Raw genomic sequence first — 144,179 nt, forward strand, 5'->3', positions numbered from 1 at the left:
TTTATATGTGAATATTTTTTTAGGTACCTTCTTTTCGTTTGGCGCCCCTTGGATATCTGCCGCCTGGGACAAACTGTCCCTTTGCTCATTCCCCTCTCGGCGGCCCTTTCTGCATATTATAATATTATACACAACCTTGTCGATCTACCTTTTTCTGAGTTTGTTACATTTGCTCCTTCTTACTATCTACAAAATGTCATGCAAAAAAACTTTATTCATGTATTAAATGTAAAAATAATTCACAAAGATTTTTCTACTGGGAAGGAATTATCAAGTTATGGAATTCTCTACCTGATTATATTGTTTACTCGTCCACTTTTTTTTTGTTCAAATCAAACTTAAAAAAATACAATGTTCACCACCATTGCACACTTTTTTAATTAGTTATTATTTGTTGTTTTTTTTGTTACATAAAAATAATTTTGATACTAACTGTATCACATTTTTCTTATTTTTGAATGCAAATAAATCAGAAAAAAAAAAAATAATAAATAGGTCAACCGCTGTCGATTGTTAATAATAGGTATTTTATCAAAATGCTATATTAGTCTAGTAAATAGAGGATCGAAGTAAAAACTAGTTAGTGCAGAAGCAATTTTTAGCCTAAAAGTCTATACTGCCCTTCAATTGTTAAAATCCAAAACCCTACCTGCGTAACCCTTGAGCGTTTTTAACAATCTGATGTCAAAGTGAGATAAGGGTGACTGGGGCTAGTTAAACCAGGGCCGCAGGAGTAAGTTGACGAACTGCGTTTATCTTCAAAGCCCTATAAAACCTTCCTAATTGATCATTTTATCATTTACTAAAGTATTGTCAGGATTCGCGCATGCGCATGGGAGATATTAAAATTTATGTGTTTTTTGGACAAAAATGTAACTTTTGGAACATCGCTTCTTTTTTACTTTACAAAGAAAAAAATTATTGTAAAAGGTTCAGTCACAGTTGGTTTACTATATCTAGTCAGACTTTTTTTCAAAGTTGCCGTTTTTCAGGATCTATAGACTGTTTATTGAAAAAAAGGCTTCCGGGGTAAGTTGACAAAATTTTCACGGGGTAAGTTGCCCATACCATTTACTATAGAAAAAAAATATATATATTTCTATACATTTAATTTTTATTTTTTCTATTTTTAACAATATTGAAAAAACTTACTTTTTACCATTTTAAAAAATATTTTTAGGTTTTTTTTCACAGATAAAAAGTGAGATACTGTTTTGGCTGTTAAACGTACTAATATTTGGTACCATCTAAAAGTAATATTAAATTTTTGGCTTAAATTTGTTGCCAAAATTCATAGTAAAAAAATTTATATTAATTTTGCACTTAATAGTACATTATTATTTATTTTTATAGTTTGCACCAACTTACCCCTTGGTGGGGTAAGTTAGCGCAATTTTTTTGTTAATGTTGAGGGTTTTCAGCCATTATTGCATAAATTAGACCTTTTATAAGCTGTAAAATGTTATTAATGACTATTATTGTCTAATTTATTTTGATTTGTCATTACTAAAAGAAAAGTAAATCTAAACGATTAAATTTATAACTGTTATGTATTTTCAGTATTTTTTTATATCAATATAAAAAAATCAATATTATATCAATATGAGTGAAACTTTATAGACTTGAAACTATATCGAATATATTTCCGTCATCGAGTAAGTCGTCATCAGAAATATCATTGGATTCATTTTGAGTTGTGTTTTCACAATTAACACCTTTGCAACCATCACATGCCGAAACAAAAGAAAAGCCATTTCTTCAATACGAACACAGCTTAGATCGACATGGCCTCTTTGACGATAATTTGCAGTGACATCTGATAACGCGAAGAATTTCCTCCTGTACAACTTTAAAAAATTTTTTCTTTGTATATTTGCTTTAAGTATAGAATAATAGTACTATATAAAAAAAAAAGATACCTGGTCAGTCATGATGGGTACCAATTTTCCACTTATGATCTTCCAACCCCATTCCCACGGATTCAAGCTACACTTCATCAACGTTTTCCAATGACAAACTTGAAGGTATACTCTTAGTTATACCATACTGCCCTTTTTGTAGGTGGTAGCTTTGATGGTACGATTCTTGAGGCAGATGCAGCCGTTTGCATATATGTGTTGTTTCTCATCTCTAAAAATGTATCATCAGCTTTTGCCGTTGTACAGTATGATAAAAAACTTGATACCTGCATTCCCAACTTCCTCTTGCACACTAGAAAAGTTCATGAAGTAGTCGAACAATTTTTGTGTCTTTTTTGATTTCTGTAGAAGGCGTAATTCAAAGCTTTACCTTTTTCATGTATAGCTGATGTTTTATCACATCTACCAAACGCATGAATGAAAAGCAAGTATGATTTAACTGAACGTTCCAAGCCGGTAACTGCAGTTTCTATATCCAACTGCTTATGTTGACTTCTGACAATTTTACTATAGTTTGAACTTATAATAACCTGACCCATCCCCTTCTTCCAAAAATACATCAAAATAATGATTACATCATATATTGAAGCCGTAACTTAGCCTTTTGTGAATTGGAAGCTGATACAGTTTTCAAAAGTCAGTAGTCGAATCAAGCTTTTCAAAAGCCGCACAAGGAACATCGAGGTAGTTAATTTTTTTTTTCCTGAGATTTGCTTGCAGAAACTTTTAATCTCTATCAATTCTTCAGGTGTTAATTTGCTATTCACCAAATCCGAAATTGCATATTGTTGGAGCTTTAGAGTAAGAGCAGCATCAATAAGATTGTGCCCTCGTGTTAATGACAGCAAATTGTTTTGCCGTTGAGCATACTGTTCTCTCCTTAAACGGTTTGAAGAGCGCACTCTAAGCGCACTTCAAACCGTTTGAAAGCTGAAAGCTGTTTGAAAGCTGAAAAAAGTTTGAAAGTTGAAAGCTGCAAGATTATTTTTAAAATAATCTTGCAGCTTTCAAGATGCTATCCCTGACAGATTTGAAGGTAAGACGTATGGAAACAATAGCTCAACCCTTGGTTTAAAGATAATTTTTTTATTCAACCTAAGTTTTGAATGTGTGTAATCGGAGATCGGTTCTTTACTTACTTTTCTCGTCACTTCTTTTATTTTTTATTTAATTGGGTGATCTCTCCTAAATATGGTAGACGCAATTATACACATCCCATGGAATGTCCCAAGCCGTGTAATGTGCAAATATTACGTTCATTATTGTCCGCCATAAAATGGGTAAACGCATCCTCACAGTTAAATTTTTGTAACTGTTGATCTACTGATTGTAACAGTGATGCCTGTTTAAATCTTATAACCTCGCTGTACGACATTCCAAACCCTAATTTAAACTACTCTTTAACTGCAAGTGCAAACAATATTGGCGGTAATTTCATAACAACAAAAGCTTTAACAATATATTGCTCAACACTTTCTTTTTGAAGTTAGTAAACTCTCCTAAGTAACAATCTTAAACTTTCTGGAATCCCATCAGCTTTTATTGCATCACTTGTTGGGTAGTAGTCAGTGCTGTATACCTTTTCTCGTATACCGACTTTTATTAAATTAGCTGCCGCCTTTACTATTTGGGTTTTTTTTTATTCGATATTTTTTAATATTTCTTTGAATTTTTTGTTTATAATAAAATTTGGCATATCTTTAAAACATATTATGTTGTCAACACCTTTTGCATTGTCCACAAATAATATATAAAATCCAAATTTATCTTTTAACAAATCTTTAAGTAACGTTTATCTTACACTTCTTTATCCTCAGTCATAAGTTTTTTTAATTTATTACGAAACTGGCTGAGTGTTATAATTTGTGCAGTTGCTTCTAGCCATTTACATGCTCGATTAAATGCGTCCATTATTTTCTCATTTTGCGGCCTTCCTATTTTAGTGGATTTTGCTGATTCTTTTTTTGTTTGGAAATTTAAACTACTGCTCTAATGATATCTAGCTTCCGCAGCAACAAGATCAATGCAACTTAGTAATCGAGCTTGAATCTGAAGAGCCGATGAGTCATTTAGATTTTCCTCCAGTTTTAACGGGCAAATGCAAAGTAGTCTTTGTCTAATATCTAATGTTGATACCATATGCTAATTTTTTCAATTTAGGTTTTTTAAATGCTGGATACATTGTTTAGCGCAATAAAAACAGTTTATCTTCCAAGCAAAGGTGTCAATATATTTTTGAGTTTTTTCTTGAAGGTTTTTAAACAGCGCAACGATGTTTGTGGTCAAAAAATTTTCTACTGCTTTCGTGTACAAAAACTATAGTTTTACTCAATTTCGCCAAACGTAACTCTCTGTGTAACAAATTTTCATTTCGAACTTTTCTGGATTGTAACAATCCACAAGGTCCTCTTTCTATCACTTGAATCACATTCACTTTTTTATGGAGTGTGTTCTTTACAAAGAACACACTCCATAATTTGTTGCAAAAATAAAAATGAAAGAATGTAGTAAATTGTGATTATATAAATCACAGTTTATTTTAAATTCTGATACAAAAGCAAATAAATTCAGCACTAAAGTGCCACAACATCAACAAATACAATGCATTGACTTCTTAAGCGAAAAAGAAAGCCATAAAATTGCATACTTTATTAAGAGAAAATAAATGCCAAAAAACTGCATTATTTGGACAATATTGGCCAAAAATCCACTATTTTTAAATGCTTTTACCCCCTGGAAATACATGACAGTTCTAAATTTGATTGTTTAGGTTCACTTTTCTTTTACTCATCAAAAATCAGAATAAGGTAGACTAATAACAGCCATTAATAACATTTTACAGTATGTAAAAAAGCCTAATTTGTGCAAAATTGGCTAAAAATAAACTATTTTTAATTATTTTTCCCCCTAAAAATAAATAACAGTATTAAATTTTATCCTTGAGGTTCAATTTTCTTTAAAATTATGACAAATCAGAAAAAGATAGACAGATAATAGTCGTTAATGACATTTTATAACCTATAAAAGGCTTAATTTTGGCAAAATTGGTTAAAAATCCGCCATTTTGACCCCCTTGATATTATTTTTTCTAAAAAAGTTACATTTTTGTTAACTTACATTTATATTTGATAAATATAAACTTATATGAGATCAAATTAGTAACTGAAAAGTTCATATTTTTAATTTGAATAGAGGTGCTTTTTTAGGATTTCCTGAGAAAACCATATGTTTTTGAAATTTATCATGTTAGGTACCTCATATTGACACCAGATTGTAAAAAAAGGCTATAAGAGTATGCAGGTGGAGTTATGGAGTTCAACAATTAAAGGGTAATAGAGAGTTTTAGGCTATAAACTTCTTTTGCACTACTTAGTTTCCACTTGACCAGTTTTAAGGTCTATTTACTACACTATATGTGTTTGATAACAAGTACAAATTGCCAACTAGACAAAGGTTTTCAAATGAAATAGTTAAATTTGAATAATTTAAAGTAAAGATAATGGATCTTTTAAACAAAGCTGAATTTTTCTGTCTAACAACTGGTGGATGGTCATCACAAGCCTTGTATTCATACACCGGAGCCACGATACATTTTGTTGATCCAAATTTTTTTTGAAATCAATTTGCATTGCATTAAAGCATAGCCCAAAAGCTCATAATAGTCTATATTTAATGGAGCAAATTAAGTAAATTCTGAATGAATGGAAAATAAATGATATAACACTTTTAAAAAGTAGTGATACGAATATCAAACATTGTCTAGAAGACCTAATTAATAAGTTTTGCATACCTTGTTTTTTTTTTTTTTAATTTAATTGTTAAAGATGTTTTTATAAAAGAGAATGTGTATAGTGCCTTCATAATTTTAAAGAATGTGGAAAATTATATGGCTTGTTTAAACACATTAATAAGTTTTCTGCTCAGCTAGTTAGTTGTGTTGAGTTGAATAATATGAAAATTGACAATCTAGAAGTTAAATAAAAAATCTGGAAGTTAAATTAAAAATTAAAACATGACGTGCCTACTCGGTGGAATCCTACCTTCGTAATTCTGCAGCCAGTTTTTAAACTTAGTGAATTAATCAAAGACGTTATAATTAATGCAGAAAACAAGGATAATAAAGATTGTTGTTAAAACGCTGAATACTAAAAATCAATTGCGAGCTAATTGATTTATTAGAACCAATACATAGTTTTACAAAAATTTTTGGTGGATCTCAATGTAGGGTAAAGGAAGGTATGTTCGTGATATATGTAATTTCGTGATATTTCGCTCGGCATTTGTAGCGAACATACCTATTAGTCAAAAACATCGAAATTGCGTCAAATGGTACCCCGGGGTACTACTGTCGATTCACAAATAGTCGTTGGGTGCGTGTGATACGTCAATTGTTTACTATCAGTTTGTACATTCTTTAGCATTATTTAACGTGCGTTCAGCACATTTGTTTGGAGTACTTGTCCAACATTTTTATTTCCAGACTTGTGTTTTAAGGTAAGTAAATTATTTTTATTAAATATTAAACTAGAAAAGATGCTTGATTTAATGGTAAAACTTTTGTTTTTTTATTAACTTCCTATAACTTATGATTCCTTATCGCAGTTACACATTTTCTTAACGTTTTCACCTCAAATGAATTTACATTTTTAATCATGTTTCTTTTATTAAATATAATGACATTAAAAATTGTTTTAAGCACGATATAACTATATAGTTAAATGATAATAATATCTTTCTCTATACGAATCTGCAAATATTTTTGCAACCACTAGATGTAGGAATATACAAGCCACTTAAGTCAAACTGGGCCACTAGCTTAAATGACTTTATGAGGGAAAATCCTGGAGAAAAACCAAATCGGACAACTTTTCATACAATATTGAATCCAGCATTTATTAAAAGCTTTTCTAAAAAAAATATAGAAAATGCATTTAAAAAAAGTGGCATTTGCCCTTTAAATAAAAATGCCATTCCTCCAGAAGCAATAGCTCCATCTCAATTGACAAACAGAGAGATTCAAAGTACAGAAATTCAACCACACAGTAATACTGCTATACAAACATTGTTAACTATTCCATCTGTAGAGCCAACCACACCTAACCCTAATAGGCCAAAAAGGGATTCAAGTGCAAATTGTCTGACTCCTCCTGATCAACCTATTCCATTAACTTCAAAGGATTCTATTCCTGTATGTTCTAAAAAAAGTAAAAAAAATAAAAATGCTTCAAAAGATGATGATTGGGAGTGCGGTGTTTGTAAAAAAAGTTACAACAGTGATGTAAAAAAAAAAAAAGGAAAAAAATGGGTGCAGTGTTCCTATTGTTTAGTACCTTATCATGAGAGTTGTCAAACATATGAGGACATTGGTGAAGTATTTATGTGTGATACATGTTGTCAACAAGAATGTGATTTAGAAAAATAAGTTAATCAGATATAAGTATGGTTAATATTATAGTTATTATATTAAGAGTTTTTTGTAGGTCTGTTATTTTATTTTCTAAGCTACCTATGTTAAAAGTATATTTTTTTTATATATAAATATAAAATAATGAAAGTATTATTATAATTTTGTTAACTTATAAGCCTGACTATATTTATATTTTATGAACTTAAAGTCTGATTGAATAGTTATGAATTCAAAACAAGTGTTGATATTTTTTGTTATATTATACCAGATGTTATACTTAATTAATAAAGAAAAATTTATATATTATTGTGTATTCACGAAATTACCTAACCACTATCACGAAATTAAATATCATATCACAAAATTACCTAACTTTTCTCAATGACTTTTGAGCTTTTATAAAAACTTATCAAAGGACTTAAAATCCCAAAACTGCATAGATTCTAGTAACTTTACTCTATGTACATCAAACAATTAAAGTAATAAAGTAAAATTACTGAAATTGACTTTGTAATTACACATCTAGTTAATTTATCACGAACATACCTTCCTTTACCCTACCACTTGTTCAAATATTTTACAGTCCGTTTATAAATTTACTGATTATTTTGCTAACTTTAAAAGTGAATCAAATAATCGAACAACTATGAATCTTGCAATCAAATTCACAGACAATTTTAATTGGAGATGTAAAGATTTTCTCAAAATTGAAAAGTTGTACACAGCTGCATATTTAGATCTTCAATTATGTACTTTAAAATTGTATCAAACAAAACAGAGAAAATTGCTTCCATCAAAAAACCTCATTTTTTATTTGTTCAATTGAACTATTAATTGCAGCTCACATCAAGTCTTGAGTTGTTTAACCAAGAGTTGTCACCTAATCAAAGATCTCTATCAAAAAAAAGAATAATGTTGTTATGCGATGAAACAGTGTCATCAAAAGATTCGTTTTCAATATCAATTTCAAACTCGTTGCGGCGACTGAATTTTCGATTTCTACTAGAGGGCCAAAATTATGGAATAAAATATTAATTAATGAACATAAAGCAATTGATACGCTTAATGAGTTTAAAAACAAATTGAAGCAAAAACTATCGATTTGCTTGCATGCTTTTTAGTAATATAGTTTCTTGGTACTAACTTTTTTTCTTTTTTTTTTAATCTTAAACAAAATCAGTTTAAGAAAATTCTGAGAGCAACTTTATTTTAACTTATTGACAAGATTTTCAATGAATATTTAAAATATACTCTTATTTTTTTAATTATGATTACTACAACTATTATCATTAACTTCTTATTTGTTTACTTTTTTTTATTATCATCAAAGTATAATTATTAAATGTTTACTTAGTTTATTTTTTTTTCTAAAAACTGATGTCACTCCTTTGATCAGAATTCTGTATGAGTGACACCAACCATTATTATTAAATACTTATAATTAATTTACTTATTATTATATTATTTTATATTATTATTATTATTATTATTATTATATATATATAATATATATATATATATATATATATATATATATATATATATATATATATATATATATATTATTTTTACTTACTACAATCAATAGAGTTATGACTTTTTTAATTTTTATTATAATTATTATATTTATTATTATTATAATATTATTGTATGATTTAAAAAGGAGAGCAAATATCTTCTTATTAATGTTGTTGTTGATGTTAAATTTTTCTTAACCATTACAAAAACAAAAAGTTAAAATAGGACTTTAGAATTTTTCTTAACCAATACAAAAACAAAAAGTTAAAATAGGACTTTAGGGCCGATGATTTTTATTTTATAAAGTCTTTATAAAAACGATTTATATTATATAGTGTTACGTTTTTTAATTTTTGTTGTTTTATACAGTATAGACTAAGGGGCTTGGTGATAAAACCAATTATGTCTTTTTCTTGCCCCTGCTATTTGCATTTATATTATGGTTACTAAATTTGTATGGTAAAAAAAAAAAAAAATGGCAACGAAATTATCAATTATTTAAATATGAATATAAAAGTATTGGAAAATTTATGTCCCTCTTGATTTTTATAAAAATAATTTATGCTAATTTGAGGTTTGTCAAAGATTAGCGAAGATGCTCTTTTGAATTACTCCTTCAATTTCAACTGCTGCAGAAATCATTACAGAACGGCAAAATAGAATTAATCCAGATTTAGCTAACCAATGTGTTTTGTTAAACCAAGACATATAATATGCTTATCTTGTTGTTGTATTTTTCTTTACTTTACTATTGTAGTTTCTTTTTTGTTTTGTTTGTTTATTTGATTTAAGATAACCTAAATACACACTCTTTTTATAACACCACTATATGTTATATAACAGTATTACATACCATCTCGGTACCATCTCGGTACTATCTCGTTTGTTTTTTTTACTCTCTTAAAGTTCTATTTAATTCATAGCGTCAAAAAAAAAATTGTCAGGCATTATTAAATGACTATGATTTAAAAAAATTATTTAAAAAATCGACTAAATTGACTTTTAGTCGACATAGTCGATTTCAAAAATATATTATTCATTTTTGTTCGATTTTGAAAAATACATTAATCGATTTAGTCAACAGCCGAAATATTTTAAAGCCTTAACAACTCTTCAATTACTAAAAAAAAAATTTTGTAAGTTGAATTAATCGATTTTGCTTCATAATAATATTATAAAACAACATTAGAAAACTAGTTTTCATGATTTTTGATGTTAAATTTGTGATATTACGATTTGTTATTGTGATGTGTTATTTGCATGTTTTGTGATATTCTGATGTGTTAATGGGATGTTAAATTTGTAATATTGTGATGTTTTGATTGGAATGTATATAGTGATCGAATTTATTTATTTAATTTTTTCAGCGGTTCTATATAGGTATTTTTTTTCTTATGTTTAAATATGTTTGTCTTTATACAATTTTAAATAACCAATATAAATAAAAAATAGATTTTCATAAATTTACAATGACAAGTAATATAACAAAAATAAATATTTTATATTTTTTATATTACTAAAAGAAGATGGTAAAAAAGAAGATGGTAAAAGATCTTGTGGTCAGAACCTCTTGAACAAGCTTAAATAAATTTATTAAGTAATAATGTAAACGTAATGTAAACGTAATTTTATAATGTAAACGTAAATAAGTATATAAAAAGTTGAAATAAACAAAGATATATTTTTTAAATTGTATTATTATTAATATAAATCTATAAAGCATTAATATAATAGCTCAATATATTATCTAATGAAAGAATGTTTTGAGTTTTTTTTAAAAAAAAGGTGAAATGACATGAGTGGAGTAAAACCAAAATTCGGCAAGATAATTTATTCCGAAGGTGAGGAGCCCGAAAGACAATACAAAATATATCAAATTAAGGTTTATTTAAATAATTAATATTTCTTAAAATGTATTTATTAAAAAAGTTTCATAGTAAAAAGATCTTTAAAGGCCGATAAGGATAAATTATTTTTACACATACAAAACTTAAAACATTAAATAAATTTAGCGTAGGGGAAAGGCGCCTATGATGGCATACTTAACTTTGAAGCTTCATTATTCAGTATCCTGAAGACCAATAATAAAAGTTTTGATATGGATACATTCCTTGTTACATCTAGAACAATAATTACCTTGGGAGTTTTTATCAGTTTTATTTTTTTTATAAGTTATTCTCATTGTAAAAAAAGCACAAGTATGCCATCATAGGCAACCACTGCTCCTATGATGGCATAGGGGAGGATCGGGCTAGTTAGGATCGAGGGTAACTTAATGATTTCATTTAACCTTAGAGTCTTCCCTCAGAAAAGTCAGAAATTACTAGAAACCATCCTAATTTACCATTTCATGCTACACACCAGCATTGTAAAATTTTGCGCATGCGCATAGGATATATTGCGTTTTACGTATTTTTTTGACCAAAAAAAAATGTTGGAGCATCGCTTTCTTTTAACTTTACTTAAAAATAAGTTTTTCTTATAAAAAAAAAAGGTTTTCCCAACTCGTCAATATTTCAACACCCCTAACTCGTCAGTATGCCATCATGGGTAAAAGTCATCATTTTCATTAAAAAAAGCTGTGTCTGCTTTGTTCAAAAGATAAAATTAAAGCAACTATTCCACTAAATGCACAAAACTTGAATATAAAATGCATGAAAATTTCATTTCTGCACAGTTAATAGTAAAATCATAATCTTAAATATATGAAGGAAATAAAACTAGAACAGCACATCCCAAAATCGATTTTTGTTGATTATAAAAACAATATTTGTGCACAAGGGACGTTTTTTCACTAAAACTAATGTAAAGTCAGTATAGTCATGTAGGTCTAATCATTTTTTTACCAAAACCAATTTTAATGGAAATATGACTGGTATGCCATCATAGGCGCTATGCCATCATAGGCGCCTTTCCCCTATATATTTAGAATTCTCATTTCAATTAAATAATGTTACGAGTGAGAGAAATGATCCGCAAAATTTATTGTACGGATGGCACATTTCTGATGGCGATAGAGCTATAACAACTTTTTTCTGTACTTCTACAGAAAATATTAGTGTAAATATATTATAGTATAATATAAATTATATTGTACTATAATACACAAAACATAATATACACGATGTACATCGTGTATACTACATAGTATAATATGACAATAATATTACAATAAGAATAATGTTAATATTACAATAAGAAAATTATAAACTTATGAATCAACTTTTCACAAAATTTAAGATTTTTTCTTAATGATTTAGGGATCGTCCATAAATTACGCAACGCTAAATTTATTTAAAAAACAGAAGTAGATCGAAGGCTCTTTTACGCGTCGAATTTCATTGAACTTAAGGTTAAGACTGTTTTGAATTTTTATTTAACTTAAGGCTCTGCGAGGATTGACCTTGTTTTTGTTTTGTTTATTAGTGCTATTTAGCGTAGCGTAATTTATGGACGATCCTTTATGTGAAATAATGTCATTTAAACTACATTCCTTGAATATTCTAATACTGTTCTTTTCGGAGTTTCAAGCAATTTGTGATAAACAGATTAGGATCATTGACCAGCAAACACTGCTGGTAGCATCATAATTTTGTTTATGAAAACAACAAGGTGGTATTCAGACCTTTCCATCCTATTAAAAGATTGTGGTTGAATTTAATCTTTAAATAAATTTCAGTTTCCTGAATCAAAGTAAAAACTAAAAACTAAATAAATATATAATACATAAATATGCCTAATACATAAAATGTAATGTAAAAAAGAAATTTTTTCATGTTTAATTCAACTTCATTATCAATAATTCTTTTCCTGAAAGTTTTTTAAATTTAATTTATCTTCAAATTCTTAACATACTTTACAATGGTATCTTTATAACCTTCATGAAGATTTATCCCAAAACACTTATTTACTAATAAAGATTTATATTAAAGTGTATTATTGAACGGGGTGAGATGGGACAAAAAAATTTGCTTGCGTGCTGCGCTTTAAATTTTCCACAAAAACCATACAAATCGGTTTAAAACTATAGTCTAATGAATTGTCATGTTAAATTATTGCAAAACCCATTATTTAACCATCAAATTAAGTTCAAGGGCTTGGTTTTTTAAAGTGACAATATTTGTCCCATTTCACCATGTTGGGGTGAAATGGGACAATGGTTGGGGTGAAATGGGACAATGGTTGGGGTGAAATGGGACAATGGTTGGGGTGAAATGGGACAAAAATAGAAACAAATAATTTTAAGCATTATTTTATTGTTTATTCTACTCCTTATAAAACATAACAATACACAAAATTTATTTATGTTTGAAAAAATAAAATACCATTCTAAATGCATTTGTAACTTTGTTTAACAGCTTGCTTGATGTTTAAATTGAGTCAAAATTACGTTGATGTCTGAAGGGGTAACTTTTTTCTTTTTCTTATCTTTATCTTCTTTTTTTATTTTACATTCTGATAAACTTTCAACTAGTTCATTTCTTGTTGGTGTGTCAGTCAATACCAGAGACTTAGAAAATTTTCTTTTTGCACTTTTTCTCTTTGCCACCTTTTCACCCGCTTTTGGAAATGGCCGTATATCTTCTGCTGTCCAATGGTAGGCAGAAGTGCTGGTTTGCTGTTTCTTTTAATTAATAACTTCAAATACAATACACAGTGATGTGGGGATTGTTTGTTTGTCGGAAATGTCATTTGCTGGAATTGGTCAATCAGATACATAAGAACATAAAAAGTTGACATCACTGAAAACATATGGATTGTACTGGAAAATGCCAGCTGCTTTAAAACCATTTTAAATGTTTTGGGAAGTAAAGGCTCTCGTATAAGCTATTCCTAAATTTTCAGAAATGTCATATATCGTCATAGGAGTATTTGGGTGTGCCTTTAAACATAAACTACATGCTGAATTGTAAAATTTCTTTAATGACCCAAATACTGATCTGTCAAGTGGTTGGAGTTTGTGGCTGCAATGGGGTGGCAATATCAAGAGCACAACATTGCTTTCCTTTGCTTTATCCATCAGTTCAATCAATATATGAGTTTTGTGGTTGTCCATTATTAAAAGTAATGGATGATCCTTGCTAGGATGTCCATACTCCACAAAATGATCAAACCATTTCAAAAAAATTTCTGTATTTATCCATCCACTAGGATTAGCATCACCTTTTGTACCTGTTGGTGCACCTCTAAGCATATGACTACGAAAGTAAACACGAGGAAATATCAAAAACGGTGGAATAAAATTTCCAACGGCATTAATGCAACCCACCATTGTAACTAGGGTTCCCCTTTCAGCAGAAGTTACCTGTCCTACTTGCTTTACTCCTTTACCAGCAATCATTTTCACTGACTTATGAACAGTTGTCAGACCTGTTCCATCAATATTGTAAATGCAATCAGCAGAAAAGTTATAGCGCTTCTGCACAATGTCAAGGTTTTTGAAGAAAGTATCTACATTTGTGCGATTGAAACTAGTTGTTCAACTGAGGCTGGTGTACGAATAGATAATTTTGTACGATTTAAGAATAAATAAAACCATTCAGTTCCAGCTGTTTCACTCTTTTTCCAGTTTTCTGGTATTTTAATGTCATTTTTAATTGCATATTGATATGCAAGTTGCTTTGTTTCTCTAACATCAAGCCCATAATGCATATTAGATGCTTGACGAAGATATATTAAAAGTTTATCTTCTTGTGTCTTATTAAAAATATATTTATGTTGTTCATCAAAGTATAAGTTACTGTAAGAATTTTCTTTATTAACCTTTATTTTCCGCTGTAAACTTGATTTTGAAATTGTATACTCTTGTGCAGCTGCTCGTAGTGATAAACTGCCAGATTCGACAGCCATCACAGCAGCTTTTATTGTATGAGCATCAGGCTTTAACCGACTTGTCACTTGTTTATACTTTCTTGGCATCTGAAAAATTATTACTCATATTACTCACTCCATTATTAACAAAAATTATGCTCTTTTTAATTGCATTAACCAAAATCCAGATTAGGCCATAAATTTTAAATTTATTTTAATGAAAATAAAATAGTATCACAACCCTATAAAACTTATAATGTGAACAAATTGAATAAGGCTAGTAGTGAAGAACTTTATTTAAACTGAAATTAAAATACGAAAATGATTGGCATTAAAACAAGACTTACTGTGAAAGATATCTTCAGGACAAAGTAACAAAGAAATCCAATATAATTATTATTATTTTCTATGATAAAAAACATTTTACTATAAAGTAAACATTGAAATCTTATCATAAACATAAACATAATTTTCTGTTCATTTGCTTTTTTACAAAAATATTGATTATAAAAGTTAAAGTACAGTAAATTAAAAAAATGATAAAATTGAACAGTGTCCCATTTCACCCCAATTCTCCTGTCCCAAGTCCCCCCATCACTAGTAGGTGTGAGAAAACTTTTATTTTATATAGTTCTCGTAGCCATATGCTAATCATATTTCTTCAGTAGTTAAATAAAACAATAGTGAATAATTAAAAACCATAAACATAAAAATATATGCAAACAACACATAAATATTTAATAATAATGATGTCTTCAAAATCCAGGAAAATTGTTAGATTTTTACATATTCGCAAATAATCCGAAAAAAAAATACTTCTGAAACTTAAAAAACACAATAATATGAAGAAGCTTTTGCAAACTTATAACATATATAAAAAACTTTTGCTTTATTAAATTTTTCACTGAGATATTGCCAAGTGCCATCTCACCCCATGTCCCATCTCACTCCGTTCTCCACTATTTTGGAACATCGCTACCTTTTTACTTTACAAAGAAAACTGTTGTATAAAAAAAAATATTGTAAAAATTTCAGTCATAATTGGTTTACTAGTTCGAGTCAAAAAATTTTAAATAGTTGCCGTTTTTCAGGATTTATAGATCCATAAATCCTCTAAATCCTTTTTATTAAAAAAAAAAGGCTTTTGGGTTAAGTTAACAAAATTTTCACAGGGTTAGTTGGCTCATAGCATTTACTATTGAAAAAAATATATATATTTTATAAAGTTAATTTTTTTTTCCAATTTTTAACAATTTTAATAAAGAATACAAGTAAAAAAAAAATATTATTTATGTATTTTTTTTAAAAGATAAAAAGTGGACTACTGTTTTGGCTGTTATACGAACTAATATTAGGTACCAGCTAAATGTAATACTAAATTTTTTGCTTAAAACTGTTGCCATGATAGATAGTAAGAAAATTTCAATAAATTTTTAACTTTATAATACATTAATAATCATTTCTATAGTTTGCGCTAACTTACCCCGGGGCGTGGAAAAAAAAAACAACCAAAATTCTCCCCACTTCCTCCCCTGAACCAAATGTGAAAGCAACAAATTAATAACAAGATCGCGAACGGTTTTAGGACTTTAAGGATTTGGTATCCGTGGGCACGAAATGCTGATCGCAAAGTTTCACTTTTAGCAACGGCGTGAAAGCTGATTCCATCTATAGCTAAAAATGGAATAGTAATCTAATTAAAATTTGATTAAAAATTTTTCTACTATTCTCAACTAAACTTATATTCATCAATAAATTTTAAGTTTTATAGTATAATCTCCTAACATTCAAAAATTACGGCTATATAAAGATTTGTGACCCTTCAAGTTGAGAAGAATCAAACTTTGTAAGGACATAATTTTTAAACATTGAGTGATTATTTTATGAAACCTAAAATTTATCGATGAATATAGGTCTAGTTAAGAATAGTAAATAAAATATTTTATCAACTCGTTGCTCTCACGTTTGGAGCGGAAGGGGGGCAAAAGTTTTCAAGTTTTTGTTCTCAGGCTTTGATCATTGCATTTTTTTGTAAATGTTTGGAGTTTGCTCCGTGTCTAGTTATCTCAACCAACAAAAAATCCTTTCTACGCCACTGTATATGTATATGTATATGTATATATATATATATATATATATATATATATATATATATATATATATATATATATATATATATATATTTAAATTAAAATGATAAATTTTGCGGTGTCTTCAAATATAAATGTTTTAGAGAAAAAACTCAGATCAAAGATTCTTTTTTTTTTTTTTAAATCTTCTCAAAACTTATTATTTTTTATTTTGTTATTTATTTATTTTGTCATTAAAAAAAGAATACAATGCCATTTTATATAAATAAAATTTACATGACCGGGGCTAAAAGAAGACAATATTTGCCTTATCACTACGCCCCGACGTACTTTCATCAGCAAGCGTGTACAACCATTAAAATGTAATTATAAAATTACTTTGTAACATATAAAAAATAATTACAAATTTTACAAGTATGTTAAGATCAGTAACTAATCTATAATCAAAAGAGAATCGTAAAAAAAGGATTAAAATAATAATAATAATAATTACACCTAAAAATTAAAAATAAGTTATTAGGAGAATTTAAGGAAAGTTTAAATTAAAGACCAGTTAATAAGATAGTTGTTAAAAAAGAAAAAAAAAAAAAAAAAAAAAAAAAAATTAAAAAGAATTTAATTCATTAACATCGTTAAGAAGTTTTTGTTTTAGTTTTTGTTTGAATAGAGAAAGTGAAGAACAATTTTTCAGCTGGTTATTTAATAAAGTGTTCCATAAGTTAGGACCTCAGATGGCAATAGAAAATTTAGTAACCAAATAGTGCATTTTAGGTTGCTCATAATTGTAATTTGAAAATCTTATAGGGTACTTGTGGTTAATTTTATTGAAATGTGTATTGAATATTAGTTATTTTATTATGAAATAGACTTAAAAATTCCTTGTTTACAATTTTAGATAAAAGGTTGACATCTCCATTAGAATAAAATAATATCATGTCATCTGCAAATAAAACTGGACTTGAAATATTTGAAAACTTATGGAAGTTGTTTACATATATAAGGAATAACAGTGAACCCAGAATTGAGCCTTGGGGAACACCGCAAGTTATAGTCAAGTAATCATTTTTTCCTTTGATGTATTTTCGTGTGCAATGTATTGTTTTCTATTGCTTAGATAACTTTTGAGCCATTCTAAATATGTGCTTTTAATTCCATAACTTTCAAGTTTTTTTATAAGAATGCTATGGTCTACTGTATCAAAGGCTTTGCTAAGATCTATAAAAACGTCGAGGGTAAACTTAGTTTCGTCAAATGCTTTAAATATATCGTGAACAATATAAATAATGGCATTGTCATTTGAATACCCTGGCTGAAATCCAAACTGTTTATTAGATAGAATATTATTTATATTTAGAAAATTTAAAAGTGGTTATACATAATTGGCTCTAAGATTTTCGAAAAGCAAGGAAGAATTAAAATTGGTCTGTAATTTTCAGGATAAGAAAAGTCTCCTGAAAATGTCTCATGAAAATAGGTATGACCCTCGCAATTTTTAGTTTCTCCGGATAAATACCTAGTTTTAAAGATAGATTAAAAATATGTAAAAGAGGGATTGTTAAGCATTGTATCTATTTTTTAATTACGCTACTACTAATATCATACCCCACACTTTTGTTTAGTTTTAAAAGATATACTGCATCTAAGAGTTCCTTTTCAGTAAATTCATAATCATCCATCTTAGAGGTCCTATTAGGAGTAAAATATGACTCAAAGTTTACTTCATTAGTTTCTATTTTCGGCGCTAAAGTGGAACCGATACTGACAAAATATTGATTAAGTGTTTCAGCAATTAAAGATTTATTTGCAATGTTATTAAAGTTTTATTTTTAATGTTTAGATTTATAGGAAGACTATTTCCGTCAATTTGTTTTGTGCCAATTACTTCCTTAATTATGTTCCAATTATTTTATGGATCATTTTTTTGTTTTATGAAATGCTTGGTATAGTAATATTTCTTTGACTTTTTAATAACTATCTCAAAAATACGTTCATAATTTTTGTAATAAGTTTCATGCTTTAAAGTTTTTTTTTTTTGAGAAACTTATTATATAATCGTCGCTTTTTTTTGACGACTTTATAATTTTAGGCTTTATTCATGGATTTAATAATGGTTTTTTTTCACACATTTTGTAACTACAGGAAAAGCCGTATTGTAAAGTTGTTGTAATTTATCAATAAACTTATCGTATGCCTTATTTGTGTGTTTAATATTAAGGAGGTCATTCCAATTTAAATCTGATAAAAGAGTATTAAAATATTTAATGGATTTTTCATTTACAGTTCGCGTATTTTTTTTAACTTTTTGTGCATAGATGTTATCACATTTTTGTGAGATAAGAAATACAGGGAAGTGATTTGAAATGTTGCATTTAAATATTCCTGTTTTGATTTCCGATTTGAATTCATTGGTGATTATTAATTGTTACGCTTTCTCTAGTTATTCTTGTGGGTTTATTAATTAGTGGAATATAGCCTTTCTGATATATGACGTTAAAGAACTTATTTATATTTGAATTTAAATGACTCATGCTCATGTTCAGGTTAAGATTAAAATCACCTACAAAATAAATGCTTTGATTTTTGCTTAATTTATTTTTAATTATGTTTTTAATATAATTTTCGAATTGCTTTGATGAGCATGAAGGTGGTCTGTATAAAACGTGGATGGTAATGTTTTTTGTGATTTTATTTATTATTTCCACTCATAGTAATTTACAATAATTAGTGGTTGAGTACAAATCTTTTTTTAACTTGTATCGTAAGAATTACTTATAAATACACACAAACTCCCTCCTTTCTTCCCAGATCCTCTTAATTGATGAATCACTTTAAAAATCACAATCGCTTGTCTAAATAATAAGATTTTAATTAATACGTTTTTTAGGTAAAATGACCATTATGGTTTAACAATATGATTTGTTCTGATCGTTTATTGGCAATTTTTCTTAATTTTAAACTCATTCTTGGTTGGAATTCTAGTATTTTTTGTGAAAGTTGATAGAAATATTGTGTTTTTACAACTATATATAGTTAATATACGTCAGAACCGATTAGAAGTAGGATTAATAGTAAAATAAGGAACTTTTTCAAAAGATTTTAACTAAACTCATGTTAACGCCTATGAGCAGAATTGATCTAAAGACTCCAAAATAGTTTTCTTTAGATTTACTATTACGGGTAGCAAAAAGGTTTTGAAAATTTTATAAAAAAAAAAAGTTTCTTTAAATATTAAAAAAACCTGAAGCAAAAAAATTATACCATTTAAAGCTATTGTTTGGGCATAATACGCTGATAAAACCAAGCTAATTCCAAATAAAAGAATTCGAATAATTTGTAAATCGCCTTAACTACACCGAGTACGCAGCTATTGTATTATATTTCATAATATTATATATTTTTATATCAATTTTTAATTATATACTTATTTAATATATAAACAATGCACATTATCACACAAACGAATCTTTTAAACAACATTAAACATATAACTATTTCACTGCTGTTAACTAAAAACGAATTAGTAATATTATTAATCTAACTACTAATCAATTTCCGTCCTGTTGCAATCCAAATATAAATAATAATAGTACAATGTAAACCCTAATACAAATATAAATATAACATACAAATATAAACCGTAACGTCCACTAAACAAATTGTAGCAAAATTAAACTTTTACGACTTGCCTGATGATTGTGGTAGCATATGAAACTCAGAGCTGCAATAGTAATTATATAATGAACATTAGCATTTAGCTACATCCTGGTACTGCGGGTTACAGTAACATATATACTATATAGCTCTAGTTTATCTATTGAGCACTTAAGTATACAATATTATAGATGATAATATAAAGATATTTTCTTTATTCATATGTATACACTAATGTATAAGGTAGATTAGGATAATATGAGCACCTTAAGCGCAAATTGGAATATTTGCAAAAATAGTTATGCTGAATCCAAAATTTTTGCAAATAAACAATTTTCAGGGATCCCTACTCATAATCCACTTGAATATTTGGGTACCCGAATTTCTTTCTTAAAAACACAGAGGTTTTAAAAAAGTAGCAAAAGTGCTCGTATTACTCAGACCACTAGGTAGTATAAGCACTTTAAGCTAGCTCAAAAAAAAAACATTATTTAAGTTAAAAATTATCAACATGAAAATTAGAACTAATTTTTGGAATATCACGATTCATTATTAACAAAACTCATTATTAAAAGATTAAATTTTAAGCCACTTTTTGTTGAAAAACATTGTTTTGTTGAAAACATTGCCACTATGTTTTGAGCAAAAAAAAAAAAAAAAGCGTGTTCATTATTTTTTTCAATTTTATTAACTTTTATTAAATGTTTTGAATTTAAATTACGGAAAAATATTTAGTATTGGTAAAATATGATAATTTTTTACTATGTTTTGTTTTTATTCAAAAAGCAATTAAAACCACTGTTATTTTAGGACTTTAAACTTGGTATTTTCAATGAAAAAAACGCTGGGTAATTTAAGCATGCTCATATTACACAAAAATAGCATCTTTAAATAAAGTCAAAACGAAATGTATCCATGCATTGTTTTTTAAACAAAAAGGGATTGGATTTTTAGCCAACATATTTTTCTTAATGAAAAAATTAATTTTATTATTTTAGTACCAAAATTTCGCGCCACAGATTTATTCATGCATGATGATATTATTTTAGCAACGCAAAAATTTTAACAGTGTCTTAATTAGATGATAGCCGCCAATTACTGCATATAACTTTATGCTATTGTACTTATTCCTGTTATCACCACATAAAGTTGATTCCAAAAATACAAAGCGACTTTAACTTCATGGCCTCCATCTAAGATATCTTTAAGTACGCTCATAATACCAAGGTGCTTATGTTATTCTAATCTACCCTATATATATAAGTATATATATATATATATATATATATATATATATATATATATATATATATATATATATATATATATATATATATATATATATATATATATATATATATATATATATATATATATATATATATATATACTACTGTGATCAAAAAGTAAGGTGAATTTTTAATTTAAACTTCCCGCCTTATTCGAATCGTCCAATATTTTTTATTTTTAAGTTGGTAGGAATGTCATTAACATTTGCGCCAAATTACATGTCAAACTCATAATTATTTTTTTTTGTTTACGCTTGTTTCTGAAGTACCAAAAGTGCATTCGGCGATTTTCACGATGTCTAATTTTGTTGAGCAAAGAAGTGCTATTAAATTTTGTTTGCGGAATGATATTTCTGCTGCTGAAACGTATCGAATGTTGCAAAAGGCCTTCGGTGAAGAGACTATGTCTCAAAAAAATGTTTACAATTGTTACAAAGACTTCAAAGAAGGCCGAGAACGTGTTGATGACTTGGAACGCTCCGGACGACCATCGACTTCGATTGATGATCGCCACATCAACAAAATCAAAGAATTGGTGCTTGCAAATCGTCGGTTAACCATTCGAGACCTTGTTGACATGGTTGGAATATCATTTGGGTCGGTGCAAGCAATTTTGAAGGATCATTTGAGCCTCAGAAGACTCAAATCACGTTTGGTGCCGAAATTTCTCAAAATCTTTGAAAAAGAGCGTCGCGTTAAAACGTGTGAAGCAATGCTTTCTGACTATCAAGACGTCTACAAACAAATTATTACTGGCGATGAGACTTGGGTCTACGCATACGACCCTGAAACAACCGACCAATCGAGTGAATACCGTGAAAAAGGCGAGCCGAGACCGAAGCAACCACGTCAAAGTCGCTCAAAAATCAAGGTCATGTTGACTGTTTTCTTTGATTATTGTGGTGTCGTGCACTACGAATTCCTTCCAACTGGCCAAACTGTCAACAAGGAATATTATTTAAGCGTTATGCAACGTTTGCGTGAAGCTATTCGCAAAAAGAGACCGGAATTATGGGCCAATAACTCTTGGATTTTGCACCACGATAATGCGCCTTTGCACACAGCACTGGTTCTTCGTGAGTTTTTCGCCAAAAACTCTACCCATGTTGCTCCACAACCACCGTATTCGCCCGACTTAGCACAGTGTGACTTCTGGCTGTTCCCAAAGCTCAAGAGACCACTCCGGGGAAATCGTTTTGAGTCCATTGAAGAGATCCAACGTGAATCGGCACGCGCATTGAAGGCTATCCCTACCGAGGACTTTTCGGTATGCTTCGAAGACTGGAAAAAACGTTGGCAAAAGTGCATTGGGGCCGGGGGGGGGGATTATTTTGAGGGGGACGATACAGATTTGGAAGAATAAATAAAGATTTTTCATTTTATAAAAAAATTCACCTTACTTTTTGATCACAGTAGTATATATATAAGTATATATATAAGTATATATATATATATATATATATATATATATATATATATATATATATATATATATATATATATATATATATATATATATATATATATATATATATATATATATATATATATATATATATATATTAATATATACAGTATTGGCCATTAATAACAATTCACCATGATTTTTTTGATATTATTCGACTTTGATTGATAATAAATCAATGATTGTTTGACTCATTTCAAATATAAAAAGTGTAAATTGATGAGTATCATATTTTCTTTTAAATAAATATAGATATTTATAAAAGTATTAATCGATGCGCTAATCATCTGAGTTTTTTTTAACACTTACCTCATAATCTAAAATAACTATAATGGCCAAAATTAACTATCCACTCTATTATTTCAAAATTCCTTCAAAATTGCGTTTGTCTTTGAGTAAAACTTTCAAGTTATTTGCAAATTAATAATTATTGTTAGAGAGTTTTTTTAAAATTGTTATAAATATTTAAAAAGTTTGTGTAAATGAAATATAAAATTTAGCATCTAATTAGCAACTACAAAATTTCAGCAATAAAAAAATCAAAATGACTGGAAAAACTATTGATAATATGACAAAATGTAAAATCATAGCTATGAATGAAGAAAACATCTCAATGAGAAAAATTGCGAAACATTTAAACACAACACATCCAACTGTTAGCAGAATAATCAACCGATATCATGAATCCAATACAATTGAAAATATTCCGCGTCCTGGAAGACCCAGCATTTCAAATGAAAGAAATGAACGTTCAGATATTCGCATAGTGAAGAAAAAAAAAGAAAGTTATCATCAACTGATCTCAGTCGAAAATGGCAGGAAGCTTCTGATGTTGTTGCTAGTGCTCGAACAATTAGAAGAGTACTACAAAAACATAATTACATGTGGCGAGCTGCTTGCAAAAAACCCCGTCTATCAAAAAAACATCAGAAAGAAAGGAAAAACTGGTGCTTAGCTCATAAAATTTGGTCTAAGAGCATGTGACACAACGTTCTTTTCAGCGATGAAATGAACATTGAGGTTGATTCAAGAAAAAACCGAGTAATGCTGAGAAGAATGCCACATGAAAGAATGCGCCCAGATTGTTCTATGTATAAAAAAAAAACAAGGTAGTGGCAGTATATGCATCTGGGCCTGCATGAACTATGAAGGTGTCGGTTGCTTCAAACTATTTGATGGCAGGCTTGATTCTTAAAGGAATTTAGACATATTGGATAATTACTTGATGCCTTCTATTGACATTTTCTGATAAGACACGGGAATTATCTTCCAACAAGATAACGCTCCATGTCATACTGCTAAGATTTGCAAGCAATGGTTTGAAGAAAACAACATTAAAGTCATCTCTTGGCCTGCCAATAGTCGAGATCTCAATTGCATAGATAATTTGTGGTTTTGTGAAGAAATTGTGAGAATTCTTGGTTAGACCACAATCTTGGTAAAATAGAAATAAAAGATCTGGACCAGGTGGAAGAAGAAGTAACAAAATTACTAAATAATGTTCCAAAAGATATTACTAAGAATTCAGTGAATTCCATGCCAAAACGGATCAATGAATGTTTAAAAGCTAAAGGATTGTCAACAATATATTAATTTTGTTTTTTTTTCATTTTTTGTGTATTATAATTTTTTTATGTTCTTATAGTTAGTTAATTTTGTTGATGTGGTTTGTTTATTATGGCCACATTTTTTTTTTTGATACATATGAACACTTGTTTTCATTTCAATATTTCAGTTTTTATTTTTTTTAATTTATTATTACTTTATAATAAATTTATATAGTAATTATTTGATTTATTTGAATTAAAAAAACTTGAAGAAAAAACCTCTTTTAATTTTTAAAAAATGTAATTTCAAACTTATATCCATACTACAATAACATGATGGAATGTTATTAATGGCCAATACTGTGTATAGGTATATATTGATATCTTAGATGCTCCTGCCGCCCCCCTCCCCGTTTTTACGGGCCTGATATATTTATTAAGGTGTGTCAATTTTTATGGTAAAATGCACTTTTTTAAATTTAGAAAAAATGTAGTGAAAAAATATAATTTTATAATTTTTTAATAGGAGTGATATTTTTAAAAATGAAATTATTTCAGTCTAACTTGGTAGTTTTCAGTGCAAGTGCTAGCTTGGTAATTTTTCATTTTATTGTTACTTATTTTGGTTATTACCAAAATAAATACTAAAAATGCGTAACTATTTCTTTCTTCCTATTTATACTTTATATTTGGACCAAAAGGAAAGCTCCGGTAAACTTATTTAGATTATTAAATATGTCAAATAGTACAAGGAATGCACTATTTATTAAAATGAGCAAATTTGTAGACAAAGGAAAGGAACTGTATGTATCTGAGCATCCAACAGCCAGAGATATTTTACGATATGATATACTGCTAGAAGAAATTAGTTAAAAAAAAAACGAGGAGCTATACTGTAGATCAGCTGGTAGCTGATATGATACCAGCTGTACTTGGTTAATGGTTAAAGGCAAATGCACTTTTTGTATATCCAGTTGTAATCCATAAAAAATACTTTTTTAAAAACTTAAATATTTAAAGAAATTGACTGTTGATTTTAGTAATGGACGTGGGAAAAAAGCTTTTTCCTACGTCCATTACTAAAATCAACGAAATTTTTTTAAAGTTAGACAAACTTGTGGAAATTTTATTATGTAAACGTAATATAATTGTTTGTTCAGAATACAAATGTGCTTCAGAATGTATGGAAAAAATTCATACAAAATGCAAATGTAAAAGAGAAGAGAAAATACAAATTGTAGAGCTTCATATATATATATATATATATATATATATATATATATATATATATATATATATATATATATATATATATATATATATATATATATATATATATATATATATATATATAAATATATATATATATATATATATATATATATATATATATATATATATATATATATATACATATATATATATATATATATATATATATATATAAATATATATATATATATAACTTTTATTTTTAGCCAATAAATTCAAAATATCTATTTCATTGTAAAAGTTTTGTTTATTTATATTTTATATTTAAATGGGGTACAATTATTAGGTCGAGTTAAAATTTATATAGCATTTTTGCAGAAAAATATGAAATTGAGTAGGTGGGGTGTTAAATAAGTTGTTGAATAATGTTTAAAGACACAATAAAAGTTGCATATATTTTTGTTTAGACACTGATTAAAAATAAAAAGAACTTGTTTGTTTTTTTAGAAATATGTACGTCACGAAGCTGTTGAAACAGTTTACGCAAATAGCTCCTCTATAGCATTTCAAGATGATAGTGAGCATAATATAACCCAAGTAGATAGTCCAATTAACTGTAAATCTTCCCTGAATCAAACATATTCAATGTATAATACAATGAAAATCAAAAATATTGCTTTGGCTACGATGAGACATCAAACAAGTTTAAGAGAAGCAGCTGAAATAGCCACAGCTACTTTTATAGATGCAAAACTTATAAGCGAGAGTGATTTCCATCTTATTATAGATCATAACAAAATCAACAGGGCTCAAGAAAAATTAGCAAAAGAAATCAGACAATCAATTTGAGGTAGACATAGAAAAAAACCCAGATACATGTCTTTTTTTTTGAAGGGAGAGTTGATGCTACAAAAATGTTTATAGAGGTAAATGAAAAAAATTTCCTAGCCTTATTAAAGAAGAACATTACTCTATTGTAAAAGACCCTGGCGGTGACTATCTTTTTCATTTCATTCCAGGTGTAACAGCTGGTAAAAAAAAGCAGAAGTTATTGCAGGTCATTTGTTTGACTAGTTAAAAAGTAAGAATCAAATTCAAAATCTTATGGCTATTGGAGGAGATGGCACAAATGTAAATACAGGTTGGGCAGGTGGTGTCATGCAATGCGTAGAAAAAAGTTAGTTAAAAGATTAGTTTGGATTGTTTGTGATCTACACACTTGTGAGTTAAGGTTAAGACGTTTAATTGAAAATTTAGATGGCGCAACACTTTCTTATAATAAATGGTCTGGTCCACTTGGTAAAATGCTTGACACAGCAACTAAAATTGAAATCTATTCAAACTTCACTATAATAAATTTAGGTCCTCCTTTAATATATCTCAGTCAGGAGATTATTAAGGGTTTAAGCACTGATCAAAGTTATGCCTATCAAATTTGCCAAGCAATAAAAACTAGAATTCTGCCTAGCAGGTTAGCAATGCTAGAAATTGGACCAGTCTGTCACAGTAGATGGCTAACAACAGCACTTGGATTTTGCAAAATTTAGGTGCCTAATCATGGGCTTACTGGTGAAAATCTAGAAAATTTACAAATGATTGTAAATTTTATTGTTAGTGTTTACATACCTAACTGGTTTTACATTAAAGTGAAATCAAATTGGATAGAGGGACCTAGACATGTTTTGTATCAACTAGAGCTACTTAGAACACAGAACAAAAATGTTTTCAGTATTTTATTCTAACAACTAGGTGATCAGCGTGGTATGCACATTCGGAAGCCATTTTACAAGCTATGCTTTGCAGCAAAAATAGAGAAGAAAGAAAAGAAACTATAACTAAGATTCTTAAGATTCGAGGAGAAGGAGATAATGTAACTCAAGTTGGAGATAGTAGTACAGAGTAAGAAAAGCACCAGAAATAAATCCTAATGCTGATTAGCTCGGAGACCTTATAACATGGGACTTAAATGTAACTGAGCCACCACTTACCTGCACTCTGAGCCACCATCAAAGAGTTTGTAAATTATCCTATCGAAGTTCCTTCTTAGACTTCTCACACACAGTCAGTTGAAAGATGCGTAAAAATGGTAACTGAAGTTGCAAGCCATGTTTACACACACGAGAGAAGAGAATCTTATATATGTGCTCAGCTTGCAAGTAGACATTTAATGTCAAGAAGTAGAAGCAAAAAAGATATGGCAACCCTTGTTAAAATGCAGGTGGAGTAGCTAAAGACTAAAAAGCGGTGTCTTAATTAAAAACGTGTGTCTTTAATACTTTTAATAGTTAAAATTGTTGACAGGGTTAGTTTTTATATTCTATTCGCGGGCAAGAATTACATGAACTATGGAAAATGCTTATTTTGTAAAGAAAAATACTTACTTTGTAACAGTCTAGCCCAAAACCCCTAATGGGGGAGGGGGGAGGCCCTACGATATTTGGGAAAAGATATTATTTTAGGGCCTCTTTTTCAAATTAATGAAATAATTTAGTAATACTTAATTGTAGAAAGTTTTTTAGAATTTTATGCCCTTACGCCTAGTTTTTTTTTGGGAGGGAGGGGGGGGGGGCTCTAGCCATTGCATTGCCTTGTAAAAATGACTATTAGGTAACACCAGCGCTTATTAATATGAATGCATTTTTAAATTTCAGTATTATTAAGAATGTTTTGCATCATGACAATAGATATAAAAACAATTATCAGTGCAATTTCATTAAAAAAATAAACGTTAAAATGACCAAAAGTGTAAAAATTCATATCAAAATTTACCGAGCTAGCGCTTAATGAAATTTAATTTTTTAATTTTCTCTGTTCCTAACTAATCATAAAAATACCCTTTTTCACTATTTTTTTTTGTATATATATGTGTACATTTATATACATATGTAAATACTTATACATATGTATACATATAAAGGTGTGTCGATTTTTTTTTTCTTCAAATATCAAAAATATTTAAAGAAAAAAAAAATCGACACACCCTAATATGTATACATATGTATAAGTATTTACATATGTATATATATATATGTACACATATATGCTTATATATATGTATATATATATATATATATATATATATCTCTATATATATATATACATATATATATATACATATATATATATATATATATATATATATATATATATATATATATATATACATATATATATATATATATATATATATATATATATATATATATATATACATATATATATATATATATATATATATATACATGTATACATATATATACATATATATATATATATATATACGTATATATATATATATATATATATATATATATATATATATATATATATATATATATATAGAGAGAGAGAGAGAGAGAGAGAGAGAGAGAGAGAGAGAGAGAGAGATACAGAACAAAACTACTAAAATACTATTTTTATATGCTTAGTAAGTTGCGTTACTTTATTGTTGTCTTTTTTGCTTTTTTGTTTGCTATAACTATTTCCAAAATAAGTGAATAATAAAGGCTTTACAGAAGTTAAAGGCTTTACAGAAGTTGTTTGCTTTTAAAATTAAAATAAATGGTTTCCGAGTTATGAAATTTTATGTTTAAGCCTAACAATGCTTATATTTCAGCAAGAGTTTTATTTAAGTATTTATGGCAACAAACTTTGATATTTATGTGAGCCATTTAAGTCGACAATTTAAGTATTAAAAAGCTGATTAAGTCAACGAATAATTAAAGGCGTAACATATTTTCATTTGTTTAGAAATTGCATGGTGACTCCCATAAAATTGATCCTTTAAAATTTCTGAATTTAAAAAAAAAAAGACGAGTTAATATAGCTTTGATGAGCTAATAAAAGTTTTAGTTGTACGAAATAAAAAGTATCTTAGGCATGGACCTATTTTGAACTTTCCAAATAGTTACAGAGTTTATAGTGTATACTCTGTAAAATTATTCTCAAAACACCTAACTTTACAACAACAGCTATTACAAAGCATTCAAAAAAAAGATAAAATTGAAATTCTAAAACTTAAAAATCTTATAACTCTGCGGCCGAGGCCGCAGCAAACATTCCTTCTGTCAAAATATCGCAAATTAAAAGTTTTTTCAAGGATGACTATAAAACTCTTAAAATTTTGAGTCGACTATTAGCTATTGATGGAATCAGCTTTCACACCATTGCTAAAACTGAAATTTTGCGATCAGCATTTCCTGCCCACGGATAATAAATCCCTCAAAGTCCTCAAACCGTTTGCGATCTTGTCATTAAATACTTCAGGTAAGTTAAGAAAGAAGTTATAAGATCTTTGAAAATGAAACTTGAAGATAATTTTAAATTTAGTTTTACATTTGATGAAGATATATGAACTAAAATCCACATCATAATGAACGATTTCAATTGCTTGGAATGTTAATAATCCAAGGTACAATGTCAGCAACAAAAGCCATTAAATTGATTAGTGATAAGCTTAATACATTTAATTTAAATTTGGACAAAGACACTGTAGTTTCTACTACTGATCGAGTTAGCTTAATAAAAAATTAATCACGACACTAAACCTGATCATCAAATGTGTTACAACCACGCTATTCGCCCATGTTTGATTGATGCGCTCTATACAAAAAACAAGTTAATGCACTTGGTTTTGATAATGGTATGGAAGCTGTAGATTATGATCAAGATTACAGTGATAATGATAATGGGACTGAAATTAATGATGCTACTCAAACTGTTCACACAGTTAGTGAAAATTCTATTCCATCATTGAAACTTTAATATCAAGAAACTGAGGCAAAAATAAGAAAATTGGTTAAAAAATTTCGTGGATCACCAGTGAGCAATGATGATGAGCTTCAACCAAATATAATTGAAAAGTTCGGAAAAGAAAAAGCTTTGATCTGTGATTCAAGGACAAGATGAAGCAGAATTATTGATATGCTTGAGCGTTTTTTGGAGGTGCAAACAGATGTAAAAATAGCTCTGATTGGTATGAGTATTAATTTTTCTCTAACTAAAAATGAGCTTAATGTCATAAATGAACTTTGTTTTGCTTTAAAACCAGTAAAATTGGCCATTAATACTCTTTCAAAAGGAGATGTTGATCTTTTGTACTATGCAATTGTGATTGAATTGACAAGAAAAAAACTTCATGAAGCTAATACACCTGTAAGTCAACTTGTTAAAAAGATATTTGAATATAGAATAATTGAAAGAAGAAACATTTGCTTGATTCATCTCATGAAGTACTTGTCCAACCCGAATATCTTAAATAAAATTGACCAATTTGGCAACAAGATTAAAAAATGACGATTAGTAAGTTTTTTAGTTAGGAAAAAGGCGTGAACTTCCAATTAAATGCTCATCCGCGGAGCTCTGTGGTAATACCGTAAGGACTTCTTGGGGCACCTAAAAAAACAAAAAACAAATAATCTTGCTAATAATCTCATTCAGCGTTTATTTCAGCCATCTGACAATAACTCTGATGATGACAAAGAAGAAAATACTGATTGTCCAACTATAACGTGTAAAGTATCAAATATGAACTGAATTTAGCTTAACAAATCAAACCTTTTATTGAGCAATCAGCACGACCGACCCGACGAGATTTTAAAAGAAGGAAGAGGGGGTGACGTTTTTTGCCGAAAAAAAACTTTTTTGTCGACTAAAATCTTGAAAAAAATAACTATAGATCCAGTTTTGCCAACTCCGGTGTCCAAAATGCCGACTAAAAAATTTAGTAAGGGGGCAAGATATCCCCTACGCCCCCCCCTCCTCCTCCTCCTTAGGACGCCTCGGACAATCAGACACTGAAATGAAACTCGATTAACATCGCCGAATTGAAATAAACCTTGTTCAAAAGAAAATGGCTGTTTTTGAAGCTGGCAAATCTAGACCCAAACATTTAGATTTACTTTTCAAAGTTTTTTAAACAATTCCTTCTACATCCGTAGAAACTGAGAGAGCTTTTTCCAGTTTTAGACTTTTTGCAACAAAATATACTTTGTTTTACATTTTGGTGTTTTAACATAAAAAAAAGATCGAACTTTTTTCTGTAATAGTTCAAACAAATAGTTTAAAGCTCAGGTTGTAACTTTAAAAAAAGTTCTTACTGAAAGCCCTAAATGGTTCAAAAGCAACAAAGCTAAATAACAATTTCTTTTATGGCAAAAACACAATTAATACAAAAATAAAATCTTTAAACAGAAAATTCATAAAAACAAAGTTAATACAATTTCAAATCAACATCTACCATTGTTCAGACGCAAGAATGTATTTCAAATCAATATTTATTGTCATACTACTTTTGCACTTACAACCACTGTTGACCATCTTCATAATGATCCTGGAGGTAAAATTTTAATAAAGAATTTAGTAACCATAAATAAAAAAATATCACTGAATTATTTATGTTTATTCTAAGTATTAATGTGGGTTTTATATCAAAACTTTTCCTAACAATACAGATTAACAAAGAGATACCAAAACATACACAAGAAAAAAATAGAAAACCATTAATTTGCTATTGCTATTAAAGCAGCCGTGGCGTAGTATTTTAGAAGCAAGGGATTCAAGAGTTAATGAGTTGTTTATGTATTTTGGGTGAAAAACTTATGGAAATTTGTTTACCTTTTTTTTTTAAATTAGTTTTAAGCCAAATAAATTTAAAATTACTTTAGACTCCAAATTACGCAATTTGGTTTATAGCGACCTTCGTTTTATGAAAGAAAGTGAGCAAAATTACAAATATAGAAAAACTGTACTTAAGCGGTCCGGGCGGTATTAAAACTTATATTAGGTTAAAAAACAAAGGATTCGAAGGATTAGCCCTACGTATTCAGATTCTTACAGAAGCAAGCAGAAACTAACAAAAGTTATATAAAGTGATCTACAATTTCTTAGTCTAAAAAGTTAATTTTTTCTGCATTTTCACGGTTAGTAACGTAATTTTATAAAATATTTTTAAAATACTTTGAAAGCCTGATTGATATTCTCATGATTGAGATATGATAGCTGAAGGTTTACAACTATGGTTTGGGAAATAGGCTAAAAGTTATTGATTTTTGTTAAAAACTTTTTCTTTTAAAAAGAATGACTTTGAAAAGCTGTTGGAAAGCCAGGTAGTCTAAAGAATTCTTTAAGAATATAAAAAATTTGGAAAGTCAAGTAGTATATAAAATTCTTTAAGAAAATGAAAATATGCTCCATCCAACAGTCAAGAATATAAAAATATCCAACAGTTTTTATAACCATATTTTTTTGTTTAAGATTTTTGCAAATTTGAAGTTATAGCAACATTTTTTTTTTTTTTTCAACCACTGTGAGCTGGTAGCAAATAATAGTTCGTTTAATAACAGTAGCCAACTTTTTATATTGGTAAAAAAGTTCACTAAAAATTATTTTTCCTTTTTTTTGTGAAAGATAAAAATTCAAAACAGCGGGTTAGAAAGCGGCAAGACCTAATATATGTTTAAGAAATCTAATTTTTTTTTTAAATATTAGTTAAATAGACGAAAGTAATATTATTTAAGATAAGACAATAATTATTACTATTTAATAATAAATTAGTAATAACTGACCGTAAAATATAAGTGTTCCGTTAGCAAGGTGATGTTAAAAATCATTGTTAGTTTTTTTTAATATTGCGGTGATATTTTTACATTCATTTTATTTTAAAAGTTGAGAAAAGCTTATGACATATTTTGTATATATATATATAGATGTATAATTGATCATCGAAATGTCCTTACAAAAAATTTAGCTGTTTTTTTTTTACGCTAAACTGTACGGACTATTTCTTAAATTGTATACACTCTCTATTTCGTTGTTTGTGCATAAAAAGTGGTATATAAAGCAATATAAAAGATATGTAACCGATTTTTTTACAAGTATTTGATGAATTCTATCAAGGAGGTATATTAGATTGCAGGGCCGCCGATAGCCTTCAAGCCGCCCGGGACAAAACCTTTTTTGGCGCCCTTATAGATTTTGCTTCATATATACTTAGCATAGAAGCAAAAAAATACATTATGCCTTTATAGCTACTTTAACTTTATTTCATTTCTTGAAGTGGTTTTTTATAATCTTAAGTTTACTAAAAGATCTTTCACCCTCTGCAACGGATATTGGCATTGTGTGAAAGATGCGCAAAAGTGTGCATATCGACGGAAAATTGGTTGTAAGCCTTTGGAATATATTTGATCTAAAAGATTGAGAGAGTTGCCTCTATTGAACAAGGAAGATGCTTTCAACTGGTCAAAGTGACAAATTTCCTCAACAAGATCATCTTTTTTAACGTCATTTGAATAGAATTTCGCAAGTTGACGAGCTTTGTCATCTTTTGAAGAAGGGTCTTCAGACTGAAGCCAGATAAAAAAAAACTGAGAAGAAACCTTTTTCACCACATTAAACCTTGATTGAATTTGTAGAATTATGTGGTCCAATGCCACGTTGAAAATATTTACTTCAAAATTATTTTCTGTATTGTCGAGGTTGTGGGCTGTATTTGATGGTTCCTCGTGGAATTTTTTCACTCTTCTTGCGCGTTTCACTTTAAATTCTGTATCAAAGCCTAGGTTTACTTGTTATTTCTAAATTGTATTCACAGTTTGTTATTGCTAATTATCAACGTTTACGTTTTTTTACTTTAGTCTGATGAATGCGAAATATTTTTAACTTTTTTTTAGATTTTAACATTGGACATGTTGAGAAAGTTGCAAACTAACGTGATAATAAGTAAAAACAAAAAATAAAGGTTTTTTTGATAGCCAATTTTTGAGGAAATTAAATTTAGTTTTACTATAAAAGCCGATATGGGGGGGGTTAATAAAAAAATATTTAAAAACAGCAGATAATTATAGAAGCTAATGCAACAAAAACAAGTTTCAATTTTAACTTTGTTGTTTTGCTTTTTTAAATATTTCTTATTAAAAAAACAACAACAAAAAAAACAAGCCTCAAGAAAAAAGTTTAATTTGTTGTTAAAATACAGTTTATTTAGATCACAACGTCATCATACTTTCGACAATATGAACCCTTTGAAGAAAAATTAGGTCTCTTTTGACGACTTAATTTTTTTGCAATGATATGTTTATGCCTTGCTTCTATTCCATACACTGTATGGCAAGCTTCAGATGTTATTTTCACAGCTCTCTCAACACTCTGAGTATGAGAAGGCAATACCGGTAACTCAAACTTCGTTCCATTAAGCAATGATTCTTGTAAATGCTGAGATAAAATGTGTTCAGTGAGAGCTGGTTCACAAATACCTGTTTGAGAAAGGTCTACTAAATCCGACCAATGATATGCATCAGTATTTATTGCAGTGATTTTGTTTAATCTTGTTGTATGCACCGTCATATTTCTAAATGAATTAAATTTAAATTCTAAAAATAAAAATCTTTTTTTGATCTTGTTTAAGTTTTTTTTAAAAACAAAATTTAATAAATTAATTTTTTGTTATATTTTTAGACCAAGGTGTCAAATTAAAGTTCCGGCGCATTATCAGTTTTGAAATTTTACCCATCCGAAATTGCGCATTTAGTAATTTAGAACTTGTTTTTTCTGCTTGCTGATAAAAATTTTCAAGGGTTTACAATTTAATTTTTCCAAAAATGCTCAACCGGTTATTAAGACTCTTTCCATTTGTCACCTTAGAGTAAAACATTAAATTCCTAATGAACTACTTTATTTTAATAATATTATGTTTACCTGATACTTAAAATTTTTCTGGTCGCAGCTTCTCTGACTTTATATTCATCTGATTTCATCATGGAGTACAATAGATTTTCAGGCAGCAAAGCAAAAGCATTGTGTTGCAAGTTTTTTAATGCGATAGTTTTGATTTCCTCAGACTGTTCTTTGATTCTTTTAATCATATTGAAAATGTATAACTGCTGATTGTGAAACTTATTATCCAATTTTATTTCAAACCAGCTAACTGCATACACTTGCACAATAAATTTTATAATTTGTTGAAGCTTATCTTGCATTTCTGGTAGATATGTGCCTCTTGTCCAAATACACAATAATCGAATTGCCAAAGTTAACCATCTTGAATGATTTAATGGTCCAATTTTCCACTTTGCATATTTATGATCAACATTTCCCTTTGAAACTCCAAGAACATATTCTAGAAGAAGTCTTTGATCACAACTCGAATCTTTTAATGTCTTTTCATGAAAATGTATGTTATCTAGATGGCCACTAATTTTTATGAAGTCAACTTGAGGGAGATCTTGATAGTTATTTTCACAAAGTTTTCCAATTGGATCACTAAAAAGATTAGGGCTTTTGGTGCCTCCATCAAGATGCTTAAAAATAGCTCGAAAGGGAAGTTCATTTTGGTGAAGTGAACAGCCAATAATGTGCAATTTGCTATTAATTTTTTTTTCTACAGCTGTTACAAGCCCACTTTTCCAACCAGTGTTAGTAGCAGTATTATCAAGGAGGATAGCTTTTAGAGAATGAGCAATCTTAAATTCATTTAAGACACTAGCAACTTCATCTCCTAACGAAAGTCCTGTAGCACCTTTAATTGGAATGACTCTGTGAGTAAGATATGATCCAATTTCAGACCCAGACTCTACTGTAAAAGTTAAATGGTGCTCTGACTGTTTATCTTTTCTTAAATTAATTTTTCCGTTTGGATACTTAACTTCTCTGTAAAATAAAGTGTCTTTGTCAACTTTTCCATCAACTCCAATACATATTATGCTATTAATATCTTCCATATGCTTATCTTGACTTATACTTTTCACTCTAGTTTTCTCTCTATCAATTTTTGATTTATCAATAAATACTGTATCTAAATTAAGATTTGGCCAAAGTAGACCCACAGCCTGCAAATCTAAGAGGAAAGCATTAGCAAGGCTAGCCCCAATACTTGATGAAACATCAGCCCTAATTAATTCCAAAGCATATCTTGATGGTTTAAACAAATTGTAAGCCCCAGATATATTTCTAATTGGTTTGTAACAACGTTCATTGTCAAAGTTAACAGGAGTCTATAAAAAACATTCAAGCAAAAAAAGATGAAAATATTAAAGGTACATAACAATAAAAAAAGTACATTATATGACAACATATACCTTTAATACTTCACTTATTTCATTACTGTAACTTTTCAAGTGTTCATCATCATTCATTACTGCTGCATCCAACCTTTCCATGTTGTTATCAAATGATGTATACGTATTGCTTTTTTGTTGAGAAACTTCATTTAAAACCTGCTTCTTACATTTCTTATTTCTAGCGGAAACTTTGTTTGTCTTATTAACACTTTTACGATCAATGGATCCAAGTTTAAACAACCTCTTAGGACCTATTTTTGCTCTCTGATCTTTCAAATACATTCTATCTTCTAATGGAACCTAGAAAAACAACAATGAATCTTTTAAAATAAAAACACAATTTATATCATATATATATATATATATATATATGACTTTAATATTAAAATGATCTCAACCTTTCTGTCATGAGGACATGTGCAAACTATATGTTGTGTTCGACAATTGTCTTCCAAGCACTTTACAAATTTATCATTACAAGAACGAACAGGTAGATTACATTTGCAAGCTGAAATATCAAAAAGAGTGTCTAAACTCTTCTCAAGGTTATTACACTTCACTTTAGAAAGAGATTTTCGGTTAATTTGTTTTGCTTTCATGAAGCATAGTTTATTTATTAACTTTACCACATAATAAATATCATATAGTGGTAACTTTGGATTCACAGTGTGCCATATTTTTATCACATTAATTGCTATAATTTTTGCAATGTCATAATCTTTTAAGTCTTGGTTGATGTCTTTAAGGAAATAGCTGTATTGAATAATCTGGCGAATGGTTAGCCGCTCTGCTTTATTTAAAGGTGAAGGCTGACCACCAAATTTTTTAGCAAAACTGCCACGTGTTAAAACAACTTTATGGTTTTTAGGCATTTCATTAAAACATATTATTGTAAATAACATATGTTAAAGCGTTATATAACGATATATAAGTTATATTATACGTTATATAAGTTATATAACGACATTAAAAACAATTATCTATCTAAAAGTTTGTTTATTTATTTTTGAACGAGCGCAAAAATTTCCGCTAATTTTTAAAAGTAACTTTAGGAGAAAGTTTCATAGAAATATATTAAAATTATAAAATTTTTTTATTAAATCATTATTTCCTATATTAATTATAAAAAAAATTAGTTATTTTTATAAAAAAATGTTTTATTTTTAAAACATTATAACTATTTCATTATTAATCTCAAGCATTTGTATTTTGAAATGATTAAAGATATTTTCTCTCAACACTTATAAAAATTTACATTTAAACTTGAATCATATCAATAATATTCACCAAAAATATTCAAATGCTCCAAAAACTATTAAAATTTTTTGAAAAAGCTTTTATAAATGATAATAATATCTTACTAGGCATCTTTCTCAACTAGTCCAAAACTTCAGTTCCAAAATCGACCTGCCCTAATGCGAAAATCTCAAGGGACATTTTTAATTTGATAGCGTATAGAGTACGAAAACAATGATGAGTTCGTATTTTAAAATTTTTTCGAGGAACTAAAAATAATGACATGGGGTCAAGCATAAATGATGTTAGTGTTTTTCTCAATTTTTCGACTCTTCCTCCCCCCTTTGTCAAATTGTCAATTTTTGGCTAACCCCTCGTTATATATGATGCCAGTTTTTGTGTACTCTCCCCTTAAAAAACAATAAAAGTGCTTCAAAATCATTGATTTTTTTTCTGACTAAATTATACATTTATATAATAGTAGATCTCATCTAATTATATTATATAATTGTCAATACCTCATTAAATAATCAACTAAGAAAATAGTATTATATATCTTTAATATAATCTTCCCATGGGTTGTTTAAGTGATCATCGATTGAAACAATAGGTAGTTAATGCTCTCCGCGCTCTAAAAGGATCTCGTATTCTTGAGGTACAATCAAATTTGTTGCGTCAACTTCATTTTCATCTAACCATTCAGCAGTTTCCGAACTCATCTGCAAGGCGATAAATGCCAAAAATTCTGTCTGACGCTTGGCTGCGATACGAACAGGTTGGACCCTTTTGATTAGAGGGAGTGTTATAGCCGAAGAATGGATAGAAGCTTGCTTTTTCAACATAGCTTGAGAGGCAAAGTAGATATTGCACCTTTTACAGATTCTATCAGCTAGGCTAGACTGAATTGATGGACAAAAACGCATCATACGGCAAAATTGGAAATCCTTTGACAGTACGAGGAAGAATACTTTCAATGTTTGATGCGATGAGCATAAAGACAGATGATGGAAACAATTCTTTTGCTCATTCTGAGACATTCACTGCTTTGAGCCCGTCTCTCGTTTGGTTGACAGGGACAGGTGGCGGAAGAAATTTTGCTCTAATTAGAGTAAAGTAAGAGCTTCTAATAGTCCGAAAGCAAGAACGATTTTCACATTTCACAATTTGAGTTAAATATTGACTTGTACGAAGATGATCGTTGTAATAAAAGGCTCCTTGACTCTTGCTCTGATCTGTCTGGATCAATATACTCTGCAATGGTTGGATAACCGTCAATTTTTAGATCAGACCAAATATCAGCCAAAGCCTGTCCAGCAAAACCCAAGTTCTGTTTTCCTAAATTTTCATCTATTGTCCTGCCTAATTTAAAAAGATATGTTGGTTATTATAGGTTGAAAATTATATTAATATTTTTACAAATTAACTTTTGTCAATCTAATTACCTTGAGAATCAAGATGAGTTCCGTAATGTTCGTGCGGTGGAATTGCCCCAGATAATTCTTTACTTAAAGGTGCCATTCGTCGCTCAGCTCAGTTGAATGCACTGCGGCCTGGAGCGTTCGTCATGATAAAAAGAGCGTCAAGGTTATTTTTCAAGAAATGGTGAATCCCGATTTCAATTACTTTCTGGTATCTGAGATTTTCGTCGGGTCCTCCATCGACGCTAAACACAACGATAGGCCTAACCATATTAGTTTGAGGATCTCTGGTAATAGAGTCGAATTCTTTGATATCCAGGAGCCGCTGAAAGTCTAATCCATGTGCAAAGGCAGTCGAGGATGCGTGTTTTCCTGATTGAACAGCAATGTAGGTTGGTCCAGAAAAAGTAACAGCATCTGTTTTTCTGAGACCATCTTTTTTGATCATAATTCCAGCGTATACAGATGGTATAAGCTTGTGTTTAGCAGCCACGACCCAGTCGTGGTCCGGGAGAGTTACCCGGTGCTCCAAACGCATCAACAACGGCGCTTGTTTTTTGACTACTGTGATTCCAATTGGTACTCTAGCCTTGTTGTCTTGGCTAATGAAACACACTTCATCTGGCCCTAAAATAAAACAAACTTCTTCCACAAATTTTATAGTTGAACTGCAAAAGAGTCCGTCAACATGTTTTGAATGAGATTCATTCTGAGGACTGATCAATCTAACAGGGACTGTTTTGACGTGCCTTTTGCCTTCTAATGTTCAGTAACTTCTCGGAAGTAGACGAGTATAGAGGGCGCTCTTGCTGATTGCAAATCCAATTTTGTTCATCTTAGATGCAAATTCGGCGAGAATTTTAATGCTCTAAATAATAAAGAAATATATTTGGATATAACGAACTTTTTTACAGAAAACAGGATTTATTTCGTAAATCATATTTAAATCAAATCTTGAAATTAGTTGTTAACATTTCAAGGATATTTACAATAGTGCAAGTACTAATTAAGAGTAAAATTCTAACAAATACAATATTAACAAACATAGCTAAGCTATCACTACCCGAAAAACCTCTGACATACGTCTTTCATCAGTGGACGAACCATGGAGAGCAATATCCATAATCGCCTTCAAAAGAAGAGGTTGATCTATTTCTAATGACGGTCGACCAGGTTTCTTTCTGATTTTTGGTTTTTCTTAGACTTCTGGATGCTCCAAGGAGATTTCCTCCATTTTAGATTTTTTCAGTTCTTTAGTTTTCTTTTGTTGAGCTTGATCATACTTTTTTTTGGCCAGTTCTTTACATAGATGAGCTAGTATCTTCTTTTTCTTATTCAAATCATTCTCTTCAGCTTCAGCAATGAATCCACTTCTCTTTCTAGTCTTCAGTCCAGCAACTTTACAATTTAAAGCTGCAATCTTAGAATTTAGTCAATCTCGAGCCACTGTTCTTGCATTTTTTTGATTTTTTGTGGTCAACAAACTCAAAGTTAATGCACTTTGTTGATCATCAATAACAGATCGCTCATTGGTGGGCTCTACAAACTGTGAGGAATTCTTGTCAAATTCAAGTAGAGAATACGTAGGGGCAGACTGTTTTGGAGTATTGGCTCAAAATGATAATTGCTTGCTCTTGAACTTCATTGCCTTTTCATTAAATAAATCGATTAAATACATTACTCTTGATTCAAGATCCTTATGCAACAGTTTCTCTTCTTTTAATGAATTCCATATACTATGGACTTCTTTCTGGATATTAGCCTTTTTTTTATCGGGATGAGCATTTCCATACGAGACCATCAATAAGTTAAGTAATGCGATTTATCCATATTTTAATATTGATTTATTAATATTGTTTACATCACAATCAGAATAATAATTTTGCTCATCGTTAGCACAAGCTTTATAAAAGAGTTTCTTCAAGAAATTAGCGTTTCGAATTTTCAATAGACTTTATGTGTTTGCAATGCATCACGCTTTACAATCAACTAGAGAGCAATTGCTCTCTAGTTGATTGTAAATAGTTTCGTATTTGAAATAGCGACAATTTAATTTCAAAAAATGACAAATTTATGAGTTTACTTTTATGAGTTTACTTTGAACCACATTTTATAATCCGCTAGGGAGCGAATAACGATTGTGAATTTTATATACAAAGAGTTAATATTTCTAACATAATTTGATTCGCAGTCAAATGGTAATATATTAATAAAACAGTTGTAATTTTTATTTTACGTTAGTAGTTGCTATTTATTTAATGTCTCTAGGAAACTTATTATACTAATTTATAATATTATAAATAATTTAATAAAATATAACATCAAATTCCCCGCATTTAATATAAATTTCCCCACAAACAAAACATCATTTCTATACCATATAGTAGATGTAAATACCCTTAAAATTTCATTAAAACTAAAAAAATAATCTAAATTGACATCATTTTGGCCTCAACACCCCCTCCCCATTGTCAATATTTACTGACATCATTTATGGATGACCCTTATAACGCGAGTAATATATACGTTTCAATTATGGCATTTTAAGATTAAAAAAACTATTTTTATTTTACTTCGGCATCTAGCGCCCCATCGACATCTGCCGCCCGGGACAAACTGTTCCTTTGGCCCCCCTCCCTCGTCGGCCCTGTTAGACTGGAGGCAGAACAAAGTTAAAATACGTCATTTCTCAAGCAACAGTCTTTGTAGTCACAATTTTTTATTAAACACCGTGTAGTTTTTATAATTAAAAGTTAACCAATCACATTCCACTTTTAACAAAAATTATTTTGATATTATTTCAAAACGTCAAAACCAATTGAAGTATTGCAAATAAAAGATAAAACTTTAAAAAATTTGTAAACAATATTTAGATTTACTTTATTGTTATTTTTTTATAATGTGCTTTTTGAACGACTAATACAAAATTTCTAGATTAGAATTGAATTAATAAATGTCTTGATAAGAATTGGTAGTATTTTTGCCGGATTTACAAAAAAGTATTTTATATCTTTATATTTAGAATAAAGCAATTTGTTTTTAAATCCAGCAAAATTACTTTAACACAAAATAAAATCATAAACAGATATAATAAGTTCCTTGCAGAAAAAACTTTCTTGAAGAACATAACAAATTTATAGCTAAACGGGGAAGCAAAAGATAAGGTTAAACCAAGTAGTAGAGATTGTCTTAAAGTTAATAAAGTTATTCCTCGATATATCGAGGTATTCAAAAAGCGATTACTTTACGTAGATCATGACTTTTATTGTGATTACTACTTGACAGTTGGAACAGTTATTAAAAACTTATCTAGTCAACTTTTAAGGAAGTAATCCATTTTAATTACAGCTTACAAAGGTTACAAATTGCATCTAAATTTTCCTTTTTCAACGCTAAGACGCCATTTTGACTTGCCGCTTGAATAATTAAACAACTAAGACTACTACGATTTTAAACAACTTTCGACTTCGATCTCCCTTTATTCGATTAGACCTCCTTGATACTACTAACATCAAGGAAAATAATTTTCCAGTTTTTACCAGTCTGGACTAAACAAAGATTTTATTATGTCGAAATGTCCTTTAATGAATCTTCGACACTAGAGTATCCAATACCGGTTCAAAAATCAATACCGGTATTCTGGTATTATAAAAATATAATACGGGAATAACGGTAATAAACCCGGTATTAAATATTTAAAATTTTTAAAGCAAAGTAAATAAATTTAAGAATCTCGAAAACTTGGTAGAACCTTAATCTTTTATTCCATGAAATTAACCTCTTAAAAAACAAAGAGTATCCAGAGTTTTGTCGTCCATTCTGCACCTCAACTTGTTTTAAATAATACCGGCAGCAGAAAATGCTTTTTCGGATTTAACGCTAGTTGGCCGAATCGTTAAAAGAAGACCTGTTGGAGATATTTTTCCTTGCACACCTTCATCTTCGAAGAGACTCATTTCAGAGTTTATTTGTTTACAAATACCCTTGAACATGTCTTTTTTCATTGATTGCTCAGAATTTTTTCCTTCGTCAATCTCAACTTTGCTAGGCTCAAAGTGAAGAGTTTTCCGGGTTCGTTCTTCAACAGCAGTGCTTTGATTCCAAAGTCCCTTCTGATTTACAATGCCCAAAAGTGAATTGAGATTACTCGCTTTTGATGCACGTGGAAAGTTAAAACTTAATAAGTTTGAGTTTCTAATACCATCTTCTAGACCTTTATGCAGATAAGAAATTAAATCGGACAACTGCATTCTTCTTGCAATAATACCTTGTTTTAAAACACTCATAAATTCTAGGCTCAATGATGACTTAATTTCACATAGCCTGTCAAACATAAATGTCAATTCTGCATCCGCGGAAATTAAGTTAGCATCTTAGCAACAAAGTGAATCAACGGCTAATTTTACCGGCAAAAGTGCTAAGATAGTAGCTGAAAATGTTTCAAAATCAGTTTCTGTAAAGTTTATATTGAGTTTTAAATCTATATCTGATTTTTGAATGCATGACTTTAATTTGTAAAAACGTTCGAGCTTTGCTGATAGGCTATTCCGTCTAGTTTTGGAATCTGCAATTAAGAAGTATTCTTTACGAAATTTACATAATACTGTAGTACCTAATTTTTTAATGGTGATTTTTTAAGGGAAACAATTTGACAATGTGTTATTTCTGTATCTTGTTCTTGTATATCATAATCCATCAGTAGTCCTTCCTCGTATGTATTTGAAATATTTTCAGAGGCATCATGGTTTTTGTGCTCTTTGGCATCTTAATATGAGTCAAAGTCTATTGATTCATTCGAGCAAAGGTTCTTTCTTCGGTTGTTTCTTTTTTATGCAGAACATCTACAACTGCAAGTTGAATTGCATGGGCCAAACACAACTGCTGAGCAACCGGTAGTTTTACCTACTACCGGTTTAGTTTTACATAGTTTTACCTTTAGTTTTACATAGTTTAGTTTTACATAGTTTTACCTTTACCGGTAGATTTACCTACTTTTTGCATAACTGCTATTCTATCCTAATGACAATCCATACTGATTCAATTTTTCACTTAAGACACATTTTTCTGCAGGTAAACCTCCATTGATTCAGAGAAGTCCTAAATTCCAATACTTTGACTCCGAGTGAAGATTCACGTTTTTGTATTGCCGGTTCCTTAAGGAAGTCCACTCATCAAAAGTAATACTAAAATCTTTTCCATTTAAAAGTAATACTAAAATCTTTTCCATTTAATTTATATATATATATATATTTTTTATTCTTTTTATTTTTATTTTAGATGCCCCAAGAAGTCCTAACGGTCTTGTCACAGAGCACCGCGGAAGTGCATTTAACCAGGAAGTTCACGCCTCCTTCCTTACCGTGACACGAAAATATGTCCAGAGCTCGTTTCGAACCTGGATCTCCCGCTTATAAAGCAAGCGTTCTAACCACTGCGCCACGGCCGCACAATTCTGATATTTCTTTAATTACTAACTGTCGAATAGTTTCGCTATAACTAGTGACCATTTTTTGTATAGTCGGATTTTTTGTATATGGCGGATTTTGGAAGTTTATCACTTAAATTAAATGCTTTTAATGATTTTCGAAGATTATTGGATGTTATGAAAATTCTGAATGGAAGACCATCAAGTGCTGTAATTCTAGATAAGATTGCTGCCAGCGGGTCTTCTGTAGTTTTTTAAAATATTTAGTAGTTTTTGGAGGAGGCGTATCAGATATTGAACTAGATTCACCGAGAGGTTCAATAGCATCTCGATTTCGTAATATTACACCATACTTTGTTTTTAAATGTGTATGAGGGCCGCTTGATGAGCCACCTGCTGTTTTTATAATTTTTTCGTCTTTGAGAAAAAAAAACCAAACAAAACATTTATCTCCGCCTTTTGAATGTTCAATAAACTTTTTAATTTCATTCTCCATCGGCTAATTTAGAATATTATCTTAATTTGTAAATATGTGTCACATGTTTATATCAGTCTCATAATGTTTATATCAGTCACATAATGTGACTGATATAAATATTTAATATTTAAATACAATGAATTTAAATAAGTTTAAACTTAAAAATGTTACTTTTTTAAACTTACCAAAGTTGTTCTTGGTAATTATTTTAAGAAAACTATCAAAGAAATAGGTATGTAAAGATTTTGTAATTTGTAAAAATATGAACTCGTTTTTTACTTTTAGATCCTCGCCGTATAATTAAAAATGTAAAATCAAAAACTCAAGAACTAAAGAATGTTTAACGCGTTGCAGTTAAAGAATGTTTAACGCGTTGCAACGTTCTTGAGTTCTTGATTTTACATTTTTAGTTATACGGCGAGGATCTAAAAGTAAAAAACGAGTTCATATTTTTAAAAGTTACAAAATCTTTATATACCTATTTCTTTGATAGTTTTTTTAAAATAATTACCAAGAACAACTTTGGTAAGTTTAAAAAATTACCATTTTTAAGTTTAAACTTATTTAAATTCATTTCTAAGCAACGCGTTGCTTCAAAGTATACGCACTTACGATTGTTTCAAAAAAAGAATAAAAACAACAACCCGTAATTATAAACCTCCTGGGAATTTAAATGATTTTAAAAATATGACAAATGATAATATGAAGAGTTTTATCAAAGAATTGTTAATGAGTCAGAGTTTGACAATTTTACTTTTATATATTAAGTTTTTACTCTAGCAAAGAGTTTAAACACATGATAGAACATAAAATATTTTTAAAATAAACAACAAATGTTTACAAATTTTCGTATATTTAAAATCTGAAATACTACAATGCGATACGTCTCAAAAATAGTTGCATTTTAATATCTACTTAAGGGGTCGTCCATAAAGTACGTACGCTCGGAGGGGAAGAGGAGGTCTGCAGATGGCGTATATGAGATGGGAGAGCAGTGGGTTGATTATATATGAAAGGAGACTCCAAATTAAAAAAAATCTCATAAAATGTTAGATAAATAGGTTAACAGCGTAGGTACTATTAGGTAGGTGAAGAGTACTCAAAAAACGTATTGCAAAATGCGGGAGGGGGGGGGGGGGATCGACGAAAAAAAAGCGTACGTACTTATGGACAACCCCTAAATGTTGTAATACTTTAATTAAAACTTTCGTTATAAATCAATTTAAAAAAGTACATGAAGTATACAAATATTGCTAAAAATAATAAAAAACCAGCCTTTTAATACCGGTATTCAAAACAAGACAAAATCAACCGAAATCCCGGTTTTCGGTATCCCGGTATACCGGTATTGGATTCCCTATTCGACACAATCACAGAACAGGAAAGTTTCTAACATTATATATATGTACTCTACTAAAAAAATATTATATGCAGCTTCAAAGCATAAGAATTCTTTTTAAAAACTGCTTGCAATATTGTCAGTGATGTCATCTGGATTTGATATTGAATACGAAAAATTTTTTAAATATTCTTTTGAGACTGCAGAGGTGTATACACAGTTTTATTTATAGTATCATATGTTACAGACTTTACACAAAAACTCTGATTCATGGACATCTAGTGGTAAAATTTTTTACCTTACTTCTTGGCATGATGTCCGAGAAAGCCCAAGAAGCAAAAAATAAATATTTAAAAAAATACAGGGAATGCTCCACTAGAAAATTTGACAGAAAAAAACTAATTTGGACGTGTTTTATCGCCTTTTGTGCCATTCAGATCTTTTATTGCCTAAAACCGTAAAACAAAGAGTTCAAAAAAAGCTATTTTACCTACAGATGCAACTGCTCTGTTGAAAGAGCCCAGCATCTTGTGTTCTTTGTGACTTATTAGTGACATCTTTGTAATAAAAGTTTTTGCAAATTAATGTATGTGTATACCAATAAATGTTTAATTAACTAATGCATTATTATTTTAGGTAATACATATAAAAAAAACTTTGAAATATATTTTTAATATACCATTGAAGTTTTTAATCATAGTTTTTTTCGTTTTAATTTGAAATGAGGTTTTGGCTCAAAAGTTCTAACAGCAATTCTAAAATGATTGGAAGTATCTAGAATAGTTTAGGCAAAAAAAAACTTTAAATAATATTCTTGTTGCTAATTTTATAACTTGCCGCGGAACTTTTTTTATAGGGGAAAAAAATAAAACTTTTAAAAATTATGCAATAAAAGTCAAAGTTTTTTTAAAACTAAGATTTTTCTTTGTTATTTAAAACAATTTTCTTTGTTATTTAAAAAGGTCACACAAAAAAAATTGTAGGTCGCCGAAAAAAATTGTTGTAAAGATTTCAGTTTCCTTTTTTCAAGATCTATATGGTGTTTATTGAAATAATGGTTTATAGGTTTAGTTGTCATAATTTTTACGGGGCCAGTTAACACATGGTAATTAGTAAAAGAAATAAAAAGATTTTTAAAATTTATCTATTTTTAATTTGTAACTATGCACAGTGGGTTAAAAGTGCATTTTCTAGCCAAAAAAAAATATTTTAACAATTTTTTTTTCATTACAAACGGTCTATTATATGAATAAAAAATATGCAAAAAAAATATCTTAGTTTTAAAAAAACTTTGACTTTTATTGCATAATTTTTAAAAGTTTTTTTTAAAAATTATGCAATAAAATTAAAAAAAAAACTTTGAAAAATTATGCAATAAAAGTCAATTTTTTAATCCCTATAAAAAAAGTTGCGTGGCAAGTTATAAAATTAGCAACAAGAATGTTATTTAATGTTTTTTTTCAGTGATGAACCAAAATTTTGCTAGCAAACATTCTATCGCGGAATTTTAGTGGACCTATATTGGCATTTTAGGCTGACCACTGTAGTTTTGCTCATCGGTTAATTAGTGGACCATTAGTGGCAGTCGCAAAAAGTGGCTAGCCAATCACTAACCACTATTAACATGTCGGAAAGTTATCAGCTTACCATTTATAGCAGCTAATACTAATGCTCCACAAAGTAACCGATGCGCAAAACCGCTAAAAAATGCCTATATAGGTCCACTGCAAATCTACAAAAACAATCTTTGCTGGGTTAGTTGGGTTACTGGGATACCGCTAAAGGTAGCAAGCCGATAACTTTCTAACATGTGATATGGTGGCTTGCAATTGACTTGCCTCTTTTAACAGCGGTGACTAGTGGCCTACTAAGTAACCGATAAGCAAAGCTACAGTGGTCTGCTCAAAATGTCTATATAGGTGCACTAAAGCTCCACTATAGAATGTTTGCTGGGTAGGCTATAAGTTATAAGTTAATACAAATTTAAATATTATATATTATAATATACCCACAATCTGAAATGTTAAATTGTTTGAGTTTTAACATCTGATTTTGTTAAACAAGTTAATCTATTATCTTAAATTTGCATTGTAATTTTTTGATTCATTTTCTCCATCTGAATTTGGTCAATTTGAGTTTTAATATTTGAGTTTAATCTTACTTGAGTTTTAAAATTTACTGTCCAAAAGATGTCTACTACATGTTTTCAAGAACTAATAGTAGGGGAAAGGCGCCTATGATGGCATAGCGCCTATGATGGCATACCGGTCATATTTCCATTAAAATTGGTTTTGGTAAAAAAATGATTAGACCTACATGACTATACTGACTTTACATTAGTTTTAGTGAAAAAAAGTCCCTTGGGCACAAGTATTGTTTTTATAATCAACAAAAATCGATTTTGGGATGTGCTGTTCTAGTTTTATTTCCTTCATATATTTAAGATTGTGATTTTACTATTAACTGTGCAGAAATGAAATTTTCATGCATTTTATATTCAAGTTTTGTGCATTTAGTGGAATAGTTACTTTAATTTTATCTTTTGAACAAAGCAGACACAGCTTGTTTTAATGAAAATGATGGCTTTTACCCATGATGGCATACTGACGAGTTGGGGGTGTTGAAATATTGACGAGTTGGGAAAACCTTTTTTTTTTATAAGAAAAACTTATTTTTAAGTAAAGTTAAAAGAAAGCGATGCTCCAAAATTTTTTTTTGGTCCAAAAAATACGTAAAACGCAATATATCCTATGCGCATGCGCAAAATTTTATAATGCTGGTGTGTAGCATGAAATTGTAAATTAGGATGGTTTCGAGTAATTTATGGCTTTTCTGAGGGAAGACTCTAAGGTTAAATGAAATCATTAAGTTACCCTCGATCCTAACTAGCCCGATCCTCCCCTATGCCATCATAGGAGCAGTGGTTGCCTATGATGGCATACTTGTGCTTTTTTTTGCAATAAGAATAACTTATAAAAAAAATAAAACTGATGAAAACTCCCAGAGTAATTATTGTTCTAGATGTAACAAGGAATGTATCCATATCAAAACTTTTATTATTGGTCTTCAGGATACTGAATAATGAAGCTTCAAAGTTAAGTATGCCATCATAGGCGCCTTTCCCCTATTTCCGGTAAAAATATTTCTTATGATTGTAGCGTAAGAACATCAAATTCTGGCACTATACTCAAATAGTTTTTTACAGAGTTCATCTTTACGTATTTTTATATCTCTTGGGTGTGTTTAATTAGGTATCGAAGAAGCGTTTTTGCATTGATCTAACAATTTTACTTTTAAACAAAATAAAAACTTATTCATAATAAGAATACTATCATGTCTTCAACGAGTCATTAAAGAAAACCACTAATAAGCTTATCAAAAATACCTAGCATATAAGATTCTGCTAAAATATAACAAATTTAGTGTATCTTTATAAAGTGCGTTTGGTAGATTATTAATACTTGGCCATTTAAACAATAATACTTCAACTGATTAAGAATAATAATACAATGCAGCCCTAATTATAAATTAAAATATCAAGTCTACTGCTTATAAAAGATGCAAAAATACACTTGCTTCATCTTTTCTAATTCAAAAGTATACAGAATATCTAATTAACGGGTGATGCGGAAGTTATCGGACAAATCCTAATTTCGTTATTTGAGCATAATAATTAGTTTTTGTGGTTTTTATGCGTAGACATAAACGTTCTATAAAATATAAACTTTATTATTTGAAACACAATTATTTATAATGAGGTCAAATGCAGCTGAACGAGAATCTTTTCGAAAGCGACTAAAAATGTTTTTTGTAAATAAACCTAATATTAAAAAAAAAAAAAAATCGAAAATCATTTTGAAAAGGAAGGATTTGCTCAAAGTACAATATATGATAACCTAAAAAGACTTGAAACTGTTCAATCGTTTTCTGATAGAAAGCACCCTGGTCGTCCGACATCCAGGACTAGAGAAAAGAAAGCCGAATTATCGAGACTTGTCAACAATCGAAAAGGGGTCAGTCAGAGAAAAATAGGTATTAAATTCGGTGTAAATCAATCGACAATTGATCGTCAGTTAAAAAAAATGAATATTAAATATAGAAAACGTGAAAAAACTCCAAAATACACTATAGAACAACAAATAAAGGCAAAGAAAAGAAGCAGGAAACTAGTTAACCAACTCTATAACACAAAATCGCTTCTAGTCATCGATGACAAAAAATACTTTTGTTTTGCAGAGGACAACATGCCTGGAAATTCTGGATACTACACAAACAACAAAAAGACATGCCCAAAAAGTGTTCGTTTTATAGGAAAAGAGAAATTTCCAAAAAAATTATTAATGTGGATAGCCATATCTGACCGCGGTATATTCGAGCCATTGTTTCGCACTTCCAAGGCTGTAGCGATCAATTCATCAATCTATATTAATGAATGTTTAGAAAAACGGCTTCTTCCATTTATTCACAAGTATCATGGAGACTTTAACTATTTATTTTGGCCAGATTTAGCAAGTTCTCATTATTCTAAATTTTCTCTAAATTGGATGGACCAATATGTCTATTACGTTGATAAAGAATCCAATCCCCCAAATGTGCCTCAAGCACAACCAATTGAAAATTTTTGGGGACATTTGGCAAAGAAGGTTTACGAAGGAGATTGGCAAGCTTCAACAGAGCAAGTTTTGATTGATCGCATTAAACTAAAACTACAAGAAATTGATTTAAACTTTTTACAGTCGCTTATGAAAGGCGTCAGAGGAAAATTGAGATCAATTGCTAATGGTGGTGTTTTTCATATAAAAAATAATATATTTTTATTAAAAGATAAATGCTTTATTTAAAAAAAATATAATAGTAGTTTGTTTTTTTATTTATAAATAAGTTATTGACGTTTTTATTTTGTTCGATAACTTCCGCATCACCCTTTACATTTAAGTCATTTCTATCTCGTTTGTAAAACGCTTTACATGCAGTACGTTTAATTTTTGAAGCGACAGATTTACATGTTTTAAATGCAAACGTGTTTTTGAAAGCATCTCTTAGAGCTATCAATGAAATAATTTTTTCAAACAAATTTAGTACTTTATCTATCTTTGATGCAAAGTTTATTAAAAGATCTTTTGAAAAAAGGGTGATCTTAAATTCATTTTTCTGTACAGTTTTTAAGCTCAAATTCCGATGTTCCTTAACTTTTGGTAACAATTATCTCCCTCGTTTCTTTTAACTTGATATTTGACAGTGTATTGGCAAAGAAATCTGTTGTTTTAAATAAATTAAATTTAAAAAGTTTTTTATTCTATCTTTGAGACAAAAGTATAAAATTTATTGACCAACGCTTCTATTAAGGCAATCATACTAAATACAGCATTTCTTGAACCAATTTATGTAGGGTAGCATGCTGTTAACTAGACAACATTCTACTGTTTCTTTAGTCAACTGAAAATATCTTTAATATCTGTGACATTTGGTTCGTCATGCAAACAGCTTCTTTTATCTTTTTCCACATTATTTAAGCTTATCTTTGATACTTGAAGCTTTATAAAAAACAGCTTCTGACATCTAGGTAGTGTACCTACAGAGTTATTTTTTGTTCGTTTATTTAAAACAATTTTGATGACAGCATTGATTTTTTTCATATATGTTTTATGATAAAAGCTCCTTAAAAATCTCTTTAATATCGTTTAAATAATGCCCTATCAAAAATATTACAAATTTTTTTTCTTCCAACAGTTATAAAAGACCATAAAACAATATTTTCCTAGTTTAACAAGTTCAACTTTTAAGCAAAATTATTTAACTTTTGACTCCAAAAAAGATGGACTTGGTCAAAAAAAATTTTTTAACGCAGCGTATTTTTTTTGGAGGTATAAATATAGCTAATGATTCTTTTAAAGCTAACAATCAATTAGTGTCACTTGTAAATAATACACGGATTTATAGTCGTTTAGAAAAGTAAACATTTCGAGCTATTAATTGTTAAGCTAATATTTAAATAAACTGTATTATGGCTTTAGTTATACTGTTATTGGATGCAAAAATACAAGCCACAAGCTAAACAAATAGGATAAAAAAATGCGTAAACAACGCGGTTGTGCACGTTCTGAAAGACTGTGGACTTGTCTAAAGCCTTTTTTGTTAGTAAAATAGTTATTCAATAAATTCATAATGTAATAAAATCTATTTTTGACAGCAAAATGTTTAATTTTTTATTTTACAGATTTTTGCCTCAAGGATAAAAGCGACTTCGAAGCTATATAGCTTCACATTTTAAAGTTGTCAAGCTTTAGCATCCATAAATCTTCTGCTTGGTTGTTTTGAATATTTTTTATTTGAGAAGCAGAATATGATATATTGATATTACTTTGATGTAAAAATTTGTTAACGTTACATATCTGTCCAAGCCAATTTTATCACTAACTTTAGCTCAAAATATTTATATTACTAAAAGATTTTTTGAAAATTTACGGAACGGAAATGAGACTATAAATCCGTGTATTGTATATGTACAAAGATGTATTTGTATATAATATACCCGGTGGGAAATGAGCTTACAACTAGCTGGCTTTTTAGCGATTTTCAAACGATTTTTTTTTTCTCATTTTATTATTTTCTTATGTCTTTAACATCTTTAAAAATTCAACTTTTAGTGTTTAGTCTATTATAATTATGAGAATAATTGAACTTTTAACATTGCGATTTTGTAGCAATGTGTCGCTGGCTACATATTGTAGCTTTGTAGCTAGCTACAAAATATCTACAAATCTATACTTGGTTGATAGTTACATATCATATATTTTTAGACAGCGATTATATTACGATATAACAATAACAAAAAAGCTAGTGAGTGTTTAGCTATTAAGCTAGCTGTCCTCGTAGCCAAACCGCTGTCTTCACTTTACAAACATCGATAGATTTTTGCTAACTTGAAAAAGCTAGCGATCCTCGAGGCCAAATCGCCATCTTCATCGTTAAAATTATAGCTAGCTGTTTGCTAGCCAATTTCTCACCGGGTAAAGATATAATTGTAAATATCAAGATAACTAGTTTGCATAAAAACTAAGTTGAATTGCATTACTATAGATGAGGTGTTTTACGCTTAACTAATAAAGTTCTTTTTAATGTGAAACAAGCTATTTTGGCAAAAATTTCGACTAAAATTGATTTAAAGTTAATTCCAGTGTTTAGTTGAAACGATCTACAATCATTTGCATGGCTGGAAAATGTTGAGCTGCTATGCAAACTAATTGGCGGAACCGATCTGGTGAGTCTAGTTCCTCTCCGTCTCACGAATAATGCATTTGCAGTATATCAACAGTTAACAGAAACTGATAAAAAAGATTTTGACCGGACAAATGAGGCGTTGCTAAAAGCATTTGCCGTTGATGCATTTATAGCTTACGAACAGTTTATTACAAGAAAGCTAAAGTATGGAGAGGCAGTTTATGTTTATTTAAGGAAACTGCGAAGATAATCTAATCAAATTGGTGCTCTAACAGATAGAGCAATTGCATGTTCTTTTGCTCATGGCAGTGGTGCAGCAAAATAAAATAAAAGTACAACCAGTGTTAGACTTTAGGAAGCTGAACACTTTTATTATTTTGGACTTACCAAACTGTTGTGTTCCGTGGACAAAGGATTTGTTTAACACGTATAGGATTCGGACTAAAGGTTGTACCAGTCATAATGAAAACGGTATTGGAAAAAGTGCTATCGCAAGTCAAAACGATTTGAAAAAGAACTTCATTATACATTGATGATATTTTTGTGAATGAAGGTATAATACCTGCTTGTCGCGTACTTGATCATTTGGAAATGTATATTTACATTGTAAGTCGGTGGTCCGCATATCCGATGGAGCAAGAGTTCTTGGTAAAATAAAAGTTGTGTTGGAGAAGAGAAAATGATTTTGGTGAAATTCCAAGTTCACTATCATAACGCAATATCATTTCTTTGTACGGAAAAATGACAGGGAATCCTCCGTTTTCCTAACGCTTTGACAAAAACGTGGAATGAAAAAAATAAAATGCAGTTATCTGGAAAAAGTGCTGAACGATATGGTTCAAAAGTAAACCTAATGACGGTCCTGTAAACGGAATTTGGAGTATTTATAGCAACGAGGTAGACAAAGGCAGTGTTTATAGTAACGAGGAGTTTATAGTAGGGTTGTTTATAGTGTTTAAGAGTATTTATAGTATTAAGAGTGTTTATAGAGTTAAGAGTGTTTATAGTGAGTTTGGAGTGTTTATAGAAGCGAGAAAGCAATTTAGGTAGATTCTAGCTCAATAGCACTAGGCGTGATTGTCGAGGTTGATGGCAATATAATAAAAGACGCTTGTTGGTTTTGAAAAGATGACACAACACACATAAACATGTCCGAACTTGATGCAGTAATTATAGGACTAAATATGGACCTCAAATTAAAAATGGAAGTTTTGCATATCTGTACTAATTCGAAAGAGGAATTTCATTTGGTTACCAACTTACTGAAAAACCTAGCAAAAGCTTCAAACCAAATGATGATAAAGAAGAAGACTTCAGAGTATTGTAAATATAGTGAAAGAGTACTAACACAAAGAAGATATTAGGCTTGTCGCTTTGGATTTTAACTTTGCACAATGCTCTTTTGATATGGATATAAGTTATGGATAACACTTCTTTAGCGAAGAGGACCTGATGAAATAATGGATAATGATACTGCATTTCGAAGCACATTGTTTTCGCAGTTTGTAAATAAATGGAACGTTAAACTTTGATTCAGATGGGCTTATGTACCTTCTGGAAATGGAATTGCAGAACGATGCCATAAAACTTTCAAAAGAACGACAAAGAGAGTTGCGTGCAGCATACTAGAGGCAGTTTGTTAGCATAACTTTTGAACTAAAAGAGAGTTGTAAGTCTTCTAATGCACCTAAAAATTAAAGTAAAAAGAATTGCCAACAATAAAAACGCATTATCCTTATTAGAAGATAACAATAAAGTTAAACATGGCGATAAAGAATGGATTTAACCCCCGGATAATTGATGCGACTCTCAATACAAGATTGGAATAATTACAAAGATAATCTCGGAGCAAATGGTAGAAGAGGACAAAATGTATTGACATATACGAGACCTTTGACAAGTTGACAGCGATTTGAATGAACTTCTTGCACAAGTAAGAGTTGAAAATGATTAGAATAAGGATCTAGAAGATGGTAAAGAACAATACGTTGTGCTGCCCGGAGATGACACAAACAAGACGCCAATGTTGCGAAGAAGTGTACGGGAAAGTAGTACAGGAAAGTACGAAGAAGTGTACGGGAAAGTAGGGTCCCTGAGCGTTGTAGCCCCTGAGACGTAGTGGTAGTTTGCCCAAGGAAAAGTGTAAATATAGTTAATGATTGTTTTAAAGCTAACAATCAATCAGCGTTACTTGTAAATTTGAGACGTTTTACGCTTAACTTATAAAGTTCTTTTTAATGTGAAACAACAGCTGGTAGGTTGGTTGCAAAACAACTTTAGGTAACAGCTGGTTACTTTATGTTTGAAATAATACGTAAACTTTTGTATTGCTATTTTCCATCATTTGAATAATAAATTAATTTTAACCAAATAAAAAATTTCAGTCAGGCTTTCTATTGTGTTTTTAATGCATCCGTTTCTTTTACTTGTTTTTCCAGTTTTATATGTTGATAAACAATTTTCTTTTGAACTTAATACTTTATTTCTATTACGTGAGTTGACAGGTATACATTTATATAACATGTCTAATTCATAATCTAATGACACATAATTTACCTGATGCAATGTTACATAATTTGTCTAATGCAATATCACATGGCTTATCTAATGCAATGCCACATTAATAGTCTAATTCAAGGTCCCATGGCTTGTCTTGGAAGATCTAGTTTTTCTCTGTTGCTGTTTTGCTGACTAAAGTTTTTTTTAACGCTTTCAAGACCATTTACAGTGTTAAAAAACTTTTTACAGTAGTTTTAAGAAATTATTTTGAATAACAAAAAGGTTCAACTTTGCTCATTTAAGTTTTTTCCAATTTTATGATGGCGAAAGTCTTTTACAACAAATTTTTCTTGTTCAGATGATGTTGATTATAAATATTTTTACAGGTAATTTTTAACTTTTGACTTCAAAAAAATAATTTAACTTTTGACCCCAAGAAATATTTAACTTTATATTCAAAAAACAAGAAGATTTTAATACTGAATTTGCTGAATATTTATATGCTGAGTATTTATACGATAAATATTTGTATGCTAAATATTTACATGCTGAACTTGTCTCACAGAACAAGTTCAATAAATACCTAAGAGAAGTGACATAAAACCCTATAGTTGTTTTTAAAAAATTTATAAAAATAATTTTATTTTGAATATAAAATCTAAACACAAAAATGCTGTTACTAAAATAAATAGAATAAACACCAATCAGAATGACCACCAATCAGAATAATCACCAATCAAGAATAACCACCAATCAGAATAACTACCTATCAGAATAACCACCAATCAAGAAATTATCTGATTTGGATGTAAATTAATTTACCTGGTTCAAGAATAACGGATCGTAGAACATTGGATTTATTTACAGCAACGGGCATATTTTTTCAACCTATATTGAAATTTAAAAATTATATTTTTAAGCGTAAAAATATATATTTATACACTTGTATTTTAAAAAGATAACAACAAAGTAGATCCTTGACAAAATTGATACGTGTGTTTCTAAAATTATTTTCGTTTTCTGTTAACACAAAACAAAATTAAATCTAGAAACACTCATAAACAATTTGAAAAGTGATCAGATATAATATATGTAGTCCAAGTTCAAATGATTTCCATAATATTTTGAAGATAAATATTGCAAATCATTTTATTAAAGAGAAGTTTATCTAGAACTGTTGAGGCAAATACGAAGTAGAAAAACCTAAATTGAAGAACATTAACTTTAACTTGTTTTTGTAGTTTATATTTAGTAGTTTATGTAGTATTTAAAATTAAGCGTAATGCAAACTTATAGCCGTCTCACAATATTTACCAAAAAAAAAAGATGTAAAAAATTACATAGTTTGCAAGCAACTTTTCATTTGATTACAGCAATTGAATTTCATTTGATTAAAGCAAAAAAGTAATACAAAAATAGTTTTTAAACCAGATGGAGTGGTTGCCACTCTTGTTTTTCGCTAAAAGCGACACTATTATTGTTATGTTTTTCCGTACATCAAAATAATTCAGAAGTTTCAAAAGTTTATTGAAAACGAGAAAACTACTCTTAGTTAAACTTTGAGTTTAAATTCCATTAGCACAAAGTTTATTCAAGTCTATTTGTATTAGTAAATTTAATATATTTAAATTAAGTTTAATCTAAAAATTTAGGTTTTACAAGTTTTACAAAGTCTTGATATTTTTTGTATTAAATTTATACTATTTATCATAATTATAAAATGTTTTATTATTTTTTTACTATTTTTGTATATATGTTTTCTCTAATAAAAGTACAACATTTTTTTAATAATATAACTTAAAAATGAAATTGATTTATTTTATAATCTTACTCAACATTCTTTCTAAACTTTGAATATAATTCACGCGTTTAATTACTTCTCTCCAAAGTTAATTCCCTCATTAATATCATTGCAAACGATTTTCTAAAACCTAATATCTCAAACCTAACATCAGAGATAAAATACAAGAAATATGAGATTGTAGTGTTATGAAATTTAGAAATATAAGATTGCAGTCTATATGAAATTTAGAAATATGAGATTGCAGTGTATATGAAACTTAAAAATAAAAGAGCGTAGTGTATATGAAATTTAAAAATATGAGATTGTAGTGTATATGAAATATAGAAATATGAGATTGCAGTGTATATGAAATTTAGAAATATGAGATTGCAGTGTACATGAAATATAGAAATATGAGGTTGCAGTGTATATGAAATTTAGAAATAAGAGAGTGCAGATAATTCTTGCTTGGTTTGATTTTTTCAATAATAAAAAGACATTAGTTCTTCTATAAGTTGTTCTTATAAAAAATTTTGATTAGACAGTAGTTGTATAAGAAGAAGAAACAAAAAAAAAGTTGGATTGAAATTTACGAAAAGGAGTATAAATTTTTATGCCTGTCTAAATCTGTCTAAATTATAAGAGAGGTGTGCAGATAAAGACATTTATCTGCACACCTCTCTTATAATTTAGACAGATTTAGACAGGCATCAAAAAGTCTTACGAAAAGAATCTCATTCGAAAAAATCTCAGCTTTAAGGTAGTGACAAAAATGGCAGAGTGAATCTGATGTCAAACTGATACAAAATTTCATAAGATAATAATCTCATTAAATCTTTAAGTGCATGATTTTAATCACATAAAGATGGACAACGAGAAACTAAGCAAGACGAACGCAGTATCTTCATTGTAACACAGATTTACGTCACCCTACTGAATCTAAAATGGGATACAATTTTTAAAGGCTTTGCCATGGAGACCTTTTACAAACCAGAACATTTTACAGGAACAAATTAATGCAAAAATATACTGGAGCAAATTACTGGAGTATATTACTAAAACGAAATAATGGTGCAAACTACTGGAACGTATTACTTGAACGAATTACAAAAACAAGTATATGCAAAATTTTACTGGAGCGAGCTACTGTAGTATATTACTGGAACAAACTACTGAAAAACTCTATAAAGTATGATTTAAATTAAGTTTGCCAATATAGTTTAACTTTGGAACAAACAAAAAGAGCCACTTTCACTTTAACTAAATCAAAAAATAAGAATTATTTTGGTTTTTTCCTAAATGCTGATTTGCATTATTGTATAGGGAAAAGTGATCAAATTCGAGCCAATGACCAAATTCCAGTCGCATTTTAAATTTAATATTTCTGTCTAGGTTTTTGCTTTATGTTTATAAATGCGACTTTTTTGAGACTGGTATGAACTCAGCCAATAAACAAAAAACATTATTTAGTTGGCGGGAGTTTATAATAAAAGAAACACCATAACAAATATTTATCTCAATAAAGTATTACTTTAGATTTAAAATATCATGTAAGCATCTAGTTTGAAGTTTATAAACATTAAATTTTTATTACTTAACGAAATTTTATTAATTTTCAACTATGAATATATTTCTTAAAAAGGCAATTTTAGCTTTATAATTATGCTGAGTCATTTCTATAGATAGTATTTCTGAATTAAATGCACCTGGTAGAAAGACCAAAATCCGGCCGGGTATAAACCTTATTCCGGCCAAGGCTGAAATTAGGTTCACGAGTGTCTAAAAGTAACTCCTACTTGTCAGATATTTATACTATTAGATTTTATTCTTTTAATATAAGTACTTTATGTTACATGTACGTCCTAAAAGTTATCAATCTTAAGTATATGCATTTATTTAGTTAAATATTTATATAATATCTTCAAGATATGAGGATTATGACTTAAAAAAGTCCAAATAACTGAAAGATATCATATTGTCTCATGTAGATAATTGCTTATTAATGAAATTATATTAAAAAATAATCTTTAATTGAAAATTTTAAAAATTTATAATATAAACTTTGCATCTTAGAATGGCTAATAATTAAAAAAAAAATCATAATAAGAAACAATGTCATCCAACTCGAGGTAAATATGTGAAATATAAGGAAAAAGTGTTACTTGAAGCTATAAACAGTGTTACTAGCTCACCTAAAATCTCTGTTAGAGCTGCTGCTAAATTTTTTAAAGCACCCCTAGCAACTTTGCAGAGCAGGATAAATGGAAAAGTTGAGATTGGTGCAAAAGCAGGAAGAAAAAGTTTAATGCCACTTGATCTTGATAAAAAGTTACTCGATTTTTCAGACAACAAAGCTAGGATAAGGATTGGTTTTGAAAAGGAACAATTCATAGTATATGCTGGCAAGCTTGCCAAAAAATATGGATATTCTTTTAAGAATAGCAAACCATCTAATAAATGACGATGACTACTTATAAATCGACATAACAAAAAAGTAACTCTTTGACAACCAGAATCAACAGCATCAGTTCGTCATCAATGCATAAATCTGATAAAGGTGGCAAATTATTTTACCGCACTTAAAGAAGTCATTAAAGACCGTCAGCCTAAAATAATATGGAACATGGATAAGACAGGGCTGCAGCTAGACTTTAAGGCGTCCAAAATTGTTGCTGCAAAAGGTACTACATATTTAAATATGGGAACAAGTGAAAATCAAGAAATGATTACTTTAATTGTTTGTGTAAATGCAGCAGGAAGAGCCTTACCACCTCATGTGATTCCAAAAGACAGTAAAATTCCTTCAAAGTTTTCAAGTTCTAGATGCCGCTGAAAGAACCAACTGGAGTCTAAATGAATCTGGATTAACTAAACAAGGGATTGCAAAACTATGGTTTGAGCTTACATTTTTAAAAAACATTTGACCACAACGTCCACAAGTTTTAATTTTGGATGGCCGCGATTCCTACAATTTCGTAGAGTTAATAGATATGGCTATACAAAACCGAATTGAAATTGTTGAATTACCTGCTCATACAAGCAATTGGCTTCAACCTTGTGATTGAAGTGTATTTAAGCCATTCAAAGTTTCATATAATAAAGTAGCTCATGGTATGATGTCTAATCACCCTAGGGTTATAATAAACAAGGCCAATTTTACAGGACTTTTAGCCAAAGCCTACAATAAAAGTATGACAAAAGCTAATGTTGAATCTGGCTTGAAATCATGTGGAATCTTTCCATATAATCCTTCGATTATTCTGGCTGAAGCTTACTTGCCAAACTATGTGTATTCTGAAGAAAGGTTTGTGACTAATCTATTTGATAAAATTAAAACAATTGAAGGGCTTATTGTGAATCAATGACAAGCCACACTTTTTTCAAAAATGAGTCATTATCATTTTTATAATCATAAATAGTATACGCAATTTTTATTTCTTTTTTTTGTCCAATATATAATATCCATTAGTATCTTGGTGATGTATAAATTTGAGAGAAAAATAGGTAAGCACTGATTTTATAGATTTAAATAAAACTTAAAAGTCATTTTTCTCAAATATTTGTTTTTGTGGCTTGTCATTGTTTCACAATAAGCCCTTCAATTAATAATACAAGAACAATTGAGCAGATTAATCAAACAACAGACAGCACAAAAGTACAAGATATTGAGTTGGAACAACATCTAATTACCAACCCAAGATTTGCTATAGCAAACGATCATGACTATTTAGCTGAACTAATAACTGTAGTTGAATTTCCAGAACATGGCAGGGGTGGTATAGTGGAACTAAGTATGAAAACTATAGAACTAAAAGCTGAAAGTAATAAAGGTGCATTTACTAGTAAGTTTTAAAACAGCTTTAGGATTATGTCTGACTCTGAAATTGAACACCGTATTGATCAGCATGAAATTGATTTTACAGTTTCAACTCCTTTAGCTTCTGATTTTGTAAAAACTAGATCTTTTGCCCCAAATTTTATTTTTAAAAACTCATCTTATCCAGGAGGTGGAGTTAATGGTTTTCGCCATATTCAGATCCAAATTTTACAAAGTGCAAAAAAACTAAGGACTCAGAAAAAAAAAGCTTAAAATGAAACGGAATAAAAAATTGAAAACAACAAAACTTAAAGATAAAGGAAGCAAAGGTATTATCAAAATATAATCCCAGAAAAAAACCGTTGCTATAAAAACGAACCAATAAAAGTATAAACTATGTAATTTGATTATGTTGATATGAATTTTTGTTCTTAGTGTTTAAAAAAGTCTTTTATAGAGCTCACCAAATTCTTTTTTTTTTAATGTGAATATTATATTCTATGCAAATCTTTTAAAATATTAGTATAGCATATTACATTGAAATTAATTATTACATTCACATAAGTTATCCTAATTTACACATAATAGGTTCTTATTTAAATATTAAACCTAGTTTTGTGTTTGGTTTTTCTTTGCATTAAAAAAAATTTACTTTTATTTATTACCAATATGTATACGTTTTTTTTTCTTGCCCATGGACAAGGTGGTGTAACTCCTAAAAACATATTTTTTTTAAGGTTTAGGCATCTTTATTAAGTTTAGGCAAGTTCATTTATTGATGAATGCTTAGTGTTAAGTTAAGCAATCATTTTCTAACTGATGTTTAAAAACATGTATATTTTAACTTTAAAATAAATAAACTTTAAACTTTAAACTAAATAAATTAAGTCCAATTTTGCTAAAACTGTTTTATTGTTTATCTGTCAACCGGCTAAGTTTGTAGGATTAAAAAAATTATGAATTCAATATTTAGTAATACAATAAATTTTTAAATATTTTAAATGCCAACTATAAAAGTAAGGGTAAAAAGCTTGTTTTTTATATTGGCTGTAATAAGGTTCATTCCGCATACGCCTGGCTGAAATTTGGTCATAGTGGCTGTATTTTGGTCTAATTTATATACTTTTGTTATCGTCTTTTTTCAAACAATTTTCATTTATAATAATTGCTGTAATTATATCCTAGATGCTGAAAGATTTATCTTTCTAGAAATGTATAATTTTCATATAGACCTTTTTGTTAATATGTCTGTAGATACAATTTTATAAAGATGCGGCTGGAATTTGGTCACTTTACCAAATGCTCAACATGTTAAAACGTCATAAGTTATTCTTATTTAGTTTAATTACAACTTCGTTTTCTACATAACGCTCATTGCAGGGGCGAATCCAGCCTTTTTGGGTTTTTGAGCTAACTTTTGCCCATGGAGTAATCTCATAGCATGTAAGTTTTAAGTTTCAATAAATTTTAATTTTTATAATATAATCTTTCAGCTTTCAAAAGTTATGATCTTATATATTTACATTTATTTGAAACACTTCCATAGAATAAAAACGAAATATTTACATTTTACTGTTTATAGCTTGGTTGCACTATTACTAGATAAAATCTTTTTGATTACCAAGATCATTTTTTTTACAACATAGTTTTAAATGTAAAGAATGGCTAAAGCTGATAGGAGTTTCTAAAAACTATTAAATGCGTAAAAAATTTTCACCTTTTTAAAGTTAAAAAGGACTATTCTCTAATACAATTTGTAGCAGTATTACTGAGAAACATCTATAAAATAACATTGTCATTGAGGAATCTTAGTTTAAGTATCTCTAATTGAGTAACCAGAAGTAAGTAAAGCTCTTGAAATACCGACACTAATTTTGAAAAAAATTGATTGCCTCATTTTGGACGTCAAGTACATCATTCTTTCTTTAAAATTTAGTAAACTTACGATGTGACACTAATAGAATCTATTTTTAGGTAGCAGAAACAAAATGCAAAGCAAAAGAAAAGTAAAGCATAAACATGACTTCGTATTTCAAGCACTACTTACATTGATTCATGGTGAAATTAACTTTATGAGGAAAATATTTTTCTTCTTACAGTGAAGTCTGATACCTCAAAAGATGTTTATAGTGTGAGTGATTGGAATCTTTGTTTCTGGTCAGCAACACTTCTTGGTACCCACCAATCGCTACTTCCTCAAAGAGGTCAAAATTTGATCTCACCTTTTGAACAAAAATAGACAGAGATCCGTTCAGTTTGTTCACAATTTAGTTAAAATCAGTTTAATGGCTTGAAGTATATTATTTATCTCATTTTCCATAATAGTGCACCAGATAACATGATTTTTTTGAGAACCTTACTGGGCACCTCTATCGTGTTAGGTTGTTGAGTTTTGTCATTATTCAGCTTTTTTAAGGTAGCTTTGAAGCTCAAAAGTACATTTCAAGCAAATATATTAGTATTGTTGAGGATTGAGAATATAAAAAAATGAATCAAGGTGTAATACCTTGTAATTAAAGTAGGACGTTTGAAGAGCAAAACATACATTTGTTGACTATCTAGCCTGTAAAGACATTTTGAATCATTAACACTTTTTTTTTATTTTAAATTTCAAGATCTTTCAGCAACGCGTTGAAGTAGACAAAAAATTATAAAGCTTATCAAAAATAATACAGCCATTTCAGAAGACTAGATTCAAATAATGACGACACAAGTTTAAAGGAAAGTTGATACAGAGTTGGGTGCCCACTTACTTTTGGATTAATGAATTAAAATGCTTTTTAAGAAAAACATAACTAACTTTGACATGGACGCAATACATTTTGTTACTCAATTTGTTATAAATTTACCTTTTTTCTTTTTTGAGGCAACTGACCTTCTCATTTTGCAAGACTCATCTATGTTATTCTTACTAAAATATCACTTTTGGTCACTTTTAAAACTATTTTTCCTCATTAATGTTTTGATGAATTTTTCACTAATATTTTTGTTTATAATAATTATTTTAATCATTTTGTCCTTATCCCTTTAGCAATTTAGATTGCTGTGCAAACACTGCAACAGACGAATTATTTGAAATATTTTCTTTATTTTATTTTTTTAAATAACATCAAAATAGAAAAAAGTAGTTATACTAAAAAATTTTATTTTAAGATTTTTAAAATTTATTTTAAAGAAGTTTTTTAGATTAGTTTTTTTAATTAAAAAAGCGGGTGTTTCTGCATACTGAAATACCTTTAACTGGTGTTTGTATTATTACTATTCCTAAAAATTATTATTTTCCAGTTATTACTAGTAATGATTGGAAAATATTTGTGTTAGAGAACCACAAGAAAACCTTGTTTGATTTTGTATTTCTACAAGACATAACATACATATTTATAAATATGTTCCAAAGTTATCATTTCTTACAAGTTTTATGTTGCTAACACGTTTTCAAGATACTAAGAAATGCGCTGGACAGTTTGATTTTCTCTAAAGTTTCAGTGACAGTAAAATATACGTCTAGATATCCATTATCAAACATCCTCTATCAGCACTTCATTTGTAACGAAGTACTATCTGATTTATTTTAATTTCGAATACTAATTATGAAGTGCTACCTGATTTATTTTCATTTCGAATACTAATTAGGAAGTGCTATCTGATTTATTTTCAGTGTTTCTGGTTTATTTTCATTTCTTAAAAATTTTGTTCTTTGACGTTTACTACACTTTGTTAGCTGAATAAATGATTTACTTGAGTAACCAGATATGTGATACTATACCCACAACGTATATATTTTTATGCGAACCTCGTATGTATTTTATACACACCACGTACTTATTTTTATTTTTTAGTCATTCATGCCTTCTTTTTTTTTTATTTTGCGATTTTTAATTTTGCCTTAATTTCTAACTTATTACAATGTTTGAGTAAACTTAAAAAGTTGATATTGTTAAACAGAATATTGAACTTAAATTCCCGATTAAAAACTTTTTTTTTGTATTGATTGAATATATTTGTTCATTAACTACTTTATGTTCCCATAAATCCAAGTCAATCTAAGTTGTACTTTTTAGCAGGCCCGTGGTTTGTGATCTTCATTTAAATTAATTTGTGGAGTGACAGTTGTATTAGGAGTATAATTTTTATATATTCATTACAACGACAATATATAAAATTATTGAATACCAATTTTGCCCTAATTTCAAGCTTTTAAGGAGTTAGAGACCAAGCCCTCTCACAATAACCAACAAACAATTTGCACTTAACATATTAGCAATTTGGAACATTATGACAATTAAAAAATTAATTTAGTTATGATGCATTCAATTAAAAGCATTAAATGTGAAAAGTGTACATAATTGTCTCCAATTTAAAATACAAATGCACTTCTACACGTCTTGTTCTACAATAATTAAAGGAAATATTGATTGAATCTTTTTTTTCAAATCATTGTTTTATCGTAAAACATGCAACTTGAAAAATCCATGTTTGTTCAAAATGACTAATCATGGAATAAAGATTGCTTTAAATCAACAAAAGCAAACAAAAAATTTTGATATTGCTCTCAGAACTTTACCTTACATCAGATAGTAGTGGTTGCTCCGAATGTGATACTTAGTGTTAATATCAGTCTTATCAACTTTTTAGGTCAAATAGCACAACGTGGGGTTTCGTTGTGATAAAAGTATATCTTTTAAATAAGATGTTATTTAGCATATCGTAGCCTTAAAGTATTCAATTATAAGTTCTACAGTAGTATAATACTTATATTCAATATTGATTCGAAATTACAAAATGTATGTAAATGTTTTTGTCTCTAAAATGTCCCTAAATTTTAAAGAGTTACTGTGATAGGAGAACGGGAACCTTAAAGATTTAAGGTTCCCGTTCTCCTATCACAGTAATTTCTTTTGTGAAGAATCTTTTTATCATACATGTGAACCTAAAAAAAATATAGATTATTCTTTTTGTTTAAAAGTTGGTTAATTCAAGCATTTAAAAACCTTTCAACGCCACTAATGCTATTAAATTTGTGAGTATATTGGTATAAGTTTATTTTTTTAATTATTTATTTTTAAATTATATTAAAACCTTTGATTTCACTAATATCAAAATATTATGAACTTTTTTTGAAATTAATGAACTTTTTTTCTTGCCTTGGTTTAAGTTAAAAAACCAATATGGGTAATAATACTAAATCAAATTTTTCTAAATCTTAACCTAACAATTTAAAAAACTTTTAAATTTTTTCAGAACATTTAATGCACAATCAATCCTATCCTGCAAGTTATCCTGTAGCAAAAGCTGTATTTAAATTACTAAAAGATATTCTGAACCCAAATTTATGAGAGTGTAACGATGTTGAAACAGAAAACGTGTGAAAATTGGCACACAAAAAGCAAGTGAACCTTTTTTCTGCAGCTCTTACTCAACATTGTTAAGCAAACTAATTATAATACCTGGGAAATTAAAAAAAAAAAGATTTTCAAATCCTATTCTTACACGGAAGATTATAAATAGGACGGAACAATTTAAACCTGGAGGAAAATTGTTTAATCTTTGTTTAACCGAAAAATACCATTACGTCATCTTTGAAACTATTGAATAAACAAAATGAACTACAATTAAAATGTCGCCACGAAAACAAATTTGTTATCTGCAACTTTAACGTCATCTAAACTAACACTGAATTGTATTTTTGTATATAATCTTTATTGTCGTCATGGTTGTTTATAACATCGGATAATCGCATAAAGCGTGAAACTTATATTTATTTAATTGTAGTTTTTTTATTACTATTTCTTTAATATATATATATATATATATATATATATATATATATATATATATATATATATATATATATATATATATATATATATATATATATATATATATATATATATACATATATATTAACGAAGAAAAAACAACTTTTTTTATGGTACTTTAAGTTTCATGTCTATACGGCAATCATCAGCCATTGAATACAAATTACAAAATACTGTGTAGTGGCATCTTAACGTCGCTAAGAAAAAATAAAATATTAGCTAATCACCGGTGTCAAAAAAAGATAAGAGGATTTATTCTTGTGTCTGCATTTTGAAATCAACTCATTTCGTTTATTCAACAAGTTATCACCTTTATATGTTAAAATAAGGAATTTTTCGTATAAACAAAGATTGCAAATTTTTGACGAAGTGTTATAAGGATTGCAACGTTTTACAATTTTCCACTTAATTAAGGGTGTAAACATTTTGTCTTTTATGTCCCAAATTTCTTTAGACAATTCTGTATCATTTTTATATATGTATATCGTTAATATATATGTATATCGCTCTATTTGAAGTATCTTTTTAATATTGAGCACTCTTTTACGACTATGAGTTTTGTTTTATTATTATAATACAAAATAGCCTTAAATATTAATATATATATATATATATATATATATATATATATATATATATATATATATATATATATATATATATATATATATACTATTATGTTAGTGTATTTTATATACACTATATATATATATATATATATATATATATATATATATATATATATATATATATATATATATATACTATTATGTTAGTGTATTTTATATACACTATATATATATATACTATTATGTTAGTGTATTTTATATACACTATATATATATATATATATATATATACTATTATGTTAGTGTATTTTATATACACTATATATATATATATATATATATATATATATATATATATATATATATATATATATATATATATATATATATATATAATAACATGTATATATATATATATATATATATATATATATATATATATATATATATATGTATATATATATATATATATATATATATATATATATATATATATATATATATATATATATATATATATATATATATTTGGTCATCACGGCCCACTTCATCCTATCTTTCATTTATTTAATATAGTAATTAATATAATATACAGGGGCGCTGGGAGTCTTTGCGTCCCCCGGGACAGCAACCCTGAGTTGCGCTATTATTTTTTAGTATTTATTGTTATTTTATGTATAAAAAAGGAATTTTAAATTTCCTTAAATATTAATAAAAAATAAATATTTTTAAATCACTGCTGTAAGTTGGAGTCTAGAAATAGTAGACAAAGTCGCAATTCACTATTGACTAGTATAGCAACTTTTTCATCGTTTGACTAGTTGATGCCAAAACATAAATGATTGCATTGTTATTAGTTTTTGGAAAAAGGTACTTTTCATAAGACATCAAAATAAATGATTGTAAACTTGACTGGCTCAGCAAGTTTCTTTATCTGTTCAAAATAAATTTCAATTTCAAGAATGACCTTTCACAAGAAACTTGTTATGAGGATAATGCCAACACAAATTTACAATACAATAACAAACAATACATTTTTGCAAGATTTCTGTGGCTGTCGCTGTTTTCTACTGCTGGGATTATAAAGATAGTTTCTTAGGTGATTGTCTGTTTGCTAAAAATTAAAATAATCGCCCATCCTCCTTTGGATGACTCGGAAGCTAATAAGCTAATGAGTAAAAAGAAACAATAAATATTTGATTTACTGATATTAGAAACTGATGATGTCTACAGGTGTGATGGTGTAGTGCATTAGTATGTTCCGTTTGGTTGTCTTGTATAGTCTCGATATGTCCATTTCAAATATGGTGAATAGAAAGCTAAACACACTAACTTCTTGGGCTTATGGGCTAGCAAATCAAAGCCAAACGTAAGACCAACAGAATGGATTTCTATTGATCGACCGCACATATTAGTCACCGTAGGTCCCACAAATGATCACCTGTATGCGACACAAAGATCGGATATAGGTGATTAACGGAGCTGTCAAGTTACGTAGACCTGGGAGATGTGACTGTAAAAACAGATTATAGAAGGTATTGTTGAATAAAGATTAAAAATTATAAGAAAATATAAAATGAGTGGTAAGACTTTTGTGAAGTAGAAGAACGAAGTATAGATGCTCAGGGGCAGGGGAAGTAATATCTGACGCATTAAAGACTGTGTTGAGATCATATGCAACAAAGAAAAAATATATCTACAGGTATGATGATGGAGGAATTTAGTATGTTCTGTTCAGTCACCTAATATGAGACAATCATATTCGATCTTAGGGTCGACTTGTATTAGACGATCACAATCGTAATCGTCAGGTTTGGTGTTAGTCTACAAATGTCCCATTTGTAGACCAACACCAAAACACCACCACCGCTACCTAATACTCTCCTATGAACGTATGTACGTAAAAATTACAGTATATATACTATATAAACAATATTTATCATATTGGTTACCAATATAAATATTTCATCTTTTACCGGTTAAAATTTGACTTTGCTACTATTTAAGGTTTTAGATTACCTTAGTTAACCAGGAAAGAATAGAGCATAAACTGCCATCGTATCCACGTTCAATATAGAAAGGCACTCTTTTCCAATTTGAGTTTGTTACCATTTCCTAAAAGAAAAGTTAAACCACATTAAAATATTTTTAACAATATAAATAATTTACTGTTATATCTGCATTACGCAATCTTTGAAACATGATAATAATACTAAAGTTAAACATAATAATAATAAAAACTCAAAAGAAAGATTGGATTATAAAAAAACAAGCACTAGGGGAATGATCAAGATGAGTGAGTATAAAATATGTTAGCATCATCATTTGATCTTTATTTTATGACCATTCATATTGAAATACTATTTGAACAGCGCTCTTTTTTTGAAAACAAATTTGAAAAATGTTTAAAGCTAAAATCTAAGATATTTTTAACTAAGGAGAAAAAAACAATGTTTTAAAAAAATTTAATTAAAGTGATAAAATGAAGTATCTTTTGATTTATTATTTTTACATTAATCTTTAATTCATAAAAATGCATTATTCTTTAATTCATATAAATTATCAGTTTCCTTCTGTACCAATTTTTTTATTTGGCAAAAATAATGTAATGGAAATAGTATTGCAGGTCTTATTCAAGGATAGGCTAGAGTTAAAAATTTTAGAACTTAAGAATGATATTTTTTAAAATCCTTAACATCAGAGTACTTTTGGAATACAGTAGACAGAGAAAAGTTTCCATTTTTGAAAAAAACAGCGTATAAATCAAGTCATTTCTTGGTTCGAAATATTTATGCAAATCATTATTTTCAAACGTGGTAATAAAGTCAAGATATAAATCTCGACTGACCAATGAGCATCTTTATGATTGTTTGCTGACAGAGTTATTGTCATACTCTCCTAATTGTGAGGCACTGGCCGATATTATGCTATGCTAAAGATCACATTGACATATTGATGTTATATTTTTTTATAAATTTTTTTTTTTGTACTTTTGCTTTTGTTTACTTTTTTTACGTTTTGTACATTTCTCTGCGTGTATGTAATTTTAATAGATACTTTTTTAAATTTTTATGAACTAACGAAAAAAAGCAGTTATAGAAGTATTATTAAAAATAGTTGGTGCCCATAACCTTACCGATTTTTTAGAATGTACTCAAGAGCACAAAAAATTGGGTAATTTTGAAGGATTATCTATAGTTATATTTGCTGATGTATTTAATTTCATTACTACTTAAACTTTTAATTTCTTTTTTTTTCTTTTTTCTTTGTCTAGAAAACTGTTTAAATTAAAGTAAGCATTTTAAAAGATTAAATATGCAAAATATACAGCGACAGTACAATGACAATACAATGACAATACAACGACAATACAACGACAATACAACAAAAATACAACGACAATACAACGACAATAGAACAACAATGCAACAACAATACAACAACAATACAACAACAATACAACAACAATACAACGACAATACAACGACAATACAACGACAATACAACGACAATACAACGACAACACAACGACTATACAACGACAATACAACGGCAGTGTAAACTTAAGTAAAAGAAATAAAGCTTTAAATAAAGCTAAGTCTCATAGTTAAGTTAATGTTAGATTAATGTATTTTAAACAAGCAAGTTTAATAAAAATAAATCGTTACTGACCAAGATTCTGTCTTGACATAATGGGTTGTTAGGTGTATTACATGGGCAAACTCTTTCAACCTAAAAATTAAGAAAAAGATTATGTTTAAAACGTTAAACTATTTTACCGACTGCTATAAAAAAACAAAATATTTGCAACCTTACTTTACTGAGGTAATTAATTATTGAACACTTGCTTCCATCGACTCCTTTTAACTTATAAATTGGATTTGTTTTCCAATACGCTTGCATCCACTTTTTGAGATAAAAAATAAATGAAACAAAAATATTTTTTTGTAGCTAAACTTGTTGTGAAAAATATCTTTGTTACAATGTTTTGAAGTAAAAAGTTGTCATCGTGTTTTTTTTAGCTAAATTTGTTTCTGGAAAAGGTATAGAGTCGTCACAGTGTTTTTGCAGCTAAATTTTTGTCGGGAAAAGGTTAATTGGTTGTCACTAAGTAACACAGTTGTCATTTTGTTTTTAAGATAAAAAGAAAGTTATCATCAAGTTATCATAGCGTTTTAAGGTAGTAAGACGTTAGACTGTTTTTGCTAAATGTAGTAATAAGATTTTATAAATGCAATAACCCAGACGGCACAACTCGTTTAAAAGTTACGCGTGGTTTCTGTTGCGTGTTTAAAACTCCCGAAAACACTAAGAATAACACGTGTCAAGAATAAGGTTTTGATTCCGTGAAATTTACTACTATATTTTACCAAAAAACCAGTTTGGATTTTAAGTTTTTAGTGATGGTTTTTCAGTTACAAAAATGGAGTATTAAATTATCAAAAGTTTTCGCAACGAATGTGTAACCATTACTAAAAGCACGCGATTTTTCAAATTTATTGCATTTATATTATTCAGAAGGTTTTTGAGTGTGTAACAAGAACATTCAGGAAAACATTTGTCGAGAAAATTTATATGTTAAATAAATTCAGTTTTTGTTAAGTGTTAGCATGTATATATATATATATATATATATATATATATATATATATATATATATATATATATATATATATATATATATATATATATATATATATATATATATATATATATATATATATATATATAGTTCTATAGTTTGTTGGCTTTAGGAAGAGCGGAAGGAAAAAAGTGATTCTTACGCCAACACATACGTCACTTTTAATTACTTTTGACTTTCGTCCAACATTTCCGTGTTGGACGAAAGTAAAAACCATTAATTTAATTACAAATTAATCGTTTTTTAAAAAAACCACAAAAACGCAAATTTAATTGACCAGAATGTTTTTAAAAACATTCTGAATGTTTTTATAACATTTTGAATGTTTTTAACAATATAAACAATGTTTTTATTTTTATTTTTTTTAATAAAATGTTTTTATTTTTATTTTTTTTAATAAAATATTTTTATTTTTATTTTTTTTACTGTAAATCATGCGCGGAGTGTTGCTACATCGACTATCTTATAGCCTGACTCGCAAGGGAGTGCTGCTACATCGACTGACAAATAGCCTGACTCGCAAGAGAGTGCTGCTACATCGACTGACAAATAGCCTGACTCGCAAGGGAGTGCTGCTACATCGACTGACAAATAGCCTGACCCGCAAGGGAGTGCTGCTACATCGACTGAGGGTTTGGTTGGGGCAGGCAGTCTATCATTATTAAAAAATAAAAATTCCGGTCTTGCATTTTAATTTTTACTTTTTGTCAACAAAATATCGAAAAAACTTTCGGACAACATCTAAGGGTTCTATATATATATATATATATATATATATATATATATATATATATATATATATATATATATATACATATAAATATATATGCACATATATATGTATATATATATTTATATATTTATATGCACATATATATATATATATATATATATATATATATATATATATATATATATATATATATATATATATATATATACATATACATATACATATACATATACATATACATATAAATATATATATGCACACATATATATATATATATATATATATATATATATATACATACACACAAACACACACACATATATAAATATACACGTGTGTGTATATATGTGTATATATATATATACACATATATATACACACGTGTATCTATATACACACACTTGTGTATCTATATAATTTATACAATGTATATTTTATATATGTATGTATAATACATATATAAAATATGTATGTGTTTATTTATGTATTCATATGTATATATGTGTGTATGTAAAAGTCTATATATTATGTATGTATGTATAAATATATCTATATCTATATATACATATAGAAATATAGATATATATATATATATATAGATATAGATACTTATATATACTTACATACATACATACATACACTTATAAATAAATGTATATGTTATGTATACGTAATATATACACATATACACACATATGTGTGTTTATTTCGTCGTATGTATATTTGTGTGTATTTGTATCTGTATATGTGTGTTTATTTCTGCGATGAAAATATATATATATATATATATATATATATATATATATATATATATATATATATATATATAAAATACATTTTTTGTGTTAACAGTATTATTGTTATTACTATTAATATTGTTATTATTGTTATATGTTTGAAAAATACTAGTGTTGTTCCTATATAAATGTGTGTGTACTAAATGCTATAGGATATCCTATTAATAATAATTATTTAACAAAAATGAAAAGAACAAGTTCAGCATAGTAAAAAGAATATATGAAAAAATATCGATCAGCCTTAGCTGGAAATTTATTTCCTGAATGTTTAAATTCGTCTTTGAGCTGCGAGGCTGCACCAATATACTACCTATGCTTCAATAAACTTTCTCTACCAATATTGACAGCAAAATCTAGTAATACTTTGTTGCAAAATACTGTCCGTAAGTAACTTTACCTATCTGTAAATCAATTGTTTATATTTGAAAATTATTATGTAAATAGTAAATTAATTTTTAATTGTTTGAGAAGATACAAAAATGAGTCAGCAGTATAAAAAATATGGCATGAGCCGAAGCCAGCTAGAAAAGTTCTTGCATAGTCTACCTGATTGCAGAAATAATATTTTTTTGCTGATTAAGGTAAGGGTGAACTTTTTTTGTTTTGTTTGTGTGTGTGTGTATATATATATATATATATATATATATATATATATATATATATATATATATATATATATATATATATATATATATATATATATATATATATATATATATATATATATATATATAGTATATATATATATATATATAATATATATATATATATATATATATATATATATATATATATATATATATATATATATATATATATATATATATATATATATATATATATATATATATATATATATATATATAACATTTTTAAACCAGAATATGTGGGTTTTAATAAGCAACAAAGCATAAATTGAAAAGATTCTACTATAAGTCTTCTACTTACTTATAGTTTACTAAAATAATCTTACTAATTCTACTAAAAGTCAACTACTAAGTTTTTCACATGTTCAACGAAAAAGAGAATGAGAAAAAATATTAATGGTGGTGCAACTGTTAATGAAAATACTTGTATTGAAACTCTAGTTATTTATCTTTAACTTCAAAAAATTTAAAATGACACTAATATTTCTGGTAAATTTTGTTTTTGCAAATTTTATTTTTTAGGAGTTTTACTGTTATCACATAATCTAGATGAAGACAATATATTTATAGAAGACTTCAGAAACTTAATGAAGATAATAATATTAATGTTGATTAAGGTAGGTGACTATTAATGAACAGGGGGCATGTGTGCATTTGGTTTTTTTAAATATTATGTATAACTTATGTCTATATTTATTACCTATATTTGAGTGTATATTAGTCTAATTTATCTTAAAACAGGATATTTGCACTTTAACAAGCAACAAAACCTAAATGAGATGGTTTCGAATCAACCTTTAAAGGTTTCTATATTTATAAGCAAAAATCAATTAAGAGAGGATTTACATCCTGGTACAAATGCTAATGAAAATACTTATGAATACTCGGGCTTCTGGGTCTTTCCAAAGTAATAACTTATTTGCATTTAATTTAAAAGTTTATAATATTTAAAAAGTACAATAGTATATTTGATGAGTTATGTTTCTTAATGGGTTTCATAAATTCTTTAAGGGCGTCTCTTATTTAGGTTGAAGTAGGTGGCTCTAAAAAACAATTTGAAAAGAAGAATGAAGGGTCGATTCCGTTTAAATGTACATACACAAACAAGCGTGGTTAATAAGGAAAAAAGCAATTTTACTCTTCCATCGAATCATCACTCTGGTTTTTCCAAACAGCATTTTTTTATAGTGCATTTACTTAGGTACAATACAAAACAATAGACTAAGATAATCATTTATTCTGTTATTTATTATAAAACTTGTTTTTTTTTAAATAGATTAAGGCGAATCATCAAAAACCATTACCAATACAGATCGACCAAAAAATAAGACAAACGAAACCTCTCCCATCGATGATGCCATGTTTTAGGTTTTATTTTTGGTTTATCATTAAACCGTGCTGAACAGCTGTTGGTTCAGGCATAAGTTTGGAAAACTTATGCCTAAACTAACTTAAGGCATTAAATAAAGTTTCCGTTTGGAAACTTTATTTAATGCCATAAGTCCGTTTTAAACTATAAAAAACACGAATTTAAAACCTCTTAAAACACGAGTTTAAAACCTCAAAAACACGTATTTAAAACATAAAAAAACTCGTGTTTGAAACCTTAGAAAACACGTGTAAAACTCCAGTTAAACTTCCCGTGAAATGCACGTGTTTTTGGTTTACGCCTGGATCGTAACAAACACGTGTTCATACGGGTTTTAATTCCGAGATTAAAACCAGATGTGCCGTCTGGGAATGAAACTCAAAATAAAGCAACCTTGCACTAAATATAGAAAAAAAAAAGCTAAAATGCCAAGTAGTTATCAAACTTTTTAATTTTTTTGTAAATATCTTATAAATAGATAAAAGAAGAAGAGAAAATAACAATATACTCCAGCAAAGACTGATTTAGTTGATTTGCATTGTATCTATATAAGCATTTATGAGCGGTTCATGAGCTTTGCTCGTATTTTACTTAGTGAACCAGCAGTGGTTACCGCTATATATGGCCAGCCAATAACTCTCCGACATGTTAATAGTGGTTAGTCATCGGCTAACCACTTTTGGCGACTGTCACTAATGGTTCACTAAGTAACCAAGGAGCAAAATTACAGTGAATCACTCAAAATGCCACAAACAGATCCACTTAAATCCGCTGAAAAATGTTTTATGGGACTGTAGATTATAAGTGATAACATTATTTTATGTAAACTAATCAAAACTTAAAATGAAAATGAGTCAATAGCTGTGCACCTCAGTGTATAAGTGTATATGTTAGTGGTGTAGTGGTAAAGCGCTTGCTTTATAAACAAGAAGTTCCAAATTCGATTACCACTACGTCCCTGGTAGTACCGCGTTCAACTTGTTTCTCCGCGCAGCGACCTTGTTTACCAAGGTTCGTGTTTTAGAGTTATAGATTTGAAAGAGGGTTGGTAACCACAACTAAAAAAAGTAGCTTTCTTGACTATAGTGGCCTACTCTGCCTTGGGGAGGTGAGCTAGCATTAAAGAATATAGTAACAATTTTATTAGACTTTATATTACACATTTTTATACTTATATTTTATACTTATTATTTTTATACTTTATTTTATATATATTTTTCTTTATATTATCAGTTTTAGTTTAGTCGTTTAATATCGAATCATCAAACAATGACTCGTATAATACAAAATAGCTGGATAAAAATATTATCTATAGAATTTTTCATGATAGCAGTATATTTTGGAAAATAATACTATGACGATCATTATTCAATCTCAAAAGAACAAAAGCAAACACAAAAAGATAAACGCTAGTGATTACGCTTTTAGCATAGAAATTGATAAATGTTCGAGGAGGGTTTTTTTTCTATGCCTGGTGTGCCATTTGATCTGTCTTTCGCTAAATTCATTTCATTTCAAAGTTTTTTGAATGGGTTTTATAAAAGCTTCAAACCAATTTTGATACCAATATATTTAATTAAGTAAACAATATTGATTTTCTGTCTTAATCTGAAATTTATATGGTTGAAACTTTTGTTTGATTCCCAGTTGGAAATGAATTAGGAAATAACTAGCTTAATAGCAGTTTTTAGTTTTTTTTCACAATAATGAATCATTTTGTTTTTTTTCGTTTAAAAAGTTTGAATTTTAGTATTAGATCTATAATACTTATATTAATATATGAGCAAGTAATATTGCAATTTTACTACGTCACTACCTACGTATCGAAGCTTTTTAGCTGGATAATACTATAATATATCTTTGGCTACGCATTGAAGCTAGCTAGCAACAACAAGCAAAAAAATAAAAACAATTTTGTTGGTAGAAATATAAATCTACCGTTACTAAATTAAAAACGCGCTTTGTGTCAAAAAGGTTCACAAAACCGACTGCAACTACAGCAAGCAAATAAGAAAGTATGTAATAATAATCAGAATAGCGTATTATATAGCGTAAATGTGAATAAACATTGTAGTTCAATATGTAGCTTCTTTAATTAGCGGTTCTCACCCAGCTAGCACACATACATTGGACCAACGTATGTAAAACAATCGCGAACATCAGCAATTATTTCTAATGCAAATTCAACGTTAATTCAATGTTAAGTGTTTAGCAATGATATCAGTGAAAAGAATAATACCAACGCGTTAAAAAAAGCTTGCACAGTAACGTTGTTCCAACTTCCCAGTGGGCACACGTTGTCCGGGGACGACCGTTGGACGTCTCACGGACAGAACTTATACTTTTTAATTTAAATTAGACTCTCTTAAATTGAGTTTCTATTTTGCATTTTTTAATCTAAAATGTTTTGACGACATCTGAGCTCACCTAGTTCTGAACAAATGAGTTAAAGCCATCTTCCCTAATAAATAGGTTTTCCATCAAAAAATTACTTCACTTCGTTGTTTAATTTGTTAATAGGTTTATAACTTTATTAAAAAAATTTTGTTTGTTTTTTTAATATTTTATTTAAAGTTTACGGGTTTAAAGGGTTTAAGTGTTAAATCAATAAATAAAAGTTTTACAGGTTTAAGTGTTGAATGAATATGAAAACCTAATAAATGGTACCATTTTTTTAAGAGAAAAAAATTCAACTTGAACCAGATAAACAGTAAAATATTTGTATACAATATTTTAATGTTTACAATATTGGTATCTTAAATAAAGATTTTTTTTTATTTCTTAGTTACATTATTTCAAACACATCTTTTTTTGAGTTAAAGATGAAAAGTTCTTCCTTATGTATCATTCAAGTTATAACAAATCTATCACTTCAATCTTGGACAAATACAATACTTTTTTAGCGCTCTTGACACAGCGTTCCAATCAAACATTGTTTCAGAGGATTTGCAGTGGACCTATATAAACATTTTGAGCTGTTCGTTCGAGTTTTGCTCATCGGCTACCTAATGGGTTTTTAGGGGCAGCCGCTATAAATGGCAAGCCCATAAATTTTTTCAATGTTAATAATAGCTAGTCATTGACTGGCCACTTTTAACGGCTGGTCCACTAAGTAACTTATGAGCGAAACTACAATAAACCGCTCAAAATCGCTATATAGGTCCAACAATATTCCGCTTGCTGGGGTACATTTGCTTAAGTGTCAATGCTAAATTAAGGAATTTTTAATCGATTTTCAAAGAACTTGGAGATCTCAGCTTTAGAAATATTACATGTAAATATTAGTTCACAACTACCTTTCCAAATAGTTAATGCTCGAAGGTTAGTTGTATTAAACTTCGGAGAAAATTTTTTTCAAACAGCCTAGTTTGTAAAATCTTATCAACACCAAAATTTTTTTTTAATTTCGTTTGGGATAGTCAAAAATAAAAGTATAATACACTCACTAAAGCTGTACTAAGCCCTAGTTTGTATATATCGTGTACTAAGCCCTAGTTTGTATATATATTTTTGACTGGAAGTGTCTTAAGAATTTTAAGTTTAAGCAAAATGTGCCTTGGTCTGTCTTGCAGCAGATTTTTGGTAAAAATTTCAAAGTTAAGCTTAAAATAAATTTTTGACACTAGAATAATATCTTCAAGATCTTTAACTCGCTGTGTTTAAGGCTATGATTTCTTGTTCTCAAATACATCAAAGTCATACCTGTTGTAAGCCAGCGAGAATGAAACAGTGATCCACATTTGAGAGTTGCAAGATCCGGAGTTGAAAGTATTTGCATATCTATAACTAATATAAGCATCAGTAGATAAGCTTTTTATACCTTTCTCATCAAGTTTCAGTAGTTCCTCTCCATTTGAAAGGGGTGTAAAATTATAATTTATTGTCATATCATTTACTTACTAAAAATTTTTTTTTTTTAGTTATTTAGGTGCTTCAAGAAAACCTAAGGGTCTTAATCAAAGTGCACATTTTTTTCTATTATTGGTATTTATAAAAAAAAGGTATCTAAAAAAAAGAATTTATGAAATATAGTTATAAAGTTTATGATGTATAAGTTTATGAATTATAACTTATTTCTGAAATATAATTTATAAGCGATATATTTATGAAATAGTTTTTTTTCTGAAAACATCTTAAAAAAATTCATCTTAATCAAAAACGTTTTATTTGGATAAGACTTACACAGTAAACACAGATTGGTTCAGAATTGGTCAATATTTTGTCAAAACCAGTCGAAAAATGGATAAAACGTTCAAAGACCTATTATTGACTAAAAATCGACGCTTGATTTGAAATGTATATTTCAAACTTTTTTACATATACGTATATTAGACGTGGATCTAACGTTTAGAATATCGACTCATATTAGTCAACATTGTAAACCTTTATTCGACCTTAATTAAAGGTAAACACCTATAGATTCAAAATCTACGCTTAAATTTTTTAATATATACGTTTATTAAATGTCGATCAAACGTTTACAAATTTTGATTAATATAAGTCGTTACTCTAAACGTTTGATCGACGTTTAATAAATGTTTATTATATTATAATATAGTAATATAGCCATTGGTCAGAGGACTTACATAACAGCTTAAGTCGGCAATAACAGTTAATGGTATTCTAAGTTTGAGATAGAGAATGGCGCCTATGATGGCGATCTTTTTTTTGATTTTATAACCAACATTTTAAGACCGTATTTCCAAACGAATCCCCATTCTGTACTAGTATTGGATAATTGTGCATTTCATCGTCGAAGAGATGTAATCAATTTGCTAGGCCAGTCCAATGTTTCAATTTACTTTTTTCACCTTATTTACCGCAGTTGAACCCGATCGAGGAATACTTTAGTTGTCTTAGAGCTAGTTATACTTCTATAAAACCGTTTCCAAAAACTAGCAATGAAGTTAAGGCTACTTTTAATTCGCTTATAACGACAATTGGCGTTGATTTTTGTGGTTGGTATTGTAATATGAGAAGATGGGATTTGAAAGTGGATACATTGTTATTTATATTATATCTTTAAATATAACGAGTTATAGTTATGTAAAAAAATACTCTTCATTCTTGAGAAATTTATGAACAACTTTATATATAACCATGAGCGAGACTAGGTTTTTTTAAACCGAGACGAGACCGAGACGAGAAGTTAGTACTTCTCGTGAGACCGAGAACGAGACGAGACGAGAAATTTAACAATTTTTAAAAACAAATTTATTAAAATCCAAGTAAAAAAAAAATGTAAACATAGTTTTGACAAATAGACACAAATGACATTTGTCAAATGTAAATAACTTTTTCAAATATTAACTCAGAATTTTTTTGCCAAACTTTTCCAACAAGACAATGTTTTCTCTGATTAAGATGATTTGTTCTACTTTTTCTGGGTGTAAGTTGTGTCTGGATGATCGGACGACATTTCCACCTGAGCTAAAAACTCTCTCTGATTTAGTTGAACTTGCTGGAATAGCTAAAATTTGTCTAGCTAATGAAGAAAATTTGCCTAGCTAATGAAGTAGCCTCCTCATCTGTACTGGCCTTCTTGGCCTTGAGGAGGTGAATAACAAAAGAAAAAAAGAAAAAAAAAGAGAGTTCTGGCAATGTATTTGAATGCAATTTCCTCTAATCAAGAATCGGAAAGTCTTTTTTGGCATCAGGGAGATATTCATACTGGCACATTTCGCTCAAAATAGGATTCAGTTCAGATGTTGGCTCTTCTGTTTCAAGTCTGACGTTTAACTTGCGCTTCAGTTTTGAATTAGGGGACAAATCTGCTGAAAGGACTCTGGCAACAGGTTGGCACTCAACATTGCCTTAACCTGTGAGGCTAACCATTCTTTTGTTGTTTGAAATTTTTTGAAGAGCTTCAAGTGAAGTCCCTTTAAAGCAGGATTTAAGTAGTTTGCTGCAGCACTCAATAAGTTTCCAGTGTGACAAAGATGAAATCTTTTCTCAATGCAGCTTTTTAAGTTTTTTGCATACAAGACACCGTAGCCGTTTTTTCCATCCGTCTCAATAATTTGATCAATTTTGTCATGGATTAAATAAAGAGAATCAGCGACAGTGTTAATTGTTGGAATAAACTCAGCCGACCACGTTTCTGTAGCTTCTTTAAGTGGTGCCAAAATTTCTAATGCTCCCTCGATTGATTTCCACTGTGATGCACTGATGGTCTTTGAAGAAAAAATTTCTTCATTTGCACATAAGCTGATAATTGCACTCTTCAGATGTAGGACAGAAGCCATGCAATCCAGTTCACAATTCCATCTTTTGTCAACAGATTGGCGTAACTGTCTAAAATTGATTCCTTGAGCGTCTGATTCTGATTCAAACAACTCAGCTGCAACTGTTGACTGGTGAGTTAAAGAAGCTAAATCTTTGCATGTTTGCAACGCATCATCCATTCCAGCAGTCATTTCAAATGAGTCTCGAACTGGACATTGAAAAATATGATTGTTGCACAAGTATTGGTCGAGGCGCTTTGACAATTTGACTGCAAGTTTTATGTTTCTTGCCAGGTCATTCACGCAGTACATTGGCAAATCAGCAGGCAAATTTAGTTCTTCTAAGAAAGAATCCAGCTTTCCTTCAATTAAGATACCTGTGTGTCTGCCTGGGAACTGTTGGACATAGGATGTCCAGTGATGTAGTCTCCAATTTTTGTCAATAGCATGAAAATTCCAAGAGATGTAGCTATCCTGAGCTCTAGAAGTCCAAAGGTCAGAAGTAAATGCAGCACTTTTTAGATTTGGCGTAATCTCCGTTATTATGCTCTTAGTTCCAGCTTGAACTTCTCTTGACAGAATTGAAAGCTTTCTTGAATATGTTGTTCTGTGATGAAGGCTCTAGGGTTTGCAATGTCAAACAATTTCTTGAAACCGCTTCCTTCGACTGCTGAAAAGGATGTCAGATCAGTGCAAAAGTGATCCAGCATTGCAGAGTCAAACTGTTTTTGAATGGAATTGTCTTTGTCATATTTGGACTTTGTTTCAAGCATTTCAACCATGGCTTGTTGTTTCTTCTTAGGAGGAGGAAGAAGAGAGTCGTCAGTTTTTTCAGAATACTCAACTTAATCTTGGCTGTGTTTTTTTTCGAGGTGACGATGAAGTCCGCTTGTGTTTCCATCTTTTGTTTTCAAAGACTTTTTGCACGCCTTGCATTCAGCACCGTCACTTGTTTTTTGAAAATATCTCCAGATTTTGTTTTTTCTTGGTGACATTTTTGATCGTTGAAATGAGGCAAGATTATTTCTTTTCAATATGAACAATATGTGTCAAGTTGAATTCCACTGGTAACCTAATGAAATTAAGTCGAAAGTGCACCATTTTATACAAAAAGTTTTTGTATTTAAAATCTAATTAAAAATATTTAAAATCTAATTAAAATTTTTTAATTAGTTTTTTTTTTAAATCTAATTAAAAAATCTAATTAAAAATCTAATTAAAAATCTAATTAAAACCACGGAGTCAAAATATTAATTAATTAAAAAAACAAATTATTAAGCATTTTGTAAATTATAATAATTTTTAATTTGGAAAATAATATAATATTTAAGTCTCGTTCTACTTCTCGCGAGAATTTTCTATTTCTCGTTTCTCACGAGAAGTCCCATGTCTCATGAGAAACGAGAACGAGACGAGATCTCGCTCATGGTTATTTATATATCATAAACGCACAAGAGTATAACCGGGTCAAACCGCACACTTATCAATAAAAATTAAATAACTGTTACTTTTCATTTTTTTTTTTAATTTTTTTTTATTAGATAGATAATAAAAAACTACATAAGATAATATAAATATATGTGAAAAAATAATAATGAAGTTATTGAAAATATTAATGTGAAAAAAAATTGTGCGGTTTTAGGCGACATTCTGATATAACCGCACACTTGAGAAAACATTGATTTTTTTAAATTTTAACTTTTTTTTATTACTTTTTTTTAACACAACTTATATTTAATAAGTTATATTAAAGTTTTTTTCATTTTTTACAACAAAAAAATTTAGTTCCTACTATGTATTTCTTTGGTAAACATGTTTCTTTGCAAAACCGTTCCCGACACATCGAATTCTCGCATTGCAACATTTCTGTGTGTAACTGTACTCTACACTTTTTCCATTTTACCACTTTTAATTGTTTGGCTGCTGGTACTTGTTCTTCATTATTATTTTGCTCAGGCTGCTCAGGCATTTGAGTACTTAGCATAGAGAGCCTACGCTTTGCGTTAAGTTTAGCAACTTTCATGGCTTCCTTTGTTGCTTTTTCTTCATCTTTTTGTTAGAGGAACTCGATCACATTTTCTTCGGTCAAGTTTTGACATGTTGCACTGCTTCAATTTCTAAGCATGCGATTGATTTCTGGTTTGAAAAACTGCTTCAACTCTATCTCAATACTGTTTTTGCAACGCTCAACACATGCTTAGACCTATCAAAACATGCGTAGTTGAGAAAAATGGTAATCGGTGTGTAGTTGGAGTAGGTGCTGCGGCGGCTGTTAATTAAATGTTTGTGTGATTGTTAATGTCTTATGCTTTATGTTGTTTTTATTAAGTGGAAATAAAACAGTGTACTGCAGCAATTACATGCAAGCGTGTAAAACATTTATCAATCTCGTACAGCAGTTTGAGCAATGGTGGAAATTTTTTTTTTCTAAATTCTTACATTTTGAGTCTTTGTAATACTTTGTAAGAATTTCTTTCCATGCTTGTTTGGCATGACAATAGATACCTCTACCCAATGGTTGTAGAATATGTGAAGAATGCTCTGGTAGACAAATCAAGATTATATAGAGTTTTTTGCACCGCAATACCGCTTCCAAAGTTATGTGATTTTTTATGATTAATAATGCATAAAAAATCAGGGCCACAACTCGATAAAATTAGAAAAGATATTATTAAAGTTTTTAAAAATATTGGCTTCCTAATTGAAATAAATATAAATTTAAAAATAGTGAATTTTCTTGATGTCACATTTAACCTCTTAGAAAGTTAGTAAGCCCTACAAAAAACCTAATGACGAATTATTGTATATTAATGTAAATTCGAACCATCCCCCTCAAATTCTATAACAAATTCCAATTTCAATTAACAATAGGCTAAACCAAAACTCTTCTAATGAAAATATTTTTAACTCCTCTAAACGCGTTTATGAAGATGCTCTTAAAAAAAGTGGCTTTCAAAATTTCGTGCTAAAATTTGAAAAGAAAATTGCAAAAAAGCGTAATAGAAATAGAAACATAATTTGGTACAGCAAAAATATTTCAACAAATATAGGTAAAATTTTTCTAAAATTAGTAGACAAACATTTTCCTCCCTCTAATAAATTACATAAGATTTTTAACAGAAATACCATTAAAGTAAGTTATCGTTGTACAAAAAATTTAGAAAGAATTATAAAAGGCCACAACAACTCGTTAATTAATAAAATTGAACATATAAAAGAAAAAAACACTGATTATTGTAATTGTAAACAAAAAATAGATTGCCCTCTAAATGAAAAATGCCTTTCGAAAAATGTAATTTACAAGTGGAGTGTTTCCACACAAAACAACCCTGATAAGCAATATATTGCAATAATAAGCAATATATATAGCTTAACCGAGGGGAATGGAAAAAACGTTATGCCAACCACAAACAATCGTTTAAACACAAAAAATATTCAAAAGAGACTATGCTGTCAAAATATATTTGGGATTTAAAAGAAAAAAATAAAAATTTTAATTTACAATGGTCTATTCTAAAATCTGCCCCTGCCTATAATAACATTTCCAAAAAATGTATGCTATGTTTGCAAGAAAAATTTGAAATAATTACTCATTTAAATCAAGAAAATTTATTAAATAAAAAATCTGAATTAATTTCTAAATTTAGGCACGAAAATAAATACCTCTTAAAAAATTATAAAAACAAATGACCAAATTAAACTATCCCCATTCCAAAGAAAATTATTTCATAATAACTTTCTGTAACTTCCCGTTAACAAAAAATATAGTAATTAAAAATATTTTATAATAATTTATAACTTCCTGTAAAATATTTTTTTCTATAAATTGAATTTTTTTTGAGATTTAGTAACTCTTCCTGATGATCCAGCAATGGTGAAACTTTAAGTCGAAGATAAAAGTTAGATAAGTGTTTTTTACTAATTTATATATATATATATATATATATATATATATATATATATATATATGTATGTATGTATAAATATATATATATATATATATATATATATATATATATATATATATATATATATATATATATATATATATATATATGTATATATATATATATATATATATATATATATATATACATATATATATATTTATATATATATATATGTAAACAATATATATATTTATATATATACATATATACACATATATATAAATATATATTTATATATGTATGTATATATATATATATATATATATATATATATATATATATATATATATATATATAAATAAGAAAACATCAACCAATACGAATTCTCTTAATACAAATAATAATTTATTTTGAGAAGTTTTCACTGGGTTATGGACACCAGCATCATCAGCTCGTAAAATATTACAAAATTTTTTGAACGTTAAAAGAACAGTTTAATAAATTTTTTACTGGCGTCAGCAGTTAAATGGCTTCTTTTTTCTTTACGTAAGAATATAAAAAACGGAGTTCAAAATTTAGTTTTGACAAAATGCCCATTATCGAGATTTATTCCGCCATTCTTTGGAAACATTGGTGCCTCTGTATTTCGAGTGCTTCATGTACTTTTTGGTTAAATTTTTTTATTTCGACTTAAAGTGTTTTAATTTTCTCCTAATTTATTTTTTCAGAGCAAAACCTGCCATGTGTGTCAATTGCTGATTGATAATGTTTGCCATCGTTTAAACTTTTTTGGTGTTTTTGAGTTCTTGTAATAATTTGTAGCTTTGTTTCTCCTACATATTTTTTTGAGCAATTGCATTCAACTAAATACGTTTCAGGTTGGCTGTTTTGGGGCAATCTAGATTTGTTTTTACATGTTAGTATTGTTCTTAAATTAGGATTTGATTTAAAAACTACTCTATATCTAACTTTTCTAAATATTTTCCTCAACTTTGGTGATAGTGAAGGTATCCACGATAATGATACTATTGGAAGAGCATTGTTCTTAGGTTGAATTCTATTGTTCTTTACGGACCGTTTTTTCCTAATTTAATTTGCAATACTTTTTAGTTGGTTTTCGGTGTACCCATTTTCAATATAAACTTGAATAAGAAAGTTTATCTCGTTTTTTAAATGTGTAACACTACATATGGAGTATGCCCTGTGAACTCAACCTTTGAATTTTTCGCATAAAATTTTTGGGTCATGATTCGAGTGCGGTTTTATTTGAATATTTGTAATGGCTTCTTCTTCTGTAGACTTTAAACTCATACTTACCTTTGCTGTTATTTATTATTGTTATATCTAGGAAATTCAGAGTTTTGTTATGGCTTTCTGTCTCGATTGTGTATTGTATTGCATGGTGTTGTTTATTTAAAATTATTTTGAATTTCTCTGCTTCTTGGATGTTTGAAAATCTAGCATGGCAATCATCGACGTATCTTAGATAGGATTTTAAGTCGAGAGGAGGATTTAATGTCATTGCAATTTTGTAAGCGTTTTCTTCGTGATGTTGTAGAAAAGATTCTGCCAATACAACCATGAATGAAAGACCAATAGGACCAGAATTCTCTAATTCATGGATCTCGTTATTCCACAATAAATAGCAGTGATGTAAACAAAGCTCAATAAGAGTTTTTGTTTCTGATATAGTAAGCTTGGTAGAACATCTGCAGGAATAATCTTTATTTAATTGATCTATAAGAATTAAAGTAGCTTCTTTAAGTGGAATTGATGGATAAAGGTTTATTACATCGAATGAAACTTGAACTTCGTTTTCGTCAACATTCCATGAGTTTGCTTTGCTAATAAAATCAAAAGAATTTTTCAAACGTGTTTTATTTTTATTTAAGATAGGTTGTATTGCTTTAACTAAGTAGTTAGATATTCCATAATTAGGTGTTCCGAGAGTTGATATAACTATTCTCATAGGGTAAGCTTTTTCAGGCTTGTGAGCCTTAATTAGACCATACATACGAGGTGGGATTGGATCACTTGGATATATATTGTCATATTCTGTTTTTGAAAATCTTTGTTTTTTGTTAAGTTGTGAGAGATTTTGGCTAATTCTTTTACCCATTTTAAGTTCTTTTAAAGCATTTTTTTCTCAAACCCTAAGTTGTAGTTTAAAGTCTACAGAAAAGAAGCAAATATTCAAATAAAACCGCACTCGAATTATGACCCAAAAATTTTATGCGCAAAATTCAAAGGTTATGTTCACATGTCATACTCCAAATGCAGTGTTACACATTTAAAAAACGAGATAAACTTTCTTATTCAAGTTTATATTGAAAATGGGTACACCGAAAACCAACTAAAAAGTATTGCAAATTAAATTAGGAAAAAACGGTCCGTAAAGAACAATAGAATTCAACCTAAGAACAATGCTCTTCCAATAGTATCATTATCGTGGATACCTTCACTATCACCAAAGTTGAGGAAAATATTTAGAAAAGTCGGATATAGAGTAGTTTTTAAATCAAATCCTAATTTAAGAACAATACTAACATGTAAAAACAAATCTAGATTGCCCCAAAACAGCCAACCTGAAACGTATTTAGTTGAATGCAATTGCTCAAAAAAATATGTAGGAGAAACAAAGCTACAAACTAGAACAAGAACTCAACAACACCAAAAAAGTTTAAACGATGGCAAACATTATCAATCAGCAATTGCCACACATAGCAGGTTTTGCTCTGAAAAAATAACTTGAAAGAAAATTAAAACTCTTTAAGTTGAAATAAAAAAATTCGATCGTAAAGTACGTCAAGTACTCGAAATACAGAGGCACCAATGTTTCCCATCGAATGGCGGAATAAATCTCGATAATGGGCATTTTGTCAAAACTAAATTTTGGACTCAATATATTTTACGAGCTGATGATGCTGGTGTCCATAACCCAGTGAAAATTTCTCAAAATAAATTATTATTTGTATTAAGAGAATTCGTTTTGCTTGATGTTTTCTTATTAATACAACATACACACTTATACACGATGTCTACACTCAAATCATTTATATATATATACATATATATATATATATATATATATATATATATATATATATATATATATATATATATATATATATATATATATATATATATATATATATATATATATATATATATATATGTATATATATGTATATATATGTATATATATGTATATATATGTATATATATGTATATATATATATATATATATATATATATATGTATATATATATATATATATATATATATATATATATATATATATATATATATATATATATATATATATATATATATATATAAACGCTTTATAAAATTACACAATAAATACTCGTGAATTTATTTATAAGTAATTGCAAATGTTTACCAATACTCTCTTTTTGCATTGTGGAAAGATGTGATTGTTTACAATTCTACAGTTTTCTTTCGGACATTTTTTTTCTATCTAAATTCATAATTTTTAAATAAATTTATAAAAGTGTTAATTAACATTTCTAAATGTGTTTAGAAGTGTTTAAAAGTCTTTAGGTTCTATCAAATTGTTTTCTGTACAAACAAATATAAACCTGGGAGAATTGGATAAGAACAAAACAAAGTTTTACAAAAACGAATAAGTAAAAAAGTATAAATAGTAAATAAAGAATAAAAACAGTATTAAAAAAAAAACCTGACTAATATGGTAAAGTATTGAACACATCGATCCATCAACTCCATGCATTTTATATACTGGATTAACTTGCCAATTATTTTTCATCCACTAATGAAATAAGGTTCATTAAAAATATTAATTAGAAAACAACTTAACGAAAAAATTAAAGAATATAGCTTTAGAATTTCAAAATATAGCTTAGAATTTAGCTTACCAATGCGCTTGCGTTACATGATTGATAGCTTTCGTCGTGAGGTATGGAGCAAGGACAAATTGTTTCAACCTTTAAGCAAATAAATGTTATATTTTAATTGAACAAAATAAAAAATAAAATATATAGTAATATTTCTATTATATTAAACATAATAAAACTGCAATTAAGTTGGCAAACCTCACTCAAATAATTTATTATTGAACAAAGGGAACCATCAACTCCATTCGCTATATACAACGGATTTGTTTTCCAATTAGCTTGCATCCACTATTTGTAAATATAAAAAAGTATAAATGTTAAAGAAATATAAGAACCACCTGCAATAAGCAGTTTTTATCCAATTGACTAGACTTTAGCCCAAACTAGTTCTAAAAAGTTTACTTTGAAACAACACACTGATTAATTGGCATGGGGAAACTACATAGAATTTATTCACACAGAAATTGTAAATCTTAGGGGTCATATTCATGTTTTACTATTTGGAATGTTATTTATGCATGCATGTATTCATTTTTGTATTTGTGTATGTATGTATACATATAGGGTAGGTTAGGGTTTTATGAGTATTTTGAACGAAAGTCGAAGTATTTTCAAAACTTTAACGGCAATATGCTTGAATGAAAATTTTTTTCACTATTCATAATCCATCTATATACTTGAGCACCCCAATTTTTTTCTTTAAAACACAGAGGTTTTAAAAAAGTAGCAAAAGTGCTCATTTTACTTACACTACTTGGTAATTATGAACACTTTAAATTATCTCAAAAAATTAACTAATTAATATTTAAAGGTAATTTGAGCATGATAGTATTACATAAAAGCCGTATTTTTAAATGAAGTCAAATATAAATGTTTCCATGTCTTGTTTTCTGAAGAAGAGTGGAACAGATTTCTAGCTAATATATTTTTCTTTGTAAAAAAAAATATCTATACTCCATCATCAAAATTTCGCGCCCCTCATATTCTTTCATTTGTAATGATAATATTTAAACAACACCAAGAATGAAAAGCGTTTACTTAGATGAGATTGATAACTACTGCGTTTATATCTACGCTAATTGTACTGCTTCTTGCTATCACCACACAAAGACAATTCAAAAAAATACAAAGTAACTTAAAATTTAACTGCTCACATCTTAGAATTCTTTAGGTTAAATTACATAGATGCTTATAATAACCGAATTTGCTTTATAATATTTTCCACATCATAAATAATAATAAAAATTTTAGAATAAAAAATTTTACATTAAAAAGAAACAAAAAGTAGAACAAAGTGCTAACAAAAATTAGGTAAAAAAAAATTAAATATAAATAATTTTCTGAAAAAAAAAAATAGTATAATTAAGTTAAAAGTAAACTGTAATGATACTTGCCAAAACTTTATTTTCACATTCTGGGAAATCGACATCTTTTGGAATTGCGCAAACTTTTTCTTTTTTTAAATGGCTGAAGACTTAAACGAGAACATATATATATATATATATATATATATATATATATATATATATATATATATATATATATATATATATATATATATATATATATATATATATATATATATATATATAAAATATATATATATATATATATATATATATATATATATATATATAAATATATATATATATATATATATATATATAAATATATATATATATATATATATATATATATATAAATATATATATATATATATATATATATTTACCTTAATAAGTACACACGCACATATAGGGTAACCTGGGGCAAGAGACACTATCAGGGAGAATGTTCATAACTTGAGAAGAATCACGTTTTACAACAAGAAGTTTTGCCGGCCACTATCACATTATAGGCCTAATGATCTCTTAAATATTTGTGGTGATAGGTTGTTGTATTGGTACATAATTAAACTCAAAATGACAACAACTACCCTGTCTCACTTTCCTCAAAAACTGGGGCAAAGTAAGACAGATTTCATTTGAAGAAAAAACTAAGTAAAAATATAATTTTCAATAAAATTAAAGCAGACTTTTGATAAATTCGATCTAGTTAAATATAAGAATGCAAATAAAATCACTAAGGTATCATTTTATAATGTAATTTCTTTAATGCAACTTAAAATATATGAATATATTAGTATATTTGCTTGCATAAAAACAAATATTATCATAAACAAAAAACACAATAGGAAGTAAAGCACAATATTAACTGAAAAAATATATATTGAACAAAAGTCTCATGTTTTTCAAATATTTGAATAAAATACAAAATCTACTTGCATATAAAAGGAATTTTCCTTTTAAATCAAAAAATATGATAGGAATTAAAAAAATAATATCAATAAAAAATATGTATATGCAAAGTTTCATGTTAGTCAAAAAATTTGAATAAAATCTATATTCACATAAAAAGCAAACATCGTTTAATATGCAGTCTTTGTTTACCCAAACAGTACATACACAACAAGCTATTATGTCAATTTGGGTACCATTGTACCGTTTCCCTTGACAAACTGGACAAAACTAATCCTCTTCATTGTTTACATTTTCTTCAATCATTTTTCTTCATGCATTTTTTTAATTTTCTTTTCTTTTTGATCTTTTTTTTTTTTTTTTTGTTTAATTCATTGTCATTGTTCTTTTCCAGTAAAATTTTTTTCTTATTGTTTCTTTCTCATTGTTCTTTTCAAATAAAGTTTTTTTCCTATATGGAGAACTAGTTATAATCTGAGATTTTTCAGCTAATTTTCTTTTTGAAGGATAAAGTTTTGGAATTTGAAGTATATCTTCAAAGAACTTGATGAAGTAACAGTGGTCTCTAAAAAGCTTTCAATAGGCTTTAATTTATCAGGACTCATTAATTCTAATGCAGTCAACTTTCTTTTTTGTTATCGCGTTCAAAGTAAATTTCATGAGGTATGGATTACCTGATTTTATTGTTATTATCATTCAAAGATGTCCTTGGATATTCATTTTCTAACAAATGCCAAATAAATGGGACAACTCCAGTTGCTCTAAAACTTGAAGCAGCATTTTCCATATTAGTAGCTCTTAAATATGCTTTATTTAAAATTTCTCCAAGATTTTCTGTTTGTATTTATCTTCCTGAATGGTTTTGCATCCATCTCATACATGCTTGATTAAAAAAGGTTTTTAAAGGCCTAAAAAATCCACGGTTCAATGGTTGAAGTTAATGAGTTGTGGTAGCGAAAGCAAAAACAATCCATTGTCACAAGCATAGTCTATAAGTTTTAAGCTTTTGATGTGAGAACGATGACCGTCAAATATAAGTAAAAACTTTGTTGATCAAGGTGTATCGTACATGTTTAACAAAATGCTGCAAATATTCAAGAAATAAATCAGAATTAACCCAGTTATTTTCTGAGCATCCTTGAATAGTTCCAACTGGAGCATTATCTCTGAGTAATAATTTCTTTTTTTTTGCGCTTAAATACCATCATGGGTGGTACATAATGACCAACAGAATTACATACACATAAAATTAGTTTTTCTCTTGTAATTTGTCATTTAAAATTTTTTGGTCACTAAATGACAACAAAGTTATGTTATATTCTTTTAAAGTTTCTAATAAAATTCTGTTTTATTTTTATTAAAATTCTTTTATAAAATGTTGATAGCAAGTTTATAAACTTGCTATCGTAAACGTTTACCTGACGATTTATAAAGTTTATAAACTTGTTATCCTAAACGTTTACTTTGACGGTCTTTTTCAGTAACTTGCGTTGTCGCACTTTACCCGTAAATGTGAAGTTATATATATTTCTTAAATATCTTTGAGTCAAAATAATCATAAAAAAGCATAAAATGAAGAATGGCTGCTGAAAGATAAAAAACAAATCAATACAAACTCAATATTATGTTTGTTTAAGGCAAAAAATGGCAGCGTACGTGGATTTTTTCCACAAGAGAAAAAAAAATTAATTTTGATTTTTTAATCAAATTGACGCAACGCGTAAACTTTAAACCATTTTTTCTTTATCATATTATAGGAAAAAACTGATGGAAACTACTTTAAAAATAAAAAAAACATGATATTTTTAATATAATAAAACTGTGTCATTTCATAAAAAATCTGTACAAAGCTAGAAAACCTAAATGTCTCACTTTGCCCCAGGTTACTCTATATTTGTGTATATTGCAACCAATGTCGTAAAATTTTTAAATTCTTTCACGCCATTTGACTTTTACGGTTTACCAAATGCCCTTGTAATAATAGGCATCTTGCTTTTGATCATATATAATTCAAGTTTTAAATAATGCTCCTTGCCTAAAAAATTGCTTCAAGTTTTGTTCTCCCTCAAGTTTACAAGAGTATCCATATCAGATGCTTATAACTATAGACCGATCAGATAAATTTGCTGTCATGGAAAGTATTATTTCTTATGGCTTTTTGTTTTTTTGACCAAAACATCTTCATGCATAAACCTTCTAGATTCAATAACATACTTTAGGCAACCATTTGATTACCGACGTGGTGTACAAAATTATTAAAGAAACTTTTAATATATGGAATAATAGATAAGCTCTTTAGTTACCTTAGATAAAGTCTTTTAGACTTCTTATATAAACTTTTAGACTTCTTAGATAAACTTTTAGACTTCTTAGATAAACTTTTAGACTTCTTAGATAAACTCTTTAGTCATTTTTTTTCCTTCGGGTTCTAGTCGAAAAGTCGCAGTCCAAATCAACTATCATCGTTAATGAAAATTAAAAAAAGGCATTAATCTTTTTTTAACATTTGTGACCCTTAATTTCTCATTTAGGTAGAGATTATAATAAAGTTAGCTCTTTATTATAATATCTATCTAAATGAGAATTACTATATTATAACATTTGACCTTTGCCCCTAATATCCTGCCATTAAATACAGATAACAAAAACATTGTTTTTAATGATCAAAAGAATATTGCTGAAAGCTTTAACAATTATTTTGTAAAAATCGGAAAGGCATCAATTAATAAAATAACTCTAAATAAAAAAATATTTAAACCATATTTAAAAGAAGTGAATTTTGTAATGCACGAATTTGGCTTATCTTTTGATGAGCTTCGAAATGCATTTAAAACAATACAATCAAAGAAGAGTCTGGGACATGATGACATAAGCTCTTAGGTGGTTAAAGAAGTTTTTGATGTTATTAAATATTCCCTTCTGTATATCTTTAATCTCTCGTTGAAAAGTGGAGTTTTCCTAAACATATATATATATTTATATAAACAGACAGGGAGTCAAAGAAGAAATAAATGACCAGAGTCACCACAATCTTTTCATAGACCCTTTTTATAGCAACTAAAACATTTTAAATTTTTATTTATGAAAATAAAAATTTAAAATGTTTTAGTTGCTAATCTATAAGATCGGAAACAAGTTTATATCACATTAAAACTTACACTTCCTTTGAAACCATTACTTGTGGCTTTTCCCAGGGATCCAATTTAGGTCCTTTGCTTTTTCTTATCTATATTAAGGACATATTTTTATCTTCTCGTATACTGAACTTTATTATTTTTGTAGATGACACCCAAGCTTTCTACACCCTCTCAAAATATTAAGACTATTTTTAACACAGTAAATCAGTAGCTTGAAGATCTAAGTAATTTATTGGAGGCCAACAATCTTTCCTTAAACTTTAAAAAAAGAAAATATATTCTTTTCGCAAAACCATCAAAGTCAGACACATTACCATCAAAACTTCCAGATATTTTAATTGACAAAACAAAATTAAAAAGACCATTTATGAAGTTTCAAGGAGTAATACTAGATGATGATATTAGCTGGAAAGAGCATATCAAGTTATTAAAAAATTGTAAATCTAAAAGTATTGAGATTATTCATAAAACTAAGTATATTTTAAGTAAAGTATGTCTAAAACGTTTATACTTTGCACTTTTTCATGGCTACATTAGCTACTGCAATGTTGCCTGGGCAAGTACCTACCAATCAAAACTAGCTTTAGTCTATAAAAACAAAAGCAAGCATGCCGCATATTCACAAATGGATATGCTAGTATTAAAAAAATAATGTTAGAACTGAAAGTTCTTAATGTTTATGAAAAAACATCCATAGTACTCTTCATTTTATGTTTAAATTAAAAAATAATTTGGTTCCAAAAATATTCCATGATTACTTCCAACTTATTGATCATAAATACGAAGCAAAGCATTCTATGCTGAACTACCATATTTCATGTCTTTGAGACAATCGAGATTCTCGATACCTAAAAGTGGATCATAATTGAGAAATTCATTTCTCACAAATGATATTAAAACGACTTAACATTTATAATGCGTTGTTAAGCAACAGTTTATTGACCTTAACATTACTGAAAAAATCTCTCATTTTTAAAACTTTTACATGTCTCGAAATTTTTTTCATTAACGCAATAGCTGGATATGTTTATGGTTATATTTATAAAAGGGCATTTACTTTTATTAATAAAGATAGATTTTTATTTTATTTTAAATATATATATTTCGCCGTTTAAATATTGCTACAATACCAAAATATATAAATAAATATTTACATGACCGGGGCAAAAAGAAGACAACAGTAGTCTTATCACTAAGCCCCGTAGTTTATATCGTATGTATAAAAAATATATATAAACATAAAAAATAAAAAATAAAATAATTATCTAAGATATTTAGAAATAACTTCATTTTTAATAGTAAGAAGTTTTTGTTTAAGTTTTATTTTAAAAGTATGAAAAGAAGTAGTAGTTTCGATGTCGTTATCAAGTTTAGACTTCCGTTATTTGGGTTCTCTATTTGCAATAGAGAACCTAAAACCTATTATACGGCCACCAAATAGAGAATTTGGTGGCCGTATAACAGGTTTTGGATTGAATGTAGTTCTGATTTGAAAATCTAGTAGACTAAAAATGATTTATTTTATTAAAAAGGGTATTAAATATTACAGCTATCATTTTATTATCAATTTTGTACATAAAAGTATCTAATAAATGTTTAGTTGATAAACTTTGAGTATATTTAGTTTATTAAACAAACCTTTTGAGGGCGTTAAACTATTAACGTTTGAAATAATTTTTACAGCATGTTTTTGTCCACTGAGTAGTTTTTTTTATTTTGGTTGCGTTGGTGCTGCACCAAGCAATATTCCCATAATTAAGGTAGCTGTGAATGAAAGAAACGTATTTTTAAGTGTTCTTTAAAAGTTTTGGTTTAAAAACCTTTTAGCTCTATATATTAAGTCAATATTTTTTGATATTTTTTTTTTTATTATACTTATGTGTTCGCGCCTTGAAAAGATTTAAAATACTCGCAAGGAACGCGCACGAGTGCTCTCTTTTTATAATAGAATTATCAATACAAAGATAGGGAAGTTTTAATGGAATATTTTTTTTTTCGTGGATTATATGAAAAAGAGTGTATTTGGTTTTACTTATATGTAAGGATAGTTTATTCTACTTGATCTATTCAGTTAAGTTTGTGAGTTCCTTATTGACTGTTTCAAATAAGAAGTCAGTGTTACTATTATAGTAAAACAAGTTAGTGTCATCGGCGAATAAAACTAAAGTTATTATATAATATTAGAAAACTTATGTAAGTCGTTTATATAAATAAAAAAGAGTAGTGTTCCGAGTATTGATCCTTAAAGAACACCGCCTGTGACAATCATATATTTTGACTTTCCTTAGTTATACAATATATATTGTTTTCTATTTGTTAAGTAACTTTTGAACCAATCAATGTTTGAGTTTTTTATGCTATAATGTTTTAGTTTAGCTAGAAGAATGTTATGATCAACTATATCAAACGCTTAGCTGAGATCAATGAAAACTCCTACTGTATAAATTTTTTTCATCAAATGCTTTAAGTATGTCATGAATAAGGTGAATAATGGCATGGTCAGTGGAATGTCCTGTGTTAAATCCGAATTGTTTGTTGTAAAGAATATTATTTCTATATAGAAAGGAATATAGTTTATTGTACATATTTCTTTCTAGTATTTTTGAGAAACAAGGAAGAGTTGAAATCGGTTTATAGTTTACAACCTTTGAAACATCAACAGATTTGAAAATTGGTACAACTTTTGCAATTTTAAGTTTTTTAGGACAAACGTCTTGTTTTATTTTAGGATAGATTTAAAATGTGCAATAGTGGAATAGTTATATATTTTAGTGGTTTTATAATGACGCGACTACTAATATCATCATACCCTAAACCTTTTTTAGGCTTTAACAAAAGCATTGAATCCAACAGTTCTCTTTCCGTAAGTTCACTATTGTCCATTACATTGGTAATATGAGAATTTAAAAAAGATTCGAATTTTATTTCTGAGGTTTCTATTTTTGATGCTAAGTTAGAACCTACATTAACAAATTACTGATTAAATTGTTCTGCAATTAAAGATTTATCTGTTATAAACTCATTAATTGATTTAAGATTTATTGGAAGGCTATTCCGTTAAAGTTTTTTTTTTTTTCCTGTTACTCCCTTAATTATGTTCCAGGTCTTTAGCGTTTCATTTTTGTGTTTACTTAAGTGTTCAAAATAATAATATTTTTTAGAACGTCTTAAAATTGATTCAAAAAGACGCTTATAGTTTTTATACTTGGTTTCATTTTCAAGTGTTCTTTTTTTTTATGAGTTTATCAAATAACCGCCCTTTTTTATTCGACGACTCTAGAATACCCTTTGTTATCCAAGGATTTAATAGCGTTTTTGTTTTGACAAATTTCGAAGTGTCCGGAAAAACTTTGTAATAAACTTTTTGAAACTTATTAATAAACATGTCATATGCTTTATTAACGTTTGTAATTTTTAAAAAACGATTCCAATTTATAAAAGATAATTGGTTATGAAAATAAGTTACATTAGTTTCATTGATTACTCTAGTTGTTCTTCTCATTTTTGATTAATTTTATCGCACTTTTCTGACACTATAAACACTGAAAAGCGGTTAGAAATGTCAGATTTAAATATTCCTGTTTTAATTTTGGTATGTATGAATTCATTAGTGATTATTTGATCAATTGCAGTGGCACTTTCTTTGGTAGTTCGAGTGCGCTTACTAATGAGTGGAATATAACCATTCTGGAAAATATATTTAAAAAAGTTTTTTACTTTTTCATTTGCGTCATACTCAAGAAAGTTTACTAGCCGATTTTAATTATAAAAGTTTTTACATTTATATATAATTATGTATATATATATATATATATATATATATATATATATATATATATATATATATATGTATATATATATATATATATATATATATATATATGTATATATATATATATATATATATATATATATATATATATATATATATATATATATATATATATATATATTTATGTGGTACAAATACCTTATAATTTGTGTTTATTTTATATTTTATTGATATTGATTGTAAAATATAACTGCAATTAACGGGGCAAGATGATAAGACCATCGTCTTCTGCTTGTTCCAGACATTTTTTTACGTTAAAAATTTTTTAAAAAAACAAAATTTATATTGACGAAAAATATCTATCTATCTATGTATCTATAGAGTATACTTCTCTATTATACTATATTTCCCTATTATAATATACTTCCCTATTATAATATACTTCCCTATTATAATATACTTTCCTATATTTATCTCGACTAACATTGCCGCAAAAATTATATCCCAACAGAAAATAAGTTTTTCAAAACTCTTTTTTACGGCAGCGAATTTAAAATCTTATAAATAGCAGTTATCTCTGCTTGATTGGAATCTTTCTTTAAAACTTTTTATGAAATATATGATGTAAACTTTTCAAAATGTACATTAGGTTAAAAAACCAAGAGTTTAATGTCACCATGGATTACAAAAGATTGTAGAAAACCCTCTAAGATTAACCAAAAATTATATATCAAATACTTAAAAACCAAAACAAACAAAAGTAAGATTCTTTATAAAAATTATGCCAAAAAATTTGAAAGACAAAAGAAAAATTAAAAAAAATTGTACTACTCAAACTTACTCGAGATGAACAAGCATATGTGTAATCGCACATGCGAAATTCTTAGAGAGCTTACTGGCATGCAGAAAATAAAACCGTGATCATTGCTCAAAACTATAAAAATTAATGATAAATTTTCCTCTGATCCAACTGTAATAAGTAGTGAATTAAAGTCTAGCTAATAAAATAAATGAGTACGATTTTCAGATAACTTTGGTTTTAACATCTTATGAATAATCTTATGAAAATTTTGAGCAATCTTTTAAAATGATTAAGTGTAATAAATCAGCTGGTCATGATAATATAAATGGTAATGCTGCCATTAAGTCTTATGAACCCCTAAGTCTAAATCTTATGAACCCCTAAAAGATGAAATATTTAAAGTTTTACATTGTTCAATAAAACAGGGTGTTTTTCCTGATATAGCTAAAGTGACACCAATTTTCAAAGCTGGTGATGCATCCAATGTTTCTAATTATCGCCCAATTTCTGTTTTGTCTGTTTTTTCAAGATATATAGAGAATTTCATATGACGTAATTTATAATCACCTTTCTTTGAATAGTATACTACATGTCATAATCAATACATATTCAAAAAAAATAACTCAACAGAACATGCAATAATCCAAATTATTCACAATGTTTCTGAATTTTTTGAAAATTCTCAATCCACGATGGGAGTTTTCATAGATTTATCAAAAGCTTTTGATACAATTGATCAAAAATTCTCCTAAAAAGACTTGAATATTATGGAACTAAAGGAAATGTTTTACTGTTACTTGAAAGCTATTCAAGCAACCGTAAACAGTTTGTTTATAGTAATTTAACTGACCCACCCAATTTTTATTATTATTCTGTATTAAATATAACATGTGGTGTTCCCCAGGGTTCTATACTTGGGCCCTTTCTCTTTCTCATTTACATCAATGATTTACATGAAGCTTTGAACTTGATTGCTGTCATGTTTGCTGATGACACTAACCTCTTTTTACCTAATAACGACATTATTTTAAAATATGAATATCGAATTAACATATATTTCGAAATAGTTTAAAAGAAACAAGATTTCACTTAATGTTGAAAAAACTAATTGGACACTTTTTCATCCAGCTTCTAAAAAAAAACTTCTGCATTTCAATTTACTATTTCTTTTTTATCGACAAAATTCTAATAAAAAGAGTTATTAATACAAACTTTTTAAACATCTATACCAATGAAAACCTTTATTGGAAATATCACATAGAATTCTTGTGTAATAAAGTTGCTAAAAGAATAGGAATACTCTATAAAGCTAAAAGTGTTTTAAACAAACGTATTTTAACTCAATTATATGACTCCTTTATCCATTGTCATTTAAACTATGCAAATATGGCTTGGTATAGAGCTAATAAATCCAATCTTAGGCCTCTTTATCGTCAACAAAAGCATGTTGCTCGTCTTATTATTTTAAATATAGATTTACTCATGCCAAGCTCTCTTATTTGAAATATAAATTCTTGATATATATCAGCTAAATGTTTTTAATATTCTTTGTTTTATGTACAAATGTAAAACTAATTCCAACCCAGTTTCTTTCCATAATTTATATACCCTACAAGATAAAAATAAATAGAATTTAGGAAGTGATAATTTAAATCGTCAACCATATTTTCAAACTAATTTTAGAAAATCAAGCATTTCATTTCATATAGCTTCTCTTTGGAATAGAATAGTTTTAAAACATTTTAATTTTACTTTGGAATGGAGTCACCGCTCATTCAAAATAAAGGTTAAGGAAATCATTTTGTCTATTGATGATATATTTTTGTATTTTTAAACATTGAATAAGTTACTTTTTTATTTTTTTGCTGTGATGCAACTGAATATGCATATTAAAGCTCTTAAATTTGTCTTGTGCTTTATATACTTGACCATGTATGTATGCATTTAATTTTTATCAAGTACTTGTATATTTTTTCTTATTTATATTTTCTAACTGTGAAAAGATTTTTAATCTTCAAGATTTAATTTATTTGTATAACGACTTTTATACTTTGTATAAAATTTAAGTTTCAAGTTCTTCATCAGCGGCTCTCTGTGACAAGTCCTGATGGTCTTCTTTGTGTTTCCGCATTTATTAATTTTTTATTTATTTATTTTTACAATATCTTTACTCTATTTTTTTCTTGTATAATTGTATTTGTATTATAAACATTGTAATTAAGAAAAAAAAAAAAAAAAAAAGTTTACTGTTTAATAAATATTAAGCATGTATTAGGCTCAAAACAACAAATTAAATGCAGCAAAATTTGTAACTTAAAATATAAATTTTTTTTTAAGATTTTTATTTTTTTATTTTTAACATATTTAATTATTTTATACCAAAGTAAAAAGAAAACTAAAAAATAGTTTTACTGTGTGTCACTGCAAATGTTTTTCACAAAAATTATTTTATTTTAACTTGATTAACAAATACTTGTGGCAGATTTATGGGTAAAAAAGGATTTTCTTAGCGAGCGAATGAAAAAAATATCAAACCGGTTTTGTTTATGCTAAAATCTTTTTACACATTTTACAGATGAGATATTTTTGGCAGTTTGTCATTTATATCAGCGAAAAAGATTTGGTAAACATCATTATTAGAAAAAAAATGGTTGATAGTATCCAGCATGATATTTATTAGAATTTTTTTTTTACTATTTACTTATTTTTTTTATTTAGGTGTCCCAAAAATTAACACCTCCTTTCAAACCAATGCATCGGTTAATAAGAAGGTGTTTTGAAAGGAGGTTAGAAAGAAGGTGTTTTGAAAGGTTAGAAAAGAGCAAGCTTTGCGACATCGCGATGTCGCAAAACTTGCCCAGTGGTGGTGTTTGAACCACGGATCATTTGTTTCTGAGGCAAGTGCACTACCGCTGCGCACGGTTTAAAGCTTTATGTTTGAATTAAAAATAACGGAGATCTTAGAACATACCAATGTGTAGCAACGTCGGGTTTATTAATTAAGTTCTTTAAAAACAGACAGAATGCTTTAGTTTTGATACATAACTTTTTATTTTAATACTAGTAATCCGCTAGAAACTCCTTAATATCTAAGTATGATGCTTTAATAATTTAAATAAATTCAGCAAAGAGTAGGTTTTGAGTGTATGGGTATGGTAACGGTATAGATAAATCAAAAAAATATTTAATGCAAATTAAGAAATTATAAAGATATTAAGTTTTGTCACCTTAAATATCAAACAAAAATTAGCAATTTTTTATTCTATCAGGAAAAATTCCTTCACCAATCAACGCTTTAAATCAAATAGTTTTTAATTCTTATAGAAACATAGTTAATAGCAACCAATAACTATGTAGTTATATGTTTTAGTGGCTCTATTGGTTCGTTTTTATAAAATATTTAACTTATAATGTAAGCCGTATAAGTATATAAAAAAATAATGTATGTATAAAGTTTCAAAACTTCTCAACGTTTACAAAAATCTAATATCTCATAAATTATGTATTTGATTTTTTTTTTATATGTAATTTTTTTATCTATATTTATGTTTTTAACTTGAATGAGCATTATTTAATTTTATCCATTCATATAATATTAACTTACTTTTTCCATTAACAGAAACTAAAAGAAAACACCACAACAAAATTTGTTTCATTTTTTAGCTTTTTAAAACGTTTTTTCCAAGTTGACTATGAATTACACGAGCTAATGTTTACTTTAAAGTGTATATAATGTACACACACACGTAGGTGACGTCAATTAAAACAAATTTGATCTGATTTTACAATTTTTGTAGTAGCAAACATTTAGTTTTGTAATTCTTTCATTGTTATATCCTATTTAAAGTGTAGATTTATAACTTCTTTTTTTTTTTTTTTTAAATTATAACTATATTTAAGTTGCTTCAAACAAATTCTTTCAAAAAAATATTTTAGAAAAAATTTGTTTTTTAAAGAAAATAGTTTTAGAGCAAACATTTAATACAACAAATCTAAAACCATTAAAAATAATAATCTATTTCTAAATTTATTTTAAAGATGTGATGTTGCGACTATTTACCTTATTTCTAAATAGCGAAACTATAACATAAAAAAAAATTAAAATTACAACATCTATATAATATAATATGGCTTCTATATAGCATAATATGGCAATAAGTTATAGTAAAAAATAACAAAGTAAAAACTGTGTTTCTTAATGTGGTACCCTACTAAAAAGCGCTTTTTTAGTGGAAAAATGGAAATAAAACCTAATACTAATATTATTTTGATAAGTAATTTATAAAAAATAATATTTGAAATTAAATTTTTTTTTTTTACTTTTTTGACATCCTTAATGGCAGATAAACTGCCTTAAAAATGCCTATAATTGAATAACTTTGTGACGTAATATCTTCCGTTATATAAATTTTCTTTGGTTCAAACTTTGTAGAATAATGCATTATTATGTTTTATTCCGGCTGACAGATGGATTTTTACTTTAAGGACTTATTTTAAATTTTTTACAAATTATTGAAAACATGCTTGAAACTCTAAGCAGTTTCACTTAAAATTTGAATTAATTTTTTTATTTAAAGATATTGAACATGAATTTTAAAAATTCCATCTGTTAACCGAATTTATTGAGTATTCATGCAAAAATCATTAGCCAATACAAAGATATTACGTTTCAAAGTTACCCTAGTATTACAAAATTTAAATTTGTAAAAAACACATTTAAAGTTTTTTCAAGTAAAATCTTGTTTAATAAAGCACCAGAAATATAGGACTGATTAGTTTCATTTGACTTTAGTTTATCACTGAAACCTTTGGCTACTGATCTTAACTTTTTTTTTGCTTTATACACTCCTTTGTTGACTTTCGCTTCATTTGGTTTACACGAGAATTGTCAAACTGAATAGATGTCATCACTGTTATATACCCAGTCAAATTGAACTCTTTTAAAACATTCAAAATACCTTTACTACCATCATTAAAATGAATGACAGCAAAGTAAATTCCCATTTTAATTGTTTTTCTATTGACAAAAGTGATCTCTAAAACTCTGGACCATATAATGGCATTCGAGGACTCATTCAGATTTTGTGTCTTACCGTGAAGACATTTAGATAGCAGTTAATCGTCTTGTAAGCTTTTATAAATTGGCATTAGCAGGTTTTTAATCCATACTTGAATTGAGTTTGATGGTATATACTGCTTCGTATTACACCAATACCTGCATCAGCTTTCAGAATCACAAGGACAAAACTGATGTCGCTTATCTTGATTTGGAATATTGGCAAAGTGGAAAAGAATGGAAAATATAGACTTCTTCATAGCATAAATATTATCAATATTCCTTCTAATAGCGATGCAATAGTAGTTCTGCATCAAATTTATTATCTTATTTGTCAGTTTATTTCTACCAGACAATGGTGTTTTAGTACCACTGTATAATTTTACTAAACTTCGTAATCGGGTACCCATACGCTTTTGAACATGCCCAATACATTCAATTTTTAATGGAATTACTCCTTGTTCAATATAAGGTTTTGATTTTACAACATCTAAAAATGAGCTTGTGTCACCATCTCCAAGGTACTCTTTATAAATTAAGCTCCGATTTGAAATGGACTGATGAAATATGTCAACAGCCCCTGATAATTTTTATGGATCCTGAAGACCCTTCATGGTTTATTTGACAATTGTTGTCTAACTTCCACTGCTCATATTATAATGTATTTTCTTTACCTATCCACATTTTGCAACCGTAACAATGTCTTGACTTGATTTCAACATTAACACATTTATCACCTGTTATGGCTGTAACAATGCCATACAAAGAAGAATAACCATGTCGTTGCCATGAGCCATTAACAGAAACCTGAGTGCAACGAATATTATTTACAATTTCAGTATAAGGAGCTTCTAGAGCTGCCGTTTTCATGCTAGTTGTTTCAAGTTTTTTATAGTCATTTTTAACCTGCAAGTCTATGTTGTGAAATGCCCCTTTAGCTAAAGAATGAATGTTCATAACTGACATTATTGTCTTCATTGAAGCATATCCGTAGCCGAGTTCTCGAAAAGCAATAACAGCTTGAGTGTTTATATCCTTTAAATTAGCTCCTTGAATTATTTTTTGTTTTTTTTATTTCTGGAGAGGTATTGAAATTTTTAAAAAAACTACATTTTTCATTGCAACATTGTAGTGATAAATTATGTGAAAGTCCTTTTCTTTTATTGGGATAATCAATAAGCTTAATGTTGCAAAAACAATCTGTGCATGAAAGAGACTGAGCATAATTTCTAACACGTGAAAATGAATAAAGATGAAATAATCTGATACATTAGAACTATCGTTATGAATGCTGGAAGATGACTTTCTTTCGCTGGAACTAGAGAGTTGATTAATATTTGATGTCTTACAAGATACTCTATTTGGTATAACACAGTTCCATTTTCTTTGTCCTTTTCTAGAAAAGTTTTTTTTGTTGCTAACTTTTTATTTTTGATTTAGGTTTTCTTTTCCACCTGAACTCATTTTTATATATACTAAATAAAAAGCTAAAGTTATTGAATCGTATTTAAAATATATATCTCACATTAATTGATATATTAAAATAAAATTTACAACAACTATTTAAATTTGAATTCACAACAACTATTTAAAGTCACACCACAATGTGCTTTTATAGTTTAGCTCAATAATTTACGAATATAAAAAAGAAGCCTAACATAGCTTAAGCATAGATTTTAGGGCTTAAATTATGGTTTTATTTGTGTTGCTAAGGCGTTGCTAAGGTCAATAATTTTTATTAACTCTTGTAAAATGCATTTTTTAAATATTTAATGTAATTTAAAAATACAAGATGGTTATATCAAGTGAAAAAGGATAAAATTTGAAAAAAAATGAGTCCAAAAACAAAATTTTGACATTTTACTTCAAAATCAGTATTTTTTTAGTAGTACCACCTTAAGGTTTCTTAAGGAGAACCGAGGCGGGCCCCGAGATGAAAACTTTCGAGGGCTTTTTTTTTACAGTAAAAAATATATCCATATTGGAAAAGTCACTTTATCAAATTTTAAGTCTATAACATGATGTGTCATAAATTAGTTAGGCTCGTCAACGAATCCTTGCATTTTTGTTGTTTTGAAATACAACAAAGAAAATACTTTTAATTAAGTGACTTTTTTTAATACAACTACTATAAGTAGAAGTTGCATTAAAAACTTCATAGATAAAAAAAGGAAGTAAAAGTTAATAAAGGTAAAATATAAATAAGGGTTAGTGACGGATCCCCGGGGGGGTTTGAGGGGGGAGGGGTTGGTATGCATCTGCCCCCCCCTCCTCCCTTCCCATTTCCCCCCTCCCCCTCATCCCTTCCTTTCCCCCACCAGAATCTGAAAGTCTTTAAATTTCTTAGAAATTGAGGACTTTTTTTTTCTCTCTTAGTAGACGCATGTGGTAGAAAATACGAAAATATTTCAACATCCTCCTCCACCAAAAATTCCTGGATCCTTCACTGGTAAGGGTTATTTTGTGAGGAAATAATAAACAACCATTTCTGGAAAGCATTTTCCATTCATTAGACAAAAAAATTGTATTTGTACATAAATCTTATATAAAAAAATATAGATTATATAAAAATAGGATAAAAAGCTTAAATGTGAAAAGAAATATATTATTTTAAATTAATTCTTTAAAATACAACTTCCGATAAGCATTTCTTATACATCTTTAGCTATTTGTTGTTATTAACATATTTTTACTCAGAACGAGTCTTCAAACAAGTTATGTCTCATTTTGTGATCTCAGTGTTGATAATTATCTTCTTTTAATTTGTAAAGACTCTAATAGTCACATGTTTTGCCTGGGCATTTAAATTCTTAAGAATTCACCCATTTGTCGCGAAACTAGGTTTGAACCCACAGACTATTCTTTATGTGCTTTCGTTTAGTACCACTTCACTCTATTGTCTTTTTCTTTGTTCTATATTGCTCTCCTTCATCTCAAGACTGCACTCTTTTTGATGTTATTTCTGATCAAATTGACTAAGCTCTCTCTCTTTATCCATCAGCCAATATCGTTGTTGTTGGTGACTTTTACACTGGCTTTAGTACCAGTGACTCTGCTGGCGTTAAGGCACTCAACTTTTACCTTTCTCAGCCTTTAACTCAAATAGTCAACTTTCCAGACAAACCAAATCATTTACCTTCTATATTCGATCTATTTCTAGTTTCTGATCCTAGTCAGTGCTCAGTTTCTCCACATTCACCCTTAGATGCTTCTAATCACGGTTTGATCTCTTTAAAACTATTATCTCAATCTTCTTCATCATCAGAATTCCCCTATAATCGTTTCTCTTATAACTACTTTAAAGCTGACTTGGACTCTTTCTGTAATTTTCTTCGTGATGGCCCTTGGGTAGAAATCTTTCGTTTTCCTGATGACAAGTGTGCTTCTTACATAACTTCGTGGATTCAGGCTGGTATGGAATCTTTTATTCCCTCTCGACGATTCCAGGTCAAGTCTCGCTCTTCTTCATGGTCATCTTCTTCCTGACATTGTACTGCTGCAATTTCCAGTTGCAACAGTTTTTTCCTCATCTATCAGCAAATCAATTCTCCAGAAAACAAACGCCTGTTTACTATTGCTAGAAGTTATTTTTAAAAGGTTTTGTCTAACACCAAAGATCGCTATTCTCAGGTCATAAAATCTCGTATTTTATCACAAAAATTAGGCTCTCGTGACTTCTGGAGAATCTTTAACAGTATTAATAAAAAGGGCAAATCTGTTATTTCACCTCTCTTGTATGGTTCAGACTTTGTCGCCTCACCAAAAGAAAAAGCTGAATTGATTGCAAAGAACTTTTCCCCAATATCATTTCTTGATTCCACAAGTTGTGTTCTACCTGATATAGCCGTCAAACAGGTTGATCCATTGCAATGGACTCTTCTTCAGGGGCTCCTCAAGGATCAACTCTTGGCCCTACACTCTTTTTAATTTACATTAACAATTTTGCACATATTCTCACATCTAGGGTGGCATTATTCGCTGATGGTACTACCATTTATTCTTGTCATGATAAGAAGCCAACGCTCTCTGATTGCTTGTAGGGGGTATTTGAGTTTGAAAAGGATCTCATTTAAGCTACAGCAAGGGGCTCACAGTGGCTGGTCAACTTTAATTCAGATAAAGTTTAACTTTTTTCAGCCAATTGTTATCGCAATAACTTAGATCTTCCTATATTTATAAGCGGTAACGCATTCGATGATTTATCTACCCTTCATTTTCTAAGATTAACTCTTACTTCTGATCTTTCTTGAAAACCATATATTAAATCCGTTGCAATATTAGCATCTGCTTAGGTTGCATCTCTTAATCGAGCTCGACACTTTCTTACTCCGGATTCTATTCTTTTTCTCTATAAATATCAAATCCGTCCTTGTATGGATTAATGTTGCCATATCTGGGGCAGATCTTCAAATGATGCCCTTTCTCTTTTAGACAAGGCGCAAACCAGATCTTGCAACCAACCTCCAACCATTTTCACATCGTCGTAACATTGCTTCTCTTTCTGTTTTCTACAAATTCTATAATGGTCACTGCTCTAAAGAACTAGCGTCTGTTGTGCTATCTACTAAAATTCACTCTAGTGTTACTCGTCATTCAATTAAGTCTCATCCTTTTTCTGTGACTGTTCCTCAGTGCTCCTAAAATTCTTATTCTTCTAGTTTTTTTCCTCGAACATTAGTTATTTGGAATTTGCTTACTTTATCTTGCTTTCCTGATTCATGTAATTTGCAATCTTTTAAGTCGTTTGTCAATTGTTATCTTGCTCTACAAACTTCATCTTTTCTCTTCCAATAACTTCCAACTCTAATAATGGTTGCTTGCAACTTTGTAGCAAGTATAGATGTAAAAAAAAATAATGTTTATGGTATAAATATTTAAAACTTAACAAATTTAGCCTTAAATTACTAAATTAAAAATTAAAATTTTTATTTTTATTTTTAATTAAGTAATTTAAGGCTAAATTTGCCTCCTGTCAATTTGGCTAAATTGGTTGGTTTTTAATAAATAATAATATATTATTAATAAAATAAAAAAAGCCGTCATAAAGACTTTTGCCAATGTGACGGTAACTTGAAAAATCCCATCGGTTATCAATTAGAACTGGCATTATTTTTTAGTTCAATTGAGAAATTACGTGAATGATAAAAAAAGTATGAACAATTTATTTACAAAAAAGTATTAGATTTAAATAAAATTTGAACGTTGAAAATCACCGCAAAGTTAAACACTAACTTGGATGTGTATGTCGATGTATTTAAATTCGGTTCTTAAGTGTTGTTGAATGTTGCATAATTTAAGCACAATCATTTCCTATTGTTATTTTTTTTCCACATTAACAATAGGCGGGGTGAATAAAATAAGCAACTGCTTTTACTAAGTAATTGGTCAGCTTTACGTGAATAAAAGCTTTAGTAATTTTCCCCAAGTTTTTAATAACTGAGTAAATTGCAAAACTCCTGAAGTTTTTATTCACGTAAAACTGACCGATTACTGAGTTCAAGAAATTGCTTATTTATATTCACCCGGCTTTATACTTTGTAATACTGAATATGTTGTTCTACGATTCCAGCAATACATGTGGAAGGCGATATGCATTTTAAACGCTATTTTTAATTTCAAACCAGATTGTTTCTTCTAGGTTTAACAATGGACTATAGGGCCCAAAGATAAAAAATGAGCAGATTTATTTTTGAACACTCTTTCCAAGCGAGTGTGACAAGAAGTAATGGTCTACTACGACGACTAAATCTTTTACACTGTTCCCGGACGTAAACTATGGGTATAACACAGCTCGTTACATGAGTTTAAATTAAATGATCCTCTTTGAGTTTATATTATGAAAACATTTGTTATTAATTAAGCAATGTTTTTTTTTTTTTTAAAAAAACAACAGATTTTAATTTATTTTATCTAGCCAAACAATCTGAAGACCATTTGCGATATGTTCATCGATGTTCCCTTTTCAGCTCTTTTTATATTGATTTTAATATTGTTTATTGTTAAAGGATCCTTGTCGACTTTTTTTTTAATAATAAAATTGTTTTCGAGGAAATTAGCAACTGTTGTTGTACCGATGAATTGAACTAATTTATATTTTTGATTTTATGGCTACCAGTGTTAATTGATTTGATAGCCACCAGTGTCAGTTTTTGGTTTGATCATTAGTTAATTTTTTTTAGCTTAAAACAACCTTTTCCAATGAAATTTAAAAGTTTGCTGCAAACCAAATTGTGTGCTATTTTATATTTGACACCTAAAACTTATGCCCTTGTCACCTTATTATCATTTATTTATATATATGTATTTATTTTTTATATGGTACAAAGTAATTTTATGTTTACATTTTAATGATTTTACACGCTTGCTGATGAAAGCACGTCGGGGCGTAGTGATAAGGCAAATAATGTTTTCTTTTAGCCCCGGTCTTTTAGATTTTTTTTATATAAAACGGCTCTGTATTCTTTTTTTAATGACAAAATAAAATGAATAAAATAAATTTCGCTCAGCACATTCAACAACTCTTTTTCTGTCATTAAATGAAAATAAAATACAATGTTTTGTTTTCAACTTGTTCAATTGTATGTATTTTATACAGAAAACTTGGAAAAGTTGTATCTGGTTGTTCAAGAAGTATATGTAAAAGATTTGGTGAAATAAATGTTAACACGGACTTAAATTCATACCTTTTTTTTTGCGTCATAGTGTTTTATTCCATTATTAGTACTGAGGCATACAAATGCTAAATTTGATATTTTAACTTCATGTCGAAGAAGAACCTTTACAATAATAAATTATAAGCTTATATTGTACATTCCCAATTACAATTTATGTATTCGCAGTTACAGATTACGGTTTATTAATTAGGGTAGATTAGGTTAATATAAGTACCTTGATATTATGGATGGTTAAGCGCAAAAACAGCATATACAACGAATATGTTGAAATGAGATAATTTGACGCAAAGTTTAAGTCTTTAACAAAAGCCACTAAACCGAAAAAATTAAAAGTAATTGCAGTTCATTGCACTTAAAAATTTTAATTATAGTATTTTGGTGTTTGCATAGAAACACTACATAAATTAATTCTTAATATAAACTAATTTTTTCAACTTTGTTGTATAGGCTGGTTTGGCGCTTAACCATCCATATGAGCATACTTAAAGATTTCTTTGATGTAAGCAGTGAAGTTAGAGTTGCTTTGTATTAATTGAATCGATTTTATGTGGTGATAACAGAAATCAGTACAATTAGCGTAAATTTATATGCAGCAATTAGCGGCTATCATCTAGTTAAAACGCTGTTAAATTTTTTGCGTCATTAAAATAATATCGTCGCGCATAAATAAATCTGTGGCGTGAAATTTTAGTGCTAAAATAATGAAATTAATTTTTTCATTAAAAAAAATATGTTAGCTAAAAATCCAATCCATTTTTTTTAAACAATCAATTTATAGAAACATTTAGTTTTGACTTTATTTAAAGATGCCATTTGTGTGTAATTTGAGCATGCTCAAATTACCCAGTGTTTTTCATTGAAATTACCTAGTTTAAAGTCCTAAAATAGCAGTGGTTTTAATTTTTAAAAAAAAACATAGTAAAAAATTTTTAAAATATTTTAGCAATACTAATAAGTTAAATTCAAAAAATTTGAATTTTTATTGTTCAAAAGTTTGAGTTAATAAAATTGAAAAAAATAATGAACAAATTTTTTTTTTTTTGTTGTTGCGGAAAACATAGTAACATTGTTTCAGCAAAAAGTGGCTTAAAATTTGATCTTTTGATAAAAGTTTTGTTAATAACCAATCATTATATTCCAAAAACTGGTTCTAGTTGTCAGGATGTTACTTTTTTAATGCTATTTTTTTGAGCTAGTTTACAGTGCTCATATTACCAAGTGGTCTGGGTACGAGCACTTTTGCTACTTTTTTTAAAAACTCTGTGTTTTTAAGAAAAGCTTTCGGGTGCTTAAATATCTAGGTGGATTACGAAAAGAAATCCCTAAATATTGTTTATTCGCAAAAATTTTGGATCCAGCATAACTATTTTTAAAAATATTCCATTTTTCGTTTAAGGTGCTCATACCACCTTAATCTACCCTACATGTTTTATTTCTCAATTACATATTACGTTTTCTCAATTATATGTTTTGTCTCCTAATTACGTTTTTTTCTTATCTTTTTAAACTTTACTTACTATAAGATTTATGTGAGACCAATTTAGAAAAAGTTAAACGACTTGGAGTTAAGATAATTTTGAAAAGTTAATTAAAAGTTTTCGACTATTTTTGTGTTTTTTTCAAATAGTTAAAAAAAAATTAAATATTATGCAAAACAAGGGTTTTGCATAATATTCATAACATGTTACCGTGAGCTGTAGTAGTTTATTCCATTATTATTTTATTATTTCAATTTTTTTAATAACGAAATAGCGGTATGGTAATTAAAAAACTGTGCGTGGATGAAATGTTCTATGTTCTGGATCCAAAAAAGAGATGTTATTTTCAAAGAACTTTTATGTATACTTTGATGTTGAATTTTGAAAAATACAACAGTAATGCAATTTGTATGTTGCTTTTTATTTTATAGTAATGAGAAAACAATATGGAAATATTCTATTGTAAAAAATTAAAAAACATTTTTTGATTGCATATTTTTTTCAATTAAACTTTTTTCAATACACATTATACAAATTTTTTCATATTTTTCATTTTTAATACAAATTTTTTCATATTATATAAATTTGTTCATATATTCATATATATCATACAATTTTTTCATATTATACAAATTTTTTCAATACATGTTATTTAATACACCGTAAACTGGGGTTACTTTGAACGTTTTTGAGATATTTTAACTTGCTCTTCCTTCACTATTGACAATATTTGAAGTTTAACAAAATGAATATAGAGGCTAAGATTGACTCTTTCATAATTCAAAATCAAAATAATATTTAAATAAAAGGATTTTGTATAATAATAATTTAAATAGTCATTCAAAGTTACCCCACAAATGGGGTAACTTTGAATGCATTTTTTTGTCAAAGCAAAACCTATTCAAAAACGTACTGTTTTGTTTAAATATTTAATAAAAACAACAGTCAAGTTTCACTCTAATTCATTTTTGCTAAAATAAAATAATATTATTTTATTTTAGCAAAAATTTTATTTTATTTTTTTAATTTTTTTTCTTCCCTTTGAGCCTGCTTTTTCCTTGAAATCAACATAAAACAATAGTTAAGTAAATTAATTACTGCTTGGCTTAATAAAATTGCAACTACCATCTGGAAAATGATTGAAGATTATACTTATATCTAATGGGTAAATCCCATATTTCTTTCAAAACCACTAAGCTACTAAGTTGCTGATTACCTTTTGATATGAAAAAATGTAATGTTTATAAGCAAAGAAAGAACAAAGGAGATTTATTTTTGTAATTGTCTGTTCTTTTTTTGGCACAAGAGGTTTTCGATTGATCAAGTATTTACCTCTAATACTATTAATGAGGTCCATGCAATGTAACATCATGAGGTTGCAATAAACGGGTAGAGATACCAGTTATATAACAAGATACTTTTTTCTTCGCAATATGATACTATTTTCTTTAGTAAATTCAAGTACCTTTTCACTGTATAGATTGCTTAGATTACAACTAATAGGAGCTTTAACTCCTACAATTTGACAAAAAACAAAAACAAACCAGTTTATTTTTTTGTTAAATTGTAGGAGTTAAAAAAAAAAATAGATTTGTATTCAAAGTTACCCCGCTATTCAAAGAAACCCGGTTTACGGCACTTTATACTAATGTATTAGCGGAAAGTCGGGTAGAACCGGACACTTAAGGAAAAATAGATTGAACACATGCACTAACAGAAAACAAAGTGTTAAAAGACTTTTTTCAAAGTATAAACATTTATTTATTGAATTTGAACAAAAAAATTACTATTGTATTTTTTAATAATATACAAAGCATAATAGAAAAGATGTTTAAAAAAAGTAGTGTTTCAAAATTGGAGTGTAGCCACGGACCTATAGTAATTTGTGACACAAATATAATATATAATTAATTAGCATATAACTTTTCTCAACAGATTTAAAAAAAAATCACCTTTAAAAATTGTCGCGGATATATACCCAGCCAGCAATAGCGAACGGGCCCCGTACGGTTTTTAGCTGGGCTTACGGGAACGGAATTTAGATGGGTGCAAGTTCTGGTTTCTAGATGGGTCCCGTATAGACGGGTTGCAAATGTTTACAATGTAAGCGCATGCGTGGTAGTTGGTAGGCAAAAATGTAAACTAAACAAGAATTCTGTTTTTGGCTACTTAATAAAAGTTCATCTAACCCATGGCTTCTGACTTGAATTCTCTTGCTAATCCTGAAGAAGAATTTTATTTTAGAAGTTGGTATCAGAAAATAATATTTTTTATCCCGATCCTTATCGTAACTAGGAGAAATTTTGGAGAAATAATGCTAGTTTGTTTTCTGAAGTCATATATACAAGTATTTTAAGCTACAGTCATAAAGTCAAATATTTTAAACTACAGTCCTATACTCCCTTGCTTTACTATACTCCCTTGCTTTACTATACTATACTATACTCCCTTGCTTTTCAAAATTGCTAGAGAGAATAATGTATAATTGGTTATATAATTATCTAACTGAGAACGACATGTTGTATTGCAAGCAATTTGGTTTTTTTTAAAAAATTTCACTGAACATGCAATAGTCAAACTTTTTAATCAAATATCTAACGCCTTTGATAATGACTGTTTTACATTAGGAGTTTCCATTGATCTGTCAAAAGCTTTTGATACCGTAAATCACGATATACTAATAAAAAAACTTGAAAACTAGGAATAAAAAATAAAAAAGGTATCTGATAAACCGAGAGCAACTTTTAAATTATGATCAAAATAACACATTTCCATATTCCATATCTTGCGGGATTCCTCAGGGCTCTATTTTAGGACCACTCTTATTTCTATTGCGCATAAATGACTTATACTTAGCAACAAATCTTTTTGACCTAATTTTGTCTGCTGATAATTCCAATCTTTTTTGTTCTCACATAGATATTAAAACACTTTTTCAAATAGTTAATGAACAGTTATGTAAATTTAATGAAAGGTTCTTAAGTAACAAACTTTTATTAAATGTGGAATAAACAAGTAAAAAAGTTAGAAAACATTCCTCTAAAATTACCAAATCTTATAATCAATAATATTTATATTAAAAGGAAAATATACGTAAATTTTTTAGGAGTAATACTGGATGAAATTTTACTGTGGTATTCACATATAAATAGTATTGAAACAACTCTCTCAAAAAATATCGCAATGATGTTTAATGCTAAACCTTTTCTAATTGTAGCATGCCTGAAAAAATTGTATTATGCCTTCATTTCCAGTTTTTTTGTAATACTTACTGTAATATTTTACTTACTGTAATATTGTGTGGGGTAGTTCAGACTATACAAAACTTAAGAAAATCTACAAACAAAAAAATAGTGTTTGGAACCTTTAGAAATACTTGCAAACCACTTTTACGCGGGCTCGGTGCTTTAAATGTGTACAAACTCAATTTACACCAAGTTTTATTGCTAATGTTTAAAACAAAAATTGGGAATGTCCCCTAAAATTTTTCAAACTTATCTTAACAAAATTAATCATAAATATTCAACAAAGTTTTCACACAGCAACTTTGTTCTTCTCAAGAATAATTTAAAATTAACCTCCTATTCAATTAAATACCGCGGACCTTATCTGTGGAAAAAATTTCTAAAGATTATCAACAAAAACAAGACTACATTTGAGCAATTTAAAATTGAATCAAAACGATTACTACTGTTCAAGAATCTTAATTTATCCGACTTTAAATGTTTCTTTTAAAGTAAGCTTAATCAAATAAAAGCAAATTTATTTATATCAATAAAATTTAAGTGATGATGTTAAAAATTCATCTTGTGATTATGTTAATTATGAAATTTTATATTATTATTTTTTTATTTAAAAATTTTTATTTAAATGATTCCTAAACATTTTAGCGGTTGTAAGCATTTCAACACTTCTTAATTATTTGCTTTTTTGAATTTCTTAATTTTCTTAGTTATTTTCTGTTTTAATTCTGAAATATGTTTTCATATATATTTGTATGTTATGTAGAATTTTTTATTTATATATGGGACTCATATATAAAGATAAGGCAAACTGTGATTTCTTCTCAATCCAGCCATTAATTTTGATATATGTCTATGCAATATAAATATTCTTTAACGGCGAAAAAAATAACTCACACTCACACTCACAAAAAAAAAGTCAGTTATGTCATAACTGATTTCATGAAACAAACTCAGTGCCGGTTTAACCAACGAACATACTTGACACGAGCCGGGTTGGCCACGGAGTTCAAGGGGCCATAGCATCTAAGTGAATTTTTGAGAGATATATAACTTATAAGAAAAATTATTATCGGCCTCTATCCTTGACTTTATTTCATATACTAGATATTTGTAATCTTTGCAATAACAGCGCATACAACGTATCGCAAAATGGACGTTTTATTTTTTTTACGACTTAAAAGAACTTCCGAGTTCAAACATAATGGTGAAAAAAAAAACTTAAATAATTGGATATTTTATTTATTGTTTATTTTCAGAGGATTATCATTCCACGGATCAGAAGAAAAACTATGATTGATATGCAACGGAAACTTTGGATTGTATTGAGCTATTAGTAAAATTTGCAAAATATTTCTCAATCATCGTTGGTTCTACTCCTATTGTGTACAATACTGAAAACCATTTGAGCGGTTCTTAGCATTCATTGTCATCCATAAATATTTTGCAGTTTCCATGCTTGAAATTGTTTTGAAGAAGTTAGATCAATGCGATCTACACGCGTTATGCGATCTACACTCGTAATGCGATCAACATTCAAAATAGAGAGAGAGAGAGAGAGAGAGAGAGAGAGAGAGAGAGAGAGAGAGAGAGAGAGAGAGAGAGAGAGAGAGAGAGAGAGAGAGAGAGAGAGAGAGAGAAAGAGAGAGTAGAGAGAGAGAGAGAGAGCAGAGAAAAAAGAATTAGCCTCACCTTTATTTTTTGCTCTAATTTAACAAAAATGGCAGTGAGACAATTATTAAATCTACTTTGTTTTTTATTGTCTTCTACTACAACTAAAATGTTAATAAACTAGTATGTTTAAATAATTACTTATGGAAAAAAGATCAAAAGTATTCAATTTGTGGAGAAAATTGAATTAGCCTCATTAAAAAATAAAGAAAACGTTTTGTTGTTACGCTTGTTTAATATTTAGTGTTGCTTCCTGAGTTTTTAATGACTACAAATATGCGGCTTGACATACTAGTCACAAGATTTTGGATAGTTTCTATAGATACTTCATTCCATGCTTCTTTGATACGAGTTTCAGCTCCAAGGTGTATTTAAATTGCTTACCATTTTTATAAACCTTTCTAGAAAATATTCCCCATATATTTTCAATTGGGTCAAGATCTGGACTACATGTTTACCATTCCATTACGTGAATATTTTTTTCTCTAAACCAAGCTTTTATAAGCTTTGAATAATGAATTGCAGCATTATCTTGTTTTTTATCACTAAAGAGAACTTGATGTCACTCGTCCTGCCAAGACATGTGTCCTTTTACAAATTGTTATCTAACTTCTTTATGACGACTGGTAGGTTTTGGTTTTGATTTACGCTTTTTCCAAACTGTGTTTGGATCTTCATGTAAGATTTGTCTCACACGTTGAACAGATACAGGTAATTGTAAATCAGCACGAATTTGAGATGCAGTCATGTGCTGAGCAGCAATACGACGTACAATAACTCGTTTAGTACGATTATCAATTTTGTTTGCCACTACTTCCCTTATAAGCTCCATAATAAACGCCAATCTTGAAGTAATTATTAACCACTTTTGGAGATCATTTAATTTTCTATGCAATTTCCTGATTAGACAAGCCTGCATCTTTGTATGCTTTGATCACTGCTAATTCTTCATTCGTTAAACGCTTACCACGTTCCATTTCAAATTAAGGTACCAAAAAACAAATGTTAAAAACTTTATGAGCACTGGTTTCACAGTCTTTGTTTAACTTACAAATAACAAAAAAAATCAAGTCACAAATGCGTATCACCAGATCAAAATATATAAGTAAACTGAAAATAATTATTGATGAGGCTAATTCTACTTGTTACCGCAAATATCAAGTATTATATATTTTATGGTTTTATCAAATGTACCGCTATTTAATTATGTGATATTATAATCAAAAAAGTTGTTCCTTGTAACAATAATTATATGTGTGTGGATACAAAAGTTACACCGCACAAACTTGCTTACAGATTTACAAGATATGGGATCAATACATGGTGAGTATAATTCTATTTTTCTCTACTGTATATATATATATATATATATATATATATATAGACCGGTATTGTCTTGGTTTTATGCAATTTGTCCCAGCGTCCCAACGGTTTTCGTTTTGTTCCGTTTTCAGAAAAAATGAATATTTTGTTTCATTTTGTCCCAAACAAAATTCATGGTTTTGATATTTTAAAAAAAAAGCAGACAAAGAATATCATATTATTTTGATACTAATACAAGTACTAACAATTTCTTTCTAGGTCTGTGTTTTATCAGGAATTCAAAATCTTGTTTGAATCATCTTGAAAAATGTTAACCGTTGACTATATTATTGTATGTGTAACTGGAGTTTCGACTGCCGCATGTTCTTTATCTCTTAAAAGATGAAGGTGATTTAGTTATTGCAGCAAAGGAAGCTACATTTGCCATTCAAACAGCAACGCGTGATTTGTGTTTCAAAATATCTGACTGTAGTTCAAAACTAATCTCAAAGTTTTTTGAACCAAAACTTGGTGCTGCAGAACCAAATGTCAAGCAATAATTTAAAATGTTCTGGCACCTTAACCTGTAAAAGAGTTACATGATGACTCACAGAAGACACATTTTGTAAGTGTTTCTAATGACATATCAGATAGAAGAGAAGTAAAACTATCACCAGTTGTTGTTAGGTACTTTTTACCACTGGAAGGTATCAAAGTAAAACTGGATTTTGAATCTGCTGATCGTGAAACATCTAAAATATTGGCTGATAAGTTAATTTTAAATTTTCAGCCTCATAAAGTTATTAAAAAACAGCTGCTTTTTGTTCTGACGATTGCAACACAAATTTTGGTGAAGTACATTGAAAAGGTAAAAATAATGTTTATTACAGGCTTAAACAAGAGCTTGGTATTAATATTGTTGGCATTGGTTGTGGTGCACATATTGTGCACAATACACTTCAATCTGCTGTGGATGGTCTTCCAATTGATCTTGAAGCTCTTGTTGTAAAAATATATAAGTATTTTCATGTCTACACAGTTTGAGTAACTGAGTTGAAGGAATTCTGTGATTTTGTAGATGTGGAATATAGAAAAATAATCCAGCATAAAAGTACTAGATTTCTCTGTTAACCGCAGTTGAAAGAATTTTGTATATGTTTGAAGCCCTGAAGTCATACTTTGTTTCTAAAGAAAATTGTCCACGTGTTTTGCAAGCATTTTTTGAAAGTGAAACAAGTGAGTTATATTTCTGGTTTGTGCATGGTCAGGTAAATAATTTTAACAAAACTGTATTATTTATTGAAAAAAGTCAATAAAATGCAACAGACCTTATTTTGGAACTAAGTAAATTAAATTCTAATCTTGAGGAAAAAATGAATAGTAATTTTGTTCCACAAGGAGCAAAACAGTTACTAAGAAAATTTAGTGCCCAGGATAATAATACATTTATAACAGAGGTATATTTCTTTCATAAACAATGTATTTCTTACATTGAACTGTTGAAAAATATGTTTTGGTGGGGCTGAGACACTTGCATGGGTTGAACTTGATAATGTACTAAAGTGAGAGGATATTCAAAAATCTGCTGAAGCTATAAACAATATTCATAAAAAAGGAAGAATGAAGCTCATTAAAAATCCAAATCACTTATGTTTACAAATGGATTCATAATTCAAGCATTTTTAATAAAAAGACATTGGCGTACCTAATCTGGTAAAAGTTATTTACCTTTAATTTTTTATGCCAGGAACATCTGTTCCTGTAGTGCGTATTTTTTTAATTTAAAAAAATATTTTTTCAGATGACCAAGGTCTTTTGAAGGAGTTCACGGTACGTGCATTGCTGTACTGCAAGTTGAGCTTTAGCATTAAATGCGCATATTTTTATAAGAAAGTTTAAACTTACTAGAAAAAGTGCATTCTACTAAAAAGTATAACTATAATGAATAGTTTTTTTCTCATATTTCATTTGTTAAATTTAACAAATAATCCAAAAATACTTTGTGTTGTTTTTTTGCCTTAGATCCCTTCAGCAGCTGAGCAATGGAGCTCTTTCTTTTTTATATAAAGCCTTTCATGAAGCCTAATTACAGAGTGCCATGTTTTTTGAAGCACAAAAAGCACAAAACAACACTATTTTTATCCCTGTCGTATCTCTCTGGTAATTTATTTCAGCATTTTGCAACACCACTGCTCCGGCCCCTTCCCCCCCTAAACACACACATTTACTCCGATACCTCTTTCTAAACAATTCCCCCCTCTCCCATCCGCCCCAACCCCTGCCTGTCCCGGTTTACAACTTCAAAACTATAGTAAGCCTATATATATATATATATATATATATATATATATATATATATATATATATATATATATATATATATATATATATATATATATATATATATATATAATATATATATGTTACTGTTACCCGCAGTACCAGGAATTAGCTAAATGCTAATGTTTATAATATAATTTAATATTATATTATATTATATTATATTATAAACATTAGCATTTAGCTAATTCCTGGTACTGCGGGTAACAGTAACATATATATATTATATAGCTCTAGTTTATCTATTGAGCACTCTTTCAAGTATACAATATTATACATGATAATATAAAGATATTTTCTTTATTCATATATAGACACTTACGTATATATATATATATATATATATATATATATATATATATATATATATATATATATATATATATATATATATATATATATATATATATACATATATGTATATATGTAAATATATATATACATATATTTATATATATATATATATATATATATGTATATATATATAAATATATATATATATATATATATATATATATATATATATATATATATATATATATATATATTTAATACGAAAGTATTAAATATTGTCTAACGAGTTTTTAATTAAAAAATTTATTTAGTAGGGAGAAACTTTATATAACTTTTATTGTTATTAAATTCCTTGAAAACGGATAAAAGAAAAAAGTTGTCCGGTTTTCAGTATCATCTGAAACGGCTAAAGAAACAGGAAAAATATGATAAAAACCAAACTAAACTAGATACTTTTTTAAGTTCTGAAACATTTTATAGCCCCAACAATGATTCTGATATAAAAACTTTGCCATATACAATCAATTCAAATGAGATCAGAGTACATGAAATCGAGATGAAAGGTGAAGAATCGAACCAAAACAGAGAATCGAGCAAAACTCAATTCTCGTGAATAAAATATTCTGTTTCTGTTGTAAACTATTTAACATTACAGATACTTCCCTTGCGAGAACAGGATCTGCTGACTGGAGGCATTTATCACAAAATTTAACGAGGCATGAAGTTAGTGTTGATCATATTGAAAGCTTTGGCAATTGGATCGAGTTGAAAAGAAGACTACAAAGTTCAAAAGCTGTTGATTGTTTAACGGAAAAACAACTTTTGAATGAAGTTGATTGATGGGATAATGTTTTAAAAAGGATAATTTCCATAATCATTATGATGGCATCACAAAGCATAGCATTTAGAGGATCATCTGATAAACTGTATGAAGAAAACAATGGAAATTCCCTAAAAATAGTTGAACTTATGGCAGAATTTGACCAAATTATGGAATATCATGTCTCCAAAGTAGGTGAAAATCCAAACAAAACTCATTACTTAAGCAAAAATATCCAAGAAGAAATTGTTCAGTTAGTGGCTCGTGCTACAAGAGAGGAAATCCTTAAAGATATTTGGAAAGCCAAATACTACTCCATTATTGAGGATTGCACACCAGATGCCAGTCATCAGGAACAGTTAACTCTTATTATAAGATATCTAGTCATAGAAAAACGAAACGATTCAGTGGTTGTCGACATCCGAGAGAGTTTCTTAAATTTTATTATTGATGATACCACAGGTTTGTAAATTTTTGAAATTTTCCTGATTTTTTTGATGTAATATATGTTAAAAGTTAAGAAACATATTTAATAAAAATTTAATTTTACAGGTCATGGATTGGAGCAAAAAATTGTGGCTTCATTGAATGAAAATAAACTTCCACTTGAAGATATGAGAGTTCAGGCATACGACAATGGTGCAAGTATGAGAGGCAAAAAGAAGGGCTTACAAAAAAAAATATAGATAGAAATAAACGAGCACTCTTTGTCTCTTGTACAGCACATTCACTTAATCTTGTTGTTGTTGATTCTGTAAAAGTTGTATCGGAAATTGTGACATTTTTTGGAATTATTCAAAACCTTTATAACTTTTTTCCGGTTCCACAAAACGTTGGAGTATTTTAGAATTGAAGTGTCCATCACTTACAGTTAAATCTTTAAGTGATAAAAGATGGGAGACTCACATCAGAGCTGTAAAAGCGATCAATAAAAATATGCAAAAGATTTATGAAGCATTGCGTGAAGTTGCCAAAAGTGATTATGATGGAGCCACAAAATTATCAGCTGAATCCATTGCTGCTTAAATGGATACTTTGGAATTCATAAATGGAATTGTTATTTAGCATGATGTATTGAACGAAATAAACTGCACAAACAAAATTATTCAGTCAAGTTCATCAAATGTCAAAATTTCCATTGAAGTATTAAAATCCACAGTAGTATTTTTGGAATCCAGTTACAATCAGACTAAATTTGATGAGTACGTTACAACAGCAAAAATTTTGGCAACAACTTCGGGTCTAACAATCGAGTTTACCGATCTGTCAACTGAAAGAGTCAGGAAGAAAAAAAAGTTTTTCAACGAAGTTGAAACAAACCAAGTTCCTGTTTTAGATTCCAGATCAAAATTCAAAAAAAAATTCTTTGACATTCAAAATTCAAAAAAAAAGTCTTTGACATTCAAACGCTCCTTCATAGATTTAATGGCACGACTTTTCAGTCGTGCCATTAAATCTATGAAGGAGCGTTTTGAAGACTTTAGAACAACCATGTCTCCTTTTCAGTTCTTATTTGAGATTCCGAATATTTCAAACATGAAAGAAGGTATATTGAGAGATAATTGTAATTTGTTGGAAGAAACTTTAACCGACAAAGACGAATAGGATATTTCTGGAGAAGAATTGATGACTGAACTTTGCTTGTTGTCACGAAAAACAGATAAAAAAAATCCACTAGATGTTCTAACATTTATATTTACACGTGATCTTGAAGAAATATTCCCCAATACTTGTATTGCATTGAGAATCTTACTAACAGTTCCAGTCACTGTCTGTCAAGGCGAAAGATCTTTTTCCAAACTAAAAAGCCTTGTTTGTCAAGGTTAATGTTTCGGAGTTATAGAGTTGAGAGAGGGTTATAACCACTATTAAGTAGCCTCCTCATCTGTAGTAGCTTTATCGGCCTTGAGGAGGTGAATAACAACAACAACAACAAAGAAAAAAAAAATCATATATATATATATATAGATAGATAGATAGATAGATAGATAGATAGATATAATTACAAAGAACTATTTCTTAAGAGCAATCACTTATTCGGCTATTACACATAAGTCTAAATAGCAATGAGTATATTTGGACTGACTCAATGATTGTTTATAGTTTAAGCTTATAATGGAATTATTGTAAACGGTAATTTTGATAATTGTTATTTTTTAGATATTGTAGATCCGCTGGAGTATTTTTATAAAAAAAAATTTTATCTCAGTAATAAATAGTACATTTTATGTTTTTTTACAGATTTATGGGAGGATCTATAAAGAAAATATGGCACATTCTACATAAATTCATAAAGCTGCTATTGTTTGACTTTCTACAACTTTTTTGCGATTTCTTCTATTTAAAAAGGCTGGAGTATTAAGTGTTATACCAAAAGCAAATCAAATAATAAAAAACCGCTATCAGCCATTACAGAACCTCCATTCTCCTAGAGCTCTCTTTTCAAAAGTCCTTATTGTATAACTATTTCAATATCAGAAATAGAACCAACAAGTAGATCACTAGCAAAATGTTATTGCACCAAAATAACCAATTCCAACAAATCCTTTTAAGATAAAGTGGTGCTTAGTGGGGAAAAACAAACTACTTTAAACTGTAAGGTATGAACTTCTTTGACAAACCAATTCAACACAGTCAATAATAACTTTTTTTTTAGGATGAGTCTATTTGAAACATTACGACATGTTAAGTTTTAGGTGATTTAAATTAGACCATAATAGTATTGCACAGAGTTTAAGGTATATCAAATTTGACCATATAATAAGATCTTGATTCAGTAGATTTTGGTGTCTTAAATAACCAGGAAGTAAAATTTTAATAAAAAAAGTCTAAGCCATATTAATGACATGAATAGTTGGTCAATCGATTTCATGTTTCACCTATAACCAGATATGTAAAATATGAAGGATGTATAAACAATTCTTTGGGTAACTTTTCCTCGGAATGATGTTTATGATAATAATACTTTATACTTTCACATACATTTCTAAGACTTAAATATTCAAATAAAATGCCAAGAATTTCTTTCTGAACGAGTTAAAACATTTATTTTCTTTTTTGCAGCTAAAAATATTATTTTTCAATTGGTCGTTGATTATTTTTAAACTTTTATATTCTTCAAGCAATATTAGTTTTCATAAACTACTACTAATCTTTTTAAAATGGTTTTTTTTTTATGGAAACAGATTACAGTTTTCTCAATTTTAACGTTTTGTGAAATCCAGTAATATATAAAGTTTTTTTTTATCATTTAACTTAGTTGTAAACACTGGATACTTTGACCTTTTACATGGAGATTTTCAAGGTAATTTTTCTTGTGTTGTCTTAAATGAATACAAGCCTTGAACTTCATTTCTTTTTTTTTAAGAATTTTTACTGTAACCTTAACTAATTGTTATCTTCTTAGACCTAAGGTGAAACTGACACACTTTAGTGTGTTTCAATATTTCAAAATTATCAGCACCTCCTTTTCGTCTATATCGAAATATTTTGTTACACATTGTGAGCGTTGTGTTTTTTCTTTTGGTTCGGGAAAAAAAATAGGTCAATATTAGTCTTTTCCATATTGTTATTATAAAATAAGTTTCCTCACAGTGATATACAGTAATACTTCCCTCTTTCACCTTTCTTCAATATTGGTCTGATAATGTTGTAGTTAAAATAAGACATTTCTATTTAGTACGAATTTAGTTTGTTTTCATTTTTTTGCTTATTTGCCTCTTTTTAAAGCTGAGAAATCAGTTGCGCAATCAAATTAGAGAAATGTTTATTAACTTAAGACTTTTTCTCTGCAACAAGTGTTTTTTTTTTTTTCTAAATAACTTTTTTATAAGTAAAAAATCGTTATTTGCAAAGCCGCAATTTTAAAAAATAATTAACATTCATTTATACTAATGTCGACAAAGGAAAAAAATTAATTTCTGTTAAATGATAGTAAAAAAAGTAACACTAAATTTAATTATTTAATAATTAAATTTAATATCACATTTTTTTTTTTTATTGAAACGAAATAGACGTTCCACAATATGTACATTTACATAGGGGTGAGCAGGGTGTTAAAACCGGATTCGGATTTTAACAAACCGGACCGAATATTCAGTTTTACTCACCCCTAAGGTGATTTCCATTAGTCTTTTCCGGATATCTGGTTTTGCTCACAAATAGTTGTAAAATTCAACTACGGATTTTAAAAAACCAAACCGGATATCAAGTCTGGTTTGTTAAAATCCAATTTTAACAAACCGAACCGAATATCCGGTTTTGCTCACCCCGACATCTACAAATTAACACTTCTAAATTTGTTTTTTTTAATTAGGCATCGTCCATAAACTACGTAAGGCAAACTTTTACATTAGACAGAACAAAAAAGATCAAAAGTTTTCCCTCGCTGAGTCTTAATTTAAATCAAAAAAAATGTTGTCATAATAACAGAACATTTTATAACATTGTACGACTGTGAAAAAATCAATACAGCCTATTAAGTTCAATGAAAATCGCCGCGTAAAACTTCTTTTTTTTTAAATATATTTTGCATTGTGTAATTTATTGACGACCCCTTATTAAAATTAACTTGGTTTGCGGTAATTTATTTTATTGCGGTAGTTTAAAAAGTTCATGTCCTTAAAATAAAATTTAAAAAAAAAATACAATTTTATGATGTCAAAACACAATGAGTTAATGTGCTAGTGTCCCTTTTGTTTTATTTAAAACAAGGCCTGGTAACATATATACTATATAGCTCTAGTTTAACTATTGAGCACTCTTTTAAGAATACAATACTATAATGACAATATAAAGATTATTTATTTATTCATATAATATACACTTACATATATATATGAACAGGGCCGGCGCCAGAGTTTTTGGCGCCCTAGGCGAATCTGACATACTGCGCCCCCACCCCCTCCACCCCCTCCTTCAACTTACTTTCACATTTGTATTTACATTCAGAAGAATAAATGCATAAACATAAGTAAACGTATACTCGTCTAACTTTATAATGTGTTAATAAATATTTCAAAACTTCGCTTGTTGTGCTTTTGTTTTTGCAAATGTAGAAACAAGTTCTGGCAGTTCAATGTTTCCAGCAATATCATGTTCACTTGACAAAGTAGCTAATCCAGCAAGTCTTTTTTGCTGCATAGACGTTCTCAAAAATGTTTTTATCAGTTTGAGTTTTGAGAAGCTTTGCTCACCGCTAACCATGGAAACTAGAAATGTCAAGAGGATTTATAAAGCTATAAACAGTGTTGGGGACACAATCTGTTAGATTATTTTTTAATATAAAATTTAGTAAATATAGTGGCAATTGATTTCAGTTCACTAAATAGATCAGCTGCATGGATATCTTTGGAGTCTCCATATTGCAAAGCTTTCTCAAGATTCAAGCAATGTTCCATAACATCTTTGCTAGTTAACTAGAAAAAGCGTTTTCTATAAACTGCCTAATGATAGTTTCAGTCATACGTGGGTCCAAGTAGGTCCATAAGTGGGTAAAATAAAGCTAAAAATTCCACAAATTTCAGAAAGTTTCCGTTACCAGCAATATTCAGTTTCTCGTGTGTTCCACGAAAAGCAAGATTTTGTATACCAAGAACTCTAACTAAAGCTATCACCGCTTCAAGATTTGCTGCCAATACTGTTCTTCTCTTTTAACAAGACGCAAATGTTCGGCATCAACTATTTTATTTTTTCGCAGTCGCAGTTCGAACTCGTTCCATGACTGAAAATTCCCTGACAGAATTGCGGACATGTTTTTCCAATCATGTAACCAAAAAAAATGACGCACCTGTTGTGCTACTGCTAAACAGTTTGCAGCAGAAGCAATACACAGAGTCATTACTTACAGAATGCTGCAGCCAATGTCTGCGAACTCTGTGCGAAATCTCAATGGACTAGCCGGTGGTTGTAATGGTTTTTTAAAACTTTTTTTTGCATACTGTCCTTAGGAAAGTCAAACTGATCGACTTCTTTTGGTCCATGTTTGATCAAAAGTTGTCGCATTTCATCATCAAATACGATTCAAGTAGCTGGATCGCTATAGTTAGCATATAGACCAGAGAATTTATCGATTTTAGGCGCTTAATATTCTTTGTGTGTTACGTGTCTGACATTATGTAATTCAAACTCTTCTGATACTGTCATCTCATTGGCTTCCTTGGCTGCTTCAACTTGATTGTTTAACTCATCTGTGCCATTTTCATTTCTCTGCGGCGAACATAGATACTTTATCAGCGAACCAACTTGTTTTGTTACAAACCCTTCGTTCGCAGCCCGTAGTTTACGAAATTGCACACCTGGCTATTTTTTTCTTTCTGCTATCGTGGATTGAAATAACAAAGGAAACTTCTTTAAATAATAAAAATGATCACCTCCTATCTCTTTAATACCTTTAAATTAAAATATTATTTTTACTTCTTTATAAAAGTTTTAAAGTTACATTTTAAAACTTTTAAAGCTTCATAAGTATAAATAACACTCTATTAGTATAAAAACACAATATAAATCAGTGATTTGTTACTATACTACTTTGTAATTGCTATCATAGAATATTTAATTAAAATTCTTACTATTTCTGAATTAACACGCCAGTAAAAATATTTTTCACAAATAAGTTAAACGTGCTAAAATTTTCTATAAATGAGTAAGGAAACTTTGCACTGTATTAATTACTACAAAATTTCATTCTGCATAAAAAGTATATTAAAAAATCACGTCAAATAAAACAAAAGTATCAAAAGTTTCTTTTGTTTTATTTGACGCAATTTGACTTTTGTTTTATTTGACGATTTTGTTTGACTCTTTCAAATTTCCTAAATTTAATTCTAGAGTGACTTAAAAAAGATTTTGGCAATGTTTTTGATATATTTATTTTTTATGCAGCTAGTTTTAGTGCCGCTCTAGAAAACTTGCCGCCCTAGGCGGTCGCCTAGTTCGCCTAGTGGTTAAACCGGCCCTGTATATGAATGTATGTATATAAATTATATATATATATATATATATATATATATATATATATATATATATATATATATATATATATATATATATATATATATATATATATATATATATATATATATATATATATATATATATATATATATATATATATACATATATATATATATATATATACATATATATATATATATAAATATATATATATATATATATATATATATATATATATATACATATATATATATATATATATATATATATATATATATATATATATATATATATATATAATGTAATGATAATAATATATGTATATGCATATGTAAATATATATATATATATATATATATATATATATATATATATATATATATATATATATATATATAGATTTATATATATATATATATATATATATATATATATATATATATATATATATATATATATATATAGATTTATATATATATATATATATATATATATATATATATATATATATATATATATATATATATCATCTAAAACTTTTTGAAATAAAAACAAAAAGAAAAAAAAAGATCCTTTTGAAACAAAGTGTGTATGTGGGGGAGGGGGGGAGGGGGAGGGAACGAGTCCCACAACCCTTAGGCGTCGTCGGCACTGCAATATTCTACAAGTAACTATTAAAATATCAGGGTTTTACCGTTACTGAGACATAGAATTGCTTTGTGTAAGAAATGAAATCCACTGATTAAAGCACGCGAAATTCAAATTTGACTTTAAAACCTTAAAAACACGTGTTAAACTCGAGTAAAACTGCGTGTAATATACACATCTTTTTGTTTAAGCCTGGATCGTGACAAACACGTGTCTATACAGGTTTTAATTTCGAGAAAAAAACTAGGTGTGCCGGTCGGGTTTGTAATAACTTCCTGAGATTGCGCTTTTTATTTACTGTAAATGAAGCTGGATATGTCTTTTCCATAATAATAATAATAAATGTTATTGAAATAATTGTCTTCCTTTTTAATTTTAATTCATGGTAAGTTTTAAAATAACGAAACTCTTCCAATGTTAATATTTCTCTTTGTTTAGTTTTAACTTCAAAATTATTTTTCGTTTTAAAAGCGTGGGTTGATTTACACCGCAATCACTTAAAAAAATATAAATTTTATTCAAAGGAAAAACTTTTTGTTTTACCAAGTACCGTTTTACAAGCATGTTTAGAAAGTTTTTTTCATTTTTTAATTGTTTTAAAAATACTTACTGATAAAAATGAATAATCTTTCCCAAAAATAGAATTTATGTTTTTCCAAGTGACTGTGGTATACATCTACGCTTTTGATATATAATTCGAATCGAAATAAAGTTAAATCACCATATAAATAAAAATTGATGCGTGACTCAAAAAAGTTGAAACTAAATAAATATAAGTATAATCAAAAAAAAAGGTTTTGTTGGTTTAAAAAAATGAAAAATAGGACTGATTCTAAAACTTTTAAACCCTAAAATGGTTTTAAGAGTATTCCAGTGACTGAGTTTAAATTACCCGTTAGGTTTTCTAAAGTATATAAAAATTGACCCTTTATCCAACTCATCAATTTTTTGTTAATATTAACTTTTATAACAACTGTAGAAAAGAATGAGCCAGGAGTAACAAAAATTAACAGTATTTTTTGTGTGTGTTTGTTACAAATCTCGAAAAAGACTTACTTTTGAGTTGTATTGCTTTTGAGTATTGAACAGGATAACAAAATGATTCCTGAGTTGTTCCGCTACGAAGTAGTAAAAATAAATTTAAGAAACCGAATTGTTAAAAGAGATATTTTTTCTCAAAACTCAAAAGGTTTATTTAAAACATTTATGTTGCAGGTTTATTGCAGGCTAAATATTTATGTTGCAGGTTAATTGCAGGTTAAATATTTATGTTGCAGGTTTATTGCAAATATAATAAAGTAAAAACTATTTCTGTTTGTTATTAATGAAAGTGTATTACAGAGATGAAAAATATTAAAAAAGTAAATCTACTAATCCACTGTAGTGATAGTAGTTGTCGTGCCATCTAATAATCGAAGCGGATGGAAAAATCTACTACTATTGTAGATTATTAATCACATATATTTGATTCTTGTTAATGAAAAATTTGTAAACGCATTTTTAAATGACCATTATCTTTACAACATAAACATGTAAACAAAATATAGATACAAAATTAGTTTCAATTTGATGTTTTACACATTTGGATGGAATAATCTAATACTATAAATAATATTCCATCCCATTGATTTATTACACCTCATTTTGTATTAATCACATTTATTAGATCCATCTTAATAAAAAATTCGTAAACAACTTTTAAATAACCATTAACTTTACAATATATAAATGGAAACAAAAAAAAATTGTAAAATTAGTTTCAATTCGATGTTTTAGACATTGGGATTGAATAATCAACTACAATAGTAAATTCAATGATTTTCCTCACATTGTGATCATTTCCTCACATTGCACTGGTGTGCTATTTCCTATTCAAAAACCATTACTTTCATATCTATCAGCAAAACATTTATTTAGAAAAAAGACTTTTGTTTATTATTGCAAGAAACCATTGTATAAAGGAATTTGTCTAACGCCAAATCCCGCTGTTCTCAAATCACGAAGTCTCATTTCATCTCAAAAATTTGGCTCTTATGACTTCTGGAGAATCTTTAACTGTATCTATAATAAGAGAAAATCTGTTATTCTATCTCTCTTGTATGGTTTAGCTTTTTTTACCTTATCTAAAGACAAACCTGAACTGTTCGCTAAGAACTTCTCATCAATATCATCTTTTGATTCCATTAGTACGCGCTCTACGTAATATAGCCAACAAACAGGTTATTCCATTGCCTGACTTTCGTATCACTCCAGCTTCTTTATCTAAAGTAATTTTCTGCTTAGACTCAACGGCTGTAGTCCGGATAACATACCTGTTATAGCCTTGCACAAGTGTTCTCCGGAACTGTCGTCTATATTTTCATAACTATTTAACAAGTGCTTATTAAAGTCTTGTTTTCCAGCATGCTGGAAATCGGCATCTGTTATCTTTGTTTTCAAAAATCTGGAGTGCAATCTGACTCATCTAACTACCGCCCCATTAGTCTTCTTACTATCATAAGCAAAGATTTTGAGTTTTTAATTAATAAAAATTTAATTTCTCATTTTGAAACTAATAACTTATTTTTTGATCATGAATATGGATTTCGATCTTCTCGTTTTACAGCTGATTTGATAACGGTAATAACTAATAGGTTTTATTGTGATTTAGATTTTTTTTTTTTTTTTTTTTTTTTTTGTAGTTATTTTAGGTGCTCCCAGAAGTCCTTACGGTCTTATCACAGGACACCGCGGGAGAGCATTTAACAGGAAGTTCACGCCTCCTTCCGTTCCAATGTCGCTTATTAAGCTAGAGCTGGCGTCGAACCTAGGACCTCTGGGTTCTGATCCAGAACTCTAACCACTGCGCCACGGCTGCTAATGTTGAAGACCACAACCAGTTCAGATTTAGACGCGGAGAGGTTAAGGCTATCGTTATCGACATTTCTAAAGCTTTTGATTCAGTTTATTCCAAAATATTGGAATACTGATATAGACAATCAGATAGTAAACATGATTTTAGAGGATGTCATATTTTACCCAGTGTGAACATCTTGTGGAATAAAAAAAATATTGTGTGAGTTTTTTATTGAAGTTTAGCACAATTAAATGTAAACAAATAAAAAAAATATATATTAAATAAACATATTTATCTTTCAATCTCTTAATTGTTATGTATATATATAGGTATGTGGATTAAAAATTTTAAATAGATCAAAGGCTAGATTGTTATATATCATTAGAAAGGGCTTCAATGCAGTATTTTAAAGGTGAAAAATTATTAAAATTGAACTATTCTACAAAAAGGTTTTTAGTGGCAAATTTTTAATATATGGATTTGTTCAAGAAACTGTGGTCAAAATTTAATTTTTCTTCACTTAATTTGTTATAACTTCGTCAATTCTTATCTAAATACCTATAACTTGGTATCAAAAAATAGATGTAACAGTGGGCTATATATTTATAACATTATCTACCTATTGGGCGTTTTCTGAGGGCTAGAGGGGTGTCAAACCACCACCTTCACCCTAAAAATAAGCATATTTCTTTTAATAAAGAATGTATTTTTTTTCAGCAAATGGTAATTTTTTAATTCAAAATGTTGCTATAATTTTATTCCAGACCAACAATAATATTAAAGTTGGTAGTATGTATGGTGGTGATGGTTTAACATACCCAAATTTCAAAAATATTTAATTCTCTAATTATAAATATTTTATATTTAATAAAATAAGTAAAACTAGTACACAGTATAAAAAACATTATAAATTTTTTTAAAGAATTTTATTTATTAGTGGTGTGCACATTGACTTGTGGGAGAGGCGTATGCCCCCCCCCCACCCCCTCTCTCTCTCCTTCCTTTAACCTAAAAAAATAAATAAAATAAATCTTTATAATAACAATTATAATTAATTTAAAATGAGTTAACAATTTAAAACCTAAAAGCTAATGTTGAAGACCACAACCAATTCTACTTTTGAGAGAAAAGTCTTTTTGCTGCTATTCGTAAATTTTGGTTAAGTTGAGAAGTTTGTTGAATGGGTGGTGATGGTTACCCACATCCTTAAATAAAAGATGCTGAATTCTTAAAAATAATTGTATCTTTAACAAACAAAATAAATTAGTATATTTCATTTTTTGATATTTCATTAAATATATTTCATTTCATTACCAAAAATATCAGTGTTGTATCCTTTTAAAAAAATGTAACAACCAATTTTATATTGTTCTGTATTAAAACATTTTAGATACCCCAAGTTTAAATATTTGGTTTTTAGTAAATAAGTAAAATAATCAATTTCATAAATGGAACACTATAATAATCATTTGTAACAATAGACACCACGTGAAGATATGCCAGAGCCACCGATCAAAATATTTTGCAAGTCATAACACTTGTGCAAAGGTCACAACACTTGTGCAAAGTCACAACACTTGTGCAAAGTTACAACACTTGTGCAAAGTCACAACACTTTTATTCTTCTCTATAAACATTTATGAAAAAAAGTAAAAAAAAACATATGGTTTAGTACCTGACTTGATATGACTACCTTTATGCAAGTTTCAACACATGCGGTATCTGTTTTGCAAGTTTCATCACTTGCGGTATCTATTTTGAAAGTTTCATTACAAGTAATATTACCATAATTTGTTATAATCCCACACTTCAAGGAAAGATCAACTCTCTTGACCAAAATCAGCAGCAAGTTGTAATTTTTTTATGTTGTAGTCAACAGCTTCAGTATCAGTAACTTTATTCTAATAAGAAATAGTGTAAACTTTATCTTGTTTTGTTTTTTTAAGTTTTTCTTTTCTACCATCATACATAATATACTTCAAATACTCAATATTGTGCCATTCATGGCAGAGTTTTTGCCCAACAATTATCTGACATTACATCTGACATTATTATCTGACATTACATCTTAGTCATTAAGTTGTTTGACAATGTATCTAAACTCTTTATTTCGTGGCGAGAGAGTTCATGCAACTGTGATTTTAACTTTCTTTTGTCATTTTCACCTATCAACTGCCTTTTTTTGGCGTTTGCATGCATATTTTTTTTAAATATATGCTTGTATATCATTATTCTTCATTTGATTTATCATCTTCTTTTTCGTGGCGAGAGAGTTCATGCAACTGTGATTTTAACTTTCTTTTGTCATTTTCACCTATCAACTGCCTTTTTTTGGCGTTTGCATGCATATTTTTTTTAAATATATGCTTGTATATCATTATTCTTCATTTGATTTATCATCTTCTTTTTCGTGGCGAGAGAGTTCATGCAACTGTGATTTTAACTTTCTTTTGTCATTTTCACCTATCAACTGCCTTTTTTTGGCGTTTGCATGCATATTTTTTTTAAATATATGCTTGTATATCATTATTCTTCATTTGATTTATCATCTTCTTTTTATGGGCTGTCTGAATAGGCCATATAACTACAATTTCTCTCGATAATTGATCTATACTATCTAGGTAATTTAAAGTTTGATTCTTTTTTAATCTTAATTTGCATGAAATATAACAAATTATTGCATTAGATGATCTTCCTTTAGTCTCACTAAACATTCCATTAACTCTTCATTATTTATTATGAATACATGCACTTGCTGTCTCCTCCTTGAGAGTCTGGTTAATAGAGAAAATTTCTTCTTGAGAGTCTGGTTAAGGGAGAAATATCTCTTATATTGATGAATTATGACGCATCAAACTGCAATAAGACAAGCAGAAGTCATCTTGATGAAGTGTTCATCAATCAAGCAAAAAAATTTTATTGGATCTAAAATATTTGATTCAAGGTCATTTTAAAAGTGAACTCGTATTCGATTTAGAATCTGCAATTTTTAGCAAAACATTTTTTAATACCCGGATTCCACTATAATGGTTAAAGTTTGCTTCCTCAACAGTCACATAAAACTTTGTTATCCAGGCTGGGCACTGAATGACAGAGTTTTATGTGACTGTTGAGGTGGTTTTCCAAATAATGCAAGCACACATTTGTTTTAGAGCTATTTTGTTACAAAATGCTGCTCTAAGAACTGTTTGTAGAGTTCCGCATTTTCCTGTTCCAATAAAAAATGCTTAAACTCATTATAATGTTTTATAACAATAAAACAAGTATGAAAAAGAATATGAAGAGGATTTCCTCGATACCTCGTGGTAGTTTTTGATCATCTAACTGACAAATCTTTTTGGATCACCTTTGACATGTTTCAACCTCAACTTGTTTATGGCCAAATCTATTTTAAGTGCCATACAATTATAGCCAGACATGAGATAGCAATTGTAACAAGAGCGTGTAAATGGCAGTTTAGCTCATTCAGACTTTCCCCCTCAAGTGTCACGCAGTTTGCTTACGGTAAGATGGTTAACTGCAACTCTGTCTGACATTGCGTTTAATATATTTGAGATAAGCAATCGACGTTTATCATTAAAAGAAGCTAAGTGAACGTCTGAATAAATAAAAGCCAAATGATCAACTGCTTTAAATATATGATTTTTGTAATCATCATCTGTATCTCCAGCTAATTGATCCAGAGAAATGACTTGGCATTTATTCTTTGATGTTAAATGAATGCTATTAATATGTACACCTTTTGGATTGTTGCATCAAATCCAAGAGTAATACGTGAATTAATGACAGTCCATTCTGATACTTGGAGTTCTGCTATACTGCCAAGCTCACGAGCCATTAGTTCAATCATACAACGATAGGAAATATCACTAAAAATGACACCCAAATACTGTTGCATTCTTGTATTCGTTTATATATATATATATATATATATATATATATATATATATATATATATATATATATATATATATATATATATATATATATATATATTTTAATATATATATATATATTAAAAACAACTATCTGATCGTTTTTCAACCTTTTCTTCTATTACATAAAATTGTATATAAATACAAAGTTATAATTCCCATGACAATTATAACTACAATAGTCATTAAAAACCATCGATGAATGCGTGACTTTCATCACGTTATCGTTTGTTCGTTGCATTCTTGAGACTCATTTCAAACTTGAACGGCATCCTCTTTATATCTTCCTTTACCGTCACCAACTTCATCTTTTGGTATATCAAGAACATCGTTTAATGAGTCATTTTTATTATGAGAGTCTGGAATACGGCGACGCAAATGTGAGATATGTTGTGGGAATACCCTTTTTGCGGTTCCGACGTCAAACGACCAGGTATTTTGCTTCCGTAGGATACCAGGTATCCAAGACTGATAACATTTTGTCTCTTGAGCTGGTTTTACCCAAACATTGCCACCTTCCTTAAATATGTTGTCTACTTCATATTTTTCGGCTTTCTTACGTGTATCGACACCTGGAATAAACGACGTTGGTTTTTGCTTATATTGCTGCGATGGATTTTTACTGCAGTTTGATGATATCGTCTCATTGTACAGTAACACTGCCAGAGTAATTGAACAACGTGAGCGGGCGACTGTTCTTTTAATTGTTCTATGTATGCGTTCAACGATACCATTGCCTTGAGCTCGATGAGCTGCTCGATATTCTAAATTAACGTCCCATTCGTCAGCAAACCTTGTTTTTTTATTTGTTCCGGCAAAATCAGTTGTTTGGGAAAGTAGCAATGTTGCTGCAACCATCACATTATCGGAACCATTCAACTGTCAGGCTTCTTGAGTCACTCGTTCCAAAGTAAGAGCAACCTCAACAGTCTTTGCAAATGTAAGTTCTTCAGGTTCCAATAATAGCCGTTTGATCGTAGCTCCATCGTTAAAGCCAGTGATAAATTGGTCGCGCATCCTGTCATCTCTATCCGTAAATTTGCATCCTTCAGCAGCTCTTGCAATCCGTCGTAAAAATTCCATCACACTCTCGTTACTTGCTATTTAAATTGTTGCAAATTCAAAGCGTAGTATTAACGATGACTTTGGTTTAAAAAGCTTCATTATGTTTTCCTTGATCTCTTTGTAAGTCACTGAATCGTCTTCTGGGTATGCCGGCAAGCATAGATCTTCTAATGCAGAAAAAATCAGTGGTGGCAAACATGTAAATGCTATCGTTTTTCTCTTCGCTTCTTCAATGTCCATTGCTGCAATATATGTTCGCAGTTGACGGATAAACCGTTGATGGCTGCCATCAAATACTGGTGGCATAATAGCCGAAATAGCTTGTTGCATTCTTGTATTCGTTTATATATATATATATATATATATATATATATATATATATATATATATATATATATATAGAACCCTTAGATGTTGTCCGAAAGTTTTTTCGATATTTTGTTGACAAAAAGTAAAAATTAAAATGCAAGACCGGAATTTTTTTTTTTTAATAATGATAGACTGCCTGCCCCAACCAAACCCTCAGTCGATGTAGCAGCACTCCCTTGCGGGTCAGGCTATCTGTCAGTCGATGTAGCAGCACTCCCTTGCGAGTCAGGCTATTTGTCAGTCGATGTAGCAGCACTCCCTTGCGAGTCAGGCTATTTGTCAGTCGATGTAGCAGCACTCCCTTGCGAGTCAGGCTATAAGATAGTCGATGTAGCAACACTCCGCGCATGATTTACAGTAAAAAAAATAAAAATAAAAACATTTTATTAAAAAAAATAAAAATAAAAACATTTTATTAAAAAAAATAAAAATAAAAACATTGTTTATATTGTTAAAAACATTCAAAATGTTATAAAAACATTCAGAATGTTTTTAAAAACATTCTGGTCAATTAAATTTGCGTTTTTGTGGTTTTTTTAAAAAACGATTAATTTGTAATTAAATTAATGGTTTTTACTTTCGTCCAACACGGAAATGTTGGACGAAAGTCAAAAGTAATTAAAAGTGACGTATGTGTTGGCGTAAGAATCACTTTTTTCCTTCCGCTCTTCCTAAAGCCAACAAACTATAGAACTATATATATATATATATATATATATATATATATATATATATATATATATATATACATATATATATATATATATATATATATATATATACATATATATATATATATATATATATATATATATATATATATATATATATATATATATATATATATATATATATATATATATATTAAATACAAGTATCTCATCGTTTTTCAACCTTCTCTTCTATTACATAAAATTGTATATAAATACAAAGTTGTAATTCCCATGACAATGAATCCATCAATGAATGACTTTCATCACGTTTATCTACGTGACTTTTACCACGTATACGTAATAATTTTAATTCACCAACTTAAATAGAACAAATACTGCATAACTTTCTCGATTAGAAATGGTTTGTTACATTTGTTGTTATATTTGCCAATAACATGCTCTAAATTATCATTCGGGTTTGTAATAAATAAGTCTTATCATTAACTGAGCCATTCACAATGGTAATGTTATCCTCCTCCAACTAAATTATTTAACTTTATTAACTAGCTATCAGTATTTTATTTGCCTTAATATCTTTGTTATGTACAACTTTAACTTGTTTTAGCTTTTAAAGTTCTTAAACTTTCATTGCCTCTAGTTTTAGCTCTCAAAACTTTAATAATTTGTTTCATTCGTGCAATGTTTTGCATAAGCAATTTTAACTTGCATGGTATGCTTTTCAATATTGCCCTCACTGTTGCTAACTTTTTTCAATGCATGCTGAATGTGACAGCAAGCTGAGAAGTTAAATAAGACAATCTGGTTTTCTTACCTTTTTCTTCCAAGGCTCATTTATCCTCTTGATTCATGCCAGTTCTGTACGTTGTTAATAGAATGTTCAAAAAATAAAGGCTCGTTATTTAGTTGTGATAAATTACTTATGTGCTCAAGTGATGAATTATCTAAACTACTTAAAACAGTAGCAAGAGAACTACTTGGAGTAGGACTCGATGATCGAAAGACGGACAAAACTGGTGCAATACAAAGGGTTCATTACAAAATTCCCTAAAACGATTACTATCCCTTGCAAAGTTGCAAAACCAACTTTTGCGTTTTTTAAACATGCTGAAGATTTGTGGTTTACAAATATTTAAATTAAATAAGTAATTGACTAGTTGAATAGTTATAATAAATGACTCACTGCTGCTTATGAATAAAAAAAGTTACATGTCCATTTTTACATCAACTGCATATTTTGTCAGGTAATAAGAAGTTTGTATCTAAATACTCTTTAACTGCACCGCGAACAAAAATTAAGATTCGTTGTTGGGTCCATTGCCGTCTACGAAAAATATTCAGAAAGTCTTGTATAACTACCAATTAATGATATAACATTAACTTATAAACAATATTTCACTTATATTATTAAAAATATTTTAAATAATACTGTATTGTTGCATAAATTAAAAACACTAATTATGCACACACATTAAAATGCAAATGTATACTAACAACATAAGACATGTATAAATATAAAAAAGTTCAAAAGATACATAGCAAATGTTTACATAAAAAGAAAAAAATTCTTCTAAAACACCATGCATAACGGGTGATGCGGAAGTTATCGGACAAAATAAAAACGTCAATAACTTATTTATAAATAAAAAAACAAGCTACTATTATATTTTTTTTAAATAAAGCATTTATCGTTTAATAAAAATATATTATTTTTTACATGAAAAAACACCACCATCTGCAATTGATCTCAATTTTGCTCTGACGCCTTTTATATGCGACTGTAAAAAGTTTAAATCAGTTTCTTGTAGTTTTAGTTTAATGCGATCAATCAAAACTTGCTCTGTTGAAGCTTGCTAATCTCCCTCGTAAACCTTCTGTGCCAAATGTCCCCAAAAATGTTCAATTGGTCGTGCTTGAGGCACATTTGGGGGATTGGATTCTTTATCAACGTAATAGACATATTGGTCCATCCAATTTAGAGAAAATTTAGAATAATGAGAACTTGCTAAATCTGGCCAAAATAAATAGTTAAAGCCTCCGTGATACTTGTGAATAAATGGAAGAAGTCGTTTTTCTTAACATTTATTAATATAGATTGATGAACTGATCGCTACAGCCTTGGAGGTGCGAAACAATGGCTTGGACATACCACGGTCAGATATGGCTATCCACATTAATAATTTTTTTGGAAATTTCTCTTTTCCTATAAAACGAACACTTTCAGGGCATGTCTTTTTGTTGTTTGTGTAGTATCTAAAATTTCCAGGCATGTTGTCCCCTGCAAAACAAAAGTATTTTTCGTCATCGATGACAAGAAGCGATTTTGTGTTATAGAGTTGGTTAACTAGTTTCCTGCTTCTTTTCTTTGCCTTTTATTTGTTGTTCTATAGTGTATTTTGGAGTCTTTTCACGTTTTCTATATTTAATATTCATTTTATTTAACTGACGATCAATTGTCGATTGATTTACACCGAATTTAATACCTATTTTTCTCTGACTGACCCCTTTTCGATTGTTGACAAGTCTCGATAATTCGGCTTTCTTTTCTCTAGTCCTGGATGTCGGACGACCAGGGTGCTTTCTATCAGAAAACGATTGAACAGTTTCAAGTCTTTTTAGGTTATCATATATTGTACTTCGAGCAAATATTTCCTTTTCAAAATGATTTACGATTTTTTTTTTTTATATTAGGTTTATTTACACAAAAAATTCTTAGTCGCTTTCGAAAAGATTCTCGTTCAGCTGCATTTGACCTCATTTTAAATAATTGTGTTTCAAATAATAAAGTTTATATTTTATATAACGTTTATGCCTACGCATAAAACCACAAAAACTAATTATTATGCTTAAATAATGAAATTAGGATTTGTCCGATAACTTCCGCATCACCCGTTACCTATCGCTAGAAAAACAGTCATCAGCGTTTAGGCTTTAAATTTCAATAAAATCAATAAAATTTTGGAAACTATAAACAAGTCACATTAAATTAAATTGTAATTTTCACTTTTAAAATAAAATGAACTAGTGAAAATATACAAACTAATATTAATTAATACAAAAAATCTTATAAATTACCGCAAAAAAGAAAATAATTTATTTTACTGGAAGTCTATATCTATTTGTATTTATATATATATATATATATTTATATGTATATATATATATATATATATATATATATATATATATATATATATATATATATATACATATATATGTATATATGTATAGCTAGATACACATACATAGATACATACATACATTCATACATACATACATACATAAATAAATACATACATACATACATACATACATACATACATACATACATACATACATACATACATACATACATACATACATACATACATACATACATACATACATACATACATACATACATACATACATACATACATACATACATACATACATACATACATACATACATACATACATATATACATACATACATACATACATACATACATACATACATACATACATACATACATACATACATACATACATACATACATACATACATACATACATACATACATACATACATACATACATACATACATACATAAATATATACATAAACACACGCACTTGTAAATATATATTTATTTTTAGTTCTTTAAATATTGATAAAAACATTTGGTCTTATTTTCTCAAGAATCTTTATACTATTTGACAAATAATATCTTATAGTATCGTGTTAAATACAGCTATCTGAATGTCTATTTCAGTATTCCGAATGTTATTAGAATAAACTGAAAAAGGCAATCAGTTAGCAATTAATTCTTTATAAGATAGTATAAGTTGCCAAACATAAACTGACGAATAAATCAATCATTTGGTGCAATTTTTTGACTAGAATTTAATAAACTTTTTAGCAAAATCTTAAGTTCTGTGAAATGTTTTGGGTTAACCAAGATGACGGCTGTATTAAAAACTAGCTTCAAAAAAGTTACGTAACACCGTCTCTTGTTAATTAAACCTCTTTGGTCTAACTATATTCGGCCATTTCTAACGGCTATAACTTTAATACGCATTCTCGTTTTGAGTTTTCCGCAGTGGCATGGAATCAAGGAGGTTC

At 28.5% G+C, this 144,179-nt stretch overlaps 4 protein-coding genes and 1 long non-coding RNA gene across 7 annotated transcripts; 2 read left to right on the forward strand and 3 right to left on the reverse strand.

Moving 5' to 3' along the window:
* The first annotated feature begins 6,146 nt into the window (after positions 1–6,146).
* On the forward strand, positions 6,147–7,233 carry LOC136084067 (uncharacterized). The gene is made up of 2 exons (XR_010640306.1): positions 6,147–6,413; positions 6,522–7,233. It is a non-coding gene; the product is annotated as an uncharacterized LOC136084067 (long non-coding RNA).
* A 6,403-nt stretch (positions 7,234–13,636) lies between these two features.
* LOC136083537 (uncharacterized) lies at positions 13,637–14,185 on the reverse strand. The gene has a single exon (XM_065802940.1). It carries the CDS (start codon positions 14,183–14,185, stop codon positions 13,637–13,639), a length of 549 nt encoding a protein of 182 aa, XP_065659012.1.
* A 17,892-nt stretch (positions 14,186–32,077) lies between these two features.
* Positions 32,078–104,462, reverse strand: LOC136084068 (alpha-1,6-mannosylglycoprotein 6-beta-N-acetylglucosaminyltransferase B-like). 3 transcript variants are annotated; one of them, XM_065804183.1, is made up of 11 exons: positions 104,324–104,462; positions 92,145–92,224; positions 90,949–91,038; positions 90,772–90,840; positions 90,576–90,665; positions 90,276–90,353; positions 72,387–72,476; positions 72,243–72,302; positions 70,590–70,685; positions 57,405–57,470; positions 32,078–32,240 (listed from the first exon to the last, which is right to left on the reverse strand). In XM_065804183.1, exons 1-10 carry the CDS (start codon positions 104,373–104,375, stop codon positions 57,444–57,446), a joined length of 732 nt encoding a protein of 243 aa, XP_065660255.1. In that variant the 5' UTR covers positions 104,376–104,462; the 3' UTR covers positions 32,078–32,240; positions 57,405–57,443. The 3 variants fall into 3 exon arrangements, with proteins under 3 accessions (XP_065660255.1, XP_065660257.1, XP_065660256.1); XM_065804184.1 differs by lacking the exon at positions 32,078–32,240 and adding an exon at positions 47,177–47,311; XM_065804185.1 differs by lacking the exon at positions 92,145–92,224 and having other exon boundaries at positions 104,324–104,407.
* LOC124817150 (uncharacterized) lies at positions 34,863–37,394 on the reverse strand. The gene is made up of 3 exons (XM_065804181.1): positions 36,985–37,394; positions 35,606–36,900; positions 34,863–35,258 (listed from the first exon to the last, which is right to left on the reverse strand). Exons 1-3 carry the CDS (start codon positions 37,246–37,248, stop codon positions 34,892–34,894), a joined length of 1,926 nt encoding a protein of 641 aa, XP_065660253.1. The 5' UTR covers positions 37,249–37,394; the 3' UTR covers positions 34,863–34,891.
* Positions 104,463–123,658: 19,196 nt separating the features above from the next.
* On the forward strand, positions 123,659–125,201 carry LOC136083538 (uncharacterized). Its single transcript, XM_065802941.1, has 4 exons — positions 123,659–124,058; positions 124,149–124,241; positions 124,319–124,434; positions 124,662–125,201. Exons 1-4 carry the CDS (start codon positions 123,659–123,661, stop codon positions 125,199–125,201), a joined length of 1,149 nt encoding a protein of 382 aa, XP_065659013.1.
* The last annotated feature ends 18,978 nt before the right edge of the window (positions 125,202–144,179 follow it).

This window comes from Hydra vulgaris, chromosome 08 (assembly GCF_038396675.1).
Source record: "Hydra vulgaris chromosome 08, alternate assembly HydraT2T_AEP".
Lineage (NCBI taxonomy): Eukaryota > Metazoa > Cnidaria > Hydrozoa > Anthoathecata > Hydridae > Hydra > Hydra vulgaris.

Bases quoted from the DNA above. Each gene is read 5' to 3' on its own strand.
- LOC136083537 (XM_065802940.1), bottom strand. From the start codon at position 14,185: ATGATTGCTGGTAAAGGAGTAAAGCAAGTAGGACAGGTAACTTCTGCT.
- LOC124817150 (XM_065804181.1), bottom strand. From the start codon at position 37,248: ATGTATTTGAAAGATCAGAGAGCAAAAATAGGTCCTAAGAGGTTGTTT. The intron at 36,901-36,984 runs GTATATGTTGTC...TGTTTTTTATAG, and splicing joins AAATAAGTGAAGTATTAAAG to ACTCCTGTTAACTTTGACAA. The intron at 35,259-35,605 runs GTAAACATAATA...TAATTCATTTAG, and splicing joins AGAAAAATTTTAAGTATCAG to AAATATGACGGTGCATACAA.
- LOC136084068 (XM_065804183.1), bottom strand. From the start codon at position 104,375: ATGAAACAAATTTTGTTGTGGTGTTTTCTTTTAGTTTCTGTTAATGGA. The intron at 91,039-92,144 runs GCAAGTATCATT...ATTTACAAATAG, and splicing joins AATGTGAAAATAAAGTTTTG to TGGATGCAAGCTAATTGGAA. The intron at 90,354-90,575 runs GTTTTTTTTTTA...TTATGAATTTAG, and splicing joins TACTTTACCATATTAGTCAG to ATAGAAAAAAAATGTCCGAA.
- LOC136083538 (XM_065802941.1), top strand. From the start codon at position 123,659: ATGGCATCACAAAGCATAGCATTTAGAGGATCATCTGATAAACTGTAT. The intron at 124,059-124,148 runs GTTTGTAAATTT...TTAATTTTACAG, and splicing joins TATTATTGATGATACCACAG to GTCATGGATTGGAGCAAAAA. The intron at 124,435-124,661 runs GTATTTTAGAAT...ATTGTTATTTAG, and splicing joins CGGTTCCACAAAACGTTGGA to CATGATGTATTGAACGAAAT.